Source organism: Lissotriton helveticus, chromosome 8 (assembly GCF_964261635.1).
Source record: "Lissotriton helveticus chromosome 8, aLisHel1.1, whole genome shotgun sequence".
Taxonomy (NCBI): domain Eukaryota; kingdom Metazoa; phylum Chordata; class Amphibia; order Caudata; family Salamandridae; genus Lissotriton; species Lissotriton helveticus.
In genome coordinates, this window is record NC_136069.1 from 340,060,418 (window position 1) to 340,204,596 (window position 144,179).

At 45.6% G+C, this 144,179-nt stretch overlaps 1 protein-coding gene across 1 annotated transcript; it reads left to right on the top strand.

Annotated features, from left to right (window-relative positions):
* The first annotated feature begins 38,765 nt into the window (after positions 1–38,765).
* Positions 38,766–42,569, top strand: GSX1 (GS homeobox 1). The gene is made up of 2 exons (XM_078655992.1): positions 38,766–39,135; positions 42,211–42,569. Exons 1-2 carry the CDS (start codon positions 38,766–38,768, stop codon positions 42,567–42,569), a joined length of 729 nt encoding a protein of 242 aa, XP_078512118.1.
* The last annotated feature ends 101,610 nt before the right edge of the window (positions 42,570–144,179 follow it).

Consider the following 144,179-nt stretch of genomic DNA (forward strand, 5'->3'; position numbering starts at 1 on the left):
ACTGTTACATTAATACTATTATAAATATGAAGGTATAATTTTAAGCTACTGGAAAACCTGTAAATTGTTTTTTTAAGTTTGTAAAAAAGTAATTTTTAATATATGTATAACCTGTTTTTCTTTGTGTAAATTTACTTTTTTAGAAAATATCGTGGCTGCTCCAGAAGAAGGCGCTGGTCGCCGAAACGCGCGTAGAGATTTATTTCGCCACTTTTATTTAAATCATTTAGGCACTTTCATATGTAATGTGATTTTTGTATTATGTTTAATTTGTCTTTGTATAAATTATACTATTAATTGTGCATTTTAACTTCGAAATATTGTATTGTGTCAATTTTTCAATTATTAATAAACTGCTGAAATCAATAAGTTTTGCTGTAGCTTAGTTTCCTTCTGAATATTAATATTGATTTATTCCTTTATGGTTGCCTAGATTGTTACATATCAATTGTTTGTTCTTTCCCTGGTCTAGGAACCTCATCCTTATGCACCCAGGGGGTCCTTGTTAAATACACGCAAAGTGTAAAGACCATCACCAGACATGTTTCATGTTCTCTGTCAACAATAAATCATACTTTAACATAGCCATATGAGAGAGTACTGAACAACATGAAATTAATATTTGAGCCATACAAGGCTCTAAAAATTATATATGATGGCTTCAGGCACAGATGTTCCCTATGTGGATGTACCATTCCATGTCAGCTGCTACTCCCACTGATTTTCCCTTTGTGATTTGACCCTCAACGCCAGCTGCTGAACCAGTGTCTTGACAGTGGTGGTATTGTCTGTATTAATCCAGCAGCTGGAAAAAATAGTAATGGTAAAGGTGAATTATATAAGAATGAGACATAGGAGAACTGTTTTAGTTTACACAAATTATGTCAATTCAGATGTGTGCACATGTACATGAGCCGTGTGGTATATTCCATTCACAGGAATAAAGACTCAAAGAGCATACATTTGTTAAAAATTGCGAAATTAGGCTGAGAAAGTATAAATGATGACATACAGTAGATGAAGTAAGATGGTCACAGACTTGATTGTCCGACAGATATTAGAGGGTAGACTTGTTGCAACCAGAATGTACCATGATGTAATCTGGGGTACTGGCTGCAGTGTGAACAATAAGGAAAGTTGTGTTGAAGTAGTTGACAAGAGAGAAATATGCAGAGTAATGAGATATCTAAAACACAGTATGAAGATAAATGTATGTGTTTGATGTACATTATGTCATCAACACAAATTACTTTCTGTATGAAATATACTGGATTAGAGGTGTAACATTACAATTATGTGTTAGAGTTATAGGTACTGTGAGAAAATATATCTCAGTCTATTGACCATAAGACCTGTTGGTAAAAGTTGAATAAACAAACACACAAACAGGGTCCTCCTTAGTAAGATGGGCGGGTATGTGGATGGACACAACTATCCTGAAAGGAAAATAGGGTGGGAGGGCGGATTCCCTTTTAAGGACTGTGTCCCTCATACCCCAGAGGTGTCATGCTTCATCATAGGTATACCTCCTTGCATCAGGAGCCTAGTCGTGCTGTGGACTACAACCCCCTCACTGCAAGGGAGGATCTCAGGGATGTTTTCAAGAGGGTATTCATAAATCCCAATGAGAGCGTGATGTGTGGTGTTGGGAGTGCAGTGCTCAAAAATAGTGATTGAAAACAGTTACGAGGTTATCCAGAAAAAATGTATTATTGCTAGCAGGTGCTAGGATTAAAAACAGATAGTGTGTAATGTAACTGCTGTCATTAGAGGCAGTTGCACTAAGAAGTGATCAACATGTTTCAGCCTCTTGACCTATAACAGTGTTACGGCTTTCATCAGGATCTCTTACCAGCTAGTACTAAACGTAAATGAATGCAAAAATGTGAAAAAGAAATAAGACGAAGGAAAACGTTGGTGTGTAATACTAAACCAGTGATCCGGCATTTCAGCATATTCACCGGTAAAACCTTCAACAGTCAGGTGTTACACCTCATCTGTCCTGGTTCGCCGGACATATGCACAGTATCATGCGCGGATCACGTACGTCGGATACAAGATTAAGCAAGCTCCTGAATTACTGCCCTGGAATTCGTAGCCAGCACTGTACCCTTCACCCATGGATGAGGGTGCGCCCTGCCCTAATTAGACGGGAGTATTCCCCAACCCAGCTTTACCTAGCAGGTGTGAGACACAGACAGCACATCTATACCCAGGTTGCCCCATACCTAGCCTGAGGAAGACCCGCAGGCCGAGGCCCACAAGTACCCCTTTAACCCCAAGACGGGTCAAAACGTTGACGCCCATTTATACCCACCTGGTCCATGAGCCCCCACTATAACGAGCTATACAAGTATGGATCTGTGTATTTTCAAAATCGAATGGATTTTTTTTTAAATGATAAAAATGTGGTCAGGTGTAAAAGACTGAGACATTCTTGATCAGTCTGACCAGTTAATATTTGCAATTAACCCTCTTATCACATTTTCTGATTTGCTTCTTTACCCTTCCTACAGAAGAGCACTTTCTCTCCTCCAGCACGGTCCCTTGGAGCAACTTCTCCCCCAAACTCCCCTCACTCTATCGTGTGAAGTAAGGAATCCACTGTTGTGAGAATTATGATGGAATAAAACCCTTGTTTTGCAAAGAGATTTTGATTGTTGCACTTTAATAAACTAATTGTATTAATTACTGTGAGCCAACAGGATATAGGCTCAGGAGCAAATTGTGAATTATTGAATGAAGGTTGTGATTTGCATCATCCACCATAAAAGGTCTAGGACCATTGTTTTTCGTACCACAAGTAATCCAGGTCCACGACCACTATTGGGTCACCCCATTTTCATAATGGACATATGCACAGGCTTCCAGGCTCCAGCAGAGCGGTTGGATTCCTAAGGCTCTTAGCCCAAATGGGTCGGAGCAGTTTGCTACAGCATTGTAATCGGCCTCTTAGAATTATGCAACATGGGAAGTGTTCTTTCTTGGGCAGCCCTTCTCCAGTCCATGGTAAGGAAAAGATAAGGCTTCTTGGTGATCATATCAGCTTGTCTAGCCCTCTTTGGCAGTCCAAGGGTTCCACACAATCAAGGAATCAGCACAGCAGGTCAGTGGAAGCTTACCAGGGCTCTGGCTTAGTCTATGGCGGCACCCATTTTTAGTGCATCGTAGAGGTTGAAGATTCCAACACTTAGTTTTGCCATGCTAAGAGGGTGCAGGTTTAGCTGGGCACTGCATGCTTGTCCTGACCCCGCATGGATTGCAGAACCTAATAACTATGTGCCACCACACCAATGATAACCGCACAAGGGCTGCTCTAGCATGAAACTGTGCAACCCATCCAAACACATACAAGGAAAAAATGAAACGGATGTGCCGTGTGGGCTATAAATGTCATTTTCGAAGAGCAGCCTCCTGCTTATAATTAGAATTTTTATACTAAAAGGTATTATTATATTTTGAATCTTTTTATAGGTCGCTCTTGTCTCCCCCTGTCTCTATGCAGCATCTCACATGATGCTAGTCATGTTTCCACTGAATATTCTGTGTCAGTGGGGACCTGGCCGAAGCTATCTAGAAACTGAGTAATCAATGCCATGCTTCTCGTTTAATGGATTGTCAAAAAATACTTCTACATGGACCTGCCTCTAGTGATCCATACCTGCAACTATCTATTGATCTATTGACTTTGCCACAGATGTTTGTGATTACCTGCGAGTAACTGGAGAAGTGAGTACCTTAATACTCATGTCGGGGGGTCGCTCTGTCCACCCTCATTCCAGTGCTCGTAATCAATATTCCGGTTATAGTCATCCTAATAGTTATGCACATTGTCATTTGTTAATTAATGCTGTGGGATCATTAGCGTTCTACCCATGGAGCTGTTTCTGCACTCCGAACTGTGACGAGGCTGTCAACAGGGAGGACCTAGGTTAGAGGTTGGGGCTGGGGATTACTCTCTTCATTACTGTTGGGCTGGGGGACTGCTTTAGGGGTCATCTGGCCCCAGTATTCTCCGCAAGGAAAACTTAATTTGTAGTTTGAGTCTGTCTCTTAGATTAGAGGCTATGCCAGTTATTCGGCTCGATATTAGTCAACTAAAATTGGGATACTGGAGTTGAAAAGAATACTTCCTGGTTTATTTACTCGAAGCCGAACTGTGGTAGCATCGTCTTCGGGCAGGGAGCATATAAGCAGCCTTCCCTTGTCCTTGGGCTACAGTGTGGTGGTCGATGCCTGAAACCAACCGAAAGACAGCCATATCGCTGCTTTTTACCATTCAGGCTGCTAGTTGTGCGACAAGATGCAGCAGCAGGTGAATTTCTGTGCTGCAGCCAAATTACTATGTTTGCTTGTTCGTCTTGTGATATCTGCAAGCCAGGGGCCTTATTTATGAAGGCCTTGCGCCACCGGTGCGTCATTTTTTCCCATTTTAAAAGTGACGCACCGGTGGCGCAAGGCATTCATAAATAAGGCCCCAGGAGTTTAAGCATAAGGCCATGTAAGTGCATTGACAGACGAGTAGTTTCTCTTTATCGGCACCAAAGTGTAATAGCCTGGGTTCAAATGTGGAATAGATTCGCGTTCACTGACACCTTCTTTTTCTTGCAGCAGAGAACGAGATCAGAGCAGGGCAGAGTCTGGTGGGGGTAAAATATAAAGCCGATTTGGAAGGAGGATGGAAAGATAGAAAGGGGTACTGGATCCTTGATTACAAGTGCCTCCTTAATTGCAGACTATGTGTAAACACCGTCTTGCGAAGGGGTGGCAAAAAATCAGAAAAGTTGGCTTTGAACTTGTAAATCGATGTACAAGGCATTTCCCTGTCAATAAATCTACTCCTGAGGTTTTGAATCTGGCAAGGGAGTCGCCGATGTCCCATGGGTACCTACCATTCCTCGTTAAAATATCCATGTCAAAGACAATGCCTGAGACCAGCTCTTTTTTGGATCAGTGGTCATAAAAAAACATTTTAAACATCAAATATTTTCAGAGTAACCATCTTATTTACATCTTGTTTACAAGTGAGACCTAGCCTTAGCCTAGTACATGGGAGTTAACTAAACATAACTAGTTTGTTCCTGTGCAATCAACAAAACATAACTGTTCAGAGTGAGATCATGACTGGTTTTATGGCCCTACCCCTTAAAACCTCTCCAGTCACAAGGATAGGTCCCTCTTTATGGGAGGACCCCACCTTTCCTCTTATGTACAGGGCCTTCTTATACAGGGGGCCCAGCTGCCCTTAGGATACCTACAGCGGGCAGTGGCTACACTCAAGTTCCTTGTCCCGCAAAGGCCTGACATAGCTCGCTCCAAATGTGCATGCGCGGGTGGCTGATGGGTCAGGACGCGTGTCACTGGCTATCCCAAACCCTTGCGCCATTGCAAACTCCTTTCAACTTGCTGCCAGCACCCCTTGTAGTGTTCAGTGATGCTCATCCTAATTTGTAATAAAAGGAACGTAAAGGGACCTGGAGTGCCCCCATCAAGAATGACTTCACACACCAACCTGCTTAAATATGACAAATCGAAGAAACACAAACATTGCATGCTAGAAGGCAAAAAGGGTATTAAACATGACATTACTACATATTCACTGACATTCTGATCCATTTCTTGGAAAGGAAAGAAAGGTTATACGTGTTCCCTAAGACACCCAACCACCCTTGCTTTGGGGTGGGTGGGTGGGGAAAACTGAGCTCAGTCCATGAGGTTCCCAGAGGTCAGAGCTTGGCAAGGCACCGCTAGCAGCTGTGTGGTCACTGTTTTACAGCAGGGGTGGGTGCATCGACGATGATGTCTGCACAATTCAGCGGCACTCTGCATGCAGGAGTAAAGAGACGCACTCACCACCATGCAGCTCCTAATCTATGGGTGGGGATGACCCGGGCGACATCGGAAGCACTTTAGTGCTTCTAGTGCAGTGCCCTAATCTGACCAATTGTCACCCATGGCCCTGACTGCAGGCCCGGGGGAAATGCCCCACCCCAGTGATGGGCCCTGGCTTGCTACCATATTTTTGGCTCGCCAAAGTGGCAGAGCCTCTGGAATATGGCCAGGGAGTCGCTGATGTCCCATGGGTACTTACCCTTCCCCATCAAAACATCCAAGTCAAGACAATGCCAGAGACTAGCTCTTTTTTGGGTTAGGGGTCATAAGACCCCCATATCTATTTATTTTTACACACAAAAACCTTTTAAAACTTCACAAAATTGCACAAAATCAAATATTGCACGGTAACCTCCTTATTTACATCATGTTTACAAGGGACACCTAGACTTAATACAGACCCTAGTACATGGTAGTTGCGTAACCATGAAACTAGTTTGTTCATGTGCAACCAACAAAACGTAACTTTTTAGAGTGAGATCATGATTGTTTCTGTGGCTCTTCCTCTTAAACCCTCACCGTTGTGAGGATTGGAATCTTCATATGAGAGGACCACACCTTCACTCTCCCATACCAGGAGCTCTTGTGCATGGGGTCCATCTGCCTTCAGGATACACACAATGCCCCCCCCACTCCAAGTTCCTTGTCCGCAAAGTGAAGGTGCTAGCTCGCCAAAACTGCACACGCGCAGGTGGTTGAGAGGAAAGGACCGCGCGTCAGCGACCACCCCAACCCCCCACATCACTGCAGCCTCCTTTCGACTTCCTGCCAGCACCCTTTGGAGGGTCCAGTGATGCCAATATTAATTTGGTATAAAAGGATGCCGTAAAAGAACCCGAAGTGTCCAAACCAATCATGACCTCATCCGCCACAAGCAGCATAGCTCACCTATCTCCCCCTCCACCATGAGCATTGGCCTAGCCAAGCCAACAGATTCTCATTAAACATATAACTACCTTCCTTCGATAGGTACACTCCATACTGTAAGAAAAAATGCTCACCCTTGGGGGCATGGCCAAGAGCCGTGCATGGCGGACGTGTAGCGCAGTAGCTCCGTCTTTCGCCCTTATTACACTCGCTATTGATCCTGTCTACCCTTACTGCAACCACCCCAACCACTAGCCCGGACCTGCGGCGGACGAGCGGTGGGCAGTAGCTGCGCGCGGACCGCACCAAACGCCGACTACAGCCTGGAAAGCCGCGGCGACCACTGGGGCCTGCTGCGAGAGGAGAAGCCGTGGCCTCGATTAACCCTGGGGCCGGCCTGCCGCTGACTGCCAGCGGGCCGCCGGCGAGACGCCGGCCGGGCGCCAGGGCACTGAACTGTCCCCATTACAACCGGAGGACCGGCAACTCATCCTGCACCCCCCGGACCGGCTCCTGCATCGCCGGTGGACAACCGAGACCTGCGCTGCCCTGCATGCCCAACTTGTGACCGGAGAGGCGCCGGCCTGCGCTGCGCCATCTAGATTGCGGCGGGGGCACCAGAGGCAGGCTCCTGGGACCGCTGAACGGGCTACGTGGGGGCCGCTGGAGACCTGGGCACTATTATTGCTGCGTGTACCACCGACGGCGACCCGGCGGGCCCTTGTACCGGAGAGGCGACACGAGCGCCATCTTGCCTACTCCCTGACCGGCGGCGACTCCGAGGGGGACGCGGAAGACATCAGCATCGCCTCCGACCCATTGAGAGCAGCAAAGGAGACGAGGACCCAAGGTAGGGACGAAGCGTCCGCACGGCACCTTCCGCCACGCTACCACTGGGGTCACGGAACAGCGTGGAGGGGTCCAGTTACAGGGGAACCCGAGTGGCTCACTACTGACTGCAAAGGCCGCCCTCGCTGGGACAGGTGAGGAGCGCCATACCACTGTTCTGCCTCTGGCGTTCCTCCCCCCCCCTCCTGCAGCCGCTTGCCCATATCTACCGCCACGCCAGGACCACTGCGGCGACTACTAAGGGGTTCCCCAAGATACAGCGGGAAACAGGCCGGGTGTCCCGCCTCTTCTGCGCCACACTTGACCCTCTCCGACATCAGAGGGCTGCCCCTCCTGTCGCCTCCCCCGCTGGGATATCGGTGACCACGTGGACATCTGCGGGGCCCGGAGCGGTGCCCTGAGGGCCTATCATCGGCGGACGGAAACGCGAACACCCCAACGCCGCTCTGCATACTAGGTCGATGGGACGACACAGGGGCAGAGCCCAGGACCCCGGTGCATCGACAGACATGCAGTCCACCGGATCAGAGGACCCTCTTTCCTCCTCGAACATGGACGTCATCCCACCGACTGGGAAAGGGTCCTAGGACGCCAAACTAGATCTTATCCTTAACGAAATACGGGCCACAAGGGAAGCACTGGAAACGCGTATAGACAATATGGCGACGGGTCTGTCGTTGCTCCGTGCAGACCACAATAAACTTGCTGAGAGGGTCTCCGAACAGAAACTCGCACTGAACGACCTCATACCCCAACAAACGGAGCACTCTGCAAAACTGGAAGGCGTAGAAAAACAGCTAAGGCAGCTATGGGACAAGGTGGACGATGCAGAAGGACGTGCCCACCGCAATAACGTCCGCATCTTAGGCATTCCCGAACGGAGCGAAGGGAGGAACCCCACCCAATTTGTGGAAGACTGGCTCCGTCAACTAGTGGGCCCACAAGATCTTACCGCACTATACAGCGTGGAGAGGGCACACAGGATGCCATCCAAACCACCGCAACCAGGAGCGCCCCCACGCCCTTTGATCGCACGCCTCCTCCACTACAAAGACCGCGACACTGTGCTGCGCGTGGCCCGGGAGAAGGCACCAATTCGCTACGAGGACAAGAATATCTCCGTATATCCTGACTTCACGCCCACAGTCCAACGGGCCAGATCCACCTTTCTGGGAGTGAAACGCAAGTTGCGTGAGAGAGACTTAAAGTATGCCCTTCTATTCCCTGCACGCCTTAAAGTACTGCACAGTAACAAATCATACTTCTTTGACTCACCGGAGGAGGCGGCAGAGTGGATGGAGGTGACGTTAACTCCGCCTGCCTCACAGGACCCCTTCCCGGCCAACAAGGGGAAGGGCCACAAGACTCACTCAGATCGGCAAAGCACCACTTCGGATACTCAACAGGCCCCGCCGCAGAGAACATCGCCGACGGATGCGGCCGCTGCAAACCATCCAGAGGGCCCCACACCTGTGATGCAACTAACGAAAGAGGCGCTCGCCGCCCGCGATGCGGGCACACCTAGAGACCTGATCAGCAACTCTGACACACGCACTGAGGTTTCGGGGTCAGCAAGCAGCGTCCAACTCTTCCCAAAGATCACGGCGCAGACAGCAGAAGAATTTTAACATCACCATCGTAACCGCACTCCAGGTGGTAACGTATAGACTGTATTATTCCTTGCACCTGGGTGGGCTGCGCAAGGGATTGCTTTACTAAGGGCCGCCATGCCACCACAGGCCAGTACAGGTACGGCAAAAGCAACCTGCGCCCCCCACCGCAGGCACATGAAACTGTTTGACTTTTGCCCCTGTTGGGCATTATGGTTTGGGCCTCAAGCCCGTTGGCCTGGGGACCTTAGTATTCAGGGACTGATTATTTGTTTGACACTCCTCCTATGCAAGAAGAAGTACCTGACACGTGCACCAACATACACATTCCTGCTGCACTACACGACCGGACATGGGACCACTTAATGTTTATAGTTTGTGCACCTGGAATGTGCGGGGTATGGGCTCGATTCATAAACGGCACAGGATACTCGCACAACTGAACCGAAGGGGCGTCATGATGGCCTGCCTACAAGAGACCCACCTGAACTGTGCTGAGAGTTTGAAGTTACATAAGAAGTGGAAAGGCCAGCTTTTTGCTACGTCCTATTCTGCATTCTCTAGGGGGGCCGCTATTTGGCTCCGTAATTCTGTTCCCTTTAAGCCACTGGAGCAACGAATTGACAAAGAGGGTAGATATGTATTTGTGAGGGGATTACTAGATGGGGCTCTTGTCGTGCTTGGCTGTGTGTACTCCCCGAATTCGGGACAACCTGATTTTTTGATTGCTGTCAACAGGGTCATTGCGGATTGGACTGAGCACCAATGGGTGGTGGGAGGGATTTCAATGCTGTGTTGGATGTAGCCCTGGACAGGTCACACCCCCCACTACATGCCACGGAAAGCAGGCGACAGGCGGAGGCACTGACACATTGGGCGGAGGGATGGGACCTAGCAGACACATGGCGATGTATGCATCCACAAGACAAAGAATACACCTTTTACTCCCCCCCAACAACCTCCACACCAGGATAGACCGAATTTTCTGCTCCCGTTCCTTACTAGGGTCGGTTATCCAGGCCCAACACATGGGAAAGACCCTATCTGATCACAATCCAGTTGAACTAACTTGGCAATGGGGACGCCCGACGACCCCTATCCCGACCTGGAGATTACCCACAGAGCTACTGGAGGATACGGTCTTCAAATCCTCTATGGCGGATGCCATCGAGGGTTATTTTGACACAAACACTAACACTGCTAGCTCCCGACAATTGGAATGGGACGCCTTTAAAGTTTACGTTAGGGGGGAAGCGATGGCCACTAAAGTGGGCATGAGGAGAGCAGTAATTGCAGATCTGAAAGATGTGGAGGGTAAACTAGCAACCTTGGAAAGTGAGGCTGCGGGCACGAACACACATTTCACCCCGCTGCAGGATGCACATGTAAAACACGCTGAACTACTAGAAGACTTGCGATTATTGGACTACAGGGAATACACAATGAGATAACACACACAAGCAGATAGGGCAGGCGCTCTACTGGCCCGTATCTTACGTGACTCCCCAGTACAACATCCCATCCTAGAAGTACTGGACCAAGACGACATACTAGTTTCAACACAAGCAGGGATAAACGCCACGTTCAAGGACTACTATATCACGCTCTACGGCCCCCACAACTGCCTCTCACACACTGCATTCGAGGGTTTAATGCGGGATTTAGAACTGCCCAAGCTCACTGACAGTCAACGCGACGATCTAAAGCGTACTATCTCTATCGCGGAAATTAAACAGGCGATGTGTGCCCTCCCCAGAAACAAAACCCCTGGGACGGACGGCTTGCCGGCCGAATTCTATACCGCATTTATGGATCTGTTGGCCCCGCGCCTCCATACCGTTTATTTGGAGGCGCTACGGACTGCCTGCTTGCCGCAGACCTCCCTTCAGGCTTTGATTACCTCCCTCTTAAAGCCAGGCAAGGACGGGCTGCACCTTGCTAGCTACAGACCCTTATCTTTACTTAACACCGATTACAAGATACTGAGTAAAATTCTAGCGACAAGGCTTGTACAATACATACCACATTTGATTCACCCTGATCAGTGCGGCTTTGTGCCAGGCAGGAGCACGGCCATGAATCTTAGGCGACTAGTCCAGCTGATGCTGCAAGATCGGACGGCCCTAGGCTCGGAGGGATGCATCTCATTGGACCTGAAGCAGGCTTTTGATTCCCTCAGATGGGATTATATGTTCGCTGTGTTCGCGAGATTCGGAATCCCTCAAGAGTATATAGCATGGGTCCAACTGCTTTACACACACCCCACGGCCCGGGTGCGCACGTCCAGGTGCATTTCAGATCCCATAGTTATCGCAAGGGACACGAGACAGGGCTGCCCCCTCTCCCCGCTCCTCTTCATTCTAGCGCTCGAGCCACTACTCTGTAAACTACGGATTATGGCCCCCCACCGTGGAATTAAAAGGGGTAACACGACGCATATAATGTCAGCCTATGCTGACGATATTATCCTCTACCTACATAACCTGGGAGGCGACCTGGACCCTATCCCTTCTATATTTGAGGATTTTAGATCGTTATCTGGCCTCACTATCAGCGAGCCCAAGTCCTACGGGTTTACCTTTGCCGCCTCTGCCTTGCCTATACCGCTGCTCTTTGAGCCACACGCATTTCAAATAGCAGATACTACATTCCGATACCTCGGGATACAGGTTTACAGGGATGCCGACATGATGATTGACTTCAAAAAGGGGGTGGTGATGGACAGAGTATCTGAGTTAATCAGAACACTCCTACCCAGTCAACAGATCAGGGCTTGATCCATCACCGTTTTTTAGCTCACTGCACCATCCCAGTTCAGAACCTGGCTATATGCAAATTAGTCTGTCCCTGGCCCAGTGCATCATGGGAACAGGGCAGACCAAACTACCAAGCCAATTCGTCACTGGAAAGGAAACAAGCTTCCGGGGACCGGTTTCTGGCATTACAGCCGTCTTCGGCCCGGCTTGCTTGAATCCTGAGGGTGCAATGAGCAAGGGACTCATGTCTGAGCATACCCTTCCACACTCATGGTGGCCAAAATAATTTCAAAAAGGGGGTGGTGATGGACAGAGTATCTGAGTTAATCAGAACACTCCTACCCAGTCAACAGATCAGGGCTTGATCCATCACCGTTTTTTAGTTCACTGCACCATCCCAGTTCAGAACCTGGCTATATGCAAATTAGTCTGTCCCTGGCCCAGTGCATCATGGGAACAGGGCAGACCAAACTACCAAGCCAATTCTTCACTGGAAAGGAAACAAGCTTCCGGGGACCGGTTTCTGGCATTACAGCCGTCTTCGGCCCGGCTTGCTTGAATCCTGAGGGTGCAATGAGCAAGGGACTCATGTCTGAGCATACCCTTCCACACTCATGGTGGGCAAAATAATTTCAAAAAGGGGGTGGTGATGGACAGAGTATCTGAGTTAATCAGAACACTCGTACCCAGTCAACAGATCAGGGCTTGATCCATCACCGTTTTTTAGCTCACTGCACCATCCCTGTTCAGAACCTGGCTATATGCAAATTAGTCTGTCCCTGAAGCCTGAAATGGCAGAAACCGGTCCCCGGAAGCTTGTTTCCTTCCCAGTATAAGAATTGGCTTGGTAGTTTGGTTTGCCCTGTTCCCATCATGCACTGGGACAGGAACAGACTAATTTGCATATAGCCAAGTTCTGAGCTGGGATGGTGCAGTGAGCTAAAAAACGGTGATGGATCAAGCCCTGATCTTTGGACTGGGTAAGAGTGGTCTGCTTAATTCAGGCACTCTGTTCATCACCACCCCCTTTTCTGAATCATTTTGTCCACCATAAGCGTGGAAGGGTATACTCAGATGTGAGTGCCTTGCTCATTGCACCATCAGGATTCAAGCAAGCCGGGCCGACGAAGCCTGAAATGGCAGAAACCGGTCCCCGGAAGCTTGTTTCCTTCCCAGTATAAGAATTGGCTTGGTAGTTTGGTTTGCCCTGTTCCCTTCATGCACTGGGACAGGAACAGACTAATTTGCATATAGCCAAGTTCTGAGCTGGGATGGTGCAGTGAGCTAAAAAACGGTGATGGATCAAGCCCTGATCTTTGGACTGGGTATGAGTGGTCTGCTTAATTCAGGCACTCTGTTCATCACCACCCCCTTTTCTGAATCATTTTGTCCACCATAAGCGTGGAAGGGTATACTCAGATGTGAGTCCCTTGCTCATTGCACCATCAGGATTCAAGCAAGCCGGGCCGACGAAGCCTGAAATGGCAGAAACCAGTCCCCGGAAGCTTGTTTCCTTCCCAGTATAAGAATTGGCTTGGTAGTTTGGTTTGCCCTGTTCCCATCATGCACTGGGACAGGAACAGACTAATTTGCATATAGCCAAGTTCTGAGCTGGGATGGTGCAGTGAGCTAAAAAACGGTGATGGATCAAGCCCTGATCTTTGGACTGGGTAAGAGTGGTCTGCTTAATTCAGGCACTCTGTTCATCACCACCCCCTTTTCTGAATCATTTTGTCCACCATAAGCGTGGAAGGGTATACTCAGATGTGAGTCCCTTGCTCATTGCACCATCAGGATTCAAGCAAGCCGGGCCGACGAAGCCTGAAATGGCAGAAACCGGTCCCCGGAAGCTTGTTTCCTTCCCAGTATACGAATTGGCTTGGTAGTTTGGTTTGCCCTGTTCCCATCATGCACTGGGACAGGAACAGACTAATTTGCATATAGCCAAGTTCTGAGGTGGGATGGTGCAGTGAGCTAAAAAACGGTGATGGATCAAGCCCTGATCTTTGGACTGGGTAAGAGTGGTCTGCTTAATTCAGGCACTCTGTTCATCACCACCCCCTTTTCTGAATCATTTTGTCCACCATAATCGTGGAAGGGTATACTCAGATGTGAGTCCCTTGCTCATTGCACCATCAGGATTCAAGCAAGCCGGGCCGACGAAGCCTGAAATGGCAGAAACCGGTCCCCGGAAGCTTGTTTCCTTCCCAGTATAAGAATTGGCTTGGTAGTTTGGTTTGCCCTGTTCCCATCATGCACTGGGGCAGGAACAGACTAATTTGCATATAGCCAAGTTCTGAGCTGGGATGGTGCAGTGAGCTAAAAAACGGTGATGGATCAAGCCCTGATCTTTGGACTGGGTAAGAGTGGTCTGCTTAATTCAGGCACTCTGTTCATCACCACCCCCTTTTCTGAATAATTTTGTCCACCATAAGCGTGGAAGGGTATACTCAGATGTGAGTCCCTTGCTCATTGCACCATCAGGATTCAAGCAAGCCGGGCCGACGAAGCCTGAAATGGCAGAAACCGGTCCCCGGAAGCTTGTTTCCTTCCCAGTATAAGAATTGGCTTGGTAGTTTGGTTTGCCCTGTTCCCATCATGCACTGGGACAGGAACAGACTAATTTGCATATAGCCAAGTTCTGAGCTGGGATGGTGCAGTGAGCTAAAAAACGGTGATGGATCAAGCCCTGATCTTTGGACTGGGTAAGAGTGGTCTGCTTAATTCAGGCACTCTGTTCATCACCACCCCCTTTTCTGAATCATTTTGTCCACCATAAGCGTGGAAGGGTATACTCAGATGTGAGTCCCTTGCTCATTGCACCATCAGGATTCAAGCAAGCCGGGCCGACGAAGCCTGAAATGGCAGAAACCGGTCCCCGGAAGCTTGTTTCCTTCCCAGTATAAGAATTGGCTTGGTAGTTTGGTTTGCCCTGTTCCCATCATGCACTGGGACAGGAACAGACTAATTTGCATATAGCCAAGTTCTGAGCTGGGATGGTGCAGTGAGCTAAAAAACGGTGATGGATCAAGCCCTGATCTTTGGACTGGGTAAGAGAGGTCTGCTTAATTCAGGCACTCTGTTCATCACCACCCCCTTTTCTGAATCATTTTGTCCACCATAAGCGTGGAAGGGTATACTCAGATGTGAGTCCCTTGCTCATTGCACCATCAGGATTCAAGCAAGCCGGGCCGACGAAGCCTGAAATGGCAGAAACCGGTCCCCGGAAGCTCGTTTCCTTCCCAGTATAAGAATTGGCTTGGTAGTTTGGTTTGCCCTGTTCCCATCATGCACTGGGACAGGAACAGACTAATTTGCATATAGCCAAGTTCTGAGCTGGGATGGTGCAGTGAGCTAAAAAACGGTGATGGATCAAGCCCTGATCTTTGGACTGGGTAAGAGTGGTCTGCTTAATTCAGGCACTCTGTTCATCACCACCCCCTTTTCTGAATCATTTTGTCCACCATAAGCGTGGAAGGGTATACTCAGATGTGAGTCCCTTGCTCATTGCACCATCAGGATTCAAGCAAGCCGGGCCGACGAAGCCTGAAATGGCAGAAACTGGTCCCCGGAAGCTTGTTTCCTTCCCAGTATAAGAATTGGCTTGGTAGTTTGGTTTGCCCTGTTCCCATCATGCACTGGGACAGGAACAGACTAATTTGCATATAGCCAAGTTATGAGCTGGGATGGTGCAGTGAGCTAAAAAATGGTGATGGATCAAGCCCTGATCTTTGGACTGGGTAAGAGTGGTCTGCTTAATTCAGGCACTCTGTTCATCACCACCCCCTTTTCTGAATCATTTTGTCCACCATAAGCGTGGAAGGGTATACTCAGATGTGAGTCCCTTGCTCATTGCACCATCAGGATTCAAGCAAGCCGGGCCGACGAAGCCTGAAATGGCAGAAACCGGTCCCCGGAAGCTTGTTTCCTTCCCAGTATAAGAATTGGCTTGGTAGTTTGGTTTGTCCTGTTCCCATCATGCACTGGGACAGGAACAGACTAATTTGCATATAGCCAAGTTCTGAGCTGGGATGGTGCAGTGAGCTAAAAAACGGTGATGGATCAAGCCCTGATCTTTGGACTGGGTAAGAGTGGTCTGCTTAATTCAGGCACTCTGTTCATCACCACCCCCTTTTCTGAATCATTTTGTCCACCATAAGCGTGGAAGGGTATACTCAGATGTGAGCCCCTTGCTCATTGCACCATCAGGATTCAAGCAAGCCGGGCCGACGAAGCCTGAAATGGCAGAAACCGGTCCCCGGAAGCTTGTTTCCTTCCCAGTATAAGAATTGGCTTGGTAGTTTGGTTTGCCCTGTTCCCATCATGCACTGGGACAGGAACAGACTAATTTGCATATAGCCAAGTTCTGAGGTGGGATGGTGCAGTGAGCTAAAAAACGGTGATGGATCAAGCCCTGATCTTTGGACTGGGTAAGAGTGGTCTGCTTAATTCAGGCACTCTGTTCATCACCACCCCCTTTTCTGAATCATTTTGTCCACCATAAGCGTGGAAGGGTATACTCAGATGTGAGTCCCTTGCTCATTGCACCATCAGGATTCAAGCAAGCCGGGCCGACGAAGCCTGAAATGGCAGAAACCGGTCCCCGGAAGCTTGTTTCCTTCCCAGTATAAGAATTGGCTTGGTAGTTTGGTTTGCCCTGTTCCCATCATGCACTGGGACAGGAACAGACTAATTTGCATATAGCCAAGTTCTGAGCTGGGATGGTGCAGTGAGCTAAAAAACGGTGATGGATCAAGCCCTGATCTTTGGACTGGGTAAGAGTGGTCTGCTTAATTCAGGCACTCTGTTCATCACCACCCCCTTTTCTGAATCATTTTGTCCACCATAAGCGTGGAAGGGTATACTCAGATGTGAGTCCCTTGCTCATTGCACCATCAGGATTCAAGCAAGCCGGGCCGACGAAGCCTGAAATGGCAGAAACCGGTCCCCGGAAGCTTGTTTCCTTCCCAGTATAAGAATTGGCTTGGTAGTTTGGTTTGCCCTGTTCCCATCATGCACTGGGACAGGAACAGACTAATTTGCATATAGCCAAGTTCTGAGCTGGGATGGTGCAGTGAGCTAAAAAACGGTGATGGATCAAGCCCTGATCTTTGGACTGGGTAAGAGTGGTCTGCTTAATTCAGGCACTCTGTTCATCACCACCCCCTTTTCTGAATCATTTTGTCCACCATAAGCGTGGAAGGGTATACTCAGATGTGAGTCCCTTGCTCATTGCACCATCAGGATTCAAGCAAGCCGGGCCGACGAAGCCTGAAATGGCAGAAACCGGTCCCTGGAAGCTTGTTTCCTTCCCAGTATAAGAATTGGCTTGGTAGTTTGGTTTGCCCTGTTCCCATCATGCACTGGGACAGGAACAGACTAATTTGCATATAGCCAAGTTCTGAGCTGGGATGGTGCAGTGAGCTAAAAAACGGTGATGGATCAAGCCCTGATCTTTGGACTGGGTAAGAGTGGTCTGCTTAATTCAGGCACTCTGTTCATCACCACCCCCTTTTCTGAATCATTTTGTCCACCATAAGCGTGGAAGGGTATACTCAGATGTGAGTCCCTTGCTCATTGCACCATCAGGATTCAAGCAAGCCGGGCCGACGAAGCCTGAAATGGCAGAAACCGGTCCCCGGAAGCTTGTTTCCTTCCCAGTATAAGAATTGGCTTGGTAGTTTGGTTTGCCCTGTTCCCATCATGCACTGGGACAGGAACAGACTAATTTGCATATAGCCAAGTTCTGAGGTGGGATGGTGCAGTGAGCTAAAAAACGGTGATGGATCAAGCCCTGATCTTTGGACTGGGTAAGAGTGGTCTGCTTAATTCAGGCACTCTGTTCATCACCACCCCCTTTTCTGAATCATTTTGTCCACCATAAGCGTGGAAGGGTATACTCAGATGTGAGTCCCTTGCTCATTGCACCATCAGGATTCAAGCAAGCCGGGCCGACGAAGCCTGAAATGGCAGAAACCGGTCCCCGGAAGCTTGTTTCCTTCCCAGTATAAGAATTGGCTTGGTAGTTTGGTTTGCCCTGTTCCCATCATGCACTGGGACAGGAACAGACTAATTTGCATATAGCCAAGTTCTGAGCTGGGATGGTGCAGTGAGCTAAAAAACGGTGATGGATCAAGCCCTGATCTTTGGACTGGGTAAGAGTGGTCTGCTTAATTCAGGCACTCTGTTCATCACCACCCCCTTTTCTGAATCATTTTGTCCACCATAAGCGTGGAAGGGTATACTCAGATGTGAGTCCCTTGCTCATTGCACCATCAGGATTCAAGCAAGCCGGGCCGACGAAGCCTGAAATGGCAGAAACCGGTCCCCGGAAGCTTGTTTCCTTCCCAGTATAAGAATTGGCTTGGTAGTTTGGTTTGCCCTGTTCCCATCATGCACTGGGACAGGAACAGACTAATTTGCATATAGCCAAGTTCTGAGCTGGGATGGTGCAGTGAGCTAAAAAACGGTGATGGATCAAGCCCTGATCTTTGGACTGGGTAAGAGTGGTCTGCTTAATTCAGGCACTCTGTTCATCACCACCCCCTTTTCTGAATCATTTTGTCCACCATAAGCGTGGAAGGGTATACTCAGATGTGAGTCCCTTGCTCATTGCAACATCAGGATTCAAGCAAGCCGGGCCGACGAAGCCTGAAATGGCGAAACCGGTCCCCGGAAGCTTGTTTCCTTCCCAGTATAAGAATTGGCTTGGTAGTTTGGTTTGCCCTGTTCCCATCATGCACTGGGACAGGAACAGACTAATTTGCATATAGCCAAGTTCTGAGCTGGGATGGTGCAGTGAGCTAAAAAACGGTGATGGATCAAGCCCTGATCTTTGGACTGGGTAAGAGTGGTCTGCTTAATTCAGGCACTCTGTTCATCACCACCCCCTTTTCTGAATCATTTTGTCCACCATAAGCGTGGAAGGGTATACTCAGATGTGAGTCCCTTGCTCATTGCACCATCAGGATTCAAGCAAGCCGGGCCGACGAAGCCTGAAATGGCAGAAACCGGTCCCCGGAAGCTTGTTTCCTTCCCAGTATAAGAATTGGCTTGGTAGTTTGGTTTGCCCTGTTCCCATCATGCACTGGGACAGGAACAGACTAATTTGCATATAGCCAAGTTCTGAGCTGGGATGGTGCAGTGAGCTAAAAAACGGTGATGGATCAAGCCCTGATCTTTGGACTGGGTAAGAGTGGTCTGCTTAATTCAGGCACTCTGTTCATCACCACCCCCTTTTCTGAATCATTTTGTCCACCATAAGCGTGGAAGGGTATACTCAGATGTGAGTCCCTTGCTCATTGCACCATCAGGATTCAAGCAAGCCGGGCCGACGAAGCCTGAAATGGCAGAAACCGGTCCCCGGAAGCTTGTTTCCTTCCAAGTATAAGAATTGGCTTGGTAGTTTGGTTTGCCCTGTTCCCATCATGCACTGGGACAGGAACAGACTAATTTGCATTTAGCCAAGTTCTGAGCTGGGATGGTGCAGTGAGCTAAAAAACGGTGATGGATCAAGCCCTGATCTTTGGACTGGGTAAGAGTGGTCTGCTTAATTCAGGCACTCTGTTCATCACCACCCCCTTTTCTGAGACATGATGATTGACGGCAACATTGGAAGGGCTATGAGGACCCTAAAGTCCCAGATACAGTTCTGGTTGTCACTCCCTCTATCAGTGGCCGGCAGGATTGCCATTTCCAAGATGGTAATGCTTCCCCGTCTCATTTACTACTTTACAAATTTACCGTTCCTGATCCCTGCCGCGACGTTTAAAATGCTTGATACTCTCCTTACAGAACTCATATGGGGACAAGGGCGAAGGCGCATAGGTCTCGCTAAGCTGCAACTCGCAACCAGTGCTGGAGGTATGGGAGTACCTGACTTTAGGGCCTACAACTTTGCATGTCAGCTGCAGTGGCTGGCCTACTGGCTTGCTGGTAGGAACCTCCATGAGATTAGCATGGTAGATGACGATCATGCTAAGGGGAGAATACATGTCCTGCTCCTTCCCCGTTTGGAATTGGCGAGAGACGCCCCGCCGCTTCTCCGGCTTGCAGTACTATACTGGCGAAGGGCGGTGAAATACACTACCCCTCTGTCATCTTACGCCCCCACGATTCCACTCCTGGGATTGCCATTGGGGTCGGGACCGCTCACGACACAAAAACTAATGCTATGATGCAGGTGTGACACACGTAGGAGACCTTTTTGCTGAAGGGCGGATGTTGTCATTTGATGACCTCAGGTCTGCGCATGACGTACCCAGGGGTTCGTTCCTCATGCATGCTAGCATCCGCCGCTATGTACTGGGACAATGGGCGCCTGGGGGGATGGAACCTCCCACGAACCCCTTGCTGACGATGCAATACCTCATGGGCACGGGAAGCCATCTGACAAAATGGCTCACTGCTAGCATTAGAGCGGGACGAGCGGTTTCACTATCGCCTCTCAGGACTAAGTGGGAAGAGGATATTGGGAGGCCATTACGGGACAAGGAATGGGAGAGGATCCTTCAATTCCCCAAAAAGGTAGCTAGAAACCCTAAATTTAAATTCATCCAACTAATGGTCCTGCATAGAGCTTACCTCACGCCACACCGATTGCATGCCATGTTTCCCAACACCACTGACGCCTGCCCTAGATGCGCTTTAGATGACGCGTCACTGACACATATGTTGTGGAATTGCCCTAAACTGGGCTACTGTTAATGACACACTTAAGGACGCAGGTGCATTGATGCAGCCGCTCACCATGGAATACACGCTCCTGGGGTTGGGTCCTACGGCGCGTAAGAGAGGCGTTGCGACACGTTTTGCGGATATAGCAGTGCTGCTTGCGAAGCGTGCCATTACGATGAGGTGGAAGTCTCTCAAGCCACCTGACCCTGATTTGTGGAAAGCGGAACTGTTGCGATGGGGTAAAGCAGAGGGTGCTGCGCTACAACGCGAAGAACGCAGAGGCCTCAGAAAAACACCAATCTCACTAGATTGGTTTACTATACTGGGGAGGGTAGAAACAGGGAGTGATGAAGAGTCTGATATTTCAATGCTGTAAACTGTACTGAGCGAAGCTGTCGATGGACCTCCATAACAACCTCGCACGACCATGTTGCACTAAATTGGGACACGGGTTAACTCGTGCTACTAATGCTTATACCACTGTCTAGTTGTGTAAAACGCAAACATATGCATCGTAGAATTGTTCTGCTTGTTGGGAGTGCTCTGGTACTAACTACTATATACATAAGTTCGATAGGAGTGCCTAGGGTGGGACCTTTCTGTGGGTGGAGGGTGGGGTTTCTTTAGTTTCTTATGGGGATTGTTTGATTGTCTGATAACACTACAAAATTTAAAATGTATGATACACGCACTGTTGCTGAGCCCGATGGAGCTGTCTTACTCCTATTTAGATGCTATGATACTGACACTGTATAATTGCTCTAACCACCCTGCTAATAAACAGATTTTCAAAAAAAAAAATGCTCACCGTTCATGCACCCGTAAGGTATGGATAATAAACGTGCTGTCCTGCACACCGTACCAAACTTCCGGTTCAAACATTTTAATGAATCGTTGATGGGTTCTGACCGACTAACCACCTCTCCTATCCATTCCTCGAGACAATGCTAGACCACATGATTATGGCCTTGGGAAATTTCTTCCAGAGCCAACACATTTCAGTAACAATCAGTTGAAATAAGTCTTTCGCCCTAGCTTGGTCAAATCATTGCCTCCTAAATATATAATTATGATCTCTGGGAGCGTAAGCTTACAGGAAACATTTTGTCTATCGTCATTCTCCAATGGGCCAAGTGCAGCCCCCCCCCCCCCTTGCTCATGGAAAGTCAGTAGGTATCGGATTTCCCTGCTTGCGGAGGACAGAATTGCAAAAAAAGCAGGAGTAAAGCCAAAACTATTATAATACTCACGTGGTCCCAAGCATAGTAGCTATGTCTACACATTGAGACATTTTTATATGTATGTCATTCCGTGAATACTGTTCTAAAGTGTCTACCTACATGACCTACTGGTAACACCTCGTATAAACTTGTATATCTGTTTTGAATCTTCTTCTAGGTTGGAGTATTCCTCCCCTTTTTCTGCATACTAAGTAGGTATAGCAGCCATTAGTAACTTTGGGATACCTAATTTTCGCCACATATCCCATCTAGGTGTAGGGTAGGGATTCTCCCTGGTCCAGAAGAAACACAGTGGATCCATCCGGGCCACTGAGGCATGATACATGTCGACCCTACAACATTCACTGTGAGACTGTCACAGTCCTTAAATCCAGTTGGACAGCACACGTTCTTTCCTTTTTATCCTCGCTAAGGAGGGGACCCCTTTATTAAAATTGGATAGGTACTCCTTAGGCAGTTTTAATTTACAGAGCACTTAATTCAATGCACCACCCTACACTCACTATTCCCTCACTCATCATTACGGCAAAAATAGAAGATGACTGATAAAAAGCCCCCCTGTGGGCCTGTCTGGCATTGCAGCCTAGCCCGACGAGGAGCAAGCCCAATGAATCATTAGGATCCCCCTTTCTGTAGGGTTCCAACCTTTATTTTCACAGCTTTTTCTATCTCTGTAGGAACAGCCACCTATTCACGTATGACTATAATTAGATGGGAGCATTAGTACTGGACCTTTATTAGCTCCTAGACCTCCTCTCTTTTGATTAACTACATATTTTCCTTTAATAATCTTTTCCTTCACCTCTGTAGGCACATGTCTGCCCAAGTGGTCGTGCTCAGAATGCATATCCCCCAAACCAATGCTATGCAATGGTGCCAAAATACCTGATGTGTGTAGACCACAGCTGCGTTCACTTCACCTACAACAAGCCGAAACCCATCAACCACCCCCAACCTACCCTGCAAAGAAACTGGAAGAAAATCACCACGGACCAAATCTCCGCATCGCTCCTTCGAAACTCCCCAGCCCTCTCTTCTAACGCCAACGAAGCCGCAGCCAACCTCACCCTATGGCTATCCAACACCGCTGACACCTTAGCACCACTGAAAAAACGTCAAAGCAAACCTGGCAGCAAGAAGGCCTCATGGTTCAACGATGATCTTAAGAAATCCAAGAAACTCTGCCGCTCCCTTGAAAAAGCCTGGAAAAAAGACCCATCCACCAGCACCAAGGACGCCTTCAAAAGCGCCACCCGCACTCACCACCAACTGATCCGAAAAGCCAAGAAAACAGCATTCAAGGATCGACTTGACAACAACGCCCACAACAGCAAGGAACTTTTCAACATCGTCAAGGAATTTTCCAACCCATCGGCCAACTCCAACGACATCACCCCCTCTCAAACCCTCTGCGACTCCCTAGCCTCCTTCCTCCACAACAAGATCGCAGACATCCACAACAGCTTTGACAACCAACCCGGAAACCAACCCACCCCACCATCTGTTGACCATCTTCCCCCCGTAAACACCCTTAACGCCTGGAACCCAATCTCCACCGAGGAAACCATCCGCCTGATGAATTCCATTCACTCTGGATCCCCCACAGACCCATGCCCTCACCACATCTTCAACAAAGCAGACTCCGTCATAGCACCGCACCTCCGAGACGTCATCAACTGCTCCTTGATATCCGCGACGTTCCCAGAAGACTGGAAACACGCTGAACTCACCGCCCTTCTGAAAAAACCCACAGCGGACCCCACCGAACTCAAAAATTACCGCCCCATCTCGCTTCTCCCATTCCCGGCCAAAGTCATCGAGAAAGCCGTCAACAACCAGCTCGCCGCCTTCCTCGAAGCCAACAAATCACTCGACCCCTCACAATCTGGCTTCCGAGCTAAACACAGCACTGAAACCGCCCTCATCGCAGCAACAGACGACATTCGAACTCTACTCGACAATGGAGACACAGTCGCCCTCATCCTCCTCGACCTCTCTGCAGCATTCGACACAGTCTGCCACAGCACCCTTCTACAACGCCTCAATAACATCGGAATCCAAGGAAAAGCACTTGAATGGATCACCTCATTCCTCACCGGAAGAACCCAGAGAGTCCGCCTTCCTCCATTCAAGTCCGAGGCCTCTGAAGTCATCTGCGGCGTGCCTCAAGGATCATCACTCAGCCCCACCCTCTTCAACGTATACATGAGCCCCCTCGCGGCCATCGCCCGCCAACACAACCTCAACATCATCTCTTACGCGGACGACACTCAACTGATCCTTTCTCTCACCAAGGACCCTAGCACCGCCAAAACTAACCTACACGAAGGAATGAAAGAAGTCGCTGAATGGATGAAACAAAGCCGTCTGAAACTGAACTCAGATAAAACAGAAGTCCTCATCTTAGGCACATCCCCCTCTGCTTGGGACGACTCCTGGTGGCCGGAAGCCCTCGGAAAAGCACCCATTCCGACAGACCACGCACGGAACCTTGGCGTCATCCTGGACTCTTCACTCTCAATGAACAGACAAGTCAACGCCGTATCCTCTTCCTGCTTCAACATTCTTCGCATGCTCAGAAAAACATTTCGCTGGATCCCCTCCGAAACAAGGAAAACAGTCACCCACGCTCTGGTCACGAGCCGATTGGACTACGGAAACACCCTCTACGCAGGTACCACCGCTAAACTCCAGAAGAAACTCCAACGAATCCAAAACGCCTCAGCCAGGCTCATATTAGACATCCCACGCAACGAACACATCTCCGGTCACCTTAAAGACCTCCACTGGCTACCCGTCAATAAGAGGATCACTTTCCGACTGCTTACCCACGCACACAAATCACTCTACGACATCGGACCAGATTGCCTCAACTCTCGACTGTCCTTCTACACCCCCTCCCGACAACTACGCTCTTCCAGCCAAGCCTTCGCCACTGTACCTCGCATCAACAAGACCACCATGGGAGGCAGATCCTTTTCATACCTGGCTGCTAAAACATGGAACTCACTCCCCGCTTACCTTCGCCTCACCCAGAACCACCTAGCGTTCAGAAAGCAGCTTAAAACGTGGATATTTGACAAATAATCCTCCTCCCCTTCCTAAGCGCCTTGAAACCCTCTGGGTATGTAGTGCGCTATACAAATTTTATGACTTGACTTGACTTGACTCAGTGGGGAAGAGTAGGGCCCTGGCTGCCAAGGGTATTGCTTGCACCACATTGCCAACTTGTGAAGTACCAGCCACCACTGCTACAGACTCTTGAGCTAACAGACTAGCTAGGGCTGTACCATCAGATACCCCTACAGGCGCACCTATAACTCCCGCCTGTCCTGCACTCCTTGTACCCCTACACAATTCAGTTGAACCATGAGCCTCCTGGCCCTTTCAACGCGGTAACTCTCTGCTACACCTGCCAAGCCACCCCCCCATTAATGTTGCAGACAACCAGAGGCGCAACTAGAGCCTAATTTTTTTTTGGGGGGGGGGCTACTAAAAATGTAAGGGGGGTAATTCTTCCAGCAATAGCAGAGTGGAGATTCAGGGGGTCTAAGATGGGGCGAATAACAAGAAAGCCTCCTTAACAAGTAAATGGTATTTTAACCGCATGCGTGCGGCGCGAATTCCCCGCCCATGCTGACTCCGCCTTGCGCGGGCGGAGTCATGACGGAACGGTTCCGTCATCAGCACAGCTCAACCGACGCTCATGACGGAACCGTTCCGTCATCAGCATCGAAGGGGTTAAAGACCTGTGAAGTACTCGGGTGTGCACCCGGGTAACTGTCTCAGCCCGGGCTGACACACACGACGGGGGCTGAAGCCCTTTCAGCCCAATGGGCGTTGTATGCCTGCAGACAACATCCCTACCTTTGAAAGCCATGGCAAAACATTGGTCAAATGTGCTACCAAGTCTGACTGCCCCGCACTGCCTACTGGTGTAACACCAATTGACATGCAGCTATTACCATTCTGAACAATGCTGTTGTTTGCTGCCAGGACTATGGCTGCAGGAAAGCTTCCTTGACTTTCAATGCCACTTACATTGCTCACTGGCACAACCTTAGGGGTGACCCGTGGTCCTTGCTCCCATTCACTACTTACCCTTTGACCACTACCACGCTTCTTCACTGGAAGAATACCACCTGTGCCCTAACCCCCAGCCTTCTTGGCCTTTCTACTGGAGCTACTGGCTCTACCGGCTGCCCCCTGGTAGGCCCTGTGGGCGTAAAAGCGCACTAATCTTGTCCATCGCATCCATCCGATCTCCATCCTGTGCATCATTGACTCCATATTAACAATAGGCCGTGCACACTTGACGCCCTTCCTAGCTCTGCCTGACATCCTTGCAGAGCCAAATAAAACCCCTTTTTACCCCTAACAACCATAGCATCTCACCACTCCCAATAACACCACAACAAAACACTGTGTTATAAAACTTTGCAGACAAAATCCACTTTCCAGGAAAATTAAAAACCTATGTGCCCCAACTCAATTACAAAGTCAACTAAAGTGCCCCACACACTCGGACCTGTGATCAACTTTCAATGCAGTCCTAGCATGATCAATTTCCAAGCACTGCACTTGCACTCAGGCTTTTATGTGATCAGAACGGTGCTTTTCTACCAGGCAACCGCTTTGCAGCTCAGTTTTTTGCACCCACAATTCGCCCAACAAAACAGGACAGGGGCACACATTACGCAACACTTACATAGGCACCCCAAAATATTTTGTAGAAGGGGAAAATACATTTACATGTGCTTTATTTTAGCATGCCAGGCGAGACCCTAAGTGCCAAATGATAGTTCACCAACTTTTGAATGATTAAGCAAGCAAAAAATGCACTGGAGCAGGTTTCCCAGTATAACTGACCTATTTTATAGTGACCCTAGAAATGAGTAAATCTGCACTCATGCGAGGTTGTACATAGGCTGGGTGAAATCTTAATTAGAGGGGAGTAATCTGAGTGATTTCGTTAAGTTCTTGCCACCTTTGTGACGGGAAATCGACAAAAAATATGCGAATAAGCCTGTTTGTGTAATTTGGAGTAATCTGAGGAAAAAATGGCACAGGAACACAGCACGAGTGACTGCTGGCTGCTGGCTGCTGGCTGCTGGTTGCTGCTGTTCCTGTTCTGCTGCATTTAGTGCTAATAATTTTGTGCAAAACGCATCCTTGGGTTCATTTTAGACGCAAGGGTTGATTTTGCACTAAGAAAATGGGGCTAAATGCAGGGTTACGCTTCCTGCGTGATTCTTGGTAAACTTGCATAACTTTGCTTAAGTTTCACATAACTACTCTACAGCAAATTATGCAATTTATGCCAACAATATCTCTGGGTGCATATTTACTAATATCATTCAGGAGTCGATTGGATCTAAGCTAATTCAAGAGGGTTCAGAGAATATAGAAAACTTCCAAACTTCTTATATTTCATTTTAAGGTCCAGATATTGAACCTGAAACTGCCTATAAATGGGATGTGTACATAACAATATGAACCTTAAATCAAAAAGAAGGGACGGAAGAGCCATATATTTAAATAGGTCCTACCCCTAAGTTCCTCCAAGTACTAGTATCAAGTATACCACAGAAAGGAGATCGTTCCTGTACAAAGCGAGTGCACTAGTGGGTGCTGCCTGGCCGGAGATTAAGTCGCTGGGAGATCTGAATTTCATATCATAATGCCCTCACACACCTGTTAGGGTGTCATGCTTCATCATAGGGCGCTCCTCGTCAGACCGGCGCTACAATGTCTGACGAGCCAGGTGGCTGCTTTAGCTGAGTTCTTTTGATCTGAGGACGCCGTATGTGGTGGGTGCACGTGGGCAATAAGCGGTGAACAGTGATGTGTAAAACGCAGCTTAAAATAGGCATTGGAACTCTTTTTTTTGTTAAATTCAATATGGGGCCAGGACTAAGTAAAAACAGTGGTGCTATCTTGTGGTCCCTAGGTACCAGAATAGCATTATAGGAGCATGGTCGGCAGAGGCGCAACTAGAGTCAAATTTCGGGGGGGCTAAGAAGAAATTTCAGGGGGGCTGAATCTTTAGGCAATCGGCAGAGCAGAGCTGCAGGGGCTCTAGAAGGGGTGAAACAACATCAAAGCCCCATTAACATGCACAAGGTCTTTTAAAGACCTGCGAAGTGCTCAGGTGTGGCTGTGAGCCGGCCCGGGAAGTGTCTCATCCCGGGCTGCCACACATGACGGGGGGGGGGCTGAAGCCCTTTGAGGCCAATGGATGTTGCGCGCCTGATGGTCGGCATGTTTCTTGACATTCTGGCCCAACCGTCGAGCGGAACTTCTTCAGGACCTTAATAAAAAGTTATACCACCTGGTGGGGCGGGTGGTCTCCCCGCTATTCAAGGATGACCAAATGAAGTGTGTATCTGGTCCCCGATGAGGAACCAGTATGATCCCTCCACCTCAAAGGTTGGAGTGTGCGGTCCCGATCTATGCAGCGCACACTTGGTGGGAAGATCCGGCAGTGCTGTCTCACCTACTCATCTCCATCGGGTCTGGCTGTGAAGTAGCACACTCCAACCTTTGAAATAGTAATAGAAAGAGGACAATACAGTTGTGGCTAGCTTGACCCAGGGGTGGGGTGGCGGGGGGTCACTATGGGGAGGGGGTTGCGCAGGGGAGGTTTAATTTGAAAAAATAAAAAGTTAACTTACCTTCATGGGCCCATTCCGGTCCTGCATCGTCTCTGCTTCTCTGCACCTCACAGGAAGCAGGCAGCCTCCCTCCCATAAGCCAATTACAACGCTGCAATGGCAGCTTTGTGTTCGGTTGGGACGCCGACCACACTGGTGTCTAAAGGGAGGCCATTTTCTCCATGTGGGCTGCATGCAGCCTACATTAAGAAAAGATAAAGTGCGTATGACTGGTTCGGTCAGGCCTGGGGCCGGAAAAACAGTCAGTGCCCTCATAGTGGGCAAGCCACTCCTCCCCTGTCCTAGACAGGGCCGGACTGGCCGTAGCGGGCACCAGGCGTTTTCCCGGGTGTCCGCCAGGGTGGGGGCGGTTTTGGGCCTCCACCCTGACAGATAGCTGACATAGCTAGGGTATTTGGATGGGAGATAGAAGAGGACAGAGGGACTCAGACAGAAGACATATGGATGCACATGCAGCTAAGCATAGAGATAGAAATGGGACAGAAGGACAAGTTTACAGGCAAAGGACAGACACATGGACAAGTAGAAAGGACATTAAAAGGGAGATGTTGAAACGTGCATGGGCAGAGGACAGACTGATGTACAGGTGGAGGGGTGGACAGGGATAACGGAGATAACTGTAAAATGCCGTACCAGGGTAGGACAGATCGAGGATCATACTCCTGCAGGCACAGGGGAGTCAGGCAGACTGAAATACAGAGGTAAGGGCTCAGACTGACACGTGCACAGGTAGAAGGATGAGCAGATAGAAAGGAGCCACTGAGGCAGGTAAGATGCAGAAAATGCCCATGCAGTGACGAGACGGGTGTACATGCAACAGACTAATTAATGCACCGGTGGATGGGAGATAGGGCAAGCATCAGAGACACGGGACACAGGCAGATGCATCGAGGTGGTACCTGGAGATAGGCGCGAGAGCAGGCGCCGAGGGTGAACCAAATCACATCTGGAGGGCGTGCGACTAGAAGCCAAAGTTGTCCTTAGGCGCTTTGCAATCACAGTTGGGTTGTATGGCGCTGTGCAGGTGCCAAAGGACATGTGACATTCGTTTTACTCCAGGTATTTTGAGGGTCAGGCGGTCACTCACTGCGCGCGGATGGCGTGCGGCCTCCCGGGGAGCATTGGGTGGCGTGAGGCTGGCACCCCCCGCGCGCGCACACACACTGAGACACAGCCGTGCTCGATGTGTAAATGTAAATGCGAGGTGGTTCCCTGGAACGAGGGCCCTGGCTCAGTAAAATTCCGATGGGAAGCGGATTAAGTGCCTGGTTTTCGGCTCCCACAAAAAAGTTTTGCTGCCTACTGAGTTATTTCGGCTCTCAGTTACCCAACAAGCCATTAGAACATTTAAGCACAAACCACATTCCATTGTGGTGCCGCACATTAGAAAAGGGTGATGTGCTTTGAAGTTTTTGTCTGATGCCTCTAAAGTGAAAGAAAATGTTTTCCTATTACTTAATTCAATCATAGCGGAGAGGCTGGTAAAAAGCCCGCGGATTTGTCCCAAAGTGTGACAGAGTTGCCTTTGTGTTTGCTTATCCTCTGCTGTCACACACTTTAATTCGCCTCTCTTTATCTGGCATTCAGAACTTTCTTCAATGACATTCAATAAGGTCCAGCGGCTGAAAAAAACTGGTTATTTTTGGCCATTCTTTCCCAGTAGCTTTTCTCCAGGCGGGGCTTAACCCTTTCCCGGCGGGCTGCCTCGCTCTCCCTGAGACAGTATGACGGTGCAGGGCAGGGGAACGGTGGGCCCGGGGCTTCTGCCCACTCACAGCGCGAGTGGAGGTGATGGAGCAGGGGGCAGAGGGGCTCTGTCTGGGCCCCGCCTCTGCTCACCCACAAAACACTTGGAGTCGCGCATCCCACGTTCCTCCTTCGGCTCACTGGGGCGAGTGTGGAGGAAAGTACCTGGGTGCCCAGTTGCTCGAGAACTTTTCTCTTACCACATGGTGCCACGAAGAGGGGTGTGATGCTGCTCGTACTCAGGGGTCTTGCCTCTTTTCTCCCCACGGCCGTGGGAAGGTACTGGGGTACTTGAGAATCATGTCCTGGGGCTTCACATATACTCACCCGGAGTCCCTGCGGGGATGCAAGGGAGTGTGGCTTATTGCCCGGGCCGGAGCTAAGGGCCTAAACTGTCCTTGAAGCCGCGGCAGGTGCGGAGACACCTGCAGTATATTCCGGGCCCGCCTCCTCCCGCAGGGTCCCGGGGTTAGCCCTTGTCTCGGCTCCCCGGTTCCCAGGTAGGAGTCTATGGGTCTGGAGCTGCCCTGTCGGTCCTCCAGTGGGCACCTCGGTGTATTCGTGCACCCGGGCTCGCGGGGCCTGCTGCTGGGCCGCGTCCAAGGGTCGTTCTTTGAACTTGCATTGATCCAAGGATTTAGCTCCTGTTTGAACACATTGGCAGCCGCTTCCGTCCGACTCCCGGTCCAGGGGCGGTCCTTTCTCTGGGCAGCCGGTGTGCATAACTGCGCCACCCCCCGGCTCCACTGTCATATGGAACACACCTTGTGGCACTGCCGGCGGAGAGGGCGCCGGAAGTGGAGGGGGGTGGCGGTGTGTGTGTGTGTGTGGGGGTGGGGGGCGAATGAAGGATAGGATTCGGGTTTAAAAACAGTGCACCTGTTTCAGTAGTAGATTGGCCGTTTCAATAAATAAAACCACGGCTTCGGTTAAAAAAAATGTTTTAATGAAATTGTGAGTTCGTTCTGTGGAAACATTAGTTTTAAACGAGTAGTCGATATTTATTCATCACAAGGCAATGGCAAACTGATGAAACAAATGTTTCTTTCATCGTCAAACTGTTTAATCCTGGTTGTAAACACTACAACACTTCTTGGAATAAAATCCGTTTTTACAGAAAATGTCTGTTATCAATATCATCAGTGTCATCCCCAACATAATTCAGTGTTACTTTGTTTTCCTGTAGCCTCTATCATTTGATCCACAGTGAACAACAGTCAACACTGCGTGGTTATGGCTCAGGTGCACTTTCCATTTAAAAGCATTATTTGAATTTCCTATAACTTTTTCTCCCATGGCTTGGGGGCCTTGAAACTGTTCACACTTTTGTATGTCTCTACTGTTCAAAGGTGCTATTAAGTGATTCATGACTCCTGTGAATCACATTTTAATTTTTCGACAAATGTGTCTGCGGAAAGTCTCTGCTGTAGAATTTTTTTCTACCATCTTTAAAAATGCATGTAAAGTTCAATTTGTGCCATTCACATTGCAGAAAAAAACGGATGCAAATCATAGCTCTCACAGGTGATTTTAAAAAGTCAGAATGGATGTGAGACAAAGACATAGCATGAAGGACAGAGGCATAGAAACAGTGATACATAAGGGAAGAGCCATAGGCTGTGCCCACTGGAGGATGTCAACAGTGAGGGTTAGATTTCACCAGAACACTGCCTGACCTGTGCCCCTACCCCCAAACAGATGGTAACGAATCTGGGTGTTTGGGTGGATTCTGCTCTCAGCTTTCAGGCCCAAACTAAGAGAGTGGCTGGGACCTGTATGGGTATTCTGCGGGGGCTTAAACCATTGTTACGCTTCTTTGATCCGTCCACTCGGCAGGTTATCATCCAGGCTGCCATTTTGTCGAGACTGGATTACGCCAGCTCGCTCTACTTGGGGACTAACAAGTCCGAGATCTTAAGATTACAGAATGCAGCAGCCAGAACTCTTCTTGGCCTCCCGAGGACATGCTCTGCCTCTGCTGCTATTCGCTGACTACATTGGTTGCCGGTGGCCAGACGTGTGAAATTTAAGTCCTTTTGCATCGCTTTCAAGATCCTGAACTCCTCTTCCCTTGCCATTCTGGCCACCCAACTCTCGCCCTACATTCCCTCCCACCAACTTTGTTCTATGGGCCAACACTTGGCGGTTGTTCCTAGGGTAAAGAGAGCATGAGCTGGGGGCGTGCCTTCTGCACACGACCGTGTTTTTAGTATTAAATTGAAAATATAATGACCACTTTTAAAGTAGTCATATGAAATCAATCACACAATGCAAATCTTTTTACCATAGATACCACGAAATATTTGTTGATCCAGAAAAAGCTTCTAGCAGAAGTATTGAATCCGGCAGTTACAGCTGATGTCACGAGCTACTGCAGGTATGCGCCATCAAGACACCACTTGCACTGTTGGCCAGTTTAGAGCAGTAGATGCATATTAAATTGCTATATATGTATTGTTACAGATCTTCAAGTTGAAATATACTGAAGTTGGCGACCAGGTTTCAATCACGCCCTGTTTTCCGAAGTGAGTCCAGCTATTTGGTCTCCATTTGGGTACATAATAGGACCATCTGACCCGTTTTCATTAATAGTTACTTCATGCATTTAAGAAGAGAAGCCAATTGATTCACATGTCACCACTGTAGTGGTTGACATAGGTATTTAAGTCACATCATTAGGATGTGAAGCACACAGTCTCTGACAAAAGCTAGTCTAGCAGCTTATTGTTGTGTTTATATAATGATTGAAACATCACAGTAATTCTATATAATTGCTTTCTGTATAGGGGGCTCTTTTTGAAAAATTAGTCCTGATGATGGTCTTATAGATGTCAACAAGCAAGACCGAAACGTCGACCTAATCTCCATCTCCACAGCACTACTGCTTGAAGGACACCTTTGTACATCACTGAACTTGGTCTTCTCTCATCTATGGAGTTGCAGATATGTTATGAATTGATTTTTAGATTTTTATGTACATCTATTCATAACTGTGATTACTGGATTTGTTTCTTTTTTATCCCCATGATTTGTATTCTTTGATTAGGTCAATACTAAATAATTTTTCAGATCAAATTAGTTTGCTTTGTGCTTACTTTATTCTTTTGTTTTCTCTAGTTTACTTTTATTGAATATTTTGGAACAACTTAATAATGATTTAGTTATCCCTTGGAAACAATTGGGTTCAATTGCTTAAACAACCCCAGAATTATATGTGTTAAATCATAGGTACTAAGTTTATGAACAGGCATCGAAACTTTGGCATTCTCTTTCACTGTCCATTCCCAGCATAAATAATTACTTGGCATGCCGTAGGGCAACTAAGACTCATCTTTTCCCTTCACTGTAGGTCCCTGGGCCTTTATTGGTGGTCTTCTCCATTTGACTGTTATTAGCGTCGGGACGCTTCTTTGCTGGGGCAGCCGTGCACTCTATAAGCTATATAACATAACATATCATAACCTCTGAGCACAAACATATTACTGCCTTACTCAGCTCATCAGAACCACCAACAGCTTAACTCCACCACTCAGATACCAAGTTGTTGGTGGGAAGTGTTGGTGCATGGCATCAAGGATTGAGAAAGTGATGGGAGGGAAAGAAGGGGGTTACTGGGACTACAAAATGTGCACCCCTGGCAAGTAAACATTATTAAAATCAGTTTGACTGTAATCTCTAGACCCAAGCAAGAGGCTAACAGCTCCATGAGCCCCTGAAGGCTGCTTCCCTGAGCAGGGACCAAGGTTGCCCATAGCAAAGGCCAGCCCTAGGCATGGGGGCTGACTGTAGGTAAGGTCCTGCAGTAACCCCCGCTACACATGCCAGGGGGCCTCGTGCCGTTGATTTTCCATGGTGCATTGGGTGCAGGAGTTGGCTGCCCGTCCAGACCCTCCAACCAACCCACTTTGCACCCGACCAAAAGCTGTGGGCTGCAGGTTTAAGAATGAATTGCATAATAAAAAAAACATAGCATTTACTGAAAAAAGCACAATGAAATACTGACTTACGAGGCACTTACACAATGCACACCATAACTCCTGTCACCCACCATATTTAACTCTTGCTTTATTGGCTTCTGAAGTCTGACCTTTGAGCCTGCTTTAACTATCTTATTAGACTGCTGTTTTTCAAAACAATTCATGCATAATGTAGTTACATAGGGAAGCTTTTGGTGATGGGCCTTCATTCATTGGTCGGCTACACTGTTATTCACATTTTGCTTCTTGTAACTACAGCAGACAGCATGCTACGGTAGGTCATCCCACTTTACCTGTTGGCTCTCTACACTTCGAGTGAATGCACAAAACCTGTGCACAATGTTCACATCCGCTTAGCAATGGTTCCTTTGAACTCATTAACAAAGGTGGCTCACACATGCTTTTTATTTTATTTAACTGATGTATTTATCTTAAATGGCAGCTATTTATTTTACCTTTGCTTTGGGTGCCCCACTAGATGGTCATATATTTTTCTCTCTACTTTTTCAAGTTGCTGCCAGGAAGTGTTTAAGTGACATTGTAACAATGCAGCTGCTTGTAATTTGAGTGCTTGGTTAGGTGGTGATATATTCCTGTCACTTGCACAAATAATTATAATAAAATGCATGGTGCAACTGACAGGCTTGATATGTAAAAGAAATCATGATTATTGCTATTAATATTAATCTTATTTTTATTACTATAATGGAAAGGTCTGGCACAATTGCCATAATGCAATAAGCAGTAGTGCTTAGTGACTTGGCTAACTGTTATGGAGGCTAGGTTTCCAACATTGTAGTCCAGTTCTGCTTCATTTACATTCTCTGAGTTTACCTGAAGTTGTTTTCAGTGTCTATGCTTTTTTGAAAGCAGCCATTAGGGCTAGAAAAAACATATTAGGCTAATCTGCTAGAATTATTGTTTAATATATGAAGCTTGGCTGAGATGTTTTGGCTTAATTTTGGGGGATAGTAGGAGCGCATAGCAGACCCTATAAGAGGTTTTTGTTCTCTCTCCTTCCCAGTCATTCCTTTGAAATCTCAGCCATTCTCTGTATGAGTGTAATGGTGTTTTAAAATGTGATTACCACTTGCACTGGATGGATTTTAAAGCTGTTTATGTACATATATATTTTTTATCTGTTTTTAATGGAATTTCATTTTTAAATTGTATGTGTGTTTATGACTATGTGCAATATTTATATGTACTTTCATGGTCTATCTCCAATCAGATTGAATAAAGTTATATTGATAGATTGATTGACTCAGCTATTCTATGTTGCTATCACCACACTAGTTGAAGCAATGCTGCCAGTGCTCACGAGGCCTCTATAAGGTAATCTTATTTTGCTGCATGCATTCCATTGTAATCCGTTTTTGTTTAAATACCTTTGTTTCTAACTGTTGCACATTGTTTAAAGCAAAAAAAACCATCTAAGCAGCTCTACCAAGAGTAATATTCTATGTATAACCATTTTTAAAAGAGGAGAGAGAGAGAGACACACACAAAGAAAAAATATAACTGGTAACTGTTTTAATATGGTTCATGGGGTTCTGATGATATCACCACGAGGCTGAGTGGTTTATAAATATCACCTGAAAACCCAGATGACAATATATGACCACATTAGTTATGTTATCTGTTATGTATTTTTATATTACATGTCTATTTTAGGATGGCTAGATTGATGAAGCTATTTTCTCCAAAGTGCAGCTAACAATGGGCACTCAGTGGAATTAGAATGGTTATTTTTTAGTTTTTTATTTAATAAATAAATGATAATATATTGAATAATAGGGATGGCCAGTGGATATATGTGATTCTACCTCATTTTACCACATAGCTTGCCACATAATTTGCATACCTTGCAAAGTCACCGTGTTTTTTCTTGATCAAATGAATGACAATGATGCTACCAGAGAATGTGCTGCACAATTCCTTTTTTTGTTGTATGAATCAGATAACCTTGCCCAATATTTGGTACTGCATACCACATAACCATTATAGCACTGACAATAATAAATCTTGTTTGTGCATACAACTAAATATGTCTATTAACTGAGTATATTTTGTAAGCCCAAATTCAGACCCGGCACGTTGCCCAATCCTACATGTGACAGTTCTGTGTGAAACCCTCTTCCTTTTGCATCCGTCTCTTCATGTGCCAGTGCACAGCGGGGTGCATCTTAAAGAGCGCCCGAGCTGCAGAGGATCACGCCCCCGCGATGGGAGAGGCCGGGATCCTGAACACTACGGAAGAGCCGACCAGCCCCGAAGACCAGTACACTGGATCCCCGTGGCTAGCGGGCGTTTCACGCTCGAACACGCCCGCTGTTTAGGTCTTTGTGGGCAGGGAGCTGCCAAGACAGCATGGGGCACGGATATATGAGCTGGATGGATGCCTACATGAATGAAACCTTATTTGTGGGTGAGATGAGCCGCCATGCCACAGGAGCACGTGCGAGGGGCACTGGGCACGTGTAAACTGCAGTTTAATTGCCCGTACTGTGTGTGCTTAGGGCTTACCCTAGCGCTTTAATTATATAGCGTGTATGTCACAGTCTAGAGGGGTCCATTCAGCCGTCCAATAGGCTTCATTTAAATAACCTCACAATCTAGTAATCACTGCTCTCCGATGCTGTAGCACAGAGAAGTAAACGCTTTGTGCAGATGGCGCTATTAAAATGTTCGAAGAATCTGCACCGAGACACCTCGTGCGCGTACAGGGCATAGACACTTAAATAAAATAAAATGTCACCGAAGCTGCGACGCTCGACAAAAGCCCTGAACAAGCTGCAGAGAAATAAAAACAGAAGAAGCGAACGGAGGGAAACTTCTGAAACTTCCATTTGGCCAGTTGCAAATAGTTACTGCGGGCTACACCTGCAACATGTGGTTTTTGAGACATTTACTTAGCTGCCATGGAAAACATTCACGTCGAATACAGTTCTTACTTGGCACTGTGTGTTTGGTGTTTACGCGGGGTCTTTTGCAGGCATATGGGATATATATTTTAACCGAGTATGCCCTTCGTGTTTTTTTCTATTCGACATTGTTAAACCAATATTTAAAAACCTGTATCGTGTCAAAGATTGGTCCAGTAGAAACCATGTGTATCGGGGTCAAATGCAATGTAGTTTATATGTTTTTAACAAATAAATAAACCTGTACATTCTTAAAATGTCAAATCACGTTACGAGTGTGTGAAACGTTAATACATATATACACACACCCAGCATGCAAATTGCCCTGTATACGTTTAACACGTACAATAATTTACGCATGCAAATAATGCAGATTAGGCAACATGCGCGTGGATAATCGCACGGCATTGCAGTTTAATGTTTTTCATTTTGCATTAAATTGGTATCAGAGGCACCTGTTGTTGGCAGAGGATAGAAACTGCAGAAATGAAACGTAAACATGTTTCCCGAAGGCAGTTACGGTGTTTCCCTAGTCAGGGGTGGCAGGGGGCGGGCGGGTAGCTGGCTACCCGCAGGGCCCCGAGATGAGACGGCACTGAGCGAGCAGAGGTGGGAGCCCTGAAAGGGGCAGATGCATTCTGCAGGTGGAAGGGACCCGGGGCTCGAGAAATATGAAGGAAAGTGCTTTAGAATGGGTTTCTAGCGGGCCGGGGACGCTAAATGGCCGGGGGGAGACGGCCTGAGCCCTGCCTGAAAGCAAAAGCACCAAATAAAGAGCAAGAAAAGAATATTAAATGGCGGGGGGATGAGAAAATAACCCGGGCCGGGGGAGGGCGGGGGCGGCGGCCCGTCACGGCGTGGGTGGGGCCCACAAAGAAAGGAGTACATTATGCACTTCATTTAGTTAACAAGGGGGATAATGAGGAAGCGTGCAGGGGGAATGCCAAGAGAAGGGGGCACAAAAAGCCCATTCAGAGCTCAGCCCCGGGAGGAGGGTATATAAAGCGCAGCCCCCGGAGGCTTCAGCACCACTGCGCTCTGGCCAGCACCCGCCCAGCATCTCAGCCAAGCTCGCAGCCCCAGCGGAGGACGCGCAGGAGACAGGGAGCGCTCAGCACCGGCACAGAGAGGCCCCTCAGGGACCAAACAGCACAGAGAGACCCCTTAGGGACCAAACAGCACAGAGAGGCTCCGTAGGGACCAAACAGCACAGAGAGACCCCTTAGGGACCAAACAGCACCAGCACAGAGAGGCTCCGTAGGGACTTTACAGCCCCAGCACAGAGAGGCCCCTCAGGGACCAAACAGCACCCGCACAGAGAGACCCCTTAGGGACCAAACAGCACCAGCACAGAGAGACCCCTTAGGGACCAAACAGCACCAGCACAGAGAGACCCCTTAGGGACCATCTAGCACCAGCCCAGAGTGACCCCCAGAGACTTTCCAGCACTAGTACAGAGGCCCTTCTGAGACAGAAAGCGCCTGGAGTCGGAGGTGTCCCTCAGCACCAGCAGCGCCAGACTCCCAGCTAGGGCCCCTAGCCCCCCTGCAGAGATGCCTCGCTCCTTCCTGGTGGACTCCCTGATCCTGAGAGAGGGACATGAGAAGAAGCGCGAGAGCAGCCCCCCTCCCCTCTTCCCCTACGCCCTGCACCCCTCGCACCCCTTGCACGGGCTCTCTGGCCCCTGCCACACCCGGAAGCCCGGGCTGCTGTGCCTGTGCCCGCTGTGCGTGCCCGGCCCGCCGCTGCACGCCCCGCACCCCCTGCTGAAGGCCTCCTTCCCGGGCTTTGGCTCCCAGTACTGCCCGCAGCCCATGAGCCGCCAGCACCCCTCCGCCGGGGTCAACGTGGGACCCGGAGCCGCCATCTACCAGGCAGCGGGCTACCCGCTGGAGCCGCGCCACTTCCACTGCATCTCTCTCGGTGAGTACCCGCCGGGCTTCCGGGACTGCTCCCTGAGCGGGCTCACTGCCCTAGTAATGTGTCTTCTGCCTGCTCCACACCAACTGCTCTCCCCGCCTGCTCCTACTAACTGCTCACTCTGCCTGCTCCCACTGACTGTTCACCCAGCCTGGTCCTACGAACTGCTCACTCTGCCTGCTCCTACTGACTGTTCACTCTGCCTGCTCCTACTAACTGCTCACTCTGCCTGCTCCTACTGACTGTTCACCCAGCCTGCTCCTACTAACTGCTCACTCTGCCTGCTCCTACTGACTGTTCACCCAGCCTGCTCCTACTAACTGCTCACTCTGCCTGCTCCTACTGACTGTTCACCCAGCCTGGTCCTACTAACTGCTCACTCTGCCTGCTCCTACTGACTGTTCACTCTGCTTGCTCCTACTAACTGCTCACTCTGCCTTCTCTGGTTGACTGCTCGCTCTGCCTGATCCGCCCCCCATCCTCCAACTAACGGTTCACTTTGCCTGCTCCCACTGACTGCTCACTCCGCCTGCGCCTACTACACAGCTCCTAATGACCGCGCACTCTTTCTGCTACAACGGACTGCTCACACTGCAGCGACCTCTCCCTCTGCCTACTGCCGCGGAGTACTGACTGCGCCGCACACTGCCAGGTCCCACTGACTACTCTAGCTTCCTACTAACTTTTCTAACCCACTTCCAACTAACGCTGCCTCCTAGCTGCACTGCTCACACTTTCTACTCACTCTGACTGCACACTCCGAAGTCCGACTGCTCCGGCAGGCAGCTAACACCGAGCGTCAATATTGATTGACTACTGCGCGACCCTGCCAACTGTCGCCAGCGATTACAGTTCTGCCTGCTCCTACTCACTGTCCTTCTTATAGACAACCTTTTCACACTCTGTCTTCCGACTGGCTGTACACAGTGCCTATACTGTCGCCTCCTACTCCGTGCTCTCCTGCCTGCTCCTAAAACCTGATCCATACACCACTGACTGCTCCAATTGCATGATCAATCTTCAACGTCCTGCCCTGATGGACAGCTCCCTTTGAATGCGCATCCTCACTGTTCATACTACCTGCTTCCTCGGGTAGCACTGCCTGCTCCTGCAGCTGGCGTGCTGCTTGCTCCGGGACTGAGAGAAGCCAGGGTTCCCCTCTACGTGCCTGCTCCATGCGCGCTGCTAGTTCCAGGAGCGAGGGAAAACAGGGCTCCCCTCTACCTGACTGCTCCAGGCGCTGCGAGCTCAAGGATCTGGGGAGGCTAGGACTCCCCTCGTCCGTGCCTGCTCCGGGCGCGTGAATGAGGGAAGCCAGGGCTCCCATCTATGTGCCTGCTCCAGGGACGCTACTTGCTCCAGGTGCAAGGGAGGCTAGGACTCGCCTTGAACGTGCCTGCGTCTCGGGGCTTGTTCTTGGGGGCTTATTTACTAGCCCTGTGGTCCAGAATGTCACTTTTTGTGATGTTCTGTTGGCGCACAGGACTTGCCCATATATACAAGGCCACAGAAAGCCACCCTGCGTGGCTTTTCATGTCTGTGTAGATATGGAGTAAGTCAAGGCAGCGCAAGTCACCACCTTGCCTTGCTCTACCTTATCAAGGCATTCCATGGATGTTGCTGTGGTTGTTTCCATGCAACGCCCATAGGTTTTGACACATTCACAGATTTACAACATGGCGTGAATCTGGGTATGTGTTAAAACCATGCGCCTCCCCAGGGGTGGTGTAAAGAGGAGAAATAACTTTATTTCTCCTCGGTTTTTCCTGTTTCCATGTGTGCTGCTGCAGCAGACAATGAAGGAGGAAATCACCTCCAATTATTGTTTTTGTGCAGGAAGGTGTCTCTTCGTGCACAAAAACAATCATGCCAGCAACGTAGACACCCTTGCATCATGCAGCTACGGCCCGTGGAGGGAGTTTCGGTGGGGCGGAGAGGCGGGGCGGGGGAGGGGGCAGGATGGGGGGTGCTAAAAACCGGAGTATGGATAATTGAAGGTAAGTAAACAATTTAATACATAAAACGAATTTCGTAGCTCACTCTGCATCACATTTTGCGATGCAGGGCGTGCTACGAAATTCGTTTTATTTATTAAATTGTTTACTTACCTTCAATTATCCATACTCCGGTTTTTAGCAATTTTGCTGCGCTGCCATACCCCAATTCGAAAGGGCAAAAATGACCATATTTACAAGATAGGTTGCACTCCTGTCCTTTCAGCCAGTGCCGGCACAGAAATCGCAGCCATGGTGCAAGAGTCTCTGTGTTGTTGGCATCTTCCTGCACAAAGCAACTACAAGAGGTGCGTTTTCTTAATTCTGTGTGTGTGGCAGAATGCAGCACATGTGGAAAGAGGAAATACCGAGGAGAAAAATGAACATTTCTCCTCTTTAGGTCTGCTCTGGGGAGTCCTCAGTTTTGGAGCTGCCCCAGATTCATGCATGTTGTAAATCTAGGGCAGTGTCAAATCCATGGGTGTTGCATGGGAACACCCACAGCAACACCTCTGTCAACCCTCCCTGCCGCAATGTAGGCATAGTGGCTTGGCTTGCACTTTATGCCACGCAGGGTGGCTTTGCATGGCCTTGAAGATATGGGCCTGCACTGTGCACCATCGGAGTGTTAAAAACTGATGCCCCGGTGGCACAAGTAGCTTGTAAATATGCTCCACTGTATATTCCTGCTCTCTCGAATTGGCATAGGGGCAGTGCAGGTAAATGACTCGTGGCTCTTCCCTTCACCAATTCTCTGTAACTATGCCCCTTAGCCTGCATTTGGTCAACACGCTTTTTTTTTCCTTAGCAACCTCCATTCTTTTTTCTCCTGTCCTGTGTCTTTTCTCCTATTACTCTGTGGCTACCCTGTTTCCCCCTCGTTGCCTTTTTAATTTCCCCTCTCTTCTCTCTCAGTGCCCCTTTCTCCCCTCTCTCTGCCACACCTCTTCTGTGTCTCCTCTCACCGTGCATTGAATAACAGTCCCCCTTCTCCCTCTGCCCCTTCACCTCTCCCCTCTCCTCTCCCTCCCCCTCTCCACTGGCTCTGTGAGTAACCATCTCTTTCTCCCTTGTGTCTCCGCAGAGAGCCCTCCAGGCCCGCTGGGCTGCGGCACCGGCGGCAGCAGCAGCAGCAAGCGGATGCGCACGGCCTTCACCAGCACGCAGCTGCTGGAGCTCGAGCGGGAGTTCGCCTCCAACATGTACCTGTCCCGCCTGCGCCGCATCGAGATTGCCACCTACCTGAGCCTGTCCGAGAAGCAGGTCAAGATCTGGTTCCAGAACCGGAGGGTGAAGCACAAGAAGGAGGGCAAAGGAGGCTCCCACCGGGGCAGCCCGCACCCCTGCAAGTGCTCCTCCTCCGGCAGGTGCTCTGACGACGACGACCTGCCCCTGTCCCCCTCATCCTCCTCCAAGGACGACAGCCACGACCTCAGCCCCTAGAGCAGCCGTCTACAGCAAGGCTGCCCCCGCCAGACAGCGCTCTGGAGAGCAGGGCCTCCGCGTAAAAGGGGATCCCGTGCGTCTTAACGCACAGACCCAGGGCCACGTGCCAGCCCCCAATGCCGGTGCAAACTCAAGGTTGGCTGCCCACCAGTTCCTCCCTGGCACTCAGGGGAGGACAAAGACTTGTTGACCAGGCTGCCACCAGCTCCTCCCTGGCACTCAGGGGAGGACAAAGACTTGTTGACCAGGCTGCCACCAGCTCCTCCCTGGCACTCAGGGGAGGGCAAAGACTTGTTGATCAGGCTGCCAGCCAGCTCCCCCCTGGCCCTCAAGGGAGGGCAAATACTAGTGGAGCATGCTACCCACTGGCTCCTCCATGACCCTCGAGGGATACTCAAGACGCACCTGGAGCCAGTTAAAAGACTTGCCAAACTCCAAGAGGCAGCGCCAGAAGCAGGCATGTGCCAAAACCAGAACTGTGCCCTAAGAATCACGAGAACTGGCGACAAGACTAAAGTCACCGCTTCTCTTGGTTTCCACTCACTGACTCTGCACAGACCATGTACATATCGCCCCAATGTGCCCCTGTGCTGTGTATGCTGGTGTCAAAGACCCCTCTTCTGCAAGCAACTGCGTGGAGTCCGCTGGCCGCGAACCAGCACGACCTTCTGCGCTAAAATGTCCAATAGCCAAACTCTTTCCAGCCCTGAAATGGGGGCGTTTTGTACAAATGTTGTTTAAGTGTTGATCTGAGTTTGAGTCCTGCGGACCTCCCGGCGCACACTTCACGCCCCGGGTGTTACCTGTGCCCGGACTTTGAGTTGCCAATGTACCTGTTTCTAAACATAATTGTGATTACATGCATTGTGCACACTATAACATATTTATTTATTTATTTATGTAAAAAATAAACTTTTCTTTAAAAAAAATACGACTGTGTTCATGTTTGTCAGTTTCGTGTTATGGACCAATGTATGTATACACGACCCTGCGTATGCCATGTTTCTCTTCAGGTATTGGTGTTTACAGGGCCCACCCAGGGCTCAGCCACGGATGCCTGGCTACGTGCCAGACAGATAGGGTGAAGGGATACCCCAGATTTGGTAAAACAGTTCCGATTTTGAAGTCTAAAAATGTCCCGGTTTATAGAGAATGTTGACTGAACACAGGGAGGGGTGGGTTTTCAAGTGTTCCAAAACACATATGATAGGCAGAACTGTAAACTTTACTTTTAATTCCACCTAGCCCCTTGCTGTCTCTGCTATTTCTGTGGGTGAACGCATCTTCCGTGCCACTTGGTCAATGCCAACCTGTAGTCCTACTTCTATGTTTGTGGCATGTCGGAGTCTTTGTTTTCGAAATATGGTCACTCTACAGAAAGGTGAAAAACCAGGGAGTGCCACTCCTGGAGATAAAGAACAAGGGACGAAAATTCGAGGCTTGCACTGTAGAACAAAAAAACGAAGAAATCGGACAACCTCCTGCCCTGGTACAATAAAATGACACGAACGAAAGTTGTGATGTACAACCACAGAGGTAGACGTTAGGTCGGCACTCGTTTGCACCAGCACGTTTGGTAACGGGCCAGCCAACTCATGAAAAATCACACATTCGAGCTTTAACTTGCCTACTATTCCTCTCTTTCCCGTACACCACTTCTCTTTTTCAGTTTCTCCGTCTCAGTCGGCTCCTGCTTGCACCCTACTTAGGGCTATTTTTTTTTTATTTATTCTATTCTTTCTTTCCATTTTGCTCTCTTCTTTCCTGTCTGTAACATTCGATGCTTCATTTTCTTTTCGCTTGTTTAATCAAATATATATATACGTAAAAATTCACACATACGCACGTGTTTCCTACACGAATTTCTTTCTATATTTGCTCTTGTTTTGCCGTCCTTTTTCCTGTGCCATTCCCTTTCTTTCGTTTCAGTTTTCATCATTTTTTTTAAATCACGTTTTATGTTTCTTCCCCCCTTTTCTTTTTGCCTCTTTCTTTCGGCGCTATGTTTATGTCATAATTTTCGTTCTCTTTGTTTTTTCTTCCTCTTTATTCTTTTGTGTGTGCACTCCGTCGTTTTCGTTTCACACCCCATTCCCCTTTCTTTGTTCATAATTTTAAGTCGTTTACTTTTTGTATGTCTTCAACGTGATTTTTTTTCGCAACCTTTATTTTACCTTTCTCCGTTTTTTTACTATTGTCTTCATATCCTTATTTTCGTCATTTTTTCACATTATCCTTCCCTTCAATTCTTTATTGCTTAATTTCCCCTTCTCTTTTTCATTCTCTCCCCATTTCTTACTTCTTTCTTTCTGCGTTTTTTTTCTTTCTCCGTTTTTATTCCCCCCTTTTCATATCTTTGTTTTGTCCTGACTCCACTTTATTTTCATCCTCCAGTTAGTTGCTTTCTTTCTTTCTTTCTTTCTTTCTTTCTTTCTTTCTTTCTTTCTTTCTTTCTTTCTTTCTTTCTTTTCTTTCTTTCTTTCTTTCTTTCTTTCTTTCTTTCTTTCTTTCTCCTCTCTCCCCGATTCACCACTCTCTATTCCCCACTCTAGCTCTTTGTTGCTCTCCGGGACTTTAAGTCTCGTATGTAAGTGGATAATGCCGCACATCATCCCGTACAAGTCACTACACGCGAGTTCAAATAATAAACGCAACGGGTGGGTCAGAAAAGATAAGGCTAAAGGCAAACAAGACACAGGATAACCCACCCTCGCGCCCACCCTTTACAGGCACATTTGGCTACGGAGGCAGAATACCCTGACTACCTCGTATCCGATGCCACAGGGGCGTAACGGCCGCTGCCTTGCACGTGTGCGTGTTTGTAGGGGGGAAGGCAGACCATCAGGGGCCCCCACTCCTCGGGAGCCTCCATTATCCGAAGGCGAATTAATATTTAAGAAATATGAGAGGTTCAGTGGCCCCGTCTTTTTATGTTTCGGCACTGCGGTGCCATCGGAGCTCGCGTATTGCAACCGTAAAATACCCTCCAGTCTCCTATCTGTAAACGGCATTTATTTACCTATAGCCCATCTCCTGACTCTGAGCCCGGTTATTAATGATCCTGCGCGCGCTTTACAGTGACCCCCCTATTGGAGCCTTGTTATACCCACAACACAGCTGGCTGGCAGGTTTGCACCGCGCCACTTCCTCTTTGCACTGGAATTTGCACCCAGTAACGAAAGAAAAGCGGATGTGTACAGTGTGACCAGAGGCAAAACAACATTTTACAACGGACAATCGGCCTATATGTCGTATGTGCTCAAGTCAAGATGAGCAAAAGGGCTGAGAAAAATTTGCACCATCAATTCAATTTTACTCAATATCTGTGCAAACCTCTGAGGTGCCTCCAATGCTTCACCAGAAAATACTTAAAAGTGCGCCCACTCGCAACAGGATGTGCTTTAAACACGTTATTCCAAAATAACGTGCTAATTGCCGGGAAACAGAATTGTAGCTTTCCTCACAGTGTGCGGATCGGGTCTACAGTGGCTGCGTAGTTGTAGCAGACGATGGTCTGCACTGTAGACATTCCGACACAAACCATTTACTCAAGACCCACTTAACACACACCACATTATTATGGAGCATACCAAAGCCACAGAGCTGGTTATGGCAAATTCAAAAGTTTTTACTTAAAAGCGCCGCAGCGCGCATGCTCCGCCATCTTCTTCGTCCAAAAGCCTCTTCCATTTGTTCTGGCTAGATTCACGAGTCAGACGCAGCTTTAAAGCGTAAACCCTGCTCTAATCCTCTGTCTGGGGGTGTATCAATGGCAGCTTATCCAGTGCATGTGAACTGAGCTGCGCCCTGCTGGGGGCTCCGCGGCCGAGCCGGCGCAAGGCGTGGGCCAGCCGTGGCGCGAGGCGTGGGCCAGCCACGGCGCGAGGCGTGGGCCAGCCATGGCGCGACGCGTGGGCCAGCCATGGCGTGGAGGGCCCCGCGGCCAGCCAGGAGCTGGGAGCTTCAGTTCGGCGTACTCGGAAGCATTGCACACCTGGGATGTCGAACCAGAAGTCGTATGAGAGAGGCAGAGAGCTAGGAATGCATATTGATTGCAGGACAATAAAAGAAAACCAGTGATGGCGTCAGAGGTGCCTAGAACACAGCCTGCCAAGGACTGGGCGCCGCCATGATCTCCAGTATGGCCTGCCAAGGGTTGGGAGCTCGCCATGGCCAGTTTCTGACGCACGGTCTGACGGGGAGAGATCGCTAGCCGTGGTGCGTGTGAGAGGGGTCTGGAGCCAAGTCTAGCCTCTGTGGAGCGCGGGAGGGGGCGGGAGCAGCATGGCCTGCCAGGGAGCCAGCGATGGTGTGAGAGGGGCACGCAGGTAGTTCGGAGCAGTGGGGCCAGCACGGCCTCACAGAGATCGAGTGATGGCGCGGGAGAGGCCCGGAGCCAGCTCCAATGTGCAACCCAGCAAGGTCTCCTAAGAGGCTAGTGATGGTATCAGAATGAATAGGGTCTCCAAAGCTATCCTGTCTGTGGAGGGGGGCTGGCAAGGTCTGCCAGGGCGCAAACCTTGCTATAAGAGGGGCCTGGAGCCAGGTCTAGTATCAGGGGTGGCTGGTGACATTTGAAAGTGGTGAGCCGTAAACTAATTTGCATATTGCACCGCAGCGAGCGCAGCGAGCGAGCGCAGCAAGCGAGCCCGAACCACCTTGCATCCATCCATACAATCAATCAATCAATCAATCATTGGCACTTATAGAGCGCGCTACCTACCCGTAGGGTCTCAAGGCGCTGGGGGGGGGGGGGGGGTGCCGCTACTGCTCGAACAGCCAGGTCTTCAGCTTCTTCCTGAAGGAGAGGTGGTCTTGGGTCAGGCGCAGGTCGGTCGGGAGGGAGTTCCAGGTCTTGGCGGCCAGGTAGGAGAAGGACCTTCCTCCTGTAGTCGCTCTTCGGATGCGGGGGACGGCGGCGAGGGCGTGGTTGGCTGATCGGAGGTGGCGTTTGGGAGCGTAGAAGTTGACTCGGCTGTTGAGGTAGCTCGGGCCTTGGTCGTGTAGGGCTTTGTGTGCGTGGGTGAGGAGGCGGAAGGTGATTCTTTTGTTGACGGGGAGCCAGTGAAGGTCTCTCAGATGTCCGGAGATGTGGCTGGTTCGTGGGATGTCGAGGATGAGTCTGGCTGAGGCGTTCTGGATCCGCTGGAGTCTCTTCTGGAGCTTGGCGGTGGTCCCGGCGTAGAGGGCGTTGCCGTAGTCCAGTCGGCTGGTGACGAGGGCCTGGGTGACGGTCTTCCTGGTCTCGGTGGGGATCCACCAGAAGATCTTCCGTAGCATGCGTAGGATGTTGAAGCACGCCGAGGAGACGTTGTTGACTTGCCTGGTCATGGAGAGGGAGGAGTCCAGGATGAAGCCCAGGTTGCGTGCATGGTCTGTCGGTTTGGGTGCGGTGCCCAGGGCGGGGGGCCACCAGGAGTCGTCCCAGGCGGAGGGCGAGGAGCCCAGGATGAGGACCTCCGTCTTGTCTGAGTTCAGTTTCAGGCGGCTGGTCGTCATCCACTCGGCTACCTCTTTCATCCCTTCGTGCAGGTTGGCTCTGGCGGCGGCGGGGTCGTTCGTCAGGGAGAGGATCAGCTGGGTATCGTCGGCGTAGGACGACAGGTGGATACATCATTCATGCATCCACCCATCCATCCATCCACCCATCCATCCACCAATTCTGCATCCATCCTGCATCCATCATTCATTCATGCATCCACCCATCCATCCAGCATCCATCATTCATTCATGCATTCACCCATCCATCCATCCTGCATCCATCATTCATTCATGCACCCACCCATCCATCCATCCACCCATCCATCCTGCATCCATCATTCATTCATGCATCCACCCATCCATCCACCCATCCATCCTGCATCCATCCATCCATCATTCATTCATGCATCCATCCATCCACCATCCATCCACCCATCCACCCATCCATCATCCATCTTGCATCCATTCCTGCATCCATTCATGTGTCCACCCATCCATCCACCCATCCTGCATCCATCATTCATTCATGCACCCATCCATCCACCCATCCATCCATCCATCCACCCATCCATCCTGCATCCATCATTCATTCATCCACCCATCCACCCATCCACCCATTCGTCCATCATTCATTCATGCATCCATCCACCCACCCATCCACCCACCCATCCATCCACCCATCCATCATCCATTCCTGCATCCATTCATGCATCCACCCATCCATCCATCCATCCTGCATCCATCATTCATTCATGCACCCATCCATCCACCCTGCATCCATCCTGCATCCATCATTCATTCATCCACCCATCCTGCATCCATCATTCATTCATGCATCCACCCATCCATTCATCCGCCCATCCATCCTACATCCATCATTCATTCATGCACCCATCCATCCACCCATCCATCCTGCATCCATCATTCATTCATCCACCCATCCATCCACCCATCCAGCATCCATCATTCATTCAATCGTGCATCCATTCATCCACCCATCCATCCACCCATCCATCATCCATCCTTCATCCATTCCTGCATCCACCCATCCATCCATCATTCATTCATGCACCCATCCATCCACCCATCATTCATCCATCATCCATCCATCCATCCACCCATCCGGCATCCATCATTCATTCATGCACCCATCCATCCACCCTGCATCCATCCTGCATCCATCATTCATTCATCTACCAATCCACCCATCCTGCATCCATCCTGCATCCATCATTCATTCATGCATCCACCCATCCATTCATCCACCCATCATTCATCCTGCATCCATTCATGCATCCACCCATCCTGCATCCATCATTCATGTATTTTTATGACCATATAACTTGCACACAGCTTGTCAGTGTTTAATACCAGTCTCGAACCTTGTACTCCAGCACCAATGATACATGATTAATATTAATTGTTTTTAAAAACATGTATTTATTCGACACCAATTTCACACCTTAGTCGGAACATCATTTTTATTTGTTTTTTAAAATATCTATTTATTTAACACCAAAGTAAGTCATGTATACATTTTTATGGTTCGATAAGAGGCTCGAACCTGGTTTCCCAGCACCAAAGTCGGCCGTGCTATCCGTCAGGGGTTATGTAACCGGGCTATGTAGTGACCAGCCAATCCTGCGCCAGGATTGGCTGGGGCGCAGGATTGGCTGGGGGGGCACCATGACTCTTCGCCCAGTCGCCCAGTGTAACCCCGGGGGCTTCGGCCCGCCCCCTGGTCCTCTCTCTAAGGGGGAATTCACAAGAAAACGATCTGCGCATGCGCGGGCTTGTTTGTGCCCAAAAATACACTTGCGCAGCTGCAGCAGCCCGGTCCTACCCCCCCCCCCCCCCTTGCGCACACCAGGAAGGCACAAGTGCAGGTGTTGACAATTAAGTGCTGGTGCCGAGCACCCGAACTCACTAGCTCAAATTAAGCACAGAGCTTGTCATGATCGAGGCGCGGTCCTATGGGGAGGGATAGTATGAGACGGAAAAGGCAACGCCTACGAGGGGCTAGGAGCCGGCCATTATGTGAAGCATAGCCAGAAATAAATAGGGCTTAGTGACGGTGGGAGAGGGACCTGGGACCAGAAGTTGCCTGCTGAGGCCTGAGGGAAGGCCTGAGAGGGATCCTGTGATTTTGTGAGGGGTCAGGGAGGCAGGCTTACAGATGAACTCACAGGCAGAGTGAGCTGGTGATGGTGTTGTAGGTGTCAGGAGGAACCTTTCAGAGTGTAAGGAGGACCTGTCATGTTATAGGACTTTTCCCTGACAGCCATTTAGGGTGTGAAAGGGGCCAAAGAACCAGCCACTCTCACAGTTGCAGCTTCTGCAAGTAAGAGGGGGGGGGGTGTTTGACAGACGAGGCATAGGATTTATTTATTTATTTAATTTTCCCTATTCCGTCACCCCACCACGCTTACCTGCCAGAGCCACAACTGCACTCTTATCCAGGGTCTTATAGGTGATGGGACAGAGAGTCAGTGATGGTCCAAGAGAGAGGCCTGGAGAAAGGCTGTGTCTTGTTAGGGACTGGGAGTCCGCCATAGTCTAAAGTCGGACCTTGCAGGGCACACATCATGGTCTGACAGTGGGGGGAGCATGCCCTAAATGTGAAAGGAAACCTTTGCGTTCTAGTCATCTTAAGTTGGCCATACGTTTGGGAGTTAGGAAACGTCACCAAGGAGGTTGAGCGTTCTCTTTTCTGTGACCTAGACTGTGGAATGATCTGCCTCTAACAGTGAGAGATTGCCTTTCACTCACTTTGTTTTGCACATGGCTAAAAACTTGGCTGTTTGAACTCCAGGAATTTCCCTAATTCTGCATTCCTCTTAGATAACATTTTGGCCTGACCCATAATCCATAATGAACCGTGCAGTGGGAAACCTTTTTAGGTAGCCATGCACTTTTCACAAATGCACATAATAATAATGGTCTGGGAAGGTGCAATGAATAGGCAATGACCACAATACAGAGACAGAGTGAGGGAGGGAAGCACCATAATATTACGTACTTTGCAAATCAGCAACATGAGCAATGGTACTGTGTAAAGGTGTCTATAATGGTGTTGATAACCTGCACACCTATACTTATTCAATTTTAAGTCAAATTTTTATGATTACTCCAATTTACAATGGTGCGGCCCTCAAAACCTGACTAGCCTCTGTCAGGGCTGAACAATACTTCAAAATTCAAACAGAACCTACAGTGAACAAAGCAAAATGCGGCTGACCACAGTTCTGCACCTCAGTTCCTAAATCAATAAGTTAGTAAAATGTCTGTGCATCCACATTTGGAGTTCGCCGCACTTTCACTCCACTGAAAACCAGATAGATGAATTCATAAAGAGAAGGATGGTGCACCAGGGTGTAGTCAATAAGTACAAGATTCTTCCAAAATATATTCTTTATTGTATTTTCTGTTTAAAACTTTTTGGGACATCAGCCAACGCGTTTCATTCCGAATGGAACTTCATCAGGGCTCAGGTATTCTGATCTTGATTCCAATAATTGAAATACACAGTCAATAGATTCCAAACAGTAGATCCAAGTTGGCGGAGGCCTGGGTTTGCAAATCGCACTAGAGTTTCAGCATCCACAGACTTATAAACAGACAAGGAAGTCCAAAAGCTGTTAGCCCAGCTCCTCCGCATTCATCGGCAGGTTATGTACCTACATCCACATACTAATCACTCTGAGTATTGCAAGATCCAAGGGCCAGGGTAGCGGCCAGTAGTCATGGTCAATGTTGACACATTTGAAAAGGGCCCCTCATCTGGACTTTCAAACCTTTGTAAACTCAATTTTATCATTCAATCCACAAGGACTCAAGGTTTTTAGAAAAAGTATCCAGAACATATTGCTGATATTACTCCTTACATAGGGTGTTCTTGTATTGTCCATTGTGTGTGATTTTGATCACTTGGGGTGATGAACAGGATGAACATATTGCATGCATAGGAATATATTGCCCTTTTTAGGTCTCGCCTGTCGATGCGCATGCGCATCGAGCTTGCGAGCCTATTGCGGCTTAAACAACCTTTAACTAAGAAGCAAGGAATCGTGGCGATTCCTTGCAGTGCCCGTGACTTTTAAGCTCAATGCGCATGTGCATTGAGCTTAAAAGCGCGTGCACATCAGTTCCCTCAGCCGCAATCGCCGTCTGTTCCCTCAGCCGCATTCCTCCCGACACCTTTTGAAGTGAAGCTTAGCTTCACTTCAAAGGCCCCGGCTTCTTCACACCCACATGCCGCTCTCCCCGCTCCGCCCCCTCCCCTGCCCGCCGTGTGCATTTCTCCTCCACCCCCTCCCCACAGCAATGCCCTCCGTCTTGTTTGTTAATTTCCTCCAACTGCCCATCTCCTTTCAATACGTTTCCATTTAATCGCCTACTTCTCGATGTCCCTCATCCTCATCTATCACTCCAGCTATCTCCTCTTACACGTTATACGAATATCTCTCTCTTCACCTCCGTCCCACGATCTCTCATCTCTCTTCCTTTCACCCTCTAATCACGATCGTCTATTCTGTTGCTCTCCCCTCGCTAGCCCTCTCCCCCACCTATTAATCTTTTCTGTTTTCTACGCATTTTCACCCTCTTACGTCTTCCTTTTCTCCCTCGTGCTTCCTTCATCTTTCCTTCTCTAACCATTTTCCTCGTCCCCCTCCCGCCATCTCTATACACCTCTCCCCTTCTGTGACCGTCACTCTCCTTCCCTGCATCTCCGTCGCTCTAAGCACCCCTATATCTCAGCCCTCTTACCCCCGTCGCACCTATTTAATCTCTAACTTCTGTCATGTCTCCCCAGTACCCATCTACTCCTGTTGGGTCACCTCGTGCTCTTCTCCTCTGTCCCACATGTCCTTTCATTTTCCCTCTCGCAATCCCATTTTACAGCTGCTCTTCTGATGTGTTCTCTCCATTGCTGCATGTTTCCTCTTTCTACTTTTTCCTATTGTCTGTTTCCCTACCCTCGCTCTCCCCAGCCCCCGCCTCCATTTGTCTCCGCTCACTCTCTATCCATTTCTCTGCACGTTTCCATCTCCCGGTTAAATAATATTTTATTGGCAAGACAAATCAGCTAGACATTCACGGAAGAGAACAGGACGAGCTGCCAGCCCTCCAGCCCTCGACCCTGTTCAATATGCCCTGTTCAGTGACGAGGGAAGGCACGTGCTGAGGTGCCATTTCTGACAGGGTGGAAATAAGCCGTTCTGCAGGCCTGTGCGCGTTTCCCTCAGGGGAAAGAGTCAGAGTTTTTGTGCCGCGCTATGTTGCAGTTTGTGGGAGACGTTCTCTTGCTGTGGAGCACGATGCCATGGTGTAAATCTACATGATGTCACCCCGTCCTTCCGAATCCCCCCCCCTCACCAGTTTCTCACAACTCAGGGATAGTTCCGCCTCCCGCCATCTCTATACACCTCTCCCCTTCTGTGACCGTCACTCTCCTTCCCTGCATCTCCGTCGCTCTAAGCACCCCTATATCTCAGCCCTCTTACCCCCGTCGCACCTATTTAATCTCTAACTTCTGTCATGTCTCCCCAGTACCCATCTACTCCTGTTGGGTCACCTCGTGCTCTTCTCCTCTGTCCCACATGTCCTTTCATTTTCCCTCTCGCAATCCCATTTTACAGCTGCTCTTCTGATGTGTTCTCTCCATTGCTGCATGTTTCCTCTTTCTACTTTTTCCTATTGTCTGTTTCCCTACCCTCGCTCTCCCCAGCCCCCGCCTCCATTTGTCTCCGCTCACTCTCTATCCATTTCTCTGCACGTTTCCATCTCCCGGTTAAATAATATTTTATTGGCAAGACAAATCAGCTAGACATTCACGGAAGAGAACAGGACGAGCTGCCAGCCCTCCAGCCCTCGACCCTGTTCAATATGCCCTGTTCAGTGACGAGGGAAGGCACATGCTGAGGTGCCATTTCTGACAGGGTGGAAATAAGCCGTTCTGCAGGACTGTGCGCGTTTCCCTCAGGGGAAAGAGTCCGAGTTTTTGTGCCGCGCTATGTTGCCGTTTGTGGGAGACGTTCGCTTGCTGTGGAGCACGATGCCATGGTGTAAATCTACATGATGTCACCCCGTCCTTCCGAATCCCCCCCCTCACCAGTTTCTCACAACTCAGGGATAGTCGTAGAAATTGAGTTCAAGGGGTACCCCAGCCTGTCCCAGCCTCCCCCTGCAGGAGCCTGCGCTACGCCCCAGGCTCCATACGATTTTTTTGCTACTCGCAATCACTCACCCTCACCCTCACCCTCACTCACCCTCACTCACCCTCACTCACCCTCACCCACACTCACCCTCACTCACCCTCAACGCCTCACCCACTCTCAACCCCTCACCCTCACTCACCCTCAACACCTCACCCTCACCCTCACTCACCCTCAACCGTTCACCCTCAACCCCTCACTCACCCTCACTCTCACTCACCCTCACTTACCCTCAACCCCTCTGCCTCACCCTCACTCACCCTCACTTACCCTCAACCCCTCAGCCTCACCCTCACTCACCCTCACCCTCACTCACCCTCAACCCCTCACCCTCACTCACCCTCACCCTCACTCACCCTCAACCCCTCACACTCACTCACCCTCACCCTCACTCACCCTCAACTCCTCACCCTCACTCACCCTCAACACCTCACCCTCACTCACCCTCACTCACCCTCACTCACCCTCACTCACCCTCACTCACCCCCACCCTCACTCACACTCACTCACCCTCACTCACCCTCACTCACCCTCACCCTCACTCACCCTCACCCACCCTCACTCACCCTCAACACCTCACCCTCACTCACCCTCAACCCCTCACCCTCACCCTCAATCAGCCTCAACCCCTTACCCTCAATCACCCTCACCCTCACTCAGCCTCAACCCCTCACCCTCACTCACCCTCAACCCCTCATCCTCACTCACCCTCAACCCCTCACCCTCACTCACCCTCAACCCCTCACCCTCACTCACCCTCACTCAGCCTCACCCTCACTCACCCTCACTCACCCTCACTCACCCTCACCCACACTCACCCTCACCCTCACTCACCCTCAACGCCTCACCCTCACTCACTCTCAACCCCTCTCCCTCACTCACCATCAACACCTCACCCTCACCCTCACTCACCCTCAACCGTTCACCCTCAACCCCTCACTCACCCTCACTCTCACTCACCCTCACTTACCCTCAACCCCTCAGCCTCACCTTCACTCACCCTCACTTACCCTCAACCCCTCAGCCTCACCCTCACTCACCCTCACCCTCACTCACCCTCAACCCCTCACCCTCACTCATCCTCACCCTCACTCACCCACAACCCCTCACACTCACTCACCCTCACCCTCACTCACCCTCAACTCCTCACCCTCACTCACCCTCAACACCTCAGCCTCACCCTCACTCACCCTCAACGCCTCACCCTCAACACCTCACCCTCACTCACCCTCACTCACCTTCAACCCCTCACCCTCAACACCTCACCCTCATCCCCTCACCCTCACTCACCCTCACAACACATATTGTGTTACAATAGGTGTCACATTTGCGGAAGATAAAACTATCTAGAGATGTAGCATAACGACCAGAGCTGCCATATAAGTCACGTAAATACTAAACATGTTGCATTCCAAATGCTATAGGTGTCACATTTGCAAAAGTTATAACTATTGGCATTGTAAATGACAAAGCCATCAATATAGCAATTTTAACATCGCAAAAAAAAAAAAATTGTCATTTACAAGACCAATAACTACAACTTTTCTAATGCGATACTTATTGCATTCCAACACCACTCATCCACGCAACGCCACTCACACACGCAACGCCACTCACACACGCAACGCCACTCACACACGCAACGCCACTCACACACGCAACGCCACTCACACACGCTACGCCACTCACATACGCAACGCCACTCACACACGCAACGCCACTCACACACGCAACGCCACTCACACACGCCACTCATCCACGCAACGCCACTCATCCACGCAACGCTACTCATCCACGCAACGCCACTCTTCCATTTGCAAAAAGAAAAATGTCTAACTATTCTATTGCGAGACCTATTGCATTTCCAATGCTTGTTTGTGATGGGACCTGTGATGTTGTCTGACACTCCTTGAACTTTATTGACATGAAAGTGTTTAACAATACAGATGTGAATTTTGGAAACGTATTTTATCATATTGTTTGCAGTATCCCTCTGATGAAGGTGCTGCACCAAAATGCATTGGGAACTGTAAATACATCGTTGTGAATAATCAAGAAAAGAAAGAATGAAAACAGAATAAACAAGAAAACAGTGATCATCATTTAACTGTTACTCTCCGGTTATTCTCTTGTGATCATCATCTTTTTATGATTTATGTTTATTGCTTCAAAAACTTTGGGTTATGAATGTTTGTTTGGGGAAATTGCTATGGAACTATCAACAAAAAGAAAGTAAATAGTACTGAATACCAGAGATTCAATGTATAACTTTTTTTAAATTTATTTTAATTTAATAGAGCACCTTAGTGGGCATGTGAAAAGTGCGCCCTTACACTTAAACTGTGTAAAGGTGAACAGTGCTGTATTTTTCCAGCAAGAGTTGAGTAATTTATTTACCGCTGCGTGCCATTTATATAGCGCCAATATGCTGCCTTTTGGCTACTTGAGCACAATGCTAGTACTCTAATAGCAAGCAGCACTCTATGAGAGGAGGTTAATATGGGCTGGACAGTTGCTTGTCTTAAGTCAGTGATCTTTGGTAAATTCAACAAGAGTGGACAAACCTCGGGCATCAGCACCAGTTGGAAGTTAGTTTCACGTTATTACCTGGTCGCATCATCCACAGGGGCAGTGGACACTGGTCCCTGACAAACAGCACTCGACAGATGAAGAAAACGGTCCTGTGTCAAGAGTCAGCCTGCAGGAGCGCGGCCCAGTTGGAACCGGCACACAGCATCAGTGGCTGAGTCAGAGGGTGCCTCATACACCCCCCCTGGTGGGGGCTTCAGGGGTTCCTCCTCCCTCGTGCTCCCGTCCACAAGAAACCCTTCTGGGATGCACTGACTTTGGACCATGTGTGATATGGTGCACAGAAAGCCTCTTAATGAATCACACAAAGGCACCCCTCATTGGTGTTTGTGTTATTTTTATTTATCTAGATGTTTCTTTTTTTTTGTTTCATTATTCTTTATTGGAAGATTAAAACAAAACAGTGTATAGGGGAAGGAGGGACTGGGAACATATGGTACCATATGTGAAGCAGTCATTTTATACAAAAAAAACATAGTGCAAGATGAAACAGATCGCTAGGTACATAGCATGTGGTGTTCCAACGAAGCAGGAGCCCTTGAGGGAAGTGGAAGGGAAATATTAAGGATGACACTTGGGTCCACATCTGTACACAGAATGATTAGTGGAGTGAGGGGGCAGAAAAATGTAAAAAGAAACAAATAGAGGAAAAGTAAACAGTGATTCCATACTTGCATCCACACACACGGGGAGGGGGAGATGGAGAAAGGGAAGAGAATACAGAGAGGAGGGGGAAGAGAGGAAAATGATGAGAGGCAAAGAAGAAGGGAGATGTGGAAAAGGTGGGAGTGGGAGAGGAATCCTTTGGGGTGCGCTGCAAAGGATTTAAGTGATATAGAACAACAATTGATCCTTGGACTCTTTTTTCACGCAACAAGTCAAAAAACGTTTATAATGCAAAAGCAATTTGCATGCAAAAACATATTCAGCATATTATAATCGATACATGATGCACCTTGGAAAAGAGAAAGTAGATACCCACCGTTTTGACTACGTGAAAAAAAGACTCCAAGGACCAATTGTTGTTCTATATCATACGATACCTAGGTCCATGGACAGTGATTAGGTTACCCCATTAGTTTATAATGCAAAGGATTTAAGGACACCCAGTTCGAGGACTTGATGGAGGCTGTAGATGTCCCCACAATGCCACGCCTTCCAGTTCAACATCTTGCCACCTATACACATGCCAGAGTTGCCCCATAATGGTGCACGGTCGTGAAGAAGAGGATCCACCCTGAAGAGTCGGTGGATCGTTGCCATTATTTGACCATGGCTTGCAGCATTGGGTTGGTCGGGCTCTGCATATGTGCATCACTCTTGTAGAGTGGGTGAAGTCTCTACGGGTAACTCAGCAGGGGGCGATCTGCCAGACCACACTGCGGTGGATCCGGAGTTCCAGAAAGCAGGCAAGCGTGCTGTGCCAAGTGCACGGCCAGAGCATAGTTCTCAAATAGGGGAGACCCAGGCACCCACAAGATCGGTGAGCCAGGAGTTTGCTACTGGCAAACCAGGGATGGGAGATCCCCCAGACAAAAGACCACATGCCCCAGTCCACGGAACAAAGCAATGAAGGAGGGACCTGTAGGGGAGCATGCTGAGGATGTAGATGCATCGTGGCAATGCCACCATCCAAAGCGCCTGTACCCTGCCCCATAACAAGAGTCCGAGGTGGGCCCACGTCCCGAAGTTAAAATTCATTTGTACCAGCAGGGTATTACGCTTATCCACCACTATGCAGTCCAGTCCTTAGTTTAGGTAAACCCCCAGGTACATAAGGCATGAGGACTTCCATTGGAAGGGGTAAGCGGATACTGCTGCACTGGTGGTCACTCGCGACATGGGTAGTGCCTAGCTTTTGCCCCAGTTCACTCAATACTGGAGAGCACAGCAAAGCCAGAGTGGATGTCCAGGAGGACCAGCAGAGAACGAAGGAGGTCCAAGAGGGTAAGCAATATGTAATTGGTAAGATAAACAGTGGATGTCCCACCAGGGAAGCTAATACAGGTGAGGTGAGGGGATGGGCAAAGAGAGCTTGCGAGGGATTTCAGGGCAAGAAGGAACAGCAAGGGTGACATCGGGCAGCCCTGCCAGGTCCTCCATCAAACTGACAATGGGTCTGAAAGAAAGCCCCCACAGTTAACTTGGGCAGTAGGCAAATCATTTAGCCATCAACGTTTGGCTATAAAGTCCTCCCCAAACCAAACCGTTGAATGGTCGCAAAGAGGTATCCCCACTCAATCCTATAAAATGCCTTCTTGGATCCAGTGAGAGGGTGAGAGCATCATCCTGTATGTCCTTGGCTGACCACAGGTCATGAGCAAGTGTACAGAGGTTATTTCTGGAGGAGCGGCCGAAGATGAACCCCCACCCGTGTAGCGTCAATCGGGGACAAGATCCGCCAGCACCTTGGCAAGTATCTTGATATCCAAGTTAAGCAGAAAAATGGGCTTGTAGCTACCGCAGATTAGAGGAACTTTACCCGGCTTGGGAAGGGCCACTATTACTGGGATATTCTCAAGGAGAAGAATCCTGACCTGGTCTTCATATCTGAAAACTGGCTGGATGATAACTCCCCTGTTATCTCTCATGCCTTACCAGCAAACTACAAAATACTAGAGCAAGACAGACATGGTTGGAAGGGTGGAGGGACAGCCATTGTTTTTAAAGACTATCTGACCTGCCTGTACATCCATGTGGCACAACTGGTAGAACATGAAATTGTACCATTTCAGCTATCCAAAGATGGCCACACGATACTCGCTGGAGCTGTGATCTATAATCCCTCCGGATATCAAGGCGAACTAAGCTCCAGACTACTCACCCGACTACTCCCTATCTGTCTAAAATACAAAAACTTCCTAGTAATAGGGGATTTTAACCATTGAGAAAACGAACAACCCTTCAGCAATACACTTTTATATGCAAATTCTTCAACTCAAGCAATGGATCAAGGGGCCCACACATATTGCTGGGCACATACTAGACCTAATTTTCGCTAATATGGAATCGGATCACTGACATAATATCGACGACACAAATATCGAGATACACAAATATCGAGTCAAAAATATCGATTGACAAAATATCGACTCCCTATCTTCAAACAGGTAAGTACCAAAATATCGACTCCAAAATATCGACTTACAAAAATATAGACTGTCAAAATATCGATTTTTTAAAATGTCTTAAAAGTAAGTTAAAACTAATATAGTAATAAATATATTTAATATAAACTTAGAAATCATTATTAAAAAAATATAATTTTAATAAATAATTTATATAATTAAAAAAATTATATCACCAAAAATTACACACACACATATATATATATATATATATATATATATATATATATATATATATTTAAACATATTATTAAATAAACATATATAACATTTTAGAAAATGTTTAAAATTTATTGTTACAACTATAGTGAGTTCAACATTAGCAAAAGTGTTGGATAGCGTAGAGGTAAAATTTACTACTCCCACTCCAGTGGGTGCAACAGTAGGGAAAGCGCTGGATAGCGTAGAGGTTAAAATTACTATTCCCACTCCAGGGATGTATGACGTTACAACGCATACTTTTACAACGCCTACCATTACAACAAAACTTTTACAACGCAAAAACTTTTACAACGCATACATTTACAACGCAAGATTTTACAACGCATATACCTTTACAACGCATACCATTACAACATAAGTATTGGTAAGTATATAATAATTTTTTGAATATAAATTAATAAAAAATATTATAATATAATTTAATATAATTTAATTTTATTAAATAAATGTAATTTAAATGTAATTTTACCTTATTTTTACAAAGTACCCCTGTACCCCAAAAACCCCAAACTGACCCTGAACCCTAAAAATACCCCTTTACCCATAAACTGAAAACTGACCCTGAACCCTAAAAATACCCCTTTACCCGAAAACTGAAAACTGACCCTGAACCCTAAAAATACCCCTTTACCTACAAACTGAAAACTGACCCTGAACCCTAAAAATACCCCTTTACCCCAAAAACTGAAAACTGACCCTGAACCCTAAAAATACCCCTTTACCCAAAAACTGAAAACTGACCCTGAACCCTAAAAATACCCCTTTACCTACAAACTGAAAACTGACCCTGAACCCTAAAAATACCCCTTTACCCCAAAAACTGAAAACTGACCCTGAACCCTAAAAATACCCCTTTACCCAAAAACTGAAAACTGACCCTGAACCCTAAAAATACCCCTTTACCTACAAACTGAAAACTGACCCTGAACCCTAAAAATACCCCTTTACCCCAAAAACTGAAAACTGACCCTGAACCCTAAAAATACCCCTTTACCCAAAAACTGAAAACTGACCCTGAACCCTAAAAATACCCCTTTACCCAAAAACTGAAAACTGACCCTGAACCCTAAAAATACCCCTTTACCCAAAAACTGAAAACTGACCCTGAACCCTAAAAATACCCCTTTACCTACAAACTGAAAACTGACCCTGAACCCTAAAAATACCCCTTTACCCCAAAAACTGAAAACTGACCCTGAACCCTAAAAATACCCCTTTACCCAAAAACTGAAAACTGCCCCTGAACCCTAAAAATACCCCTTTACCCAAAAACTGACAACTGACCCTGAACCCTAAAATTAAAATATTTATCAATTAATCAATTATAATTAATTACCAATAATATTTTAATTAATTACCAATTAATAATTAATTAACAATTAATTTTTTAAAAATATCAATAAATAAATTAACATATTTAATTAATTATAATTAAATTACTTCCCACCCTATTCCCCTATAAACCCACAACCCGCTACAGAAAATAAATTACTAAAATTAAAATATTTATCAATTAATCAATTATAACTAATTACCAATTATATTTTAATTAATTACCAATTAATAATTAATTAACAATTAATTCTAAATTATTATCAATAAATAAATTAACATATTTAATTAATTATAATTAAATTACTTCCCACCCTATTCCCCTATAAACCCACAACCCGCTACAGAAAATAAATTACTAAAATTAAAATATTTATCAATTAATCAATTATAATTAATTACCAATTATATTTTAATTAATTACCAATTAATAATTAATTAACAATTAATTCTAAATATATATCAATAAATAAATTAACATATTTAATTAATTAGAATTAAATTACTTCCCACCCTATTCCCCTATAAACCCACAACCCGCTACAGACTTATATTACACAAAAAATAAAAATTATTATTAACTTACCTTAAATTCGATATTTTTGTTGTCTATATTATGTCTAGTCGATATTATGTCCATTCTATATTTTTGATTCGATATTATGTCCATTCTATTCGATATTAATTTTCTCTAGTCGATATTTTTGTTGTCTATATTATGTCTAGTCGATATTATGTCCATTCTATATTTTTTACTCGATATTCTGTCCAGTCGAAATAATTGACTCGATATTATGACTGTACACCTATGGAATCCACACTTATCCAGGAGATATAAACTTTTTCCTGGACAGATAATTTCCTTATATCTTTCTCATTTAGCCTGCTGGAAAAATCAGCAAAAGCCGGCAAACCCTCGCAGGTGGCCAATAGAGCCTGGAGACTAGTTACTCAGGATGTCTTTCAGGCTCACTTCATCCTGGATAACATAAAATCATTGAGTTCTCTCCCAGTAAACATGGGACAGCCAATCTCGAAAGAGAAATTACATAAGTCCTGTATCTATGTGCCCCCTTGGTAAAACCCAAGAAGACACATAGACCCCACTCGGAGAAGTGGTACACAACAGACTTGAGGGCACGCAAAAAGAAAGTGTAAAACAACTGAACACCAATGGAGGCTGTCTAAGCAGGAACCTGACAGGTTAAGGTATAAGTCTGAGCTCAGGACCTACAATAGCGCCATTAAAAAAGCTAAGAAAACCTACTACGTGCAACAAATTAACGAGAATTGCAACTCAGCAAAAGAATTGTACAAAATAGTAAGGACATTTAGCAAACGTGGGAGTATATCCCAACAATTGTCCCCCTCAGAAGAAGCCTCTGAGGAAATCAGCATTTTTTTCTCTGACAAAATCAGTAAAATCTACCCTTCCTTTAACCCAAACACTACGGCAAACTCAATTAACTGGGAGCACCGGACTCCTCACCCAAGTTCTACATCCAGCATGGACAACTTTTCCCCCCAACAGAGGATGAGGTCCTAAAAACAATGGGGGAAGTGAAATCTGGATTTTTTTAGACCCCTGTCCTCACTTTATTTTTGCTTGGATTACAGCAGTGCTATGTCCTTATGTCACTCTGCTACTTAACCACTCTCTTAATTCTGCCACCTTCCCTGAGGTCTTGAAGCAGGCGATAGTGACGCCCCTGCTGAAGAAAGCAGGAACTGATGTGCACAGTTCTGAAAACTATCGGCCAATTTCTCAGCTCCCATACCTCTCCAAAGTTTTGGAGAGATTGGTGAACAGACAACTATCAAACTATCTAGAGATCAATTATTTACTGGACCCCACACAAACTGGCTTCAGAGCCACTCAACAGCACGGAGGCAACACTTTTGGCCGTCTTAGATAACATCAGAATCGGGACTGATCAAGGGGGAGCGGTAGCCCTGATATTATTGGACCTGTTGGCAGCATTCGACACGGTCTCGCACAACTGATTGCTGGAAATCCTGGATGAAAAAGGAATCCACGCCAAAGCCCTACAGGTTCAGTTTGTTTCTGAGTAACCAAACTCAAACGGTGCAACTAGACCAGCTCTTTTCTAAACCCAGGGCCATTGGCTGTGGCGTGGCACAAGGAGCCTCCCTGAGCCCCACACTTTTCAACGCATATGTGTCATCTCTAGGGAAAATCAGTAAAATATGGGGTCTCAACATTTGCTCCTATGCGAATGATACCCAGTTAATGGTAGCCCTTGAGGAAAGGCATGATGACACCGAAGCACAACTGAAAAACTGCCTCGCAGAGATGGCTCAATGGATGTCAGAACATTACCTGAAATTAAACGCAGGGACATTGGAAATCCTGCTCTTTGGTGGAGCTAACCTGATTTGGGATTCCACTTGGCGGCCACAAATCCTGAGAGACGCTCCAGCACCCAAGCATTGTGCTAAAAACATAGGCATACTCATTGATTATGCGCTTTCCATGAAGGACCATGTGCGGGCCCTGTGTGGAAGGGACTTTGCTACTCTGAAAATGCTAAGGAGATTCTTTCCCTGGATCCCATTGGAATGTAGACAAAAAGCTACACAGGCCCTGCTTATTAGCAAGCTAGATAATGGCAAAGCCTTGTTCGTAGGCATGGCAGACTACCTCTTTACACGCCTACAAGTACTAGAAAACGCTGAGGCAATATTGGTATTCAATAAAAGCAGACTGAGCTTTGCATCTATGTGCATGAAACAACTCCTTTGGCTACTCATGCGACAGAGGACAGTGTTCAAGCTGCTCAGCCACGCACATAAGGCCCTACACCCCAGTGGACCTAGAATTTTACAGAATAAACTTGAATTCTATGCTCCTACAAGGTGCTTACGGTCACTTTACCAGCACAAGCCAGGATAAAACGCACAAGGAAAGTAAGGGTAGGTGGACACTCGTTCTCATATATGGCAGCAAAAAAGTGGAACAAACTACCTCAAGACCTACGTCTTACAGCAGATTACCAGGTTTTTAGGAAAAAGCTCAAAACCCATTTGTTTCCTAGACCCTAATATCTATCAGATCCACCACCCCGCCGGTAACTGCACAATAAATTCTTGCTACCTAGCGCCGTGATACCCTTAGGGATGATTGTTAGTGCTCTATAAATAAACAAACAATAAAATAATTACTGCCCTACTGGAGATGGAGCTGACGGAGCCTGCTTGATTGGCCTCATGAAAGGCTTCATAGAGGGTGTCCAATACGCCCTCGACAGCCCACTTTTAAAACTCAGCAAGAAAGCTGTCTTTTCCAGCGGCCTTGTGATAGGAGAGTCTAGAAATGGCCTGTGCAATTTCTGTATTACTAATTTCCCCCTTTAGTTAATCCCTGCCAGACTCGTTGAGGCTGGGGAGGTGCACAATATCAAAAAAAGCTTCAAGACGGGCAGGGTCATCTGCCACCTCCGGGTTGTACAGGGCCCAGTAGAATTCTGCGAACTCATTAACAATGTCAGGTGGGTGAGTGAGGATAGTGCCATTCGTGGATTTAATGGCCGGGTTGGCAAGCGCCACCTCCTGTTGGCACACCTGGGCCACCAACAGACACTTTCTTGCCTTGCTCATAGTGACAACCTTTAAGTTGTTTCAGTGCATACTCAGATTTAGATGTGAACAGGGCTTTGAGGTACATGCAGGCTTTCCCCAAGTGGCGGCAAAGAGAGGAGGAGAGATTGTCAGTGTAGAGGCATGTGAGGGATGCAATCTTATCCTTCAGGGCCCTCTGCTGGGTCGCCCTCTCGGTGTTGGCAAGGACAGCATCTCTCATGTGCTGGTCACGGATACTTGCTTTGGTGGTCACCCATAAGACCCAGTGGGAAGTAACAGACCCCCTATTATGTTACAGATGAGTGGAAACATGGAATCAAAGCTGAGATTTCCCTGGGGAGTACAGTAGCCTGAGATGTTTAAACGCCATGGCTTACAGCCAAGGGAGGAAAGTCCCAGGACCAGGGAGAGCAGGATTGGGTAATGATCAGAAAATACACTTTTAAGGCTCCAGAAATCCCAGGCGAGTGCAACCGCTGGATAGAAGACATGTATAGGTGATACAAAAATATACTCCCAGTCCTCTTGCTGTTAGAGTCGCCGGAGATCCACAAGGCCATGGTCAGAAGTAACTTGTTCTAGGAGGGCCCGATTCGCATCATTACCTGCATCCAGTGGGCCAGTGTAGTCGAGTACCGCTTTCGGTTCCAGTTTCCGATCACCTCCTATGAGATAGTGGGAGGCGCCAATTTCTGTGAGGAGACGGTTGAGCTTGAGAAGAAATTGGCGCTTGGTTCACATAGGCACGTACACCGAGCTGACAGAAAGTGTCCGTCCGGCAAGGTGAAGTTTAGTAAAGGCATAGAGGCCACCTGGATATGTCTATGTCTTAAGGATAGTGAAAGGCAGGGATCTGCGTAAAAGTATTGCAAAGTCCTACTTCCTAAGTTGCCCGAGGCCATCTGCCAGTATATATGGGCAACTGCTGTGGACTTCCCGCCTCAACCAACAACGACGCAACTTTTCAGACTCCGCATGAGAGAAGTGGGTTTCCTGGAGGAGGACCATATCAACTCATCTAGACTGTATGTAGGACAACACCTTCTCATGTTTTATAAAATATGTCAGGCCATTAACATTCCCGGAGACGGCTTGCATGGTTGGGGGGGTGGAGTATGTTGGCCATTGTGACAAGGGGCAGTCTGGTGTGGAGTGGAGGATCAGAGGGAAGGGATGGAAGAGAGTGGGATTAGAAATAGAAGGGAGAAAAGGAAAGAAAAGAAAAGAAATTGAGAAAAAGAGAGAAGAAAAGAGTAAAGGGAAAGGAGGAACCGCTTGGGTATGGGAGGAGGCAGGTGACCCGAAGCAGGGTCCAGTGCTAAATGCTAAAATTAAGGGAAGAAGAAGAAGGGAAAAGAAATGAAGACCGGGAGTAGAGGAGTGGACAAGAGAAGGGGGAATATATAAGAAAGTTAAAAAAATATCAAGGAACCGAGAACAGAAACCTTAGGGGAAGCCGATGATTGTGTACTGCCGATCTAAGCCTGTGAGACCAGGTGTGCCGGAGGTCCCGTGGAGAAGGGCAGATAGAGCAAGTGTTAATGAGTCAGGTCGGTGACAGAGCTGTGGGGCGGGAAAGGGAGCGTGTTGGGGCCCAGCAATTCCTAAAAGTGGGGGAGAGGAGAAGAAGGGAAAGATGACATGAACAACAGTCGTAGTGATGAATAGGGGCAAGGGAGGTTGGGTGAAAGGAAAGAAGAAGTCTCTGCTTTTGTGGTAAGGCTTATAGGTCCATTGTCGACATTTTCTAAGTTAGCATGAGCTTCGCTGCCATTAGACTGCTTTTGCACACAACACTTCAAGCATATATTTTGCAAGACTCTATTTTTGCCCCTTTCACATGAGAATTGTTTATTTTGCACGTTCTTTGCTGTGCTCTGAAGTTTAGTCTGCACACATTGTTCAAGGTTAAACAACAATGCCCCTTGTTATTCTGTTCTGGTCAGTCCCTCTCACCTAGACATAACATGCTACACACAGCTACACCCCTGGAAATCGTGTACTTTAATATTGCAACTGCAACATTTTTTTGACACACTTGGAGAGACACCTTTCCAGAGAGAAGAGCTGTGCTTTTCCTGCGATGTAAACATTGCATCTAGACCTTGAGGTATGGGGGTCTGCTGGCAAAGCCCAGAGGTCTTCTTTTTTATAATAAACTATCTCTTGTCACGGGAGGGTGGTAGGTCGCTTACCCCCAGATTAATCAAGAACACATTTTGCTAATCCTTAATAGCGAAAAATACCGAATCGCTATTAAGGAATAGCAAAATGCTATGCATCAAGAAATCACAAAAAAATAGCGATTTCTAATAATTCCTTAATTGCGACTCGCAAATTGCGAGTCGCAATTAAGGAATATCTCTCCATTCATTCCTATGGGCCTAAAGGCCCATAGGAATGAATTGGAAGACAATCTCAATTTGCTAATCGCAATTAGCGATTCGCAAATTGAGATTGCAATTTCAAGGGTGCAGGGGTGTCCAAAGGACACCCTGTTGCACCCCTGAAATGATGTGTGCACATATGCTGTGCACACAAATGCCCTTAGGGCATGTGTGTGCGCAACATGAAACTTTGAAAAATGCACTTTAGTGCATTTTTCAAAGTTTTTGCAAATTACCATGAAGTTGTACTTCATGGTAATTTGCGTGCCCTAATAGCGAATTCGCTATTTTTTTCACTTTCATGCATTGCATTTAAGGAATCTCAATTTGAGATTCCTTAAATGCAAAGAATCGCAATTTAGCGAATTCTTAATTAGAGATTTTTGCATTTGAGATGATGCATCCCAAATGCAAAAATACCGCTCGCAAAGGGCCAGATTCTGAGAATCTGGCCCTTTGCGAGCGAATTTTTGTTTGATGAATCTGGCTGCTAGTCCTTTTCCACAGTTTTTTATAACATGATATCCCACTTTGTATTCTATGGTATTGTAACAATGCTGACTATATTGTGTTTATGCATTTTGCTGCTAATAGTGGCTCGTGTATTGCACTGTGGAGCGTGTTCGTTGAAATAATCATTTTAAACTATACCGTGTCTCTGATTACTCGCATTGTGGACAGGAAGGAGTGAGTGAGCAATAGAGTGTCTGGCTCCCCCGATTCCCAAGATAGAGTGACGTGTTCTGGGTTGTCTAATCATTGGTAGCTTCGCTGTAGATGAAGAACGAATGAGACACTATAGCTACTCGGTTTGGGATTTTGGTCGTAAACCCCCTATTCACCGAAGTGCTGTTTTCCTGTCTATAGTTCTGTATATGGGCAGTATCCCCACAACACTGTAAGGGCCACGACACAGTGGGGCAACACCAGAGGCATAACTGTGGTATAATAGCAGCTATAAGTGAAACACCAGTGTTTGAAATGAGAACAAGTTGCTTGTGAAGGGGGAGCATCGCATAACATAGCAGAACATGGCAATGCCAAGCACAACACTGCAAAATATAACTGAACATGGATAGGCTTAATACGATACAGTGTTTATACAGAGCAGGAGAGAGACATGCAGAAAGTAGTATTATACTGAGCCAGCCATACTGAGAGAGCAGGAGGCCTCTTTGTGAAGCGGCCGGGGCAAAAGAAGAAAAAACATAGCAAGAAAGAGTGCGTCTGAAGCCTCAGGCTGATTGGGTTCCAGAAGAGAGCAGGATGTGTTACGTCCCCTGTCCTGAGTAAGAGCAGCCACCACTTTGAGGGCCCTATATTTGCCATCCTGGGATCGGAACAGGCAGTCTAGCTTCCTGCCAGGTTAATGCCCTCATGGGTCTCCAGTGACCACCAGATGTGGATGGGGGGATTTGGCTGAAGAGCGGGGTTCAGTAAGATGAATCCAAAAGTGTGAATTCCATCTCTTGTTAAGAGAGGCCATCCAGAAAGGATGAAGTGACCCTGGGTCAAAAAGGTCCTTGATGCTCAGTTTCTGTAAATGGGGCTGCACAGCCAGGAAGGGTTGCCTCTTTCTTTTTTGGTCCTCATTGTTCAATACACAGGTTAGTACGAAATAAGAGCTGCTGAGTGGGCCCTTTTCTAACTGTGCCAGCCTGGACCTTCCCCAGAACATATACCGGGGGATGGTATGGGGTGTTCTTCCAACCATTGGGCCCCCTACAATCCCATCCCATGCATCCCAGGTGGGGGGGAGTGCATTTCTAGAGTCACCAGCGCAGGTCCCACACATGCGGGTTATTGCTGTTATGCTTAATCATTGGACTTTGATTTACCTTCTGTACTATACCTCAATCCAGTGAATTGTAGTGTTGCTCCCATATATCTCAAAATCCTGTTCTCTTGCTTTGCCTCCCATTCCGATCTAGATTATTAACCCTTTGGACCGATTCTAACCACTCGCCTTGTGTTGGCGGGATATGAAGTATCCATTTAATACAGATTTCTCATCTAGCCAGTAGAATGAAGACAAAAAGCAGAATATTCTGTTTGTTACTTAGCTTAGGACTTCCCACATTACATCTTTTAAACCCAAACATAACTAAATCTGTGCTTACCACTATATATTGGCCTAACACCTCCAAGAGGATCTTACCCACATTGTTCTAAAATCCCTGGAGCTATGGGCACTGCTGGAACAAATGGATATCATCATCTCTTTTCTGCATTTGAGGCAGTATTTCACCTCTTGTTTCTTAAGCTTTGTTAGCTACTTAGGCGTCCTGTACGTTCTATGTATTGTGAATAATTTTTTTTTTGAGAGGTGCTGATTTAATTTTATACCATCATATAGAAATTGATACTTGCCATAATTTTTGTACATTCACCATCGGCAGGTCCTTCCCCCAAATCTCCGTGGGTAAGATGGAATCCTCCTGTCCTGCTGAGATAAACATCCAATACCAACTCCATACTTCTTTCTTTTTTATCACATTCCCTTGTATTTTCCTCTCAATGTCACTATTTCCTGACCCATCCTTCCATAGGGTCCTGGCCCAGCTTGCTAGTTGGTAGTACTTCAATTTAGAGAGTGTGACATTAGTCAATGTTGACAGTTGGGTCCATCCTATTATTGTATTTTATTTTATCAAATGGCCGTATTTCATTATCCCTTCATCTCTCGGAGGTTGTGATAGCCTGTCTTTTAAGCAGTCCGGGGTACCTGAGCAGGACCAGATTGGGGCATCTCACTATAATATGGAATTTTTAAAGATCTTCTGATTTGGTACCATAATCTGGAGGCTGACAATAGCACCTTTAGTTTCACATTTAAAAAAAACTTTGGATGCCCAAATGTATATAAAATGTATATAGAAAGAAACTGCCTTGCGATTGTGTCATAGCTTGCAAATATATGGGTTAAGTCTGGTGCTCTTTAAGTAATGTTCTGATATTCTTAAATTGAAAAGCTCTGTAGTACTGATAGAAATCTGGGCTGGAAAACCCTCCATGCTCCTTTTTCCTTCATAGCCTTTTCCAATCTATTTTAACCCCCTTTGAAGCCCATAAAAAAGCTACTCAGATCTCCTTGTAGCTTGTTAAACCATTCTCTCCTAAATTCCAGTGGTATGGTACTGAAGATATATGTACATTTTGGGAGGACTGACATATTCAAGATATTTGATCGGCCCATGAAGGATAGAGAGAGACTCCCCCACACTTTCAAGAGCTTTCTAGTTTCTAATACTACTATAGTGAATTTTGTTTGTCTATGTCTCTCACTATCTGTATACCCAGATATCATATCCGTTCTTTTACTAAGGGATTATTGCTTTGAGAATTCCGCTCCATAATTTCAGCTTTTAGTTTATTTATTTGATAACCTGAGACTTTTCTGAACTGCTCCAGGATCTCTATTTTTATCAGGAGTGAGCCTGCCAAGTTATCAGTGAAGACCATTAGGTCATCTGCATAAAGGGCAACTTTATTCTTCAATCCCTCAAACTTAACAGGAGTTATCATAAGATTAGATCTGAGAGCATTGGCCAAGGGTTCAATATATAGATTGAAGAGATGTGGGGAAAGTGGGCATCCTTGCCGAGTGCCCATTTCTGATGACTAGCCTCTCTGTGACATTGCCATTAAGCAAACAGTAACTTTTGGATTTTTATACAAAGATATCACTACCCCTGAGAATACACCCCCCAAATTGTGAGTTTCAATGACTTTGTGTAGAAAAGGCCAGCTGACAGTTGAATGTGATCACTGACAGGGGGATCCTTTCCTGAACAGCCACATCTATTGCCCCCATCAGTGCATGTGTCAATTCTTGGAATTGGCTTCCCCTGATAAAGCCTTTCTGATCTTGATGTATTGGCTGATCAGCAACCTTTCCCAGTCTATTGCCCAGTATTTGGATGTAGATTTTATAGTCACCATTTAATAATGATTAAGGCCTATACAATTCACAGCGCTTTGGGTCCTTCCTTGATTTCAGTAATATACAAATGTAGCTTCTTCCCAGGACTTCGTCAATTCTTGTCATTTTAAAAAGACAGCATCAAATACCTCTGTCAAAGGGAGAACCATATCTTCCCTTAGAGAGCTATATATTTAGTTAGATAGTGTGTCTGGGCCAGCTGCTTCGCCTTTTTAAAAATTTTTATCACACTTGCTACTTCTTCTGGTGTTATTTTGGCGTTTCATTCATTACTCATCTCTTTTGATAGGGATAGGACTGCTGATTTTTTTTAGGTAAAAGGCTTTCCTCTTATTGTTAGTCTCCCAAGAGAAGGCTGTTGCTATGTAAATCTCATGCCCCTCATTGGAGTATGTACCATGGGAACGGGCTGAGGTCAGGAGTTGACGTACCTGCTCATGACAGAGAAAGCAGTCAATAAGAGGACACGCCCTCTCTGATATGACCAGGGGGGCCCACATGAGAGCTTGCTGTATTTCCAGGGAGGAGAAAAGTCAGCCCCATGAGTGTGGGGAGAAGGTCCGGGTGGAAACCCCTGAAATTTGACCCCTCTGCGTGCTCCAGAAATCCCCAAAAACAGACATTGTCCCGTTGGCTTTTATCCTCCCGGTGTGTGAGCTTCTCTCGCAGGTTCCAGACTTCCTGGCCTTTATCCTGGATGCAGTTGAGACATTCTTCCATAGTTGAGAGACGACACTCCACTCCCTTCACCCTATCCTGAAAGCCTGCGGTGTCGTATTGTATCAATTTAGTCTTAGCAGTGAGGTCCAGTATCTTGGAGTCCATGCCTTCCAAACTGTGAACTACCACAGCGATCTCCTGAAAGATGTGGTCTATTGTTGCATTCGGCTGGGGGCAGGGGGTGGCCATAGTAGCCGAGGCGGTAGGCGTCACCGGGGGAGCAGCCTTGCAACGTGGTTGGGAGAGCACCTCCTTGATGAGTAGCTTGCAAGAAGAGTTGCTGGAGGTCTTACCTGAGGGCATCGCCAAGGCAGGAGAAAGAGACGAGAATTGTTCGTTCACCCAACAGGACGAAATAGAATGTGGCCAATTGGTGTGGATTAGATGTCCTTGGCAATTAAAGCTAAAAAGGGAATCCCTGGAAGCCGCAATCTATCATTCTTTCATTCTTCCATACCAATTTATTCTAGAGCCTTAGGTTTAAATCCAAATATATATGCCAACAAAAATATAATGTTTACAGTGTTTTTATTAAAAAGAAGATATCATCTCATATATCAATTTTAAAATTTCTGAAAAATTCCTGAAAACATATATATCAACAAAGCATTAAAAAATACAGTACATGGCATGAAAACAAGTTATGCATAATATTTCATCACAGAAGACCGATTAAAAAAACATTTACTTTAAGAAAAAAGACACGAAAATACTAGTAATCCTAGTTCCCCCTTCATTAAGCAATTCTCATGCTTTAGTTAGATGTTGCTGAGAACCAATAGGCTTTTATCTTTTGTGTAGAGCCTACAGTACCAGATTTTTCTGAGTATCTAAAGCCTCCTAGACTTTGTTTGGATTCTATACAAATAGTAAATGCGTCGACGCGTTTCGGTGTTTCAAGCCAATAGATGTGGAGACACCTTCTTCAGGACAGTGATTAGTTGGGGTCACTTTTCTGAAAAATGGATTCCTTCTCTTTGTATTGGGAGGATATCATTAGGCAAATTGCCGTTTATTCGTTTCTTGTTAGTAACGGGATGATATTCCACGAAAACAAGACTGCTTATACCTTATTAAAAAACCCTTTTATTTGGGTTTAGACGATAAACTTTTCTGGCGAGTGCTCCTGTGTCAGATTGATGATTCTGCCCCTCATGTTAATATTAACGTTCACGCCACACTGATCGTGATAGGCTTCCGTTGGCTTGGTGAATATTTCCAATTCTTAAAATCTTTAGCTCCGAGCTGTTTCAAGGAAAATATTTCCCTCTTTCCTCCTAGGTTTTCACGAACAGGATATGTTCTGTGTAGCGTGATGGGTGGACCTCGCTCTTCTTCACGATCTTGAAGAAGAGCGAGGTCCACCCATCACGCTACGCAGAACAAGTACAAGTACTGCTAGGGGGAGCCAGCAGCTCCACGCATACCAAGTGGTGTCAGTCGGGCTGCATCTGGAGGTACCCGACGGGCCGCAGTGAAGTGGCGCGGCCTGCCCGAGGTCAGCGCTGCTGTGTGCTGCAGCAGTTCAGGCCATCCCACTTGGTCGTGAAGTGGGCAGCCTGTGAGTGCTGCACTGTCAGAGCGCGGTAATGCCTGCAGTTTTAGCCAACATATAGGGGTCTATTGGAATGGCGGGCGGATCACCACCTCCCGTCTGGTGGTGGCGACCCGCCCGCCATTTCCCACCTCCCACTTACCAATTCCCCCGCCAAATTACGATGGCAGTGAGGAGACCGGCGGACGGAAAGACCGTCTGTCGGTTTTCCACTGATCAGACAGGTGACCGGGCAGAAAAGGGCTCAAATATGGTGGCGTGTCTGCAAGACACCGCCATCCATATTTTGATGGGCGGCGGTGCAGAGCTTTCCATGGCGCAGATCCTGCCATGGAAAGCCAGATGGAGTTCACTTTCGGGGTCCGTTGCGGGCCCCCCGGGGTTGGGGGTGCACTTGGGGGGTACCCATGGTACCCCCCGCCATTTGCATGCACAATGTGGCAGACACCGCGCTGTGCCTGCCACGTTGTGCATGCAAATGCACGACATGCATATATTGATTTGTGGTGGGTGCTGCTTACAGCACCGCCCGCCACAATGCAATATATGCTGGATGCCACCGTGGCATCCTAATTTCCATGGCTGGACCGCCCCACTTATGGTGGTCGGTCCCGTTTCCCGGTACGGTGGCAGGCAGACAAATTCCGCCCGCCATCGTAATAGGCCTCATAGTGTGTACTGGCAACCTTGTTAGAGTCAAAATCCAGTGAATGATCAAAGTACGATGAAATAGAAAGGAACCATCCACCAATGGATTAACCATGAACGTGTAAATCATGTTGTAGGTTAGGATTTGGCAGGGCTGACAAAGAGCTATTCCAGGGGCCCCTTAACGTTATTGAAATAATCTCATCACAAATAATTAACAATAGTGTATCAATTTCCAACCAATGCTAAACATAATAATAACATACAGATTGAAAAGGTTATTTTAGGTGCCTCTAATGCCTATGAGATGCCTGTGACAGGCAGGGGTAAACTGAATATTTGTCAAAAATAATTGCTAATGTGCGTCCATGGCGTATGAGCTACCTATGGCAGGCAGTGTGGGTTCAGGGAAAATAATAAAAGAGTTCTTAATGACTGCTATGATTTCTGTTGTGCGCCTAAGACAGGCATGGGAAGCAGGAAAAATTAAAATAATTTGTAGAAAAATTATTGCTAGTGTCTCCCTAGGTACTATGGAAAATAATATGGGTGGGAAGGAGGCACAAGGAAAAAATTGAAAAAATACAATAAAAACAGGGTACTACAATCATCTTTAAACACATTAAACTCATATCAGGGGAAAAAGACTAAATTAACAAATAATAAAAAAAGCATAGGCCTCCTCTATCAATGTCTTTGACAATGGCTTTGATAAGTGGAAAACAAGATTTCACTGTTTCACACTGCCTGCACAAAATGGCCGCTAGCCACATGTTAAGAGCAACAAGTAAGAAGGCATGGACAACAAAGAACACATGGCGGCCAATGGCAAAAGCAAAGCACACTGTCTACAGAAAACACCTGATCTCTAAGACAATATAGGGCATGAAACATTTGGACCGTTATTCCCATTTAAATGCTTGATGAGACTATTAGAATCTCTTCATGCAAGCAGTATAGGTTTTTAATCATGACATGGAACCCATTAATTAAAGTTGGTTCAGCTGGTTCCCATAGTTATTTTTAAACTTACATATTTCCCACACACTACTCACCTTTGCATATACCCCAGACACCCTACACACACCCGCTTCATCTCCAGCTAGGAATACAGGTAAAAGATCTTTGCCAAAACACCACAGTGCATGGCCTGTTGGGCATTGCAGCGCCGGCTCAACGAGGAGCTGCCCTATGATGAAGCATTACACCCCTTGGGGTGTGTGAGGGCTGCTGCTCCTTAAGGGAGCTATTCCTTCCTTTTTTCTTCTACCTGCCTTCATTTAGGAACAGTGCACCTTACTGTTTATAGTTCAAACCTTGGGGCTCATTTACTGACCCTTCATTGCCCCCGGGACCCCCATGTCAATGTTTTAATTTAAAAAAAATCTCCAACTACAAACATACCTGTTGTAAGGTTTTAACCTACATGCTTAAACTTGACATATGTTTCTAAAGGTGAGTTTTTACATGTTTTGGACTTTCACATTAGCATACTTAGAAATGATTCTGCATGCAGCACATTTCATAAGAAGCATTTTATCATATTGCCTGTACACTTTGTCCAAGGCTAGGGCCATTAAATGAAATGCCTTTGCATCTGGTTGTCCGGATGGGGAAAACTCTGAGTCTCGAGACAAACATTCACATCAGCTCTGCACCTTTGACACAGTGTGATTGGAACTGTGCTTTTAATATATAAACTGTCTCTGAGTCACACTCTGCAAAGCAGCACTTCTTCTCGGAGTGTCCTGGAACACTGTGCACTATGACTGAGATGCAACACTGCTGACTCTAACATTCATCCTTCTAAGGATGATAGCCTGCTGTACACCAGACCGGCTTCCTGATACATCTTACACAGTTATGAGGGGTTTTGTTGTCCCAAGAGATCTGGCAGAGGGTACTCCCACTATGCCCTCTCTAGTGTAGGTAGTTTTAGATAGGAGTATAAGCATGAATGTAATGACATAATCATTCACACAATAATGATAATAGGTGAACAGTTTATCTTTTTCACCATTCTTGTAAGGCTGGTTACAGTGCTATGTTTCATTCTAATTATGTTGCAGCCTACACTTTTTTATACAAGAATACAATTGTTACAATGAATGTTTCAAAAACCATTTTGTAGCCCCTAATCACCTTTTACTGAGATGTCCGGGATGTTAGGGATTAGTTCTCCTCAGCTAAAGAGGAAATCCCTATTTCTATATTTCTGTCTGAAGGTTGTTCAAGCTTGAACCTTTAAAGGGATCACCCCATTACAGTGTATTCCTTTATCTAAATTTCATTAATTAAATATGGTGCAAGCAGCAGTTCTTCCTACTAATTGCAGAGAAAATGTAACAACAATGTTTCAACAACAAGGGCTCCCTTTTAGAGGGGGAGATGTTACTGTCATGGTTGAGGCCCATGAAGCATACAAAACAGAAGTATTCTATTCATGGGTCAGATGCCAATACACAAACATTTCATACATACACTCCAGAAGCAATAGCGACCCTATATAGGTCTGACGTAGCTTTAGAAATACCTATATATATCAGGAACATCAAAATTGGTTCCAAGGCACCCTACAAAAACAAAACAATGCAAGACTGGCTCACCTCAGCAATGAGGGAGCAACCTAGCCAGTCCTAGCAGACTATAAACCAAACCCAACATGAGCACCATTAAATGCTGTAGAGTACCATGCTCTTTGCACATGTCTACTCAGACTATCTAGATGTTTAACCCAGTTCATTATGCAAACAATAACAGCAACCCCAGTGAGGGCTATTCAAGCTGTACAGCCACATTTAGCAGTGCCTACCAGTTGGGAGGAAATTCTGTTCTGTATTGCACAAAAAAAGCAAACCAGCTTGAAAGCAGTACTTCCATATACTAAAGACAACATAGAATTCTCACAATGTACCTACTAATAAGGGTGTCTGCCTGAGTGAGTGAATGTGTCATCTGCACTACAGTTTTTGCTGCAGTATATACCATAACAAATGGCACACCATCTATTGCTGTTTTGCCTGAAGAGCTAAAACAAATTCAAAATGAATACAGGGCTGCTCCTGCCCTAGATTTGGGGATGAAATTTACTAGCAACTATGCCATAGTCCCCTTAATTATTTTAAGCAATATTAAAATGGAGGCATCACTGGCAGTACACCAACACCGCGTGCAGGTTCCCTTTGTAGAGCCAGAGTGTAAATTACTAAAAATGATTGCTGAAACCTATACATCTATAGATCAAGATAATTTGATAGCCAGACTAAATAAACCACAGCTTAAATTAATTCCAAAAAAGATAACTCCAAACCAGCAAGCGAGTCTTCTAAAAACACTGGGACAAACTTAAAACTAAAGAAAAAACATAAACACGGGGCGGATCTCCACTACTGGAGTCCATGAAAAGCATTATAACTCATCCTTCTTGTTACTTTCAGGACTCACCCAATACACGCTTAGAGAGAGGGGGATCCAAGCGCAGGCATGAAGACTATGTGAAACTGAGAAAGGACTCACAACGGACATCTGACATCATCATAAAAAAGGAAGAGAAACTTCCACAACAAAAACCCCATTTCATAAAGAAGAGTGGAAGGTATTGCCACCAAATATGGACAAGTAGATAGTCGAACTGCTCTGAACCACCGTGTCTTGCTAGAGCAAGTGAAGGTATATTTATACCTTGAAGGTGTCTAGGAAAGCCATAGTTTGACGTAAAGCCGGGCATAATAACGTCAGGAAAGAACCCCTAGGGAATAGCGGTTCTTTGCAAAGTACATGAGTTCTTGGACAAATCAGTATTTGAGCAAGGGGAAGTTCCCTAATTGCTTAAGCCAATTTTCTAAGAAATCGTTGTGACGTTGTAGGAAGTCCTTCTCCAAATAATTCCAAAAGAAACATCAAAGGTTGAGAGAAGAAAGGAGATTTATTTCCATACAATGGACACACAACTAATCCAGTCAATTTACAGGTAATAAATGAAAAGATGCACATTGAATAATCTAGAATACAGAACTCTATGCACATTGAATAATCTAGAATACAGAACTCTATGTACAGTAAGATTCTTTTAAAGGTGTATTCACACACAACTAGAAAGCTACTCTCTACAGACGTTTGGTACGGGTGGAAGTAGCCATGCCTGTATTTGGTCTGCATGGGCTATGTCTAAATAAGGGCTTGATTTCAATGTCTATATAAGGGCAACGTGAATTGTACCTATATAAGGGCATGAATCGGGAAAATTTACTCAGAGCCTAAAATGCCACACAACACCCACTCCACTTTATTATGTACGACATTATTAAGTTCTAAACACATAAAACATATCTAAACATGATGTGTTAAAAACCCTACCCAAAATACATAAAAATGCATTGGAATTGGTTCTACACGAAAAGAGCATTTGTGCTGTATGCATTTGAAAGCAATGTTTTATTCAAAGCATATAGATGACATTTGAAAAATGCTATCCGAATGAATCACGAAAATACATTCATGAAATGGCTCTTAAATAGAGAAAAAAAAGTTGAGACCATTCCATGGCAGAATATATAAACTGTTTGAATGTGGACAAGGCCAAATATTGTCTCTTGGAAGTTTTCAAAGAATTCTAGTTCTCTATGAATAGTTCTACTTTAAGCATATTACTTTGTGCCAAAAAAGAAAAAATACAATTTTAGAAAAAAAAGTCTGATCATAGAAAAAAATAGAGTTCCAAAGTTTAGAAACTTGTTTTGAAAAATGAAGGTCGAATTCAGAGTCTCTCAGAACACTGTGTGCCAACTTCAAAAGTCAGTCTCATTGTTTGGAGAAAACATCAAATCTTCTAAGTCTGTAAAGAATTCGTCTACTATTGTAGGTGAAAGTTGGATTACCTTGTTAAGAAAATTTACCCCACATAGTTGTGAAGCATCACCGTCAGCGTCGGTCGCATTAGTAATGTTCGAAGGAGATGGTACCTGTGCGCCTGTTGCTCTACGTATCTCACCGTCAGCATGTTGCGTCTGTGAGATCTCAACGAATGCCGGCATCAGGATTGGTAGCCGCTGGCGACAACACAGTGCATGAGCCGTTACTGGTCCAAGCAAAGTATCAACTTCCGTTGGCATGACTGATGGGAGTGTCAGTCAGATGTCTAGCACGCATTCCTCTCCACATAGCAGGCATCGTAGAACAGGTAAGATGCAATCTTGCCAAATGGGTCTGAATGATAGAAACCATGTGGTATTCCAATATCTTACACAAGTTCATCCCAGTATTTGTATCATGCGCTCACAACACTTCATTGCCAGGAGAGTGTTCTCCAAGGTGATCTGGGTGTCGATGGTGAGTTGGCTTGCCATGTCTGAGCAGAAGGAGCACAAATAGTATCCCTGCTACGAGTCCCAAAACTGTTCAGAGAGGCAGTCCGCCAAACAAAGAGTGCACAAAGTTTGGAAACATGCCTAGGACTGCTTCAAAGGGTGCTAACAGTCCCGAAAAAAACTGTCTTACATACATGTACAATACCACTCGTAACAGACATGTTTAAGACATGAGTCAACATTTCTGAGAAATGTATAAGGCAGTTTGTGGATAAAAGGGCATGTATCTCTGCAAAAGTCCTTGCAACTTGCAGATCATACGTCTCTTTGGCCGAGGTCAGTGGCACAGTTTTATGTAAAAGAATGGCTTTCATTCTGCTTAAAGTATCAATTCGTATAGAAGAGATGTTCAGTTAAGGCCATAACGGCGACTCCCCATCTGTCTTGGTTTTAGGAAACAATACTTGCATACAGCAAGTGACCCAGGCTGACACAGTTATGAGATAGGGGATTCCCGGCAACATGCCACAGCAGCTGTGATCATTCAACATAATATAACTTCCATTAGAAAGTTGCCCAAAAATTGGATCAATCACTGCAGCTGATGAACCTTCCAGGTGGCAGGATGAGTTGTTGGAAGAACCATTGCAGGCCCCGTGTAAATTAATACCCTGACATAGGAGAGAACCGCTAAGTGCGTTTTCGCAATTTGTACCACTAAGAAACACTTCTTTCACCCCACTCCAACATTTGTGTGTATAAGGTAAATCGCAGGATGTCTTGATGTATTCTTTACCCGACCTTTCAATCATGCCTGCTGGTATATGTTTTAAGCGATACTGAAAATGGAAAATTGTAACAGGCAGAGTGATTGTACCGTGTATTATCCATTCTCTTGCTGGTTTTTCAGAAACAGTTAATGCCAATCTTTCCAGTTTTTCAATGCTCAGCATCATATAGTCTGCTCCCTTCTGTGCCAGTGTGATTTGTTTATCTGTAAGGTTGAATTCAGAAAACAATGGCGTGGTGTTGATTAGACGCCAAGGCACATAGCCTGAACGAAGGTTTTGTAACGTCCAGCCCAATAGCATTGTAGAACGCAATTTCGTCTGACCATGTTGTAACATGACCAAGTCCTGTTCATTATGTCTATGGCAGATGATACTATGCTGTCCAAAGAATATTTTCTGGATGACAGAGTTGTTAACCCATTGTCAACCACAGAGAGAGATTTCTCTAAATTAACACAATCAATTTCTCGTATTCGTTCTGCTGTCTCTGCTTACGTAATCTTCCATGCTTCATCATAAGCAGCATAGATACCAGCGTATATAAAACGTTTATGACGCGGTTTAGTAGGTCCCTGTAAAAAGTCCCTCAGATCAACACCATGTTTAAGTAAAGATAAGCGTTGTTTTATTTCTTTTAGTGTAGATTTGTGTAGCCACTCAAGGTCCAGTTTCCCTACACTGTATGTTGTTACTATCCCTGGATGCTGTCTATGGACATATCTTGGATTTTGCCTAGTGAATGTGAACCCTTGTGTCTTATTCAGGAATCTATCTTGACAGTTGTTTGTGTATGTGGGCCATATTAACCATTTTTTCCAATTAGGATCTGTTCTGTGTAGGTATGGACGGTTTGTTTAAATCTTTTATCTTAGCTAATTCATGACAAGATGTCTGTTGAACAGTGTCATTTAAAAACATTATTTGTTCAGGGATGATGCAGGCTCTAAATAGTGCTTCCAATCCCTGCACCTGCCAGTCTTTTGTGCCCCAGACAGTTTTTGTTTCAATGTTGTCTTTCCAAAAGTCAAAACCTAATGTAGACAGTTGAGCATAATAGGCCGCAGAATACATTTGCTTGGTATTTGTCAACATACTTTTCATTTCTGTCTTATTAATATTTTTAAAGTAAAATTTTTCTGAATTTGAAACATTAAAACCTGAAAAGTATGGAAATTTGTCATAAAATGTTTTTGAACTACCCTTTGGTGGCTTAAGACAATATTCCCATTGGTTCTAGGTCAGTACATTTCTAGGATTTGCAGATGTAAGCAAGACATGATGACCATAGTGATTATAACAGTACATTTGTTCATACTCTGATGAACCTTCTAAGTATTCATGATTTGTAAATTTTGCAGACATTTCTAAGTCTGACATCATATTATTGACAGTCTCAAAGTCCCAATCATCAGAAAAGGTGCTAGATGAAACAAAGTCACTCAAGGAAACCTTGAATTGGTGTGGAATCTTCAAGAGATCTGCAGGACCAAAGATGTCATAATCAGTACTGTCCCAGGCAATACCACTAGGTATAGGAACGGCTGTGATATTCACTGATGACAAGTCTCGTTATTACCGATGGGATGATTTGTGTGGTTTGAGGAGTAAGTTGATGTTCTTACTTGCTGTGTACTTTTTACTATATCTTCCATGTATCTGCATTCCCAAGGTAAATACAAGAGTCAACCAAAGTAGAAGAAAAAGTACAGCCAACACAATCCAAAGTTCATTCCATGGTGAAACCAGATAAGTCTTTTCCATGTGATGAAAAAGTTCTGTTGCTTGTTCTTTGAAAGTTCTTTTTACTGGCGTCTTTTCAGGTTCACTAGGATCCTCGGAAAACGTATCAAAGTTAATGAAATAGCCAGAGGCAGTTCTATCAATTGTAGGGATTGCATCAGGATTCGTTGAAATCGCTGGAACCACTTGATCACTTGTCATATTTGTATAGTCAGAAGCTATTTCATTGTAGACAGGCGTTTCTTGATGAACTGTTATTTGGGTCTCAAAAGGCACAAGTTCCATGGCTTTGTTGCATAGTCCTTTATTTTGCACTGTAGATTCTTCAAAGGTGACTAGTCTCTCAGTTTGAACCTCTTGGATAGTAGCCAGATTCGAGCGTCTGCTACATCTTTGGAGTCTACTTGGCCTACTACTTATGATTGGCCACATGATGTGGTTTGGCCAGGTAGATGGACACAACCCTGTTCTCCTTTTTACCAGCAAGGGGCAGCAGTATTACTGTTCTCGATCCGTGGATTGCTAGGACAAGTACTGGTTGTCTGTAAGAAGGCCCAAATTCCTTCTTGTCCGTGATCTTTTCTCTGACTAGATCCCCAATCTTTGGAATCCAGGCAGGCCTTACTGGGATGGGTGGTTTCTCTTCATTGGTCACTGGTTTCAGTGAGACGTTGCTTTGGCTTTTTCTTATTTCATTTAAGTCCTGCAAAACAGCCAAATGATTTTTGATGTCAAAGGGTTTTTGTTCTACCACTAAAATGTGACGATCGAGGTCCTGAACAATCATTCTAGTTCCAAAAAGGATTTCATATGGAGGGATTCCCCCTAGATAACTTCTTGGCAGATTGTTAAGACTACGTTGGACACTTATTAGATGTTTGACCCACCGGTCACCCGAGCCTAATACCCTAGCTGTTATAGATTGCTTTATGTCCCGTTTTTTTCTCTCCACTACCGAATTTCCCTCAGGATGGAAGGGACTAGAATACCGCAATGCAACGCCCAGATTGGCCATGGTCTTCTTGTAATTTTTTGAGCTAAACGCAGGACCCTGGTCAGAATGTAGCGTGCCGACTGCGTATGTGCCGATAAAGACTCGCAAATCTTTTATAACAGTTCAAGCGTCAGCCCAGCGCTGAGGCCACATCCAAATGAATCTGTCCTAATAGTTGTGGGACCGCATTCGTCCATAGGGACATCTGCGGGTAGATATTCTAATGCTGTCTAACAATGGTGTCTGTAATGGGCTGGCTACACTGTAGGCCGGTAACTGGTGGCATTCTCTGCTGCGATCTCTGTTGCATTTATGGCAGTTAATTGCAAAAATGTGAATGTGACCATTCATCCCTGGCCACTAGTACATCTCCTTCAATTCTAGTATAGATTTAGAGATCTCCTGATGTATCAGACCTTCTCCCAAATATGCTTCGTGTATCAAAGCTACTCTACGTTTCCTGTTTGGAATTACTCTATCCCCCACTCCAGGGATTCGAGCAAAAGGAACGGAGTTTGCATCAATTATGTATGAGTATTTGAGTGCATAGTTTTGAGGTAATGCTACTCCGCTGCCTTTGCTTGTGGCATTAACAGCTAGCATTACATCGCCGTCTATTTTTGTTTTTGAATGAGTGATTGCAGCTACGGAAGCCGTTTGCACAAGTGCCTTCGCGGCTTCATCAGCCAATGAATTCCATGCAAAGTGAACGCCATCACGCTGATGACTCAGTGTATGTATCACGTGAGTCTTTTGTAGTTCTTGTCGTAACTGAACTACTTGTTCCTAAGTCAATTTATGCTTGATTGTGCCATCTTTTGCATCTTTGAAACCGTTTTGAATCCAGTTCTGCATGTATTCATTGTAAGATTGAAGGCAGTAATAGGAATCGCACACTATGAGTGTGGGGAATTCGCAATCAGTATTTTCAAGGGCCATCTTGAATGCCTGTAGTTCAGCTGTACAATCTCCTAGAGATTGAGTTTTTGTGACCATTGGTCGGAATTTGCCATCTTGCCAGCAACCTTTAACGATCGCACACGCAGCACTATGAGCTTGTTTACCCCCAATAGCTGGTTGTGCTGATCCGTCTGTATAAATTATATATTCATACTGTTCTAGAGGCAGAATCTTAGTAGGCAGAGGACATTCTTGTTCGTATTGTGGAAATTCTTGTGTTTTCAAATAGGGGTCAAAAACGTATTCAACATCTGTTGCAGCAAGAGAATTAACCCATTGTATCCATCAAAGATGTAAAGCCTTTGCATTTAGAATGCTCACTTTTGTCACTGCCTCTAAGGCAGGTACAGGAGTAATGACAATTATGCGCTTACCCTGTGTGAGGGCTCTCTCTTTTGCTACTGCAGTTTTAACCGCTGTCAGAATTTTTTCTGTAGAAGTGAATTTCATTTCTGCTTGTGTGTACAAGTGTGATTTATAAGCTATTGGTACTTTTTCTCCTTCATTAAAGGTTAAGTACGTGAATCTGCATCTTCCTGGAATGATTCGGATCACTAGGTTGTGTACGTTTACGAGTGTTTGTAAATGTTTTGTTGCTAACATGTCTGTTTGCACTGAACACAAAATTTCTGTGTGTTTTTGAGTCCAATTAACTGTTTTGAAATCAGGTTTGATTAATTCGTAGAGGTTTAACCCTTTCTGCGTAATTTAGAATGTAAATTCTTCCAAAATTTAGGAGAACTAGAATCGACTAGGTTTTTCAGCGTTTTTGGAGGTTGGAACAGCGCACACTTTTCTAAAAAGTTGGCTGACAGGCTTTTGCCTTCACTTGATAACTTTTATCCCAGAAAAAGGACGTTGAGGTGGGCAATTCTTGATTTCTTAAAATTGAATTTGTACCCTTCAGAGGCGAAGCCAAGTATGATAGTGTTCACCCTGTTCAAGTGCCTGTCCAAGTCATCATCTGTTAGATAGATGTCATCGACATATGATAATGCCTCATCATCATACGTTTGTAGTAACTCTGTTACTCTGGCTGAAAATAACCCTGGACTATTCTTGAATCCCTGGGGGAGACGACAGAAGTGACGCTGTGTCCCAATAATTGAGAAAGGGGTCAAATACCTACTTTCCGGTGCAATGTTTTGACAGAAGAAACCGTTAGAAATATCTAATGTAGTATTATATTTTTTACGCACAATGTTATTCATTAGTGCTGCACTGTGTGCATTTTGTGCAGCAAACGTTTTGCAACAAGAGTTTAAATGTATGTAATCCAAAACTAGACGATATGTATTGTCTGGTTGAGACACAGGAAACAAGGGATTTTTCTTGGACGAGGTGCATGTTTCAATCACCCCTTGGTATTCAAGTTGATCTAATATCTCCCTGACTTGTTTTTTAGCTTCTTGCTTAACTGGATACTGCCTTTGCGCAGTTGGTTGAGTTTTCAATTGGATTTTATGGCGAGGAGAATCCTCATCCCATCCTACATGATTTTTGTATAATGCAGGAGCCTGGGCTACTGCCCATTTCCTGGCATAGGTGTATTTTTTATGAATTGGAATATGATTGGAGAAGGCTGGCATAATGATGTCTTCGCCATGTGGGCACTCCCTGACAAATGCAGGTAGCCAGTCTTGTTCAGCTAGAAGAATGCCATAACCCTGAGAGAGCTTCTCCCAAAAGAGTGCTCTTATTTTTCTAGTTATGTCCCCCTCCTTCCGGAGTGTTACTTCATATAACTTGTGTGGGACACTAACCCTGGTATCTGGAGTTTCAACTTGGATATACTCATTCAAGTCCACTGTCTCCAGATGATCCTTCAAGATCTTGCGAGCTATGGTGACTTCTGCTGCGCTGTCCAACATTGTCTGAGCCCACTCCCCGTTCTTGAGTTGTGTCCTCAAGATCCTCGGCATGTCTGATTTTTAGACCTGCTACCTTCTTTTTTGGTGAATTGAGTTTTCTTATTTTGTGGAACGTGTTGATTGTCTTTGGACTTCACCCATTCTTCCTTATGTTCTGACCGTCCTCTTCTTTCGGTTTTCTGTGATGAAGTCTGAAAGGTACGAGAGGAACATGTATCAGTATCTTGATATCTATCAGGTTTTCTCAAATTATCCCTATTCCTGAGGTTATACCTCCTTTCAGAGGGCTCCTTTTGAGGAGACCTACCTCTGGATTGAGAACACTTCTCTTTAGAAGGTTGTTTAGTGTTCTCCCACTTCTTTTTTGGAAGAGTAAGAATGTTTTTAATCAAGACCTTTTCAGGACTTTCAGTCAGTTGGGGTTTCACTGGATTAGCACCCAAACTGTCACTACCTAGTTCTTCATAGGGTTTTTCAAATATTCTGGCCAGTTCTTGTGGTTGCTCAGTTACATCAAATTTTCTTTGCTTTTAGCGGATCAACACGGATGCTGTTTCACCTTTAATATTAGCTAATATTATTGTTGAGACCTGTTTGAAATCTTTCAGTAATTTCATACCTAAATTTAAAGCGGGCTCTGCCCCGTATTAATTTTGAATCTGTTTCAGGACGTTTGGTATTACCGCCATAGACAGAACACCATGTGTATTGATGTAGATTGCAACAAAGGACTGTACCCCAAGTGTCGCAGTCCTCCAGGTCTGGTGCGATCCCCATTGGTAAACACATTGTTCGAATTCTGTGTTTCTCATGAGGGGTAGTATCAGGAAATACTGCCTCGATTTGAGTAATTTTTTGAGCTATCCAGAATGGAATTTGTTCCTGTTTTGCGGGTAATTTACCAATGACTGATTGTATAGTCTGTGGTGTAATTTTATTTGTGTTCCCCTGGTAAGGGGTGTGGTGTGGAATCCCTATAGGAGGTTGGACTGATAGAGTCCGCATGACATATTGAACCAATTGTCTATGGATTTTGATTAGTTGTTTTAAATGAACTAATAGTTCCGCACCTGACATTTCTTCAATGGCAGGATGTGCTGTATAGCTGGATAATACCGGCCAGGTTGCTCCTGGTCTACCTAGTGTACCGAGCCTGGTAATGTGATTTATATGTTTTAGGGTGCCTTTAAACCAGAGCGCATGCTCTTGGTAAGTAATATCCTCGAAAGGAATGCATTTGTTGGATGTTCCTCTTCTTTGTAGAAGTGAAACACAGGTGATACTGTATTTGCTTCAGGGAAGGTAATCCATGAATAGAATACCTCTGTCTGACGATATTCATGTGCCTCTATCACAAAAATTACCCAACCACCTCTTGATGATAGGCCATTTGTTATAAGTTTTATAGTGATGACTTTCCTTAAATGTTCTGGGATGATTATAGCATCACGTCGGCTTGATTAAATCCTGTTGTGTCAAAACGTGCAACAGCTGGACCAGTCGCTGCTCCACCGTTCTCGGGGTCACTTGTTTTGTTGACTGTAAGTTTGCAGAGCAAGTTTCAAGGATACAAAGATAAGGTGCACAATATTTTGGAACACTGTATCCTTCAACGTTTAAAATACCAAAAACTAATACATAGGATTTTCGTCCTACTCAGTTATGGCGGATATTTTATCCTTTTACCCAATCCAGACGTCTATTGGAGTATTTTCACGGGGAAAAGGGGTCTCTGAGAAAAGCACGACTGAGTTACATGGAATCTAGCGTTAAATTAGTGCCTTACCAAACGTTGGGTGCCATGTAGTGTAGTTCCTATTTTCCCAATAGGCTCTGCACATTGGAATAATATATCCTATAGATTTGATGTAGGACTGAGGTCAACTAGGTCTCTATCGAATATATTAAACTTAATAGTGAGTGCCAGCTTACTCAGAGGTCACTAGAAACTTTCTCGAATACACAAGAAGGGATTAGTTTCTGACAACCGCATAAACATGACAACTTTGTTTCCCAAGAATGAGAAATATATCTCTAGAGACGCGGAAACAATAGATAAGTATTTCACTCAGTCAATCGTGCATGCTTCATTTCTACAGAGTTGCAGAGAAATAGAGAGACGGGCGTTTTCAATAAAAAGGGTATATTGAACAGTCTTCTTTCTCATGCAAGAGAAGTGAACTGCTACAACCGTAATGCAGACTGTAAAGTATAATGCGTACAGTGAGAACAATATTATAAAATAATACTGTAAGAGCATTTTATGGTTTCTAAGCCATATAAAATACATACATAAATAACAATGACTAAAAATACTGAACTGGTGCTTCTAAAATACGCCTACCCCAATGTACCTAACCTAAGTCTAGTACACAGGAAGAAGTAAGTATTGTGTAGCCTAGGTTTAGTTCTTTTTGCCAAGAATCTATCCAAGATTTCTCTAGGTTCTAATCAGCTCCATACCTTAGTTAAAATGAAGGAGGTCTGGTATCTCTGTCTCGGGACTCGATTTCCCAACACCCAGCGAGAGGAGCTTGGAAACACTGAGGCTGGATTCTCGGCGGGAGAAGAGACAGCTTCCTGATCAGTGCATCAGCTGGAGGGTCGGCTTCCTTCGGCACTTGCTGTAGCGAGCTGCATCGGACAAGTAGATAGTCGAACTGCTTCGAACCACCGAGTCGTGCTAGAGCAAGTGAAGGTATATTTATACCTTGAAGGTGTCTAGGAATGCCATAGTTTGACATAAAATCGGGCATAATAACATCAGGAAAGAACCCATAGGGAATAGTGCAAAGTACATGTGTTCTTGGACAAATCAATATTCGAGCAAGGGGAAGTTCCCTAACTGCTTAAGCCGATTTTCCAAGAAATCTTTGTGACGTTTGGTATGGGTGGAAGTAGCCATGCCTGTATTTGGTGTGCATGGGCTATGTCTAAATAAGGGCTTGATTTCTAGGCCGATATAAGGACAATGTGAATTGTACCTATATAAGGGCATGACTCTGGAAAATTCACTCGGAGCCTAAAACGGCACACAACACTACAATACAAAAAATATTAAATACAAAAACAGAAGACATATAAAAATAATATAAATTACAAAATATAGAAAAAATATTCTAATGGCAAAAAAATCTAAAACATTACCTGCAAATATTATTTTATAAAAATTAAAAAAAAAATGTTATACAAATAACTATATTTAATAGAAATTAATTATAATCGAAAACATTAATTGTTACATAAAATGTATATTTTTTTAGGTCCTACCCTATGACACTGCGCAATTCATAACACACATCTGAATTTCTAAAAAAAGTTTACCTCCATAATTAACATAATTAATTATCAAACAAACAAATATTATTAATTACAAAACAAATGGAAACAATTAAAAATGAATTACTCACCAAACAGTACCAGTATTAAATCAAAATGCACAATCAAAATACAAGTAAACAATTGCCATAAATATTTATCAATTAATGAATGAATAATAATGAGCAACTAATTAATAATTAATAATACCTAAAATACTTTCCACCCTCTACCCCAATAAATACTACAACACACACCTAAAAATCATTACACCATTTCCATAACTAATTTTACATTATTAAATTATCAATTAACAACTTATTAGTTAATTAAAAATCATTTACTTCCCGCACTTTACCACTATAAACCCCACCATTCACATCTCAAATTAATTTCCTAATTGCCATATTTTGTTACCATTATTTAACAATAAATTATTAATTCATTTTAAATAGATTACTTCCCACCCTATTCCCTATAAACCCCACCACCCATTCCTAAAAAATTAAGAAATTAACATAATTAATTACCAATTATTTAATTAATTAATAATAGTAATAGTAATTAACAAACAATGGATACATAATTATTAATAAATCAATTCCGACAATTAACACTATAAATTATACATTGAATAATTATTAATATATACAAATTATTATTAAATATATCAAATTAAATTACCTCTCACCCTATTTCCCTATAAACCCACAACCTGCTCCTTCAAAAATGATACAATTAACGTAATTATCAATTAATTATTCGTATATTAAGTTTATTTTTTCTTCTTTCCTTCCTTTCTTTCTTTTACTGTTTCAATCTTTACCCACCCAGTGCCAGGGCAGACCAGAGCGACAAGGCGAGTGGCAGCACTAGGCCCTCCTGAATAGCCAGCAGCAGCCTCCTAAATTGCGTGTGACGCCGCCACCCAGTTGTGCAGCCCTGGGCTATCTTCAGCAAGGAGGAGTTAGCAGCACTATTTAGTTTGTGCAGCCCACCTTCTCTCCATTCTGACAGCAGGCCCGACAGTGGTTGCCCCCTGCAGGATCATCAGCTACATTGGTGGAGGGTGTGCCGGTGCATGCAGCACACTAGCCAGGTACAGCATACCCTCCAGCAGCTGATGCACCACTGGGTGGATATTCTGAAACAGGACCTGCTCGACCTGCTCAATGTCAAGATCCCGGGGCTTGCTGAGTATTATTAATTATTTTTTGTGTTTATGTTCTGAAATGCTAAAATATTTTCCCAAATAGCATGTTGCTCACACTCAGAGGTAAGTTACATTTAGTTTACGTTAAGAATATTATTATCATGTGATCCAGTTTCAGCTAGGCAGGTGCTCAGGACTACCTAATCATGTGCGGTTACTTACCGGTATTATTCATTACTCCGAGCCGTAGCCCTTCCTGTCCCAGTCCAAACCACATGAGCATAGCTCCTCCCACCAGACACTCCCAAGCAAAACTATAAGCCCATCCCTTCCCTCCAGGCCACACCCACACCCTGAGGCATATAACATGTGACCCCCATCCCCATCCTGTACCACCAAGCACAAGAAGGTGAACAGGGAGGAAAGAATGGGAACCCGGACTGGGATGGGGAGGGCTACGACTAGGAGTAATGAATATTACCGGTAAGTAATTGGACATTACCTCCACATCAGTCCTCCTCGTCCCAGTCCAAACCACATGAGCAGATACAAAAGCAAGAATCGGCTTCAGTAGTAAAAACAGACTATATTATAGCACAGCAAAAAGTCACACCACCGGAGCTGAACGCAACACAGCATCCTCAAACCCAGCAGACTCAGTCCCACCCACCACCAAATGATAATGGGACATAAAGGTGTGAGAAGAACTCTAAGTAGCAGCCCTGGAGATATCGGCCATGGAAGCCCCTTGAAAACAAGCCCAGGAAGCAGCTACCCCCCGAGTTGACCTCCCCTGAACCGACCCAGGTGCCAACACACAAGCCCCATATGCAGCCCCCACAGCCCACTGCAGCCAATGACTGAGGGTAGCCCCAGAAGGCTTAAGACATTGACCAGCCAGCCCAAAGGTTACAAAAAGGGAATCTACCTTATGAAAAGGCTTAGTACGCAGAAAGTACACCTCCAGAGCCCGCCAATCATCCAAACAGTGCAGCCGCACCTCAACATCCGAAAGAGGACCCAGACAAAAAAACGGCAAAAACAGATCCGCCGAGCAGTGAAACGAGGTAGGGACTTTGGGAACAAAGGAAGGATCAGGCCGCAGAACAACCCGATCAGGAAAAAAATACAAAATGGGCACAGAACAAAGCAAGGAGCCCAACTCCCCAATACGCCGAGCTAAGGTAATAGCGACAAGGAAAAGCCCCTTGATCATTAAAAAAGGCAAAGAAACCTCATGCAGGGGCTCAGGGAGCCCCCTGCAAGGCCCACAAAACCAGAGGCAGATCCCAACTAGGTGCAAAGGACTTAAATTAAGGGTTTCTAGAGGAAAACAACTCCTCAACTACCGGGACACCAGGGGGGATCACCGGCTCTCAGTCCTAACCCCCAAAGGCCCGTATAGCTGCCCAATGAGCCCTCAGGGAGGACACAGCTAGTTGAACCCATCCTTCAAAAAATCCAAGACATGCACTGGATCCACCTCTAATGCAGACCACCCCCGTGCTGTACACCAAGTCAGAAAATACACCCAATGCCGGGCATAGGACCTGAGAGTCGAAGGGTGCCTGGACCGTTGACTACATTCAGCCACAGAAGGAGAGCACCCCAAAGCCACAAGGTTCATTTTCTCAACTGTCAACCCGCCAGTCACAGGCAGACCAGACTCCTCCAAGACAGAGGGGAAATGACGGGACAAGGGACCACCAGCAACCTCCAGCAAGGCCCCACCTCCAACTTCAACAACAGGGGGAACCAAGGCCTCCTGGACTAATCCGGAGCCATTAGGACCACTGAGGCCCGATCCAGCTTGCTCTTCAGCAGCACTCGTGGAATCAGAACAATCGGAGGAAATGCACACACAGGCTACCCTCTCACCAGAAGGACAGGGCATCCACCCTCCAAACCGTGTCCGACCGAACCAAAGAACAAAACCTCTCCCTCAAGGTGTTCCCCGGGGCAACCAAATACCTCCTGTGTCAGGCACATGTCAGACAGGGAGGGAAACACCCTGCTCAGGTGATCCGCCTCCGAGTTCAAAACCCCCGGCAGATGTAAAGCCCTCAGAGATAACAAGTGTGACTCTGCCCACTGACAGATCTGCTGAGCCAACAAGTTGAGGGAAGCCCCCTTCGCAGTCCCCTGGTGGTTGACATAACTCACCACCACTGTGTTGTCTGACTGCACCGTCACATCCCTCTGGAAGACCAAAGGCAGAAGATGAGCCAAAGCCAACTGTACCGCCTTCAACTTAAAGACATTCCTGCCTCCAGCACAGACCAAAGTCCCTGCACCGACTCCTGAGCCATCACCGCCCCCCAACCCAGTTCGCTGGCATCGGTCGTCAGGACCAATCTCTCCTGGGACACATAGGGCATGCCCTGCAAGATGTTCCTATGCACCAGCCACCAGGACAAGTCCCGGGCAGGCCACACCTCCGGAATCAACAGCTCGTAGTCCAGAGAGGCTGGATCCCAATGCCCCAGAACATGATTCACCAGGGGGTACAAGTGCAGCCAGGCCCAAGGAACAATCATCACAGTAGCCGACTTCAGCTTCTGAACATGCAACCACTGGCGAGCTGTGGAAGACTGAGCCCCCAACACCTTTCTCAGGTCCTGCATCACAGTCAGTCTGTGGGGTTCTGAAAGTAAGACCTTCCCCAACCTGGTGTTGAAAACCCCCCCAATGAACAGCAGTTCCTGAGTAGGCCAAAGATGGGACTTTTCCAAGTTCATGATCCACCCTAACCGTTGAAGGAGCCTGCAAACCTCCTGGGTTTGAGCCTGAAGGAAAGAAGAAGAAGAAGAAGAAATCAGCCAATCGTCCAAGTAAAGGAACACCTGGATCCTCTGAGCATGCAACAAACCCACCAAGGATGGCAACACTTTAGTAAACACCCTAGGAGAGGCAGACAGTCCAAACGCCAATTTCTGGAACTGGTAATGATCCACCTCCACACAGAAACGCAGGAACCTCTGTAAAGCCACGTACACCGGTACATGAAAATAGGCATCCAGGAGAACAAGAGATGCCAGGAAATCACCCACTGACAGGAAGGGAAGAATCAACTGCAGAGACACCATTTTGAAGGACCGATGAGGTATACACAAATTCACAGCCTTTAGATCCAGGACAGGACGGTAGTCCCCATTGGGCTTCTGGATCAGAAACAGGATTGAGTAAACTCCCCAAACCTGCTGAATCACAGGCACCCTCACCACAGCCCCTTTGGAAACCAAGTCCTGAACTCAACCCAACAGAACCCAACACTTTGTCTGAGACCTGGGAACAGGGGTTGCCCTGAACACATCCACTGGAGGAACCCCAAATTTGCTCCTGTAGCATGCCGGACCACTTGCAGGACCCATTGATTCCGAAAGAATTCCTCCCAAACAGGAAAAAAAGAGGAGAGGCGACCCCCAGCTGGCACCCCCACATAGTCACGATTTGGAGGGACCTGTAGAAGAGGAAGCAATCTGTTGACCCCGGGGCTTGTAGAAGGAAGGGACACCCTGGCCACATCCCCTACCACGAGAGGGCTGGGCAGCCATTTTAGATTGATACGCCTTTCCAAAAGCCCTCTTATAACCCACAAACTTCCCCTTCTGAGAAGAGCAGAAAATGTATTTTCCTCAGCAGTCTTTTTAATTAATGCCTCCAAAGGTTCCTCAAACAACAAAGTGCATGTGAAGGGAAGCTTCATCACGGCAGCCTTTTGAGAAGCCTCTGCCTTCCAATGTTTAAGCCAAAACTGCCTCCGAGCAGCCACCGAGGCCCCAGATGCTGGTGCCACAGCACTAAGGGAATGGAAGGACAAATCTGCCAGGAAATGCAACTGTTGCTCCAACATGGACAATGATTCTGAGGGATCCTCATCCTGCAAGAGCTGCTCAGAAATACCCTGGCAATCTTTAAAAAGCGACTGAACCAGATAGCTGGTGTAAGCCACAGACCGAACAGCAAGATTAGAGGCAGCAAAGGACCGCTTCAAGGTCCCTTCAACCCGTTGCTCCCCAGGATCAGAAGGAACAGCATCCTCGGACACCACCAGGCTCTGGGACGCCATACCAGTCAGCAGGGAATCCACCTTCACCACAGCCGGGAATTCCTCAGCAGACCTTGTAGAGGATACCTCTTAGCCAGAAACCGGGGAAAGACATGCTTGTCCACCTCCTTCCACTCACTTTCCAGCACATTTCTCACAGATTTATGAATAGGAAGGCTTTCAGGCTCCTTCTTTTGGTAATTGGTGAAAAAGTCTTCCAACTTTCCACCCTCCACGGGACTAGGGAACCCCAACTTGTCCCAAACATGTTGCAAAAAAGTGTGAAGGTCTGGACAAAATGACCCTTTACCTCCTCATCCGAATCCATGTTGGAATCTACGTCAGCAGAAGCATCCAACTTTAGCCTCATAGGCCCCTTGGGCTCATGAGCCATAAAGGCCACAGCCACAGCAGCCTCAATCATCTAATCATCTTCTGCACATCCGCCAGGGAAGGAGCAGCAGAAGACCCAGCGACGACCACCTCCTCCTCACAGCAGAGCTCACTCACGTCCAAACCTCCACTCTCCATGATGTGAAAAGGAGAACAGAGAACCAGTGCCCAATAAAAACCCCAGACCAATGAATGCAAGATCCTTAAGGGCCAACCAGGGAACGCCACCCGGATCTACAGGCAATCCCCAACAGGACAGCAGCCCGGCCCACAAACTGTCCAATCAGAGACAATACCAATACCACAAAAGAAATGACTGAACAGGCCCTGTAGTGAAGGCAGGGCCCTGCTTGCGCTCATTGCTATGTTAGCATAGGCTTACTAGAAGTTTAAACGCAGTTTTACCTTTTTGCTGCTTTTGCACACAACACTATATGAACTGTTGTTGTAGTTAGGCTGTGTCAAATTCTTCACATGAGAATGGCTTGTTTTCAAATATCTCTAGACTTACATATCGACCTTAGTCTGCACAGTGAGTGCTGAAGCCTCCAAGGTTATCATAACAATGTTAGGTGTTGTTCGGGCTGATCGGCTCATGCTCTAGACATAACATGCATGCAGCTGCAGCTAGCTGAGTTTCAGGCGCATTTTAATATTAGACTGCATGAATGATTTAGACACTTGGAGAAAATCCTTTTCCAGAGAGAGAGAGCTTTTGCAGATCCTAATGTGATTCACCTCTGCTGATCTTGGATGTATGGGGTTCCCCATTCAAGCCTAGGAGACCTTCTAATATTATATAAAACATAGCTCCTAGCTAGGGAGGGTGGCATACAAGACAATATAGGACCTGTTTCCACTATCATTATAATATGATTTCTACCTTTGTTTTTTATGGAATTGTAACAATGCTGATTGTATTATTTTTAATCATATGCCTGCTTATGTTAGCAAAAATACTGCATCTTAGAGCACGTTGTTAAAATAAATATTTTAAACTTTATCGTGTCTCTTTTTCCCCATGTTGTGAACTGGTATGAGAATATAACGAAAGAGTGTTCTTGATTCCCACCATTCCTAAGTGTATCCTAAGTCGCATGTTCTGGGTTGTCTAATCATTGGTACCTTTGCTATATGATGAAGAGTTTATGAGATACTGATGCTAGTCGGTTAGGGGGTTCAAGGTACCGAGGTGAGTTTTTTGGTCCACCACAATTCTTTTTGATTTTTTTTATTTTTTTTTTCTCTTTTTATGCAAGGAATGTATAGTACGGCTTACACAAACAAGAAATAAAAGAAGAAAAAGTCAGCAAACATAATACAAATAAAATAGCAAAAACAAAACAGGCATCAGCAAACCAGTCAATGAGTATACACTTGTCATGACCCAAATTAGAATAAACATATAACGAATAAAGAGAGTTTCTACCAGCAAGAGTATCTGTCCCCTATTAGGCAATAAATCCAGTCAGTAATAGCAGCCCAGATCTTGGCTCCCATTACACTCTTCCTTCTCCCCTTGGTCTTATATATGGCTAATTCCAAATTATAGATAGCTAGTAATTTTGTGCGCACCACTGCCATACAGACAAACAGAAAAGGTATCATTGCTTTGGATCTTGTACAAGCAGATGTATTTGAATTAACCCCAATCAGAACCAGTTCCCCTGTTATACACACTATTGAGCTTAAGAATCGTTCAATAGAAGAAAATAATTCAGCTATTTTGGACGAGAAAAAAACATATGAACTGCGTCCGCAAAAAATAAGCCACATCTGTTACATTTAGTCCCAACAGATGTCCCCCATTTAGAGATCTTTCTTGGGGTGTAGTACAAATCATATATGGTCATATAGTGCTGGGTACGCATCCTCCCAGTTATCAGAACATGATTCGCATGACTTAAATATTCTGTAATGTTAATACCCTCTTGACCTAGCTTCAGTGCCCACTTATCTTTGACATATCTCAAGATGATCTGGAAGTACTTCAATCAGTTGGGAGTAAAATTGACCAATAGTTTTTTTTTTTGGCATTCTTTCAATAAGGGGGAACTTTCTCAATTGATATTCCACACCAGGGACTAGCGTGTTCAAATAGCTACGAATTTGGAGGTATTTAAAAAATGTGTGTTCGGCCAAGCCACATTTTGTTTGTAGCTCAACAAATGATAATAGCTGTCCATCATCGCACAAGTCCACCAAGCATTGAATTCCCTTTAAACGCCATCTGTAAGCAGTTTGGTCACGGAAGATCACTGGGAGTAGCCCAGCTGCTGCAAATGGAGTATAAGCATGTAAATTCAGAACCCTAAGTTGTCGCTTGACTAGTCTCCAAACAGAGTGTGCAGCTTTAAGAATTTTAAATTTAGTTTTCTTAAAGTAGCTGGGTTCTAGTATTTTGACCAGACAACCGTTGGCCTTGTCTCCCAACCCAAATTCATGGATGGGAGGACTATGACAAGGCAAGACTCTAGACATATCCCCCACTACCAAAGGACTAATAAATTGCAGAGCAGCTGCTCAGTAATAAAACACAAAGTAAGGCATACCCCAGCCCCCACAGTTTTTTGGAAGTATCATCTTTTTATAGGCCCTTCTCTGCAGCCTATAACCCCACAAGAATCTGGAACCAATCCTTTCCAGCCTCTTAAAACATGAGACTGGAAATTCGAGTGGGATTGTTCTAAACATGTATAGAAACTTAGGTAATACTACCATTTTTAAAATGTTAGATCTTCTATAGAGAGATAAATGTAAATGATCCAGTCTCTCCAGCATTGAGTTCACTTTGGTAAGCACAGGATTCATGTTTAGCTCTGGGATCTTTATTTGGTAAATAAATTTTAATTCCTTGATAAGTAACTTCTAAGACAGTTGTTCTATTGTCGGAATGTTCCCCACCAATCAGAAGGATCTGTGTTTTAGAAATGTTTAGCTTATACCCCGAAAAGGACCCAAACCTAGATGCCAATTTGTCTATTGCTGGTAATGCGGTGACAATATCCCTAGTAACAAGAACAATGTTGTCCGCATATGCCAGAACTCTATAATCTATGTACCGCAACTGGACCGGTTTGATGTCAATAGCCTGGTTTAGCTTATTAAAAATAATCTATATATAAAGCAAATAATAAGGGAGAGCACGGGCATCCTTGCCATGTACCACGACTAATTGAAAACAAATCCGACTCTTGGCCGGCTATTCAAATACAAGCAACTGGGAGCAAATATAAGGTCTTCAGCCCCTGCCGAAATGTAGGGCTAAATCCCTTCAGTCTTAAAACCTCCCACATGTATGGCCAGGAAACCCTGTCGAATGCCTTCTCGGCATTCAACAGGGTTATCCCAATTGTGGAATTGGTTGTTTGTGCCCAATCCACAAGTGATATTAAACGCCGAACATGATCTGCAGTATCGCGCCCGGGAATGAAGCCATGTTGGAATTGTGAAACCAGTATTGAGATAATTCCGGATAAGCATGCTGCGAATATTTTAGAGTAGATTTTGCTATCAGAGTTGATTAGCGAGATTGGCCAGTATGATGACGGCAGTAAGGCAGATTTTTCTTTGTTTTAAAAGACAGTAATAATGGATTTGCGCAAGGACAGTGCAGCCAAGAAAATTGACGTAAATTCCTCTTTCAGCACATGCCGAAAGGTTCTTTAAAATTCAAGTGGAATTCCGTCCGGGCCCATCGCCTTGCCAGCAGCCAATTATGTTAGTGCTGCCTCCACTTCTTCTACAATTCACTGAGGTCCTGGGTCTCTGTGCACAGTTCTTTGTGTGAGCAAAATCCCCGCAACATGGCGCACCTAACGATGTAGTCTTATATTAAAGACTCTTGAGTAGTGCTTATAACAGTCCACAACACCCTCACTATTGTTTCCGGTTGACGGTGGTGATGGTTTAATCTACCTATAGTTAAATAGGTTTTTCTTTTTTCAAGCTTGACAAATTAAAAACGGTTCTTATTTTAAATTACTACCCATTTGTGCTACATTTCATTGCATTGTATTTTCTCTACTGTGTCCTTATGGCTGACGTTGACATCCCACCACATAGTAGGGTGGCCGTCTGCAATCATTTGCTGATGTTTGGTGTCACTGTGGATTAACCCTGGGCGTAGTACTTCGCTACGCCCACCGAGTGGGCGTAGTGTTGCCTACTTTGCCATTTGCGAAGTAGGCGTAGCAGGCAACACTACGCCCACTAAGTGGGGGTAGCAAAGTTGCCCGCCACCCGCCTCCCTCCCGCCCTCCCTAAATACTTAAATAATGTTTTTAAAATGCATGCGCATTAGTGTCCGAGATGGCGGCGCGGTTACCAGAGGGAGCCCCGGAGACGCAGCCGACAAGGTAAGTGGTGTTTATTCTTTTTTAAAACATTATTTAAGTATTTAGGGAGGGCGGGAGGGAGGCGGGTAGTATTTAGCGAGGGCGGGAGGGAGGCGGGTGGCGCGTAGTGGGGCTACGCGAAGTGCGTAGGTGGACGTAGTTTCTGGTCCACTTCGCGTAGCTTCGTGTAGCCCCACTACGCCTACTACGCCCAGGGTTACTGTGGATGACCTGGCGGTCGTTTTTGTGGTGAGTGCTGAGGCGGCGTACCCATTTGAGATCTTTTACTCATGGGTTACCTTTCCTGCGGTCAATGTGGGTTCTGGTACGTTTCACGTTTATACTCCCACGGCGTGCCTTTAGCCTTCACCCCATATAGGACACTGAAAATACCTACTTATGCCTGGCATCATAGATTTGGTTTGATGGCGCCCTTCCCCAATCAGTAACGGTGGTTTGGTTGGGCAATTTGTCCATTCCTGGGGACACGTGGCCGGTTCTAGCCGGTTACACGCCGCATCCGCGTTATCTCCACGTTACTATTGATTAGTTATGTATGCTCCCTCGTTGGAGTGCATCGGGCTTTAGTGCAATATGTCTCCCACAACGTCCAGGTGGGGCCACCTGGTGCTGCGTCGCAACCAGCTGGACCGGCCAGGATGAAAATTAATCCTGGTTAATTCGGTTATGGGCAATCGGCCCCAAGATAAGGATGATATGCCTTTTTGGCTTGCTGAGAAATTTGACCAGCTGTAAGCAGTATTTCCTAATACGACTCCTGTTAAGAAGCACAGGATTCTTACAATAAGTTTGCAGAAAGACTTAGTACCAGAGGTTCCTGATTGTAAGCCCTGGGTTAAGATATTTGCGACAGTCTATACTAAGTGCTTCGGCACTCCCTCCATGGCTGTCCTACCCTCCGTCATTAAGCGTGTCCAAGATGAACATGGTGCGGAGGCGGCTGTTGAATTGGGAATGAGGCTCGTTGGAGTGTTTGATGTAGTTTCTGATCTCATCCTTGCTAATGTTAAGGGAGATGCGATGAACTTCCAGGTGTCTAATGCTTTAGGCGATGTCCCCAATGCCGATAAGCCCCAGCAGTTACTGAAAATCATTGCGGAGGCTTATAAGACCATTGGCCGCAATAGTTTGGGTGTTAAGCCTTTTGCTAAGACAGCAACACAAAAGCAAACACAGGTGGTGAATTCTGATAAAGATGAACACAACAATTTTCCAAAGCAGAATTGGAATAAGAATAAAAAACAGGGAAAAAAGCAACAGAAACAGGGGTCACGTCCTTCTTCGCCAATTCCTGAGTCTACTGAGCGCACATATGATTTGCGCGACCCCTAATATTAAGTCACCTGATCGTTTTCAGGTTCCTGATCAATGTTCACCTTGCTCTTTGCAGGATTCATCGGTCTCACCCACCGGTTGAGGAAACCGCGGCAGAGGTCGGGGTGCCCAGCAAAGTAGAGAGCAGCCCCCAAGACCGATAGTAAAGACAAGCAAGACGACTCTCTGCGTCAAAGACCCCAGTTTCCGAAGAAGAAAATTGCCGCTTTAACAGCGAGGTATGCCACGTATAGTGAGAACACAGCTTCGGAACCTGACATGAGCGCTGATGCTGTTAGACAGCGCGGCGAAATTATAGTAGTGCGGGAAGCATTGCGTCCATTTCTGAAGGTGACAGAAACTGACACGTCTGTTGCTGTTGAGACAGCTGACACAAGAGTGAAATATTTTATGAGATAGTCCTTTTAATTGAAGGTGACATTCCACATACTATAAAAGGGGTATTTTGGGAAAATCTGACTACTATCTATGACATTTTGTTAGCGGATGCTGATTGGCCCCCACCCTTTGTCCTGGCCGCTCCGAGAGGGAAGGGGGTAATCCTCCCTAGTTTCGCACACACTGTGCCGAAAAACAGGACCTGAATTTTTCTGAAGAGTGGGCTAAGGTGCTTGCACCCACTTTGTGCCGTACTCAGTGTGGATGGGACCAATTTTCCCCCAGACATGAGATACCATTGCGGTTTATGTCACAGCCTCAACCCCAATATCCCATGCGACGTGAAGCGAAAGCTCCCGTAGTGGAAATCTTTGACCAATTGCAATATCAAGGTGTAATTGAAATGTGTGTGTCTCCGATGAATAATCCTCTTTTTACTGTGACCAAGCCTGATGGCTCGTACCGTTTGGTATTGGATTACCGGCATTTGAACTTTCATTGTCGGACTTGTGCGGTAGAGAATACCCACAGTTCAGCCCTTGTGGATAGTCTCGTGCATAAATGGTTTAAGACTACACTTGACATATCCAATGGCTTTTTTAGCCATAATCTGTCCCTATAAGTAGTCAATGGATAGCTTTCACCTGTGATGGCAAACAAAAACATTTCGGAAGATTGGCTATGGGCTATAAGAACAGTCCAGGTGTCTTTGCCGCCCGCCCTGTCTCTCTTTTGGAGAGACTCAACCCTGATTCATGCTCGTGTGTTGATGATATTTATCTCACGGACGACAAATTATGGCCGCATCTGTTTCATGTTGACCGCATCATTTGTATGTTTGCGGACTTCGGTTACAAATTTAACTTTGCAAAGTCACACATTGCGGAGTACAAAGTGTTGTTCCTGGGATATGAGCTCAACAATGAAAGTCGAGGTTTAGTACCTCACTTCCTGGAGAAATGTGCACTGCTGCGCGCCCTGACAACTCTGAAGAAACTACAATCTTTACTGGGTTTTTTGAATTTCAGGTGTACTTACATTCCCGATTATGCCCAGCGGATCAAGCCTTTTTACGCCTTAGTTCAACCTACTCTCATCAAATCTTGCTGGCTGCCTGAACAGTCAGCCATCTTGCAATCTTTGCAGGCTGATCTTCTTGAATCTAAATTCTTAATGACTTGTAATAACCACACCAACCTGGTAATAAGAATTGTGCCTGGGGTGGTGGGTTTTACGTACCTGACTTTTAATGAGGGTGACACGGTCCCTATTGCTTACAAGTCACACTTGTACACTTCGGCTGAAATGCGATTTTCTTCTGTGGAAGAAGCTTTGATTGCCGTGCAGATGACGATTCTTAAAGACCAGCACAGTCATAGGGGAAACAAATGTTGGTTATTACACCGTATCCTGCCTTGGAGGCAGTGACGAAAGCCAGTGTACCGAATTCAAAAGCTTTGCATCCTCGTTGGATACAATGGGCCACATACTTGACGTCTCCAGATGTCACGTTTGTCTTTGATTCCTCTCTGCAAACTCAGGAATACTTGCAGTATGAATTCGTTCATCCGGGCTCCTCTGACCATGGGCCCGCTTGAGGACTTCCATTGTATCATCTACACTGACAGATTGGCGCAACCGGCGACGGTGTCAAAGCATGTGTACTCAGAGACCTGTGCAATAGTGGTTGGTACTATGGTGAATGGAGAGTTCAAGTCCGAAGTCGTGCTTACACAGACATTAGGGGACTGTACCACCCAATTGGCAGAGCTACGTGCTCTGTGGCTTGCACTGGAGTACGCTGATCCTTATGTGACTACTCCTATTGTGAGTGACTCTTACTACTGTGTTCAGTCTTACAATGACAATTTATTTTTTGGGACTCAGAATGACTATTGTGATTCCAAAGGTAGCACGATTAAACACAAAATGCTATGGGTTTGAGTCGCAGAACTTGAGGAACGTCTGCCTCTCGTGTTTGTAATTCATACTCTTGGTCACCAACACGTGGGGGTACATGCTGTTGGTAACTGTTTTGCTGATGAAGCAGCCAAGACCGCAGTTGGGACATATGTTGTAGCAGCAGTTACACGTTCCAAAAGTAAGATTGATGATGACATCTTGGCAGCTATTGCAGCTACAGAGAAGGGAGGTAATTACCCTTGAGATTTCCCTTCTAAATACTTTTATCTTTTGAGTCCTGATAAAGTTCCCTATGTGAGAATTAATGACGTTGGTGACAGGTTGATTCCCAATGCGGACCGCAGGCAAACCTTGATAACAGCAGCTCACGAGGGCATGGCCTTGGCTCACGCCGGCGTGTCAGCTACTGTATCTCTCCTACAACAGCATTACTGGTGGCGTGGATTGTACAAACAGACACATGACTATGTCCTTCATTGTGATCTATGCCATCAAAATAAAGCTTCAACTGCTGCGCGCATGCCCCAGACGCAGTTGTACATATCTAATAAACCGTTTAGGTGTGTTTATTTAGATGAGTGTGGTCCTTTCTCCTCAGATACTGCGTATAAGTACATCTTAGTTGCAGTTGATTCGTGCACACGCTTTATTTAGGTGTGGCATACCGAAGTGCTGATGCCTGCACTGTCATCAGGGATTTGCGTGTCTTTGTGGTAATTTTTGCATGTGGCACCTTTCATTCGGACCAGGGTCCAGCGTTTGCCTCTAAGGCGTAAAGGATGACATGGGTTCATTGTGGGTCCAAGTTAAATTTTTGTCTCCATAAGGGCATGAGGGCAATAGTGTTGTGGAGCGGAGGAACCATGACTTAAAGCAATCCTTGACAGCTAGGGTTTTAGGCACTGGCAGGAACTGGCTGGCCCATCTCTATAGCGTTCAATGTGCACTTAATAATCACCCTAGAAGGTCTCTGGGTGGGGGACCACATACAAAATGCTCTTTGGCATCAAAATGTTTGTTTCGGACCTTGAGGGTCTAGACATGACGGCGTCTGCTGCATCCTCTGCTGTTTTACAGAACCCACAAAAGACCAGAGACAGTCTTGCAAAGGAACACTTGCCCTCCACATCTGATGCTACTCTTCAGATTCCGGTAGTTGACTGGCTACCCCGAGTCGGTGACCTGGTTCGTCAGAAGGTGGAGAACAAGAAGGAGTTTGGCCCCTCATATCGTGCCCCAGTTCCTGTGCTTGGCGTGCAGGGTACAAGAACAGTCATTTTACCTCCACTTCCTGGTCGCAAGGAAAACAGGTACATCTCCATTGACAATGTAATATTATGCTGCTTTTGATGCTGAAGATTTGTATTTGGACTCAGCCAAATATGCTGATTTATTTTGCTACCAACATTACGGCAATCATTTTCTGCACAAAGCAAACACATTTAGGAATGTGGTTAGTTACACAAAATGGGAACATTTTCCCGCTCTCCTTTAGGGCAGCTCAAAATCGCTTTTGAAAAAAGTTTACATATTTTACAGATTTTAATCAATCTAATCCTGGCTCATTTTATTTTAAGATGACTGCTAAGTCCTCTTCCAAAGTTATACTTATCCACACTAAATTTCTATATTCTAAGTCCTTTCTTGACCGATTGGCAATAGGGGGCTATAAACTGTGGAAATATACTATTGATCTTAAATCTGTTTGGGGTTCAAAGGCTGGCAAGTACAAGACACTGAGGCTTTGCATCGTGCATGTCTCATCCCGAACCATATGTTGTTTTTGAATTCGACTATTTCACAAACCACCGGCTTTGGATTGGCTACGTCTAAAAAATTAAATGCTCCTTCTGTTCCTGATTTGGGAGAATACCTTACATGGTACAATCACACTGATAAATCCCTTAGTGAATTACAGTCTCTGTTACTAAATTAGTCTTTAACATTTCCAGTTTTGATGCACAAGGTTGGTTGTTATGGCCAAAAAGTTCAGATTTATGCCAGCATTGTTTTCTGGGTCTGGCCCCTGGCTATACACAAGTGAGGGTAGATCCCCATTTTGAAAGTGATCATTCTGTTACTACCTATTCCGTAGGCAAGGTATGTCAGACCTGGCTCAAACATTCCACCCTTGCTTTAGTTAAACTACATTTTCCTAAATGAACTGAGGATGTTGATCTGAATGAATTTGCTAAAGGCCCTGCAGCAGGCAGATCGAAAAGATGGGTATATGCGGTTTACAACGAAGTTTGGAAACTATCTCAAATAAAAGCAGCTTCTAGATTGCGTGCAATCGAACAGGCTAATTTGGAAAAAGTACTTGCAGTTGTTGCATTAATACCCTTTCTTCCCGAATTTACATATTGGATAATATTGTGTCATCTGCTGTTGATATCGTATAGGATGAAGTGTCTGTTTTGTTTCATGGGCAAAATCATTTGCTTTCCATTATGCAATTTCCTTGGAAATTACAAACGTTAAAGGCTGGTAAAGTGCCTTGGGACTACATGAATACATCGTCTCTATTTTTACCATTTAATCTGACTGTGAAACAACAATTCATGTCTATGAAAGATGCTGCTTATTTGCTTTTGCATATTGAAAAGTTAGAACAGTTGCCTTTTTCTGTTGCCGAGTATAATTCAGCTGTATGGCTCATTCATGGGTTAATAATATTACCTTTTCCACTATTTAAATTCGATTCATGTATGAAATACTGTGCCATAGGCAGATGTGAACCTTTGGGTAGTGCTTATCTCCATGAAGTTTGGTCTCTGCCATTTACCTTTAGGTGCCTGAGGGAGGGTAAAGAAGTCTATCTGAAAGGTGAGGATTTCACTTCAACACCTGACCACTCATTAGTTTGCAGGAACATCCAATTGCACAGCTCTTGCAATTCTGACGCACCAAATTTAGCATGCATTTTAAAAGGGAATCCTGTCCCGGTCATGAATTCGACTTTCACGTTGCTAGAAAACGGTAGTTATTTGTTTTTAAATAATAAAGATTGCTGTGGTATTCTGGCAGAGATTCCGTACATTGTGACTGTCTGCCAATGTGTAGTTTGTTGTAAAAATGTGCTATTCCCTCCTCCGCATGGGAAGCTCGATATATCCATCTGGCCTTCCAATCCGACTTTGAAAGCAGAGTTCAATAAGATGAGTCGAATAAGGACTCTTTTGTCTCAAAAAGAAGTCGCTCTTACATCTTCGCGTGAAACATTTGTCCTTCACGTTGCAAACACTCGCACCGAGGTGCATGCCCTTTTGAATACTGATCTCCCCCTGCATTTCTTTGCCTTGATTCACACTATCTTCAATACCTCATCTACCACAGGCTCGGCACACTTTTTTAAAATTGTAAGTTCTGGCCTTGTGACCTAATTCCAAACTATATTTGGTGTGATACCGGCATTTTTTCATTCTATTTTTTCCAGCCTCTTCGGTGGTTTACCGTTAATTCTTGCCTTGCCTGCCGATGTACTGCTGTTAATTTGCTTGCTCAAAAATAGCTGCACAATCTGTGTCACACGACATCCTGCCCCTGCTGCTCCAGCTTTGCAAACGGATGCTTGAATATTATGGAGCGCTACCGCTGGCTACCTTGAGTGTGGCGTATGGATTATCTTTCTGATTTACGTACTGTACATGCGTGCAGCCAGTCTTCCATTGCCTGGCTTGCAGTTTTGAATGGGCTCTGGATTTGTGTCTCTGTAACACGGTGTCTCCTTACCCGAATTATGATCTACTAATGATTCCCTTAGTTGCTCATGAGTTAGACTGTTCTGGTATTGAAATAATGTCCTGCGCAGCGGCACATGGAGTCCTAGGTAATTGGAACATATGGACTACAGCCCATGTCTTTCCGGCACGCAGTTATCTTGATGAACACCCGAGTTGTCCTCTCATTGTGCTAGAGGCTCCAGTTGTCGAAGAACATGTGTGTTCTTTTCCATTATTGAATTGGATGGCTGAAATGTTTTCGGATGAGAACAATGACTTCCTTTTGGAGGCAGTTGCAACCTACTGTGCCTATGCGCTTTTGGATTGAAGTGGCTTGGTTACAGCTTCAAACACGTTTTGGGCTCGTGATTTTTTCATTTATTTTTTACTCTGTTCACATTCTGTGCTTAAGACCCAATACAGCCCCTGCTTGGTGTGAGTAAAACATTTTTTGGTGGTTATAATTCGGACTTTTACTTACAATTGTCCAGTTTGGCAAATTTTGAACTTGGTTCTGTCTCACTTGAACTTGAACTCTGCGCTCCAAATTGACCCCCTTTCTGTGTGTGTTCCAATCAAGGGAGGGTGTAGTGAAGGCAGGGCCCTGCTTGCGCTCATTGCTATGTTAGCATAGGCTTATTAGAAGTTTAAACACCATTTTACATTTTTGCTGCTTTTGCACACAACACTACATGTAACTGTTGTCATAAGTTGGGCCGCGTGAAATTCTTCACATGAGAATGGCTTGTTTTTAACTATCCCTAGATTAACATATCAACCTTAGTCTGCACAGTGAGTGCTGAAGCCTCCAAGGTTATCATAACAATGTTAGGTGTTCTTCGGGCTGATAGGCTCATGCTCTAGAAATAACATGCACGCAGCTGCAGCTAGCTGAGTTTCTGGCGCGTTTTAATATTACACTACATGCATGATTTAGACACTTGGAGAAAATCCGTTTCCAGAGAGAGAGAGATCTTTTGCAGATCCTGATGTGATTCACCTCTGCTGATCTTGGAAGTAAGGGTTCCCCATTCAAGTCTAAGAGACTTCTAATATTATATAAAACATAGCTCCTAGCTAGGGAGGGTGGCATACAAGGCACTATAGGACCTGTTTCCACTATCATTATAATATGATTTCTCCCTTTGTGTTTTATGGAATTGTAACAATGCTGATTGTATTATTTTTAATCATATGCCTGCTTATGTTAGCAAAAATACCTCATCTTAGAGCACATTGTTAAAATAAATATTTTAAACTTTATCGTGTCTCTTTTTACCCATGTTGTGGACTGGTATGAGAATATAATGAAAGAGTGTTCTTGATTCCCACCATTCCTGAGTGTATCCTAAGTCGCATGTTCTGAGTTGTCTAATCATTGGTACCTTTGCTATAGGACGAAGAGCTAATGAGACACTGATGCTAGTCGGTTAGGGGGTTCTAGGTACTGAGGTGAGATTTTTGGTCCACCACAATTTACTGAGGTCCAGGGTCTCTGTGCACAGTACTGTGTATGAACAGAATCCCTGCAACAGGCCCCAACTGTAAGGAACCCGAAGGAGCCCAGAAGCCCCTGCCACAGGAAGCATTGCATACCCAGGTAAGTATGAGAACATCATCCAACAATGATAGGGCATCCCCCCCAGGGAACACCAGTCGTGAACCCATAATCACATGGGTAAAGCACGACCACACCCTTCAAGGAACAGTGACACAAACCAGTGCACAGCAGCCCCGAAAGTACCCCCAAGTATAGAGAGACAGAGCCCTTCCGAATTATGGGGAAATGGAAACCCCCAGCTACACCAACAACAGGCAGCCCTCACAACGAGCAGGCATATACCTCTGCCCTCCATAAACACTGAGTCAAATCCAACTCACTAAACTGCCATGGTACCGTGGGTTCCCACGAGGCACAGTCCACCATTGCAGAGCCAACCTCCAACAACAATGCTCAAAACTGGCTCAAAAACTAAATGAGCACAAGCCCCAGTAGAAGACCACGAGAAGGAGCCTATCTGCCAAGCCCCTGGCACACATAGAAAGGCCAGCCACACCCAACACCCCCCCTCCCTGCCTGTGTGTTCCCGCTAGAGAAGGGAACGAACCCGGAAGCTGCAGCAGGGACCACTACCCCACAACAGACAGTCCGGACCCCACAGTCCCGCTAAAGCAGGGACTCAAACGCACCCTGACAGGCACATAGGGGAACCAACGGCCGCAAAAGCAGACCGCTATACACTCACCTGTCAGAGGCACAGCCAGCACCCCCCACAATGTAGTCTTGCTAGGAAATTAATCCTCAGAAAAGAACAACAGGATGGAGATAGGGGTGGTCACATATTATATGCCTCAGGGTGTGAGGGTGTGGGTGTGGCCTGGAGGGAAGGGCTGGCCTTATAGTTTTGCTTGGGAGTGTCTGGTGGCAGGAGCTATGCTCATGTGGTTTGGACTGGGACTGGGAGGGCTGACGAGGAGGTAATACTCATCATGGGTGCTTGCTTTGGCTGATTAATCAAGAAGCCATCACAGTTTCTTCTGTCCTCTTGTCATCATAGCGAATCAGCAATATCAATGAGTTAGCGTTCTCTGTGACTTTCTTTATGTACCTCATACAGTTCCAAGCTATTTCACAGTGATGTGTAGTATGCATCTGTGCATTGTAAAAACAATTAGACTGCGTTAGTCTATCAAGGGGGTTGAGAAAAGACAATAGAATCAAATATTATTCATTGCAATGTATTACTTCCAAATGTAGTTTTTATAAGGACATTTGGAATAGGGATTGTAGGATTAGTATGGCCAACTCAGCGATAGTCGATAGACTCGAATCTAGTACTCTAGGCAATCTGTTTTAGATAAGTGCAATTTGACTGTGTTTGCTTGTCATAATAATTTTGTGGAGAATAACTGAAAAACTAATCTATTCTTTTTAATCTTCTTTATTTCTTACATCAGCTCCCAAGGACATGAAGAGGGATGCTGCGGGAATAGCACGAATAGATAGTCAGGAGAAGGTGTCGACCACCACTATCATTTATTATTATTATTTCCCTAATTTTGGGTTTAATGTTTGTTATGGGCTTAGGGTAGAATCTTGGGGTACTGAAATGTTGATGCTGGGTTCCAGGATGGGAGTTGTTTGCTGCCTGGAACCTGGTGTTGCTGGTGAGAAATAAAGTTGCTCTGACACCCTTACCTGCCGTCTTCCTTTCAGGTGTGGATGAGGATAGGATACAAATCCATGCATGCAAAGCACAACGGATTAGTTCTTTTTACTCTGCCCACTGTGCTACTGTTAAATTTTGCCTTCTTTATTTTTTTACACTGTCTCTCTTTTCTTCCTAACTGCCCTATCCAATTATAGTTTCATTCCTGTTATCCCTGCATTTTACATGTTTTCTATTTTGGGAGCTTACTTTTTTCTGGTATCTACTAATCTCCAGTTCACTTATATTCTGCTTCATTGGTAATCATTCCCTCTCCCCAATATATCTTGTGGTACTGTAAGACTAAGAACACATTTTTGGTACTCTACTGTCTACCATGAAGATTGCAGGCCCACGTAAGCTAGTAATATAAAAAATATTTACCATGTATGCTTGTTGAGAAAGTTTTCTTTTTCTTGCTTATGCTCCAACAGTTAATGAGAGAGTGATCATGGTCATGCACCCCCCAATGCTGTGCTGTGTAATTCATCTATACAGTACACCAGCAGTTTCCATGACAGTGCAGGATGGCTGGAAAGTATGAGGCCCCATTGCATTTGAAAACCAACATCATATGTCTTTCATTTACCACTATTGCACCCCTTCATTGTGCTTCAATGACTCTGAGTCATCATAATCATCATAGGCTATACCTTTGCCCCTCTATTGCAAAAAGGTTTTGGCTGGTTTCACTGGCTGGCTAGTCTAACATTGTCAACCAACAAATAAAAATGCCCAGAGTGGTATTTTTGTTAAAAGATACTACAGTGCTAACCAAAATGTAGTGATGTATGCATTGTGGTTGAATTGTTTTGATTGAGAAAATTAAGGGGAGGTGTATCTAGCATTTAAAATATGCATAATGTTTTATTCTAGCCACACAGACCACCAGTGATGCTGGCTCAAATGCTGCTGCAGGAGGAGAGGCAGTTAGAGGTGGAGAAGCTGTGACAGGGACGGGCACTGGTAAGTCACATTGCTTGCTTATTGACAATTATTATTATACTCACTAGGTACCAGGGTGTCGTTGCTTCATGACTCATGAGTATAACCCCCCGCCGCCACTGTAAAAGCTGCAGTGGTGGTTGAGTTATGGCCTCTTCTAACTGCAACTTAGAAAAAAACTCACATAATGAGCGCTAAAATGTATGGCTTGAGGGAAACAGGAAAGAGTGGAAGGTTAAAAGAAAGTATAGGTGAAATGTTATTTGAGTGAAAGGGTGGGTGAGTAAAAGAGTGCATGGGTGGATAAAGGGATGGATGGGTGAAAGGATGGTTGGAAGAATAGGTGGATATTAAATGGATGGATAATGGATTGGCAATGTTGTCGAAAGACTGGATGAGAGAAAATAAAGCTTACATCATGGTGGCTATGGGTGAATTAGAATTAAAGGATAAATGAATATTTGGAATGCTTGGGTGAATAAGGAAGGCAGCTGTTCTCAGAAAGGGGCATGCTGCTCACCTGCTTTGCTTACTTGAATGTATGGGTAATTCATAAAATCGGCCTTGTTACTCTCCTAATCATAATTACATCAAATTCCAATAGCCCTAGGGGACCAGCAATGTACTGCTACTAATTTCAAATAATTGTTTGCACAGAGCATTAGTTGCAATTTGTCTTTTTTCTTTTCTCAACATAGCTACTCCTACTGGTCCACCAGTACAACCGAAGAGGCAGGAGATAGTGGCCCTTCTGCACCTGCAGGGGTTGGACCTTATCCAGCAAGAATACCGATGGCTGGTGGTCCTGGAAGAAGAGGCGGAATCAGCTTCCTCTCGGCTGGGCCACAGTGCAGTCAGTCCCCATCAGCCTCTAGCCTCCTGGCCATCCCGCCACCGACACCATTGCCAGTAGACAGGGGCCCTGACAGCAACTGTTGCCCCCTCTCGCTCTAGTAGGCCATTGCTGCGGCGCATCCTGCAGCAGCTTGATGCAATGGAGAGCTGGCTTATCAGAATAGGGCAGAGCCTGGACCAGCTATAGACGCAAATTGACAATGCCCTCTTCTAGTCCTTTTTAGAAAAAAATGTTTTGGTGGGAGGGATTTGTGGGTGGAGAGGGTGGGAAGGGAGTTGGGACTGTGGTTTAAATTTTTTAGACATTTTAGGACATTGGTGGTTGGGTCAAATTGTTTGGGGAAAGAGGCGGGTCTGTTTGCATAGAAAAGTAAAGGGGACAATAAATATATTTCATCAAAATTTATGTCTGAAGAAGTTTTGTGTTTTACTTTTACTTTGCACTGCTGCCTTTAGTTTGTACGCAGTATGTTTAAGTGCTTGTAGGATTGTATGCCGCTTAGTTATAGTTAGTTATACCTCTGTAACTATCTTCACCATTAGGGGGATGCTGCCAGGACCTATATTGTCTACATCAACTTAGATAAATGGTTACTTGCAGTATCAGTTGGTTACTTACTTACTAACTTAACTCGTTCACTTAATTTCATAGTTGTATTACCTGAATATAGATGAAGCAATAACAGGGAAGGTATCACAACTTCACACGTGAGATGCCACTCCCACCAGGTGAGTTCCAACTGTATGATTAATGGTAATTTCTAAGCAATGGTGAGATACTATTTAATTAAAGCTAAAGTTACAAAATCCTCAAGTTATGAAAACTAGGCTTAAAGTCTGGAGTGGGCAAGGTTAGGCATTTACTGTTACGCAACCGAAGGCATGAATGATGTTGCTGATGACTGATGTTTTTCATTCTATATCTAAAATATGGATCACTTTTTTGCGTGTTTGGCTACACGGGGTCAGTGTGGGCTATTGCTCAGGTAATAGAAGACCCTGCAGTGAGTTGGTGTTGCTTTCACCACAACTGCCCCACCAAGTGTGTGATGCATTGATGGTGTGAATTTAAGCCACACCTCAATAAATCACACAGGCTGGGGGAAGAGGGTTCGGGGTTTGATGAATGGACTGGAAAGGGGATTTGGCAAAAGGTTTGACAAAGACAACCACTACACAAAGACAACATTCATCTGGGTGATGAGCAGCACATCATCAATCTATTGTGGAAGGAAACAAACAAATGAGTATGACACAGTACAGTTAAATGCATTGCAAACAGTCCTTCTGCCCCAGAGACTCAAGATATCTGAAATCTAACTGTCCTGTCTTCTAGGTTTAAAAAAATAAAATTATGGAGGAGTGAACCCACCCAGACAGTTCTCCAAATATGATTGTGAAAACGAAAATTATACTGTATTTTTAAATTGGGTTGTGCATCCGCATTCTCCTCGAGAATGACCCTCAGTCTTGGGTGCCTGTCTGGACTGGTCCAATAGGTAAGCAGGAGAGTTGATCTCAGCTTTTGTCTTTGGCACATGCAATAGACCAAAAGGCCTATGGAGTATAAAACAGAAACTGTATTTTATAGTCAAGGAGAAGAACTGAAGAAAGGTAAGCTTCATGCGGAGTGTACCAAGAAGAGTCAGAGGCAAAGTTTCACTTTTGCCCCAATGCAACACACACACACTCAGTAGCATTTCACAATTACACATAGCTCAGTACAAGGCCTCAGAGTCACGGTTTCCCTTTGAAGTCAATACCTTCTTGCTTCTAGCTGTTGATGCATTCTTCCATCCTCCTCCTGACTCCAAGAATCTCCGCCCCAGTCATGACCCAAGCAAGTTAGACATGTAGTGTACTGCTGTTGAAAAACAAGTAGAGAAACAGAAATGCAGTAATTTGTATAAGTTTTTGTTAGTTAACTAAAGTGATTGTTCTGGTCTCTGAAGAACCAGAAAAAAGGAATGGACCCTGCAAGTAAATCTGGCTAAGTGTGAAAGGGTCAGTAACTGCCAGGAAAAATTATCACCTATCATTCAGCCCCAAACATTTTAAATCATCTCAAGCAAGTTTCCAAATTATAGTTAAAGCCCCTCCATCACTGTCTGCCATCAAATAAATCATCAATCATCACTCACTCACCGTTGGAATTGTAGTTACCTCTTCCAATCCAAGCATTGGTAACTGAACGAGCTGCACTTAACACATGCTCAGCAGACACACTGGCTACATGACATATACTTTATTGCCAGCCTGCTGAGGTCTGGCCAGGCCACTGGCACATCTTCCCATGCCAATACATTAATGGGTTTTGATCCACATAGAACTCCTATGGATCATCCAGATACTCCTGTAGCATCCTCTGGATGGTCACAGGTGCTGCCACTTGCTTGACTTCTTTTGCCATTGCCTCTGCACTGGACTTAAGCCCTTCTAATTGAAACAAATACAATGCAGAGATCAGGTCCAGTCTTTCTATTGCTGTTGTTGCTGCTGTTCAGGCTGATGGTGTTGTTGGCTGCTGTGAGACAAGACCGCCCTCTCTGAAAGTTGAAAGCGGCATCCCAAACTGTCGGGTGGGACTATAAGTTCCAACCGTTCTTCTTCCAGGTCTCAGGCTTGCTCAATAATCTACCTCTTGAGTTTTGAAACACCCCCTTCATAAAAAGAAATGAAAGTGGGCAATTTATTTTTGTACCATGGATCAAGCCGTATGGCACAGATGTACCCTTTGGACAAGATGATGTTCTCTTGCAGACTTGCATTGGAAGCCAATTGGAAGAGTAAGCCCTCAATGAAGGCATGCGCTTCTGTGTTTTCATTGACACCTTCAGGGGCAAACATTTCAGACTCCTTCTTTAGGTGGTCCTATAGCAGATGCAACAACGGGATAGCTTGCCCATCGTACTGTCCTCCTTGATAACTTCTAGTGTGAAAACCTAAAAAGGAGTATCATCTGTGTCAGGCATTTGACTACGCCCCATTTGTTCGCATCCATGGTCATAGCTTTCCCAGCTGCATCCCCTCCTCTTTGAATGCATAGTCATTAATTTGTTTGTACTGTTCAAAAAGACATTGCAACATGTATTAGGTCGAGTTCCAACATGTTGGCACCTCCTATATCAGGGCTTTAACTGGTGCTCTATTAGCACGCAGAATAATCGGAAACTGCTTACAGGTTTTAAAAGGATGGCTGAAATGAGTGCAGATTCCTCTGCAGATGGTCAGTATGTTGCTGAATATGTCTTCTTTTTTTAAAAGCCTTGCACCACCAGGTTGATGCAATAGTCCAAACACAGGACCCCCAGAATAGACGGAGGTGTTGTTTTTCAATCAATCGATCCCCTTGACTCCCGACACCTGGTGGCCTGCAGAACTCAACCCACCTCCTTCTCCGGTAAAGGTGGCACGCAATCTTGGAGTCCAATTCGACAATGAACTATCCTTTAAATCTCAGATCCAGAAAGTAACCTCAGCATGCTTTGGGAAACTCCACATGTTAAAAAAAATCTCCCCCTTCCTCCCCACGGAATCACTAAAGACAGTGACGCACGCTTTAATCACCTCGCATTTGGACTATGCGAATAGCCTATACGTGGGACTCCCCGCCTATCTTCTTCATAGGCTGCAGATCGCGCAGAACGCCGCAACCAGGCTGATCTGCAAAGTTCCCTACCGACACTCCATTTCACCCCATTTGAGGAAACTGCATTGACTCCCAATCACTGCTTGCATCAAATTCAAGGCCCTGGTCTAAGCTTTCAGAGCCCTTAATGGAAAAGGCCCAACATACCTTAGACACAGACTAAAACCAGTCCAATCCTCTCTTAACCTCAGGTCTAATCATCTTTGCCTTTTACTCACCCCCAGATTCCACCTGGCTAGAAAGGGCGGCAGAGCTTTTGCAGTGGCAGTATCAAAATTATGGAACTCCCTTCCAATTAGCCTCCGTCTCATTGACACCGAATCTCAATTCAGGGGCAAACTAAAAACTCTCCTGTTCTCGGGCTGTTAACCCCTTCGACGCTCATGACGAGCTGGGCTCGTCATGAGGTAGCCTCCTCGCACGCTCATGACGAGCCCAGCTCGTCATGTAAAGTGCGGTTTTAAAAAACTCAGCACAGGAGCAGAATTCTGCTAGCGCGCATGCGGTTAATTCTCTTATTCCCCTGGATCCGCATTCCTCAGCGCCGGGACACCCCCGTTGGGGGTAGCTGTGCGCTCAATAAATGTCAATAATAATAATAATAATAATAATAGCAACCGTCTGACATGGCCTTCACTATGTTACTGCCATTGTCAGTGGCAATAAATCCAATTCTGAGAACTCTGGATGACAGTCATTCATACTACTTGCTGTTAAATTTGTCCAAGTTCTTTATAGCTGTATGTGATTTCTCCATGGCAAAGATGACCAATGTTGTAAGCTGCTGAACACTCTTAAGACTTTATTCAGGGCCAAGACCTGTAGATACCTTGTGCTTTAACCCCACAAACCATATCCAGTATGCAGTGATGCACATGTAATCAGTCATCTGACAACTGATCCACATGTCTGTCGTCAGGTGGAAAGTGTGAACAAGACTTTGCTGCAAAGCTTGTCTAACGAATTGCAACACATTGTGATGCAGCGCTGGAACAGCAACTCTGGCAAAATAGGTCTAGCTTGGAACTTTCCAATTTGGGCAGATGGCTGACACACATTCTAACAATACCACTCCTTCCACAAAAAAAAAAAAGGAGGTCCAGCATTAACATTTTTTCCAGCTTACCATTGTACAAACATTCTCGGAATAGTAGCCTATTTTTATTTCTTCTTTTCTGGAGTCACTGACGCAGGTGACTTTTGAGAAATAGATGGTGAAGATTCAGTGAAGAAGTCACTGTATGCTGCGGTGGCTCAATCCCGCTCCTAGTCTTGTGCCTTTGTGAAGTTGCTGAGGTGGGTGATTCTGCTGGTGCACTGCTGGGGACGGGGCTGCTTTTCATGAGGATGTCACCCTCTTCTTCCTCATCTTCACCTCCCACAATTATTGGACTTGTAGCTGATGTTCCCCGGCTATCCTCACCTTCACCATGACAACCTTATTCAGCAATTTTTTAAAGTGTTCCTCCCACCGGATTGTGTGGTGTTTTTTTATTTGGCCTCCAGTACCATAATGCATACCAGGCTTAGCTCGACGAACATTTGTGTGGCAATGGTGCATACTGCAATGTGCTCCCCCTTTTTGCACACTGTAAAAAAGTCCAACGCTGGCTAGGAGTTCTTATTTACTGTGCCATTGCCAGAGCCTGAAGAAGAGCTGGAGGTAGGTAGGCATATCCTTGATTTCCTCTATGCATGGGGTTGTAGTTCCTAGTGCAGGTTCTTCTGGGGCTTTGCAAATATGGGAGCTGGTAGCGCTACCTGTGCCACATCCCTTGACACAGGTTGAATAGCAATGTCAGACTCCTCTTTTACACCTTCCACAATGACTAGCTTGTCGTCACCATCTCCCTCATCATCCCCTTCCATATTTTAAAGCTTTCTGGAACTTCTCTTCTCCCTTACCTCTCCTGGCATCTCCTGGACTCTGTCGGAGTCCACTCCATGTGCCTATGATCATCATTAGAAGTGGTACTTGGAGAAAATGGTGAAGTAGTGCCCTTCCTTTTTCTTGCTGGAGGTCTAGGAGCCAATGCTATTAAAAGAGGAGGTTTTTGCTGGGAAGAAAGCTCAACCGCCTGTTCTGCTCCAACGTCAGGACGATGTAGCATTGCTGGCTGTGGCTGCTGTCTACTTTTCTCAGTATCCTGAAACAATTAAGTACTACTTTGTGAAAGGGATAAATCAAATTAAGTGTCACTGCTCATTGGCATTGCCATAATTGCAGTTGCCGTCTCACTGAGAGACATGGTCTTGGGCTTAAGGTTGGGGTGCTGCAATTGATGCAGGAGTGCTGTTCTAGGCTTGGTCCCCTCGAGGCCGGTGGAGCAGGCACACAATGTGGTCCAAAAAATGTTTGGGCCAGCACGCCACTGATTCTACTGCTTCTTCTCACTAACCACTTTCTTGGAAGCATCTTTCTTTGGGGCCATCTTAAAGCTCACAGTTGGCAGTTGCACTAAGCTGCATAAGTGGGGGAGATTCAAGGACTGTAGTGTGGCTCACTGGTTAGAGGTGGCAGACCGGGAGCAGAAGTCGGCCTGGGACCAGGGTTCAATTCCCGACGCGGCAGGGTCGTGAACTTGGGTCAGCCGACTCGATAATTCTCGCTTCGGTGCTTACTCTAATCAGGGGTTCCACTCGGCAACTCTGGGCATTAGCTTGACTAATCTCCACAACGGCCCCATCAATTCCAGGGATGCCTGGCTCCACCTTGGGGACTCCCAGCAGGGACCATCCCACAGGGAAAGCCAGGACGGGTTCCCCAGAGTTATACAGCGCCAGGAAACCTACGGACGGGTAGCAGTGCGCTTTACAAGCTCAAATACATTTATTTACATGTATCACTGCACAGGCCTTCTGTATGGCAGTACTGCGGGTAATGTCTCTTCTCTTGTGCACCTAAAAGAAAACAAGCAAGAAAAACATTTAGTGAAACGTGGCATTGTTGCAGCTTGAATTAGTACAGACAAAGGCAACATTAGCATGGTTGTTTACTTAGGTAATAATACCCACTTTAAAGTCAAACCACACCACCATACCAAAACATTTAAGTACCCATCAGTAACCCTGGGCGTGGTTTGCGTAGTAGCGCTACGCATAGCTATGCGAAGTGCACTTCGCACTACGCACGCTGGATGTATGACATTACAACGCATGATTTTACCATGCATGCCTTTACATCGCAGTTTTTACAATGCATGCTGTTACAACGCATAGCGCTAAGGGGTGCTGGATAGTGAATAGTTTAATTTACTATTCCAACTCCAGTCCCCGTGGATAGTAGGGAAGGTGTTGGATAGTAAATTAAATCTATTCCCTATCCTAGAGCGCCCCCCAGCGCAATGCGTTGTAATGACATGCGTTGTAATAGTTGCGTCATAAAGGCACTGCATGGTAAAAGTTGCGTTGTAAAGGATGTTCCACCGCACGCTACGCGTAGCTACGCGAACTGCGTAGTGCAGTAGGGAAAATGCTGGTCGCACTGATTGCACAGTGACGGATGCTTGTCCGCACTGTGCAATCATTGCAAACGGCATCTTGCACAGTGCAAGCGGTCGTTTTCTGCCGCTCGAGTAGATTTGTACTTGAGCGGCAGCTTTCTCAATGCGGACTGGTAGTTTCTCATCGTGAGCGGTCGCGAGCATACGCGACCACTCGCAATGAGAAACCGGAACTCCCCACGTTGAGAATCTCGCCGGGAGGTTTATTTTCCATGCTCGCGATCCGCAACTCGATGTTGCTGATCGTGAATGGGGAAAAAGTCTCACCGGGTTGTTGATTTTGCTCGCTCCCGGTCGCCAACTTGACATTGAGGACCGCGAGCAAGCAAAAAATGCCCACTACGCTACACGTTTTTGCACTGTGCTACTTGCAATTTGCGTAGTCCGTAGTAGCACAAACTATGCACGCTTCGCGAGCGTAGCATAGTACTACGCCGAGGGTTACCCATCAGAATAACGCACAATCTTCAGAATGGTAGAGCTCTTTCCTTTATGTCCATAGATTCTAAAGGAAACACATGTGACCACATGTGACACTCAGGGAACTCCATGGGTAAATGGATTTGTAATCTTTTAAAAATGAGAGTTAGTGTGTGGTCCAGGGGGAAATGGAATAATCATCATTACACAAATTAATTATGCTGATGTGTCTAAAGTGCACTACAGCAGGGTATCCAGGAGGAAATGGAATTTCAAACATAGAAAATCTGAATGCTGTTGCGTGACTGTGTGCCTATGGTAGATGGATTGATCGATGGATCGGTCGACCGATCAACCGAGGCAAAATGGGGAAAAAATGTAAATTTAAAAAAATGAAATAAAAAAATTAACATAAAAAATTCAACCAAAATATTGAAATTAAAGCCAAGTGAAATAAAAAATATATTAAAATAAAAAAAGAATTAAAAAAAATAAAAAAAATAAAAAGTAAAAATAGAAACTATAATTTAAAAAAATCAATAATTCCCGATGCTTATATGGGAAAATGAGAAGAAACCTATTGGAGGTGCAAAATAAAATAAATGCAAAAAATACTTGTAATATTATATATGCGAAAAGAACAATTGACTGACATAATGTTGAACAATTTCAAACATTCACCACAGTACACAGATCTGGGCCTAAATCCATTGTTTTTTGCTCTCCATGCCATTCCAGTTTAAACCCAGTCACACGCAAATCAGTCTTGACCCTGCTCCCCATGGGAACAGTCCAGCCCGAACTGCCAGTCCAGGCCCTCCCTGGACCGTAAACAAGCATCCTAGGACCGGTTTCGGGGTATTACTCCTCATCAGCCAGGCTAGCTTGACTCCAGTGGAATGAAGAGCACGGGACCCATGCCAGAAGCCATGCGTGGTGTCTCGCATGGGCTCGCAAGCTGTCCGAAATTACCGTGGTGTGAGCGAGTCCCATAACAAATCTCAAGCACGTAAGCAGAAAAAACTCCGCTTCGTGCTTGGGAAGGCAAATTCAGGAACTGCACTTTCTGCAAAGCGTGGAGCACCCGAATTCCGCAAACTCCATGAGCTGAGCAAAGTGTATCACCTAGGCCTAATTCATTTAAGCATTCCATCCATCAGTTTGATTTTTGAGGCCCTAAGTTGGACGGGTATGCCCAGACATGGGTCCAATGCTCACGGTGCCACTGGACTCATGCTATAACTGGCTGTTGAGCCCATAATAAGGGCAAAACCGGTCCTGGGTTGCTTGTATTCTGGCTCAAGGAAGACCTGGCCTGGCAGTTTAGGTTGCACTATTCCTATGAGGAGATATAGATTATTTGCATGTGGCTGGGTTCTAACTGAGGTGACATGGTGGGAAAAAACTATGGATTGGGATGCGGCCCGAGTAATCTCCAGTGGCTGTGATTAATTAATTCTAGCATTATATCAATCAATTTGTTTTTTGCTGCCGGCAGAGAAACGCAATGCAGCAGATTTGTGCTGCGCTGTGTTGCTCTAGATTAGGGTTCTCCAACATTTCTTTAATAAGAGCTATGTGTGTTCAATGAAAATCATTCTGAGCTACCATTTTTATTAGTGTTGTAGTGCGATAATGGTGACCACATCAAGGAAGATAACATTAGTGTACACACTATGCAGAAATACTATTGGTAATCATCTCAGTGCAACAAGGAGGGTTGCCAGCAGAAATTTAAAAAAGGATTTGTCAATCTGGAATGCCTTCACACGGACACTAGATAATAGTCATGCTGACACAGCCCTGACACCGAGGTGCTAATATTAGTAATACATCTCCCCAGTGCCAAAATATTTAACACTCAAATAGCAGCTTTAAATATATTTTGCAAATGTAACCAAATTTCCTTCATACATCAGCTTAGGAGTACTAGAAATACACACATTTTCATCTCAAATACATACTTCTCAATTTTGGCATTCAAAAACTTTAATAAATTCAGCTAAAAAGAAAAACCTTCTAATTTAGCAGATTAGGCTGTACACAGGGGAGCAACTTACAGGTAGATCAAGAGCTACTTGTTGGAGAAGCCTGCTCTAGATTTATCATGCCACTCAAGGACACACAAGAGGGCCTTGCCTGGCTTGATAAATCTCATTTAGCTTTTGCGTCTACTTCCATGGTGCAAGGGCAATGCAAAACCTTACACTATGCCACAATGGTGTCCCCAGGGCAAAACAATGGTTTGGGGAGGGAGGATCGGTGGCCCCCCTATGAATAAATAAACTGTGGGCCCAGGGCAATGGGGTCCTGGTGACCATAAAATGTCTCAGGCAGGAGGCCCAATGCCTCCTTGGCTCCAGTTATGTGTATGGTTGGACCCAGGCGAATAGAGTCCTTGGGGTCCTTTAAGCTGCTCAGGGAAGAGGGCCACACACCAGTATGCAGACCCCACAGTCCCTGTCCCACCCAAGGGTCTTTTAATTGGAAAGACAACAAAATCACCCTTTTACATTTTTATATATATATATATATATAAATATATATACGAAAAAATCTGACTGGAAAAGGACAAGGGAGCAAATTTGGAGGGTTTTGTGTGCAGAAAAGGAGAAGTAGAAAGAAAGCAGGGGCATTTATTATGAAGCTGTTTTTTATGTGCACTACATTGCAAAACTATCAATAATATTTGCAGCTGAATGAAGCGAACTGAAATGCCATGAAGTAAGCTGCTGGATGAAATAATGACTTTAAAAACTTTGCGGTACACATTCCATACAAACAATACGATCCATACCTACTGAATAAAAAGGTGGTTTGATGACGCATTATCATGTGGTCAGTTCGGAAAGGACAAGTACACCTGTGATCAAGGCTCCAGAGTGAGTTGAAACGCGTAAGGGATGAATATGGCAACTGCTGCATACTCCGTGTAAGAATTAAAGCACCCTTTTCCTCCATTTTGTATATATATATATGTGTGTATATATATATATATATATATATATATATATATATATATATATATATATATATATATATATATATATATAATGTCCAGAAGTGCTCCAACCCAGAAAGAAGAAGCGAAAGCCCAGAGGAGAACATGAAAGGCAGCCTTTATTAACCGGGTCAAAGTTCTGATGGCAGCGAATGCATTTCGGCGTGTGCCTTCGTCAGCGCCTAACACCAGCATGACACATAGTTCCTCCCTGCTTCCATTTGGATGGTGAGCACGAGTTCGCCCCTCCCCCTTGTAAGTACTGCTCAACAGGTGCAGTCCGTTCTCCATTCTCCGGACTACAGTTCCCAGGATGCCTTGTAAAGCAGGTAACCCAGGATGGTGAGGCAAATCTTGTGGGGGGTTATGTTGAAATTGCCGAATGAACTCGTTGAGCAGGGTGAGTTGGCATGTCGAAATGTCACGAGATCACTATACAGAAACAATCTCCTACCAAGAAAAGAGTAGAAGCCACAACGGGGTAACAGGACGGAGGCAGCTTTATTAAAACACAAGGCAAATGCATTTCGGCGAGGTTGCCTTCTTCAGTGCCAGGTGAGTGTTTCAGGAGGCGTGTCCCATTCCTGTTTAAAATAGTCCTGCTCTCAGCTGATTGGTTACACCCCAACCCCTTAGCTCCAAGTGGATAGGTGCGCCCTTGTGAATCTGGTCCACCGGGTGGCAGTAGACCACAAGTCCCAGAATGCATCTTTTCTTGTCCGGGCGAAGCTGGATAGGGTGACAACATGATGTAGCTGGAGGGCGCTCGGGGATAGAAGGACACTGTCCTGATAAATGTTGAAACCAAGGCCCCCTCCAGTCCCCACACCGCATTAACCATGCCTCCGGGAGTCTTTAACACGAGGGCCCACATGACAGTGCATCAGGCCCGCTGAGAGGAAAGGTTTCCTCCACATCGCGCAATTTCTTCCCAGTCGGCAGGTGGGCTCCAACCATCCGATACCTCGGAAAACGAACAAAGAGCAGCCGCAGCCTCCCGCGCCAGTGCAGATGGAGCCTCTTGAGAATGCGGGGGCTTCTGGAACGCGTCACAGGCAACGCGTTGTAGCAATGCAGAAACAATCTCCTTCCAAGAAAAGAGTAGAAGCCACAACGGGGGAACAGGACGGAGGCAGCTTTATTAAAACAAAAGGCAAATGCATTTCGGCGAGGTTGCCTTCTTCAGTGCCAGGTGAGTGTTTCAGGAGGCGTTTCCCATCCCTGTTTAAAATAGTCCCGCTATATATATAAAACACCTACTGGCAGTTGTCAGTAGGTAGCTATAGGTAGGACCTAGTTTCCATAGGAAAAGCATTTTTTGTTTTGTCAATAACTTTGGTGCTATTTTCTGAATCTTTACAAAATTAAAAAAAATTGTACAACACTCACTTCAGCTACTGTCTTGAAAGTTTCTCGGCGATTTGTTAAGTGGTGGCAGAGAAAAAGGGGGTGTCCCACAATGCGTTTCCCCCATGTTAATTCCTATATGGCTTTTGAACTACAGCCCAAACCACTGGACGGAATTTCACGAAAGTTGGCAGAAAGCTAGCCTTAGATCCAGAAAGAGGCCTTTTTGTGATCTGGTGTTAATCTGTTCAGTAGTTTTAGAAATATTAAATGATAACAAAATGTGTATATCAAGGGTCGTGGATACTCAGCAGATCTGACAGCCCCTGTGATGAAATTAGATTGGCTGTTAACACTTCAACCAGGAAGTATTGGCAGCCATCTTGAGTCCCACCATAAATGTTAAAAATAAAAAAGGGGTAGGGTAGGTGTACCCTGACCCCCTAGGTGTGGTGGTGGGGTCCCACAGGTACCCACGCTGGGGGTTAAAAAAATTTTTTTTACAATGTGCTAAATTGCGGGTGGATCAGCGAATTTGTAGTAAAATTGCAAAAAAACAAGCATGGTCTCCTGTGTTTGTTGTTTGAGTCCTCGGGTGGGCCAGGTCCCAGGGTTATGTGGGCATGGAAAAAAAGGAGGGGGCACATGGCACCCCCTCTTAGGATTTATTTAGCTCCGGGGACCACCACTCCCCCAGGGCTTTATTATAAAATGAGAAGGGGCCACACGGACCCCTCTCCAATGGTGCTTTGGAGCCCTGGGAACCACCACCTCCCCCGGGCTGAAAACCAATAGTTAGCGGGAGCCACACAGACCTCCCATGGCTCAGGGACCACCTCCTCCTCAGGGCCAGCACTTAAAATAGATGAGGGAGGGGCAGCAAGCAGGAGCTGTTAAAGTGCTCTCACTTGCTGGAAGCTGAGTTTTTGTCTGTTTCCCTGCCCGCTGTCATGTAGGCAGGAAAACAGACCAAACTATTGCTCTTATACAGAGTGAGCTGCATGTTTAGCAACTCCCTGTGTGTGAAAGCAATTATGGCTCTGGCTGGAGGGACCGTGAGGGCATTCAGAATCCCCAGCGGTTGCCAACAGTACTGACTGGGTACACTGGGTGTGTTCCAGGGTACCCAGCAAATATTCCAATGTACAAATCACTTGGAAGCTTCTCCTCTTGGCCCCATCCACCTTAGTAGTATGCAAAGGTCTTCCTGCCTTTTGCCAGGATGATGGACAGCTTAACAAGAGGCCCCCTACCCACCGCAGTTTCTGTCAATTATGGTGAGGCGTTCTTGATTCCAAAGAATATGAGGACATTTCACCAAACAAAGAAGCATTTGCTTCATATAGTTAAGAAGAAAGAACCTTGTTTGGTGGAGATTTACCTCTTCGTAGTCTTGCTGTCTTTGTTGTAGGAGGATTTATGTTATTACATATTTCTGGAAAAAGATGCACCAGGAACAATCACATTGCCAAAGCACATACAAGGTCACATTTCCTCATGCTTCATTATGCAGCTGTAGTGCAGAATACGTACTGTGCATTTACCCAAGGAGGTAGCTCTTAGTAATAAACCAGTAGAAAGGACTCTGCTTGGGTAGATATTTTGTGCAGAACTGTGGAGCCTTGTTGGACTAAGTCACAGGTGCTGTTCATTTGTGGTCCAGTCCCTCACACAGCTATTGAGTATTGACATACCCACACAGTCACTTAGATACCAACTCACATACTCAGGAATTCACACACCCACTGACAGACCCAAAAGACACTGATACACCCACTCACAGATCTACTCAGGCACTCTCACCCCTACTCACAAACCCACTCAGGCACTCATGCACCCACTCACAGAACCACTTAGATACTCTCACAGCCATTCACAGACCCATTTTGCCACTCATGTACCTACTCACAGACCCACTGAGTGACTCACACACCCAGTCAGACACTCATGCACTGACCCACAGACTGACTCATACTCTCAAGAAGGTACTCACAAACCAATCCAGACACTGTGACATGTTATGGTATGTTATGTTATGTGGGAATTTATGTAAGCGCACCTACAGGTCTCTTGGCGCTGATGAGTTTGAGCAGAAGGAGAAAAAGAGCGCAGATAGAGGATCAGTTAGTTATAGGCCAGGGAGAATAGCCAGATTTTTAGAGATTTCCTAAACCGCATGTAGTCAGGCTCCAGCCTAATAGAAGTGGGCAGTGAATTCCAGAACTTTGGGCCCAAATAGGAAAACCGGTCCCTCCAATGAATTTCCGTCTAAATCGGCGCACCGTCAAAAGATTCAGGTGTCTCGATCTCAGATTACGTTGAGGCAAGTGCTTACTGATGCACGATAGGATGAAACTAGGACCGGTTTCTTGAGTAGCTTTAAAAAGGATACAGCCAATCTTAAACATCACGCGCTTCTCCATTGGAAGCCAGTGGAGGTCTTTAAGTAGCGGGGTAATGTGACATCTTCTATCCTTAAGATAGATGATTCTAGCAGCTTGATTCTGAATCATCTGGAGATGATGTCTCAGATACAGTGGGATGCCAAGGTAGAGGGCATTTCCATAATCTAATTTGGAAAGGATAAGGGCAATCACAATTTAAATGCTGGCCTCTTTGCAAAAAAAGCGTCTGATCTTGCGCAGTTTACGAAGTTGGACAAAACAGGCCGAAAAACCTGCGAAAACATGGGCGCTCATAGAGAGGTCAGAGTCAATGTGGAGACCCAAACTCTTAATTACTGGTTTGGAGATAGGGGCTGCCTCTAACTGAGGTGGCCAATAGGAAAGTGTCCAGTGAGTAATTTTATTGCTCGGGATGATTATCTCCAGAGTTGAGCTTTAGTTGATTCTTATCCATCCAAGTTTTTACATACAACATATAGCTCCTAACAAAATCTGTGCATTTGATGGAGTTCTCCAGAGAAAATCTCATGTCATCATGTCATGTCATCAGCGTAATTAATGATCTTTACCCCCATTTGCTGGAGACTCGAGATTAGCGGACGTATGTAAATATTAAGGAGGATCGGCGAAAGGGAGGAACCCTGTGGGACACCACAGCTCACTTCAACAGTGTTCGATTTGTGGGGCGAGAGCCACACTGATTGTTTGTGGTTCTCTAAAAAGGACTCAAACCAGTCCAATGCCGGGCCCCCAAGACCCGCTGCGGGAACACGGTCCAACAAAGTTTTGTGGTTCACAGTGTCAAAAGCCGCAGACAGGTCAAGGAGGATCAGAGCCTGAGTGCGGTCAATGTCAGCCTGTCCTTTAAGATCGTCCAGGACTGACATGATCACAGACTCAGTGGAATACGCAGGACTGGTGAGTATCCAGAAACTTGGATGCTTCTAAAAAAAGAACTCAGGCAGGATGCCCTAAAGTTTCCAGTAATTTTGCTGGAAAGGGAACCAATGATATAGGCCTGTAATTTTCCAACTTTTTTGGATCTAAACCCTGTTTTTTTTAAGTGGAACAACGACTGCTTCCTTAAGAGCTGGCGGTACAGTTCTCTGAGACAGGGAGAGATTGAGGAGCTCAAGAAAGGTATCAGGGAAAGCCTGCTCAATAGCCTTCTCACAGATATACTCAAACACTCACACACCTACTCAGACACTCACACCCACTCACAGACCCACTCAGAAACTCACACACCCAGTGGGACACTTATGCAGCCACTCTCAGACACACTTACAAGCCCACTGACTGATCCACTCAGACACTCTCACACTACCTCACTGACCCACTGAGACACTCATGCACTCATTCACTCTCAAAGATTACAGTTTTCAGTTAGGAAATCAGATTTTAAAAAACCTATGAAATTCACTTGAAATAAACCGGAGGTTATAGGGACATTATCGTTATGAAGTAACATTTAAAAAACCTTAGAAATTCACTGAAAAAACTAAGGTTACAGTGATGTTATAGATAGGAAATAGAATTAAAAAAACCTTAGAAATTCACTGAAAAAAACAAATGTTTCAGGGACGTTATAGTTCTCACACTAACTTACTTACCCATACAGAAACTCACACACCCACTCACTCACCCATACATTCACTCACACACCCACTCACTCACCCATACACCTACTTACAGACCCACTCATGTACCCTCTCACTTATCCCTATAGATACTCATGCACGTGATCACTCACCCATACAGTCACTCATGCACCTTCAGTTAGCATTTACAGCCACTCACACACCCACTCGCTCACTCAGACAGCCACTCATGCACCATGCCATTCCCCATTTACAGCCGCTTACACAAGCTCTCATTCACCCGTACAGAGACTCTCAGCCACTCACTCATACAGCCACACACATTTAGGTGTCAAATGAAAATAAACATTATTTTCCATCAGGTCTCTCAACAGAGAATTGACAGTGGCAACGTCTTGTAGGTATCTGGAATAGAAACTGGCCATGCAGACATGAACACACCATATAAACATCTTGTGGGGGACCATCATTTCACAGTGCTTGTACTTTAGCATGATCTGGTGTCATACCCCAATCAGAAAAGATATGGCCAAATAATTTTAGCTGTGTCTTATGGAATTTACATGTGTCTGCATTCAAAGTTACACCTGCTCCAGCAAGCAAACTACATACTAGTGTAAGAGATTAATCATGTTTCTTTTGTATAGCTCCAAAAACCAATATGTCATCACTGTCATTGAACACATTCATGACAGGCTGTATGATTTGTCAAATGATGTCTTAAAACAGTTCAGCAGTGGATGACTCACCAAAACTCAGTCTTTTGTATAGAAACAAACCAATATGTGTAGAAAAGGTTGCATTGCACCTGCAATTTTCTTCAAGTTCTAACTGATGACAACCTTTATTTAAACCAAGGTGAGCGAAGACCTTTGCATCATTTAATTGCGTTATCATGTCAAGAATAGGGTGGCCTTGTTTGCCAGACGCATGCCAACACATATGTGTACAGCTCCTTCACTGTCCTTTTTAGGCATTACCACTATGGGACAAACCCATGGTGTTGGACCAGGTGAATGCTCAATAACGTCATTCTTAAGTAATGCTGCAAGTCTTTTTCAGCAGCTTCTAGCAAATGAAAAACTATTTTTCTGTGTCTCTAAACAACAAGACGGATGTCCTCATTAATATGCAACTTTACTTTAATCGTCTTAAGATTTCCCAAGCCACGAAATAACGAAGGGAACTGACTTTATATTTCATGGGTAGCATTCATATAATTCATAGAAATCAGACCCATATAAGTGGCTGTTCTGAAACTGAGCAGATAGGCACTTGACGCGGGAGACATCCATTACAACGCAGTCATTACAACGACCTACCTTTATAACACAATTGTTACAACACAACTGCCTTTACATTGCATACCATTACAATGCATAACATTACAACGCATGTCATTACAACGCATGCCATTACAACGCATACGAATACAGCGCATTATGCGGTAAGTAATCTAGATTTTTTTAGTAATAGGGTGGGTATGGGTTTTGGGGTAAATGGGAATATTAATTTTTAACCCCTACACTATCCAACACTTTCCGTACTGTTGCACTCACTGGAGTGGGAATAGTAATTTTTACCCCTACACTAGCCAACACTTAATAGTTTTTACCACTACACTATCCAACACTTAACATACTGTTGCACTCACTGGAGTGGGAATAGCAATTTTGACCCCTACACTATCCAACACTTACCCTACTGTTGCCCTAAAAGCATTATGCATTGTAATGGTATGTGTTGTGATGTTATGCATTGTAATGGAATGCGTTGTAATGGTAGTTTTCCAAAATGCAATGTCTTGGCATGCATTGTAAAATCGTGCAATGGTAGTTGTGATATAAAGACAGCGTTGTGAAAGCATGTGTTCTAATTGCATGCGTTGTAACGTCATATATTCCTTGACACAGTGCCCTCAATCTCATGGATAAGTGCTTGTACCTTCGTTTTCTTGTGGTCCATTGTGGCTACAAAGGACCCTTGACTTTTTAAGGGCGTTGATGCAGTCCAAGTGTACACATTGGTTTTTGATGGCGTAAGATGCAGCAATGGAGATAGTTCATTGTATTTCTCCTCATGCATAATGTTTATTGATGCACCACTGTCGATAATAAAAGGTATCGAACAACCATTACTTTCCGTGTGATCCCGAGACAATGTTTGTTTTTTCCGTACCCCTTGGATGTGTGTGAGCAACGCATGTGGGACCTGAAGATAATGGAAGTATTCACCGTCATTCAGGTGATATTGTAGCTTGAGGGAGTCAAATGTGTGAATTGTATCTTCCCCCAAACATTATTAATGCGCGTGATCCCTATAGGGTCTCACTTGTCAAAGCCTTTAGACTTCCATAAACTTCCCAACCTCTCCGAACTCCACAGCGGGGTGGCGAGTGTGAGTCTCCCTTCCCACTTGAGGTACCTGTTGGCTGCATGCCACACCTGGACGGCATGCCGTGGGTCCTGTGAGTGGAAACCTGTGGGGCCCAGCATATAGCGCTCTGGTATAGTCGCCCCTTGCAGTTGCCACCGGTCCATGGTGTTCCCGCGGTCATCTGGGGGCCCATATATCCAATGATTTACTGCCGCCAACTGGGAAGCCCAGTAATATTTCTTTAGGTCTGGCAATCCTATGTCCCCATCATACCAGGGAAGGGTGAGCTTAGAGAACGCTATGCGGGGTTTACCGTCCCGAAGTAGCTGTCTCTGAAGGGCCTCTATTTCCTTAAATTAGGATGCGGGAACTGGGTCTATCACATTCTGGAGTGCGTATAGGAACCGGGGCAGAGCCATCATTTTAAAAAGCACCGCTCTGCCTAAAAGGGAGAGCTGGAGCACCTTCCAGCGCACCACATCACCCCTAAATCGCGTCAGAGGGGGGCACAGGTTATTAGTGTAACGGAGATTCCGATCTAACGTGATATAGATACCGATGTACCTGAATCCCACCGGGTCGATTTGTATCGGGCAAGTGTTTGGAACGACTGGCTGGTCACCCCTGAGGACAAAGAGTACCGATTTGGACCAGTTTATCGCGAAGCCTGAATACCTCCCAAAAATAGCCACCTCAGACAATGTTTGACTGACTTTGGTGCTTTGGCTTTATGATCTTACTTTGACTGACATTTTTCTTCACATGGCGTCAAACCAACATGCACACACTTTTCCGGGGTAAGCATCATCACAGAACAATCATTTTCATCACTTTCACTTCATACTGATACACAAGAACTGTTTGAAGATGATTTGGATGACGATTGACTTTGTTAAGTGTTGATTTGTCTCAACTGATGTCTCCACTTGGTCCTGTGAGTGTGCGTCAAACATTGCTTATGGAACGTTTTGGATGCCATTTTGTTTTCACGCAGTGATGCACATACTTTTTTCTTAGCTTTGTAAACTGTCACAGAATGGTTCTCCTTCCCACAGCCTTTTCATGTCTGTCCGAGAGCGGGACATTTACCATTGTGTGGAAATTAAAATCCACATCTAAAACACAACTTTTTTTTACGTGAAGACATACCTTTGTGTCCTTCAATCTTTGGTTTTGGTTTACTTTCCACACTCATGACGTATTTGTTCTGGGCACTGCCAGCCTCCATGTCTCCAGCTTGTCTCTCAGCATGCTCCTCAGCACCAGCAGCCATTAGCACTTGCTTCAGACCAAGAGTTTTTCTTATCATTCGTTGTCTAAATTAATCTGCCAAACAGTCGTCAATATCTCTCAGACGCAGAGCTTCTTCTTCATTAAACTTATAGTATTTACAATGTCTGATGAGTGTGTTGAGTCTCTCCATAAATTCATCAATAGTTTCACCAAATTTCTGACGTTCTTGGTTGAAGATGTAACATTTGTAATAAAATTTGGCATTGGATTAAACTTGACATTCTATACTACTTTAATGTGAATGTATATGACTTCTTCATCAGTTGGTGGCATTTTCTTTATGACTTCTTTTATGCCATTGCCAGCAAGGTTTTTGAGATACTTGATAATCTTTTTGTTATCAGTCTCTTCAAGTGCATCATGAAATCATCAAATGCCTCTATCTAAGCAGTCCATCTATTACGAATATTTAGCTTTTTAGGGGTATCAAATGGTGATGGTAGTTTCAGGAAAGCAGCGGCATTATAACTATTTGCAATATTGGCTGACACGAAGAACAGAGGTCACTTTAACACTGTCTGCTGTCCACTAGGACCTGCTTCATGCATACCATCTCTAAGGCCCTGTTTTCTTCTAGCCTCTGGGTCCTCTTGACCAATCGTTGGGACTGCGACTTCCCTCTTCGTCTCCATGGGATCACTTCGCTGTTCTGGAGACCACTGGAGTAGTTTTGAGTTGCCACCTCACAGCTTTGATGGCGTGCCACTTCAGGTATCAATAGCTCTGTAGACACAACCACGGGCAATTCTTCTGGGGCTACTCCACTCCATGCCTTGGTATGACTCTCAGTATTCAGCTCTGGTAAGCAGATGAAAGTTTCTTTCTATCTGCTTTGCTCTGTTTTTAGGTATCACTTTGTACTGTCTAATACCTGGTTGATCTCTGCCATGCCGCGCTTCTGTTCGCAATGTAACTTGCAGTTTGATGTCACAATTTGCTGCTCTTTCAAAACCTGGTTGTATCCGCCTTTAGCGTTATCACTCCATATTACGTATGACTGTATATTGTGTAGCAGCGCCGTACCTTTATGTACTGTCTGAACAGCAGGTTCTCCGTCCCTGATATGTAGAATTCTTTGTAATACTGTTGTTGTTTTCAACTTCTTTACAGCGGCATAAGTTGTGCTTTGACTCCACATGCATTAAGCGACAATTCCGTACTTTGACTGCAACACTCATGGAATGCACAAGCATGGTCCATGGCAAACTCTCTGGGAGAGCACTGTCAATCTTCGGGTCACTTATCTCCTAACTCGTCACAAGTTGTAGAGTCTCCCTCAGACTGGGTACCCACCAATCACTGTACCACACACTGAGCTTATTATTATTTTAAGATATTTATAGACCGTGCAACTACACAAATACAGACTTCTCGGTGCTGGTAGCAACACAGTGAGGACATGTGGGAGACTTACTTTGCTTGGGTGAAGAGGTGAGCTTTCAGCTGTTTCTTAAAGCTGAGTCAATTCTTGTCTGATCTTAGTTTAATGGGAAGAGTGTTCCAGAGTTTTTAGACAAGGTACCCGAAGGACTGCCCACCACCTTTAGCTCTCCTAAGTCTGGGAACAGTTAGGAGAGATAGATTGGTTGATCTCAAATCTCTAGAGGTAGTATAGGGAGTGTCAAGATGTTAAAGGACATGTGGCCCCTGAGAGTGTTTTACCCTGTGGGCTATACAAAGGGCCTTACATATTAATCTCTCTTTTACTGGCAGCCAATGAAGTTGCATGAAGGTTGCTCATCCAGATTGTGTTTTGGGCAGTCCAAGTCAAAGCTCTGGCTGTAGCATTTTGGGCAACCTGCAGCTTTCTAACTACATATGATGGGCTGCCCAGCTAGAATGAATTGCCATAGTCCTGTCAGGAGAGTATCAAATCATGGACCACTGTTCTTTGTCACTCCATAGGCAGCCATTTGAGTGTCTTCCTAAGAGACCTCAAGAGGCAAAAGTATGTGCTGGATACCTTTTTGCTTGGGCGGCCATCACCAGGTCTTTGTCTAGGGTGATCCCTAGACTCCTTACTTTGGACTTAGGGGGGACTTCCCCCCAAGTGTGATGGCAGCAGACTTGGTCCCAGAGTGTTGAATTGTTTCCTGTCACCATTACCTTGGTCTTGTCCCGGTTTGACTTGAGGCAGCTGGAAGCCATCCAGTTGGATACCTTTTCCAGACAGATGTTAAGTCTGTTAAAGGTTTTATTGGTGTTTGGTGACAATGAAACAACAATCTGGGTGTCATCTGCATAGGAGACCATTGTGAAGTCCAGATTGCAGATGATGTCTGAAAGCGGCCACACATATATGCTCACTAGAGTGAGTCTCAAAGAAGAGTCTTGCAGCACTCCACATTTTAGCTGGTGCATCTCTGACAGAAAGGGCCCTTCACTAACTTGAAAGCCCCTGTTTTTGAGAAATAATGTTAACCACCTTAGAGCTGCTTCTGTGATCTCAGTGTTTTCCAGCTTCTGGCAAAGAATTGGGTGGGAGACCATGTCGAAGGCTGTGCTCAGACCCAACAAAATGAGCGCAGCGGATCTGTCTGGTCCAGAGTTTTCTTTAGGTCCTCTGTTGCCAGTATAAGAGTTGTCTCAGTGCTGCATCCAGCTTGAAAACCAGTCTGCGCCTGGTGCAGTGGACTACTGGAGTTTAAGAAATCAGATAGAATACCATTAGTCCATTTCCCCAAAATTTGACAGATTCCAGGCAGGAGTGAGATTGGCCTACAGTGTTCTGCCTTGTCTAGGTCATAAGCCATTTTGTTTAACAGAGGGTGGATGATGGCATGTTTCCACAGATTTGGAACATGCCCGCTCTCCAGAGATAAGTTATAAATGGATGTTAAGGCCTCAAGGACTGTCTCACCCAATTCTGCATGATTTCTAATGGGGCGGGGTCTAGGGATGAGCCTGACTTAATCGTAGTTGCTATTTTCAGGACCTCTTCATGAGTAAGATGTCCTCATTAATATGCAACTTTACTTTAATCGTCTTAAGATTTCCCAAGCCACGAAATAACGAAGGGAACTGACTTTATATTTCATGGTTAGCATTCATATAATTCATAGAAATCAGACCCATATAAGTGGCGGTGCTGAAACTGAGCAGATAGGCACTTGATGCGGGAGACATCCATTACAACGCAGTCATTACAACGGCCTACCTTTATAACACAATTGTTACAACACAACTGCCTTTACATTGCATACCATTACAATGCATAACATTACAACGCATGTCACTACAACGCATGCCATTACAACGCATACGAATACAGTGCATTATGCGGTAAGTAATCTAGATTTTTTTAGTATTTGGGTGGGTATGGGTTTTGGGGTAAATGGGAATATTAATTTTTAACCCCTACACTATCCAACACTTTCCGTACTGTTGCACTCACTGGAGTGGGAATAGTAATTTTTCCCCCTACACTAGCCAACACTTAATAGTTTTTACCACTACACTATCCAACACTTAACATACTGTTGCACTCACTGGAGTGGGAATAGCAATTTTGACCCCTACACTATCCAACACTTACCCTCCTGTTGCCCTAAAAGCATTATGCATTGTAATGGTATGTGTTGTGATGTTATACATTGTAATGGAATGCGTTGTAATAGTAGTTTTCCAAAATGCAATGTCTTGGCATGCATTGTAAAATCGTGCAATGGTAGTTGTGATATAAAGACAGCGTTGTGAAAGCATGTGTTCTAATTGCATGCGTTGTAACGTCATATATTCCATGACACAGTGCCCTCAATCTCATGGATAAGTGCTTGTACCTTCGTTTTCTTGTGGTCCATTGTGGCTACAAAGGACCCTTGACTTTTTAAGGGCGTTGATGCAGTCCAAGTGTACACGTTGGTTTTCGATGGCGTAAGATGCAGCAATGGAGATAGTTCATTGTATTTCTCCTCATGCATAATGTTTATTGATGCACCACTGTCGATAATAAAAGGTATCGAACAACCATTACTTTCAGTGTAATCCCGAGACAATGTTTGTTTTTTCCGTGCCCCTTGGATGTGTGTGAGCAACGCATGTCGGACCTGAAGATAATGGAAGTATTCACCGTCATTCAGGTGATATTGTAGCTTGAGGGAGTCAAATGTGTTAATTGTATCTTCCCCCAAACATCCTTAATGTGCGTGATCCCTATAGGGTCTCACTTGTCAAAGCCTTTAGACTTCCATAAACTTCCCAACCTCTCTGAACTCCACAGCGGGGTGGCGAGTGTGAGTCTCCCTTCCCACTTGAGGTACCTGTTGGCTGCATGCCACACCTGGACGGCATGCCGTGGGTCCTGTGAGTGGAAACCTGTGGGGCCCAGCATATAGCGCTCTGGTATAGTCGCCCCTTGCAGTTGCCACCGGTCCATGGTGTTCCCGCGCTCATCTGGGGGCCCATATATCCAATGATTTACTGCCGCCAACTGGGAAGCCCAGTAATATTTCTTTAGGTCTGGCAATCCTATGTCCCCATCATACCAGGGAAGGGTGAGCTTAGAGAACGCTATGCGGGGAGACCTCAAGAGGCAAAAGTATGTGCTGGATACCTTTTTAGGTCTCGCCTGTCGATGCGCATGCGCATCGAGCTTGCGAGACTATGGGGGCTTATCCACTCTTTATCCAACTTGCAAGGAATCGTGGCGATTCCTTGCAGTGCCCGTGACTTTTAAGCTCAATGCGCATGTGCATTGAGCTTAAAAGCGCGTGCACAGCCGCCCGCATTCCTCCGACACCTTTGAAGTGAAGCTTAGCTTCACTTCAAAGGCCCGGCTTCTTCACACCCACATGCCGCTCTGCCCCGCTCCGCCCCCTCCCCTGAGTCATCCTGCCTGCCCAGACTTCTCCTCCCCCCTACTTACATCCCGCTTTCACTTGTTAACTTTACCGCTGTCCGGGTGGTTCCATGTTATTTCTTTAACTACCTGCTCGTGACTGCCCGTCCTCGTGCTGGCACTGTGCTTTCCTCTGTGAACTTTAGGACTTCTCCATATAACTGTGGCATTCCAGAAATTCGTCATTGGAACGCAACGTGCAACGCATTGACCCGACGTTGCTCTTTGATTGCGCACCTAGAAACCTTGACGCGCAAACCAGCTTCATTCTCCTTGGCTGACACACCCAGCAGCCTTTACAGACGGACAACAGCGTGTACAACAGCTTTGTGCCAATACTAACGTGCACACCAGCTTTGTGTCCATTTTATGTACACAGCAGCTCCATGCTCTATCGCTCACGCGCACAGCGACGCTGTGTGCACTTTAATGCTCATTCGCTGGCACGCACAGCACATTTGTGCAAGTATTTGCATGTCTACCCTGCAATCCTTTCGCTGATACGCACAGCTTGATTTTAAAATTGTGTGTATAAGTTACAGTTCACTCGCTGATGCACACAGCAACTCCGCGGCGCTGACGCGCACAGTTGGATTTTAAATTGCGTGCCTACTTTACAGTTTACTCACTGATGCGCACAGCAGCTCCATGCTTTCTTGCAGACTCGCACAGCAGTGCCCAGTGCAGACTTTTACGTTCTTTCGCTGACACGCAGAGCACTTTTGTACAAGTATTTGGTCGTCTACCCTGCAATCTTTTCGCTGATACGCACATCTTGATTTTAAAACTGCGTGTCTAGTTTACAGTTCACTCGCTGATGCGCACAGCAACTCTGCTGACGCGTTTAGCTGGATTTTAAATTGCGTGCCTACAGTACAATCGCACAACACTTTAGTACAAGTATTGCGTGTCTACTCTGCAATCTTTTCGCTGATGCGCACAGCAACTCTGAGTGCAGTCTCTTTCAATCGCTGACACACACAGCACGTTCCCATCTAATTGTGTGTATACAGTACAACATATTATATCCTATGTCTTCATTAACAATATAGTGTATCTGTACTGAATATATATCCAGCATTTCAGACTGCATTTCAGAGCTTTTAGAAATGTTTATGGCTTTTTTTTTTTAAATTCTTTAGCATTGGCTACAGGAAACAAAAATGCTAAAGATTTACAAAAAAAAACCATAAACAATTCTAAAAGCACTAACTCTAATGCTGCGAGACCTATTGCATTTCCAATGCTTGTTGCTTGGGCGGCCATCACCAGGTCTTTGTCTAGGGTGATCCCTAGACTCCTTACTTTGGATTTAGGGGGGACTTCCCCCCAATTGTGATGGCAGCAGACTTGGTCCCAGAGTGTTGAATTGTTTCCTGTCACCATTACCTTGGTCTTGTCCCGGTTTGACTTGAGGCAGCTGGAAGCCATCCAGTTGGATACCTTTTCCAGACAGATGTTAAGTCTGTTAAAGGTTTTATTGGTGTTTGGTGACAATGAAACAACAATCTGGGTGTCATCTGCATAGGAGACCATTGTGAAGTTCAGATTGCAGATGATGTCTGAAAGCTGCTACACATATATGCTCACTAGAGTGGGTCTCAAAGAAGAGTCTTGCAGCACTCCACATTTTAGCTGGGGCATCTCTGACAGAAAGGGCCCTTCACTAACTTGAAAGCCCCTGTTTTTGAGAAATAATGTTAACCACCTTAGAGCTGCTTCTGTGATCTCAGTGTTTTCCAGCTTCTGGCAAAGAATTGGGTGGGAGACCATGTCGAAGGCTGTGCTCAGACCCAACAAAATGAGCGCAGCGGATTTGTCTGGTCCAGAGTTTTCTTTAGGTCCTCTGTTGCCAGTATAAGAGTTGTCTCAGTGCTGCATCCAGCTTGAAAACCAGTCTGCGCCTGGTGCAGTGGACTACTGGAGTTTAAGGAATCAGATAGAATGCCATTAGTCCATTTCCCCAAAATTTGACAGATTCCAGGCAGGAGTGAGATTGGCCTACAGTGTTCTGCCTTGTCTAGGTCCAAAGCCATTTTTTTTAACAGAGGGTGGATGATGGCATGTTTCCACAGATTTGGAACATGCCCGCTCTCCAGAGATAAGTTATAAATGGATGTTAAGGCCTCAAGGACTGTCTCACCCATATCTGCATGATTTCTAATGGGGCGGGGTCTAGGGATGAGCCTGACTTAATCGTAGTTGCTATTTTCAGGACCTCTTCATGAGTAAGATTCGGAAAGACAGAAAGTTCCACTTCAGGCTTCCTGCTTATAATGTTATTGGTTTTGATTTGCGAATTATCCATGGTATATGAGCCTGCTGACCATGACAAGGAGTCATAGATCAGTCTCACTTTCCCTAAAATGAAGTTGGCTCCCATTTCACATATTTCTTTTGAGGAGGAGGGACCTGCTCTCTGTGGCGTTGGGTTTGATAAAAGAAGTGACAATGGAGAAGATTTCTTTGGTGGGAGTATAAATTGACTGATCCTGTCAGCAAAGTCTTTTAACTTAGCTCTGCGGATTGATACTTTTTAAAAGCTTTTTTACAAAGCTCTTTTTCTTCCTTGTCATTTTTGTATCTGCATTTCCACTTGAGTTTCTTACATTCGTTTTGCAGCTTTAATACCTCTGATAAAAACCATTTTACACTGGTTCTAGTCTGGGAGGTTCTAATAGTTTTTTTGGGATAAGTAGATCTAACATTGAGCAGATCCACTCCTGAAAGTTAGAGTATGAGATGGTTACATCATCGTTTGATTTTGGGGTTGACTTCCCTAACATTGTTTTCCATAGTGAGGTATCTAACTTGGACTATTGCCTAGTCAGTTTCCTTGTTGTACTGTGAGGTTTCAATTTTCTTTAAGGAACTTTAAGGAACTAAAGAATGGGATCAGCAAATGGTCCAACCAACAAACTGGATATGGTGCCATTACCTTTAGGAGCGGAACATTTGTAAAAATTTGATCTAGAAAGAGACCTTTGGCATGAGTTGGAGAGATGTCTTGTTCAATCGGAGGCTGCTAAATCTTGTTTTAATTTAATTACCTGTGTGCAGGGACTCGCATCCATATGTATATTCGGGTCTCCTACTAAGGTAAAATTGCCTGTCATAAGACTGTGCTGTGCTACAATTTCTGGAATGAGCTGTATGAATTTCGAGGTAGGTCCAGGTAGATGGTAAATTAGTAGGCCAGAGAATGTATATGTCTGTGAGCGTTTGATGGAAAAAAAAACATTGCAGTCACTGAAATCAAGTGTGGAAGTTTTACATTCAAGGTTATCCCTGAAGATAATAGCAACTCCTCCTTCTATTTACCCTATTAGGGCGTCACTAGTTATTGTATATTCAGGGGGGAGTGCTTTAATAATGTCTGGCCAGCTGTTCTCTTTCAACCACTTTTCTGTTCGAAAAAGGACTTCAGGACGTCTCTCTTGCAGGAGCATGAATAACTCAAAACAATGATTAGGGAGTGACCTGTAGTTGAGTAGAAACATTCGTCAGTCAACGTGGAGTTTTTATTAGCTCCAGCCAGAATCTCCATTTTCACTGTCTTCAGATAGAATAAATAGGGACTTACAAGTGTTACACTTGTTAGGCATAGTGTCTGCTTTCAAAGATTGCCTGCTTTCATGCTTCTCTGCTAGGCCTTCACCACCCGTGCTAAGTCTTTGTTTGGCTATTTTGGGGGAGGTCACACTTAGGCCCCTGTAACTTTTTGACACATAAGGTATCCATGTCAAATGTATGTCCTTTTCTTCCAACATTATGGGGATTTTAAAGGTACCCAGGGTTGTGAATTCCCTTGGAAGGGACCCAGAAATTAGCAAAAATACAGCAAAATGTTGTTTGTTTTAGAAAAATTGGAAAAAGGGCTACAGATGAAAGGGTCTGGTATTCTCCCTGCAAACAGTATCAACAAAGGGTTTGTGGTGCTGAAATAACCATCTTCCCAGCTTTCAGTGACAAGCAGACTTTTGACGGAAAACCGAAAATATTTGCACAGTTTTTGCATTTTACTGGGACATAACCTATTTTTGCTATTGTTTGTTCTTCAACCTCCTTCCAGTTAAGGTGAAAATTGGTATGAAAGTAATGATGGACCCTAGAAAGCTATTCATTTACGAAAAGTAGATGAAATTCTGAATTCAGCAAGGGGTCATTTGCGTAGATCCCTGCAGGTTTTCTTACAGAAACTAACAGTTGAAAATAGGAAAAATGTAAAATGAGTTAAAAAAAACAGCCATTTGTGCCAACGTTTTCACCTGTAACTTCTCCTAAGACTCTTCTGGTTGTGGGGATACATAGGACCTGTAGTTTCACCAAGAACCAGAGGAACCCAGAGCCAATAACTGAGCAGCATCTTGCAATGTTTTTTTATTGTGTACCGGGTATATAGCAATTCATTTGTGAAAATATAAACAGGGAAAAATTGGTATGAAATACACCTATGTATTTCTGAAATGAGAATAAAATGTAGAGTTTAGAAACAGTAGCTATTTGCACTTCTCCAAGATTGTGGGTACCCATAATAGCATGTGAATTATAGGACATTTTTCAAAGTGACTTCTTTTTTACACATTGTCTTACATTTGGAAGGCAGAAATGCATTGACAGTCAATAGGTAATAGCAGTTGCTCTACAATTCTGTGTTCCCCTGTGTCTCCCGATAAAAATGGTACCTCACTTGTGTGGGTAGATGTAGTGCACATGAAAGGAACCAGCCCAAAAAGCAATGTGGATACACCACATGTTCACAGCGAAAACCAACGCTTTTTCTGCAAAGTGCCTAGCTGTAGATTTTGAACCCTAGCTTTGCCGACACCTAGGGAAACCTAGCAAGCCTATACATTTTTGGAAACTAGGAACTCAGCGGAATACAGGATGGGGTGACCTGTCTGGCTCTCACCATGTTCTGTTACCCATAATCTCTTGCAAACCTCAAACTTTGTAAAAAAACACATTTTCCTCACATTTCTGTGGTGGAAAGTTCTGGAATCTGCGTGGATCCACAAAATTCCACACACACCGCATTTCCCAAAGTCTTCCGAGAAACGTTTTACCTCACTTATGTGGGTAGGCCCAGTGCCTGTGACAGGAAACGGCCAAAACGCAACGTGGACACACCACATTTTCACAATGAAAACTCACCCTTTTTTGCAAAATACCTAGCTGTAGATTTTGAACCCTAGCTCTGCTGCCACCTAGGTAAACCTAGCAAACCTATACATTTTGTAAAACTAGACACCCAGGGGAATACAGGATGGGGTGACATGTTTGGCTCTCACCAGGTTCTGTTACCCATAATACCTTGCAAACATCAAACTTTGTAACACAATACACATTTCCTCACCATTCTGTGATGGAAAGTTCTTGAATCTGTGTGGATCCACAAATTTCGTACCACCCAGCATTCCCCCAGGTCTCCCGTTAAATATGGTACCTCAGTCATGTGGGTGGGTCAAGTACCCGTGACAGGCAAGGGCCCAAAACGTATTGAGGAGACATCAAATTTATCTATCACAAAACAACCTGGTTTTGCAAAGGGGTCACCTGGGTTTTTGTCCCCGGGCTCGGCAGCCGTCTTGGGAAACCTACCAAACCCACACATTTCTGAAAACTAGACACCCGGGGGAGTCTAGCGAGATATGACTTGCATGGGCTCCCAACGCTTTCCTACCCAGGATCCCCTGAAAATCTCAAATTTAGTTGAAAAAAAAACACTTTTGTCTCAAATTTCTGCGTGGAAAAGTTGTGGGATCACTGGGCTGAGACAAATTTCCTAACATCCAGCGTTCCCACAGGTCTCCCGATAAAAATTGTACCTCACTGGCATGCTTGGGTCAAGTACCTGCGACAGGCCAAGGCCCAAAACGTATTGATGAGACATCAAAATTACCTATCACAAAACAACCTGGTTTTGCAAGGTGGGTCACCTGGGTTTTTGGCCTCGGGCTCTGTGGCCATCTTGGGAAAAATGCCAAACCCACACATTTCTGAAATCTAGACACCCGGGCGAGTCCAGTGAGGTATGTCTTGCTTAGGCCCCCAACGTTTTCCAACCCAGAATCCTCCGCAAACCTCAGATTTAGCTGAAAAAAATCCCTTTTTTCTCAAATTCCTGTGTAGGAAAATTCTGGAATCTGCATGGATCCACAAATTTCCTACCACCCAGTGTTTCCCCAGGTATCCCAATAAAAATGGTACCTTACTCGGGTGGGTGGGTCAAGTATCTGTGACAGGCTAGGGCCCAAAACTTACTTGGCCAACCCATGCCAGTGAGGTGCCGTTTTTTTTCAGGAGACCTGGAGAACGCTGGGTAGTAGGACATTTGTGACAGCCTGGTGATGCTACAACTTTTCCACTCAGAAATTTGGAGAAAATTTGATTTTTTTCATCACAAAATAACGCAGATGCCCCCTATGTATCCGAAAACGACCTGGTTTTGCAAGGGGGTCACATGAGTTTTTGGTCCTGGGCTTGACGGCCATCCAGGGAAATCTACCAAACCCACACATTTCTGAAAACTAGAGACTCAGGGTAGTCCATGGAGGTATGGCTTGTGTGGATCTCCCAACATTTCCCTACCCAGAATCTCCTGCAAACATCAAATTTTCATCAGTTGAACCCAGGTCTCCAGAGGGACACCAAGGGCTAGTTGGCTGGCCTACTGACTAGAGCCTTAGAGACCGAAGATACCCTCTGGCCAGCACCTGGACACTGCCATTTGTGGGCCCTACCCTACTATGGTGCCACCTTAGTCCTGGACCTTTAGAAGCGGGCTTGATGGTGCTCTGCAAACCATCTGTGGATCCCGCAGAATTCGCACATCTCCTCTTTTATGCGGTGCAACCCTAAGCAGATCTAACCTATTGCTTCAACTACATGGACTTTTCTGGCACAAGGAATTTTCATCACAGCCCATAGCATATTTGGAACTGCCACTGTGTGGCACATCCTTGACGCAGAACCTCGCATCACCAGCTTCTTGTTGATGGCAGCTTTAAAGATGACGCGGGACTTCGCATAGTAAAGCCCCGCAGCTTCTTCGGGATCAGCTGGTGTGCAACACACCCTTGATGCAGGACTTCAGATCCCAAGCTCTCCTCCTCGAAGGCCTCCTCGATGATGACTCAGGATCATGTATTGCAACCTTAGAACTTCTTGGAACCAGCGCTTGTGACAGATCTTCGACCGGGACCTCACATCGCCTTGACAAATCATTGACGAGAGACTGCATAACTCTTAGCAACTAGATTTAAGGTAAACTTGCTAATTGGGTCTGTGTAGACGGCTTGCACTTCTTTGCTGTCAAACTGAACTTGCGACTTTGTACCTGTCTAATGCAGACTGTTAGATTTGGGGGTCTCTAGTTGGCACAGGTAGGTACTTGTGACAAATATGGACCCTCTCCTCCAGTTAGGATAAGGGGATTACACTACCAAAATAACCCCTGCTCACCCCCTTGGTAGCTTGGCACGAGCAGTCAAGGCTTATCTCAGAGGCGTTGTAAGTTAAGCAGTTGTGACCATATACAGTAACCCAGTGACAACACTACAAATGGACACCACATAGGTTTTATCAAAAATAAGTAGACTTTATATAGAGTTACCACAAGACAAAAAATGACAAAAATACACAATACTATTACTTTAAGATGGTAGATTTAAGCTTAGTTCAGTTCAGTTCTTAGATGCGACACTCTGCGTCAATGTACCTTAGGTTCCGTTGCGCTTCCACGACAAGCAGTGTCGCAGCGATGGGAAATGTGACAAAGTTCAGATACAAAGAAATAAAGATGTGAAGATCTTCCAGATGCGGCATGCTTCTCAGGGATGCGAGAAGTTCTCGGTTCGATTCGTGGACTGCAGCGGTGACACCCTGATGATGCGACGGCAGCAGCTCCAGCGGCAACGCTCTTCTCCCACGATGCGTGAAGCTTCCGCTCAATGCGACAACTACAGCGGTGACATCCAAGATGCGACGGCAGCAGCTCCGACGGCGGCACGTTTCTTGGGGATGTGAGGTTGCTACAGCGGAACTCCAAAAATCA

What these genes read in the sequence shown, in the direction of transcription:
- GSX1 (XM_078655992.1), top strand. Translation starts at nt 38,766, where the DNA reads ATGCCTCGCTCCTTCCTGGTGGACTCCCTGATCCTGAGAGAGGGACAT. An exon ending in CTTCCACTGCATCTCTCTCG is followed by an intron (nt 39,136 to 42,210) that starts GTGAGTACCCGC and finishes GTGTCTCCGCAG; the next exon opens with AGAGCCCTCCAGGCCCGCTG.